The sequence below is a fragment of the Saccostrea cucullata genome, unplaced genomic scaffold (assembly GCF_032062105.1).
Source record: "Saccostrea cucullata isolate Sc308-1 unplaced genomic scaffold, CSIRO_AGI_Scuc_v1 ctg19, whole genome shotgun sequence".
NCBI lineage: Eukaryota > Metazoa > Mollusca > Bivalvia > Ostreida > Ostreidae > Saccostrea > Saccostrea cuccullata.
The window spans coordinates 1-104,662 of NW_026940018.1; the positions used below are offsets into that span (position 1 = coordinate 1).

At 33.4% G+C, this 104,662-nt stretch overlaps 4 protein-coding genes and 1 long non-coding RNA gene across 9 annotated transcripts; 2 read left to right on the forward strand and 3 right to left on the reverse strand.

Moving 5' to 3' along the window:
- Positions 1-61: 61 nt before the first annotated feature.
- On the forward strand, positions 62-2,170 carry LOC134254535 (uncharacterized; the record flags this gene model as incomplete). Its single annotated transcript, XM_062737059.1, has 4 exons — positions 62-211; positions 1,411-1,533; positions 1,631-1,702; positions 1,855-2,170. Coding segments are annotated over 4 exons (408 nt in total), but the record flags the coding sequence as incomplete, so codon positions are not given.
- Positions 2,171-7,329: 5,159 nt separating this feature from the next.
- On the reverse strand, positions 7,330-11,706 carry LOC134254478 (uncharacterized). Its single transcript, XR_009989330.1, has 2 exons — positions 9,832-11,706; positions 7,330-8,410 (listed from the first exon to the last, which is right to left on the reverse strand). It is a non-coding gene; the product is annotated as an uncharacterized LOC134254478 (long non-coding RNA).
- Positions 11,707-12,593: 887 nt separating this feature from the next.
- LOC134254543 (calcium/calmodulin-dependent protein kinase kinase 1-like) lies at positions 12,594-69,089 on the reverse strand. 4 transcript variants are annotated; one of them, XM_062737069.1, is made up of 19 exons: positions 68,955-69,089; positions 67,012-67,147; positions 66,495-66,600; positions 62,830-62,935; positions 29,766-30,384; positions 26,489-26,542; positions 24,580-24,631; positions 23,754-23,915; positions 21,712-21,733; positions 21,511-21,599; positions 18,774-18,847; positions 18,574-18,673; positions 18,425-18,450; positions 15,853-15,906; positions 15,458-15,531; positions 15,276-15,363; positions 14,503-14,631; positions 13,720-13,853; positions 12,594-13,257 (listed from the first exon to the last, which is right to left on the reverse strand). In XM_062737069.1, exons 3-19 carry the CDS (start codon positions 66,502-66,504, stop codon positions 13,206-13,208), a joined length of 1,845 nt encoding a protein of 614 aa, XP_062593053.1. In that variant the 5' UTR covers positions 66,505-66,600; positions 67,012-67,147; positions 68,955-69,089; the 3' UTR covers positions 12,594-13,205. The 4 variants fall into 4 exon arrangements, with proteins under 4 accessions (XP_062593053.1, XP_062593051.1, XP_062593052.1 ...); XM_062737067.1 differs by having other exon boundaries at positions 12,595-13,257; positions 67,008-67,147; XM_062737068.1 differs by lacking the exon at positions 68,955-69,089 and adding an exon at positions 67,657-67,674 and having other exon boundaries at positions 12,595-13,257; positions 67,008-67,147.
- Positions 69,085-88,373, forward strand: LOC134254544 (protein-tyrosine sulfotransferase 2-like). Of its 2 annotated transcripts, XM_062737071.1 has the most exons (4): positions 69,085-69,158; positions 71,440-71,557; positions 79,071-80,151; positions 87,480-88,373. In XM_062737071.1, the coding sequence occupies exons 3-4, from the start codon at positions 79,319-79,321 to the stop codon at positions 87,763-87,765; spliced, it is 1,119 nt and encodes a 372-aa protein (XP_062593055.1). In that variant the 5' UTR covers positions 69,085-69,158; positions 71,440-71,557; positions 79,071-79,318; the 3' UTR covers positions 87,766-88,373. The 2 variants fall into 2 exon arrangements, with proteins under 2 accessions (XP_062593055.1, XP_062593056.1); XM_062737072.1 differs by lacking the exons at positions 69,085-69,158; positions 71,440-71,557 and adding an exon at positions 78,894-78,981.
- An 8,339-nt stretch (positions 88,374-96,712) lies between these two features.
- LOC134254491 (uncharacterized) lies at positions 96,713-98,542 on the reverse strand. Its single transcript, XM_062737000.1, has one exon. It carries the CDS (start codon positions 98,540-98,542, stop codon positions 96,713-96,715), a length of 1,830 nt encoding a protein of 609 aa, XP_062592984.1.
- Between the last annotated feature and the right edge of the window lie 6,120 nt (positions 98,543-104,662).

The window sequence follows — 104,662 nt, forward strand, 5'->3', positions numbered from 1 at the left end:
GAGTCCCACTGTGGTACCTGCGTCTGAGAAGACTGCATCCTCTCTGAACACTGACTCTAAGGAACAGGCCAGGACTCCCACCACTGACACCACTCCCACTGAGGGACAGGAGACTGCATCCTCTTCAGCCACCGACAGAGTACCCCCACCTGTGGCTTCTGATGTTCCTCCCCTCCCTCCTTCTGACAAACTAAAGACAATCTCTGACAGGGTGGGTAAATGAATCAACCAAAATTTTAGAAAAGCTTATGATTTAACATAAGCTTCAGAAATTGATGTGTTTGAATTAAGTTAAAATCAATTTATTTATTATCTTTAAATTTGAATAAAAAAGGAATGGCAATAATAGCCACCTTTAGGCAGGTAAAAAAAGATAAAAAAGTATGAATGAAAAATGTTAAGGTTCATAAACCCTCTGCATAAATATCACAATTTTCATATATAACTATGTGCTTAGTTAGTTTATTTGGAGCAGAGAACAGTTCAAAGAATAATTGCACACCCTATATAAGGAAAACCATTGTCAACCGACTGGGGCCATAAAATTCACAATTTTGGAGGTTGACAATGGTTTTACCCAAGAGCAGAGGGGAAATAATGTATTTTCACTATATAATCTATATAGCCCCGCCCTGTTACCCTGGGGCCATGAATTTCACAATTTTGGTAGAGGACTCAACATTACATTATTTTATTATACTGATGGCTTCTTGATTTAGGATGGCAGGGAAAAAAATCGTAGATCGTGCCAAAATTGGTTGAAACGTTCACGTTTAGAGAAGCTGAAAATGTTCAAACTCCACGCTACGCACGAAAAAGATTTACTGACCTCTTTATTGTTTATTTGATGACTAATACAGAGTCCTTTATCATCTAGAGCTGAAATTTACGTTATTTCTACACTAGGTCAAGCATGTTTCCTCTGTCGTTTGTTGTTTTCATGTAAGCTACATCGGGCGCAAGCTTTCATTGACGTCAAGTTTATTCCAGTTCTTTCAAACGCACAGCTGACGTTTTGAGAATTCTACGGTGAACCGTACGCGCATAATTTCCACGCATGTAACATTATCGTTTTGTTACCCGTTGTCACGTTTGTTGCTAAGGCTGAGGGTAATAGAACGGATTGTCAACTGCGTCTAAACCAATCAGATTTTAGTATTTAACATGAAAGTATAATAATATAAAATGTTGCTTGAACCTTAATGATTTTCCAAAAGAAATGTTTTACAAGTAAAATACAAACAATATTATCAGCTTTTGGAACAAAATTCAACAAAAAAGACATTTCGACTTTGCAAATCTATAAAGGAATAATAGACATTTTTGTCATTAAGAGTTATCTCTCTTATCAGAGTATCAGTGAACTTTAAATACCTAATACTAATTATAATAAAATGTTTTCCTGTCCAGCAAACTGATGTCAAACAGAGTGAGGACCAGACAGCAGGGGACAGCCCCGGGGGTACCAGCCAGACCAGTGACCTGCGTTCTCCCCCTCCAGGCTGCACAGAGAAACAGCAGACAGGGGTTGAGGTACTGGATAACGTTCTAATCAAATTCAAATACATTAAGTAACTGTTTGAGGTATATGTGTCTGTATTATAGTTGAATAATTTATTTCTTATTCTAGAACCAGTCCACCAGGAAGCGGAAGAGGTCCAGTGGTCCTTGTGATCCCTCCAAAAGACAGAAGACTGCTTTGGTAAACAATTTTTTCTTTATATTTGAAATACTTTTAAAGCATTTTTCTTTAAAAACCTTTTGGAATATATATGTGTATATGTAAAAATTCATTTAATAAATTATTTTTCTAACCTTTTGTTTTATTATACTCAGTAATTCTTTTTTTTGTAGTTTTCTCCATTTGAGGTCGAGATGCAATGCCTGGAACAGATGTTTTCAACCCTTACCTTGTGATTTCTACGGTATAGGAACTTTTACCTGTGTGACTGATAATGACGTAAGATGTTTATGGTTTGGGGTGTTTTACTTTTTTGGGGATTACAGAATGTCACACAGGTAAGTGATTCTATACCCTTTGTATATATACATGTACATAAGTTTATATTAATCATTGTAAATTGTTTTGATTAAAGTTTTACTAAACTTTTCTTATTTTACCTTGATCCTGTTGATTTCTTTCCCTCCTATGAGTTCTGTTTCTTTTCATTTTTTTAACAAATTCTTTGCATTCTAAAAATGCCTTATCTTTTTGGAATATTTGTAAATACACATCTACTGATTTTCCCAATAAACGTAAAACATCTATTCTTTTTGTTGTTGTGTTTTATGATGGAGGACATGGTAATACCATACCATCAAGTTGAAGACATTTCCTGAAAAACATGAAGGAAAGAAAAGATTTTACAAGAATTTTTTAAGCTAATGTTATTCAGAAAATTTGGTTCAAAGTGCAATTTTCCTGAAGACAGCTATAGTTGTAAACCAGCGGTTTTGAGTCCACAAGTTCCCTCAAACTGCGATGATAGAGAAAATGGAAGACAACAAGCTGACCCTGAAATTATGACTTGTGACTATGACTATAGAATTCTCATCTTCTGCCTGATAGCAAGTCACACCTGTACCAAAACTGCAACACTGTCAGTATTAGTATGGCACTCCAAGCAATTGAGGAGTGAGGGATCTTTATCATGCCAACAACCTACTGTATAACACAGGACCTCATTTATTAAGGTCTCTTCCAAAGGACCCCCCCAACTTTCACTTCAAGTTCTGATCGCATGGTGAAGGAACAGTTGCTACCAATTTTTTATTGATTTAAACTCAGGACCTCTCATTTTATAATGAAGCAAGTGCTCTACCAACTGAGCTAGCTACCATGAATGGTTAGTGAAGATGAAAAAGCCTGGATGTAATAATGAACGAAAAGAGCATTTTGTATATCTGTAAATAAAGAGGCCTAAGGGCCTTAATGGTCACCTGAGTGTAAAAGTACAAAATTGTAAAGGATCCATAGAAGTATAAGATAATATAAACAAAGATGATAATATATTACAGAACTCACCTCTACAGTGTGTTGTCTTTAAGTAAGGCAAAGTCCCACATTAAACTAACAATCTAGTAGTGTACATCACAAGATGCAACATTTAAACAATTTTGATCAGGCTGGACTTGCAGTTGAGAAAAAACTTATCCAAAAACAAGAGACTAGTCACTCATCCAGAAATTTATTCATATCCAGCATCTGAAGCAAGTTTAAGAGTGTTCATCTCTTGATGCATCATCCATACAAGTTTAGTTCTGATGGGCCTAATAGTTTCTTGGTAAAAACATAAACCTGTTAATTCATCTGAAAAAATGAAGGTCAAATCCAGAGCAAGTCAAGTTGTGAGCATCCTTAGATGTATTATCCATGCAAGTTTGGTCAAAGAATGACAAATAATTACTTTAGAATGAACTTGCTCCAAAAACTTTTACCTGGTCACTCGATCATCCTTATATGATCAGATCCAGCATCCGAAACAAGCCTGGTAGTATACATCAGTAAATGTACTATCCATGCAAGTTCGGACAATATAGGACTTATGGTCATTTGGACTTACTCCAAAAACCTTTCTAGTCACTCATCCAGACAAAAGGCTACCCAAGTATCATGCAACAACTTTCTAAATATACAGATGTAAACGACTGGCCCTGGGACCACATATCTCATAATTTTTGAAAAGGCACCTTTGCTTATCATAAATGGTTGATTTATACCAATGAACAGATTTCAAAGCATTAATTTATTTTCAAACTACCGTATAAGTGGAAATTTTAGCGAGACGCAAATTTTGCTTAAAATCTGATATTTTATTTTTAGCGAGAAGTAAATTTAGCGATTTTAAAATGCTAACTAAAGAAGGTATTGCAAATAATAAGCAATTAATTTTTAGCAAAATTCAATTTTAGCCAAAATTAAATCCTCACTAAAAATTCTACTTATACGGTATGTAAACCCCCTCCAGTACCCCTGACCCATGGGCATGAAAATCAATTTTAGAAGAGGCACTTTTTTTTTCCATCAGAACGATGTACTTAGATCATTAACATACCGGTAATAAATTGGAGCAGGAGAACTTTTTCAAAGTGTTGATGCATTTTCACTAAGTAATCAATAAAGCCCCATCTTAGCACCAGAAACAATGACCCAGGGGCCATGAAATTCATAAATTTGGAAGAAGAAATTTTAATTCAAATTTATCATCTGAAGCAAGTTTGAGAGCGTTTATCTCTTGTTGCATCATCCATGAAAATTTGGTTTAATACCCAGGAGAAGAGAAAAAGATTTTCAAAGATTTCACTGAATAATCATTACAGCCCCACCCTTTCACCAGAACCCCTGACACTCAGGAGCATTGAACTTGAAAATTTTGGAAGAGACACCCCTCCTCATCATAACTATGTACATGGTTCATCGGTTTAATGCCCAGGAATAGAAGAGAAGATTTTCAAAGAAACATAGGTATAATAAAAGATGGCAGAGCTCACCTCAACTAATGTTTTCTTTAAGTAAGGCTAAGTTCCATATTAAACTAATAATCTAGTAGTGTACACCCAAAGATACAACATTTCTGCAATTATGATCTGATATATAGGCCTCACAGTTACTTTGGAATAGACATATAGTTCAAAACTTTACCACAACTTTTATCTGCTCACTCAACAGTAAAATGAATTCAAATTTATCATCCAAAGCAAGTTTGGTAGTATGCATCCATCTATATGTTGCATCATCCATGAAAATTTGCTCAACATATGGCCCTCTGGGCTTGCACCAAAAACAGACATTCACCAAAAAATTTACCTGTCCAAAAACATTCACTGGTTATTCCTTTACTGAAAAGTATAGGTAAAGATTCAGCATCTGAAGCTTAAAGCCAATTTTGGATGAGGCACTCTTTCTCATCATAACTACATGTATGTACATAAGTTTGGTCAGACATAGAAGGCTGATATATTTCACTTGGAAATAGGACCTTGCATGCACCAAAAACTCTGAACCTGTCTATGAATTCACAATTCAGAAAATATAAGCTTATTCCAATCAATTAGTTTGATCTGAAGCAAAATTTTTTATTTAAGTATGCATAATTTTAGTGGTTTTCATCCATGCAAGTTTGGGCAACAATGGGTTTATAGTTGCTTGGAAGTTGGACCTGCACCAAAAACTTCAGTCTGTTCACTCATCCAGAAAATATAGGTCAGATCCAGCATATGAAGCAAGCCTGGTAGTACACATTCTAAGATGTGTTCTATGCAAGTTTGGTCAACATACATGTACTTACGGTTCATAGTTACTTGGAAATGAGACCTCACAAAAAACTTTAAGCTGTTCACTCAACTGGAAAATGTAATGAAAACTGAAATCCAGCATCTGAAGCAAGCCTGGAAATATGCATTTTTAGATGCATCAGCCCTGTAAATTTGGGCAACGTACAACATATAGTTACCTTTACCACAACTTTTTATCTGTTCTATCAACAGTAAAATGTCAGTCAGATCCAGCATCCGAAGCAAGCTTGGTAGTGTGAATCCTTATGAAGGAGGCTCAATGCTTATTCCAGTCATGCCAACAGTTTGATGTCCAATAGTCAAGAAGATTTTTAACGCTTGCATTTATTTTAGTGGTTTTGGCACTTCCTGATTCATGAAGGTTGAGGGCAGTAGGATTTGCCTATTCACAATTGTTGTAGCACCTGTGTAAAGACCCATATGTAATATGACCAATAACATAAGTACTATGGCAATGATGTTGTATGATAGAGAAGACAACTTCTCTTCATATAAAATTCCTATGTCCAAGCATTTTACCGACTGGTTCATCAGCATTACAAACATAGGTAATCAAAGATTACGAAGCCCACCTCGACGAATGTTATCATTTAAGTAATGCAAATCTCACATCATATTTTTTAACAGTTTAACTAGTATTTATTCTGACAACAATTTTCAAGTAAGTTCTGTTTAAATAGGTCTTAAAGTTCATTGGGGAATGACCTGTTCCAAAAACTTTAACCTGGTCACTTGTTTGGAAAATGTAGGTCAGATCTAGCATCCGAAGCAAGTTTCCATTGTCCATCCTTGGATGCATCATTCATGCACGTTTGGTCCGAGTAGGGCTTATACTGTAAACATATTACATTTAGCGGTGTATTCTATTTAGCGATTTTGGTGGAGAGCAGAGTCTGCTAATTCAAGTACATCGCTAAATGTCTTGTATATTAACGTTTATAACTAGCACATTCAGACAGCGCTAAATCAAATCTACGCTAGCTTGTTGAAAATTGAATTTCTGCCGAATATCCAAATATCATACAAGCCAAATGTAATACATTTACAGTAGTTTATTGGGATTAACCTAGTCACTAATCTGGGTAGGATGACAGTTACTTGGGAATGGACCTACATGTATTAATCCTGAACGTTTGGTACATGTATAGGTTAGACTTCAAGTGCTCCTTCAAAAATTGTATGGACCCTGGGTCAGGGGTTCTGGTGCGGGAATTCTACTGATCATATAATGAAAAGCATTTCATTCCTTGGATATCCTCTTAGTTGCTCCTGAATATTTGGCACCAAAACCAAGTGCTTTAGTTTGATAAACCAGGGTACCTCTTAAAAAATAATGAATTTCATGGCCCTAAATAAGGAGTTTTTGTGTTAGGTTTGGGCTTTACTGATTGATTAATAAAATTGCATTATTTCTGTGTAAATTTTCTCTGCTCTTGGTATTAAGCTGAACAAGGGAATAGTTCAGTTAGGCACTGGGGCTCAATTTTAAAAACACTTGATTGGGGATCCTAATGGGCAGGGAACTACTGCATTCATGATATAGTGAAATGCATTATTTCTTTGAAAATAATTTGTTTCTCTGCACCTGAGTAATGAGCAAACAAACTAAGTGGATTGTTATGACTAAAATTGTGAATCTTATGGCCCCTGGGTAAAGGTGAAAGACAGGGCTCCATTGAATATTTAGTAAAAAAATTAAGATGGATATTTTCTAACAAGTGCTTACCCCTGTAAAAACTGTTGTGATGTCTTTTCTGCATGGTGATAGAAACAAGTGGTAGTGTACTAGTCTCTTGCTTTTGGTTAACCATATTTTAGCTGAAGGTTTATTTTGTTTTAATTTATACCTTGTGGATCTTTAGAGTGTTGTATAATACTGTAATGAGCATCAAGACCTGTAGGCTTCCTGTTAATTCTTTAATTGGGATCATAGTTAAGTCTATCATGCTAGTGATCTCTAAATCATCAGATTTTTTATATCTTGTAAATTAACTGTCTCCCTGTACAGTTTTTACTGATGACAAAACTTCCAACACAGTTTCCATTTTTAATGTAAGATTCAATAAAACTTGACAATGCATTATAAGTTTGATAAAATTAAATATTAAAAATGTTCACAAGAAAAATGATAACTAAAAAATACAAATTCAATACCACAAGTGCTTTTAATGATTAAATCACAATAAAATTACAAAAATATGAAAGAGCTCTGTACATCAGTGATGCAACAGCAGAGACCAGCTCTGACATATTAAAAATCTGGACAATGTCAAAAAAGTTGATAACACCAGGTCACAGGTAATCATAAGGTGAGTTTACAATAAAATAGGTAACTGTATACCTATAAAGTAAAGATATTTTTAAAATATCCCAACATAATATTACATATGCATATATATATACATCATAGGATAAAGTGTCTCTATAAAACTTGTCTGTACAAAGTGCAAAGGATTAAAATTACAGTATGTAACTAAAGAAAAAGACACAGGTGCAGTGTGCAGTGTACTTGTTTAAATAAAATGTGACAAATTGAGCCAGGTACACAGTAATTCATAGAACATGGAAAATGTGGGTGTCCAATTATACCCCCTCCAAAAAAAATTGACACCAATGATACCCATGCTAATATTCAATATATACATAATAATAATGGGAAATCATTTATTAAAATATTAAAAAACTCACTGCTTATGAAACCACCTACTAAATGCTACTAAACTTTTCCTGAAGAGCTGCCCAATATTTTACCCATTACAGCTTCATTCCTTGTGAATTACACAGGTCGGCTACAAAAAATATCTAATCTTTTCCTGAATTTCAATTATTTTAGATGGAAATGTAAGACTTTTTGAAGAACCAACAATATTCAATGACAGTCTTATTATAAATATAGTGGATATGTTTCATATACAAACAAAATATGAAAGTTGAATGCATCTTTGGTAATTAAAGGATATTTTTTAAATTTGCAAATACTGAATGAAATTCTTCAGAGAAATTGTTGAGTCATGTACTTTATTGAGCAGAAAAGTTCTTGGAATATGACTAAACTGAAAACCCTAAAGGATAAATCTTTTTATCTCCACACAGAATATTGACAGCATCTACACTGCTTGCACTTTAAAACAAGAGGCCCATGGGCCTTATAGGTCACCTGAGCATTATTCAACAACTTTCCAGTGATTGAATTTGATCCATTGGCATGTTTTAAGCCAGATGCTATAGCATTTACAATTTGGTCATCATAACTATACACTTAGCAGTTCCTTAGTTTGGTTGCTTAATACCCATAGGCATGGTAGGGGAACAAAAAATGCATTTCAACAAATCAGTAATATTCAGCAATAATCAGTTGTGCCGCTACCACACATGAACCCTTTACTCTTAGGCCTAGATCCACACATTGTACAATTTATGGAAAGGCATTTGATTAATACCAAGGAGCACATTTCAAACAATTCATTCATTTTTAGTATATAAGTACAGCCCCCCCCCCCCCCTCTATGGTACAACTGACCCTGGGGTCTTGAAATTTACAATTCTTGAAGATTTGGTCCCTTGCTCATAACTATATAGGTAATCTGCTTAAAGTCTAGGAGCAAAGAAGAAAATATTCAAAGATTTAATGTTTTTTCACTATACATGCATAATCAATACACTCCCCCAACACCAGAATCCCTGACCCTGGGGCCATAAAATTCACAATTTTGGTAGAGACACTCTTGCTCATCATAACTATGTACTTAGTTAGTTTATTTAATACCAAGGAGCAGAGAAGAAGATTTTCAAAGAATTCATATATTTTCACTATATAATCAATAGAGCCCAGCCCTTACCCCAGAACCCCTGACCCTGGGGCCACAAAATTCACAATTTTAGTAGAGGCACTCTTGCTCATCATAACTATGTACTTAGTTAGTTTATTTGATACCCAGGAGCAGAGAAGAAGATTTTCAATGAATTCATGTATTTTCACTATATAATCAATAGAGCCCCGCCCTTACCACAGAACCCCTGACCCTGGGGCCATAAAATTCACAATTTTGGTAGAGGCACTCTTGCTCATCATAACTATGTACTTAGTTAGTTTATTTAATACCCAGGAGCAGAGAAGATTTTTAAAAAAATAATGCATTTTCACTATATACTTTTTTAGCCCCGCCCTAGCACAAGTACCCCTGACCCCAGGGCCATGAATTTCACAATTTTGGTAAAGGACTCAATGCTGATTACAATCATGCAAACAGTTTGACTGCTTGATGTCCAGGAGTAAAGAAGAAGATTTTTAAAGATTGCATTAATTTTAGTGGTTTTGGTCCCACCCCTCAGGCCCCAGGGGGGCAGGAATCATGAAATTCACAATTTTTGTTCCCCTTTACCCATAGATGCTTTGTGCCAAATTTGGTTGAAATTGGTTCAGTGGTTGCAGAGAAGAAGCTGAAAATGTTCAAAAGTTTACGACCGATTGACGACGAACGACGTACGACGGACGACGACGGACAAAAACAGAAAGCAATAGGTCACCTGAGTGACTCAGGTGACCTAAAAAATGTACCTTGATAAAATATTAAAAAGGTATGTTGTAAAGAAATTCAACAAAGATATTAAATGATATGCTGTCCAGAAATTCATGTTTCCAATGTATTATGTTATAGACCCATCCTCTGCTCTTTTTGATAAAAAAGGAATTGACAACTGATACATGTAGCTAAACATGTCAGTCTTTATAATAATTATGAGATATTGAAATATGTTTTGTTTGATGGTGTTGGTGGGGATTACCCATATAATTTATTTCCTATATATAAACATAGTAATAGAGGTGAATGCAAAATGAGCTGCCATAAAAATCAACCATTAATCTGCCACAGTGAAGGCAAATATAACAAGCAAGTGCTAAGGCTTAATACCTACTGATGATTAAAAAGTGTCCAAAATAAAAAAAAAATACATCATCTTGTTATTTTATGCATTTCTTAAAATAACTATTTTAGTTACTAGTCAAGTTATAAAAACAGTCTTTCAAATACTGGAAAAGTGTACTTTACAAATGTACTTAAAATTTTAAGGTGAATTGAAAAGTTATGTCTTTGAAAAATATGCAATTAAAAGATTAAAAAGATGTGTACCCTCTAAAATCTAACATATAATAAATGAAAAATAAATTAAAAACAAATGGTGTGGTAACAATGTATTTATACAATGGAGGAAACAACCCCTGTGTGATAGATATATACATACTAGTTAGAATTTATTTGCATTCATATCATATTTTGATTTTTCTCAATTTAACAATTATTTTAAGTTTAAATATTATTTTTTTCTACATACATGTACATTTGTTTATGTATTTACACTAGAAGGAATAAGACCTTGCATACAATAAATACACTTTTTATAAAAACTAACCTACATTTAAAAATAGATAAAAATTGTATTTTACTTGCAGCAAAACTTTGGAATTAAATAGCAAAAACAGTCAACATGTAACTATATGCTAAAATATTTACATAAAATATCTAATGAATTGTCATGTACTTCAAAATGCACCAAACAGAAAAAACAAAAAAAAAAACAAAGGGCTTGGGCCACAATGCTCACTTACTTCCATAGCAATCTGACTACAGAACCAAACTCTGCAGAGCTCTTGATCAGTTTGAAACATTGCTCTCTCTCTCTTTCTTTTCATATTATATATATTAAAAGCATGCTTTAAGCATAATATGCATAAGTTTTTCTTTTAACAAAAATTTCTTTTGAATTAAAACTATGAGACAAAAAGGACCAAAGAGAATAAGATTGCCTATAGTGGCCCATGGAATCAGGATTCTGTCCTTTTGGAATGAACATAATTCTAGCTAGTATAAGCTATCACAAATTTCAATTCATAGTTATGAAAAATTTTTATGATATCACCAAATTTCTTTCTCCTTCTTTAAAGAAATATGTGGCCCTTCATTAAATTGACTTAAAATTGCATGATGGTATTAAGCATGACAAGTAAACTAATCAAAGACTCGGAGACTGACAACAGCAAAACTTTCATCAGAGGAAGCTCATTTGAAACTATAGCTCAGGTGAGCTTAAATTATAACAAGAGGCCCATGGGCCACATCGCTCACCTGAGCACTAAGGGTAGGAAAAAGTAGAAAATGGCTTTTTATTGTAAAGTTTAAATCCAAAAGTAGTCCCATGACCAATCATGGATTTGCTATTTTTTGGAAAATGATTTTTAAAGAATTTTTCTATATATATCTTTAAAAACTTTGGTCGGCCATTTTGGCCCCGCCCTACCCCTGGGGGTCATGATTTGAACAAACTTGAATATACACTACCTGAACATGCTTCCATATAAATATGATGAATTATGGCTTTGTCATTCTTGAGAAGAAGATTTTTAAAGAATTTTCCTATATTTTTATATAATTTAATTCTGTTTGTATTCTTGTCTCTCATTGGTTTATTTCCAAAAAGGAACGCATAACATTTTGTATAATCTGGTTTGGTATGGGGACACACCCCCTTGACAACCAGCTGAATCATCTGTATCCATCAATCCCCTCATTTCCAGTCCTTCGGATTCATGAAAAATTCCAGATTTAATGAATGTACCTTTAACTTCAAACAGTTGCTCGATCTTACCTCATGTAAACAAGCATCATGGCTGCTAGATCTATGTATCAGTTTTTACCTCCCCTTGCTTCCCATCACTTCCGTTACTACGGTTGTATTATTGCGCGGTAAATTTGAACTAATAAAAACAACACAATTTTACATCCCCAGTTGTTTAATTATTTTAAAATTAAATTATAAGGAATGACTCTAATTCTTGGCCAGATTATCGATATAATATGGTAGACAGTTTACGCTTTTTTATAATCCGCTTCGCGGATTATAAAGCGACAGCAAACCATGTATACTCGATAATCTGGCCAAGAATTAGAGTCATTCCTTAAGTAAAACTTTGGTCGGCCATTTTGGCCCCGCCCTACCCCCGGGGGTCATGATTTGAACAAACTTGAATCTACACTACCTGAGCATGCTTCCATATAAATATGATGAATTATGGCTTTGTCATTCTTGAGAAGAAGATTTTTAAAGAATTTTCCTATACATTTCTATGTAAAACTTTGGTCGGCCATTTTGGCCCCGCCCTACCCCCGGGGGGTCATGATTTGAACAAATTTGAATCTACACTACCTGAGCATGCTTCCATATAAATATGATGAATTATGGCTTTGTCATTCTTGAGAAGATTTTAAAAGAATTTTCTTATATATTTCTATGTTAAACTTAGGTCGGCCATTTTGGCCCCGCCCTACCCCCGGGGGTAATAATTTGAACAAACTTGAATCTACACTACCTGAGGATGTTTCCCCATAAGTTTCATCTTTCCTGGCACAGTGGTTCTTGAGAAGAAGATTTTTAAAATCTGCCACCAAATTTTCATTAATTCCCAATTATCTCCCCTTGAATAAGGGCGTGGCCCTTCATTTGAACAAACTTGAATCCCCTTCACCCAAGGATACTTTGTGGCAAGTTTGGTTGAAATTGGCCCAGCGGTTCTTGAGAAGAAGTTGAAAATGTGAAAAGTTTACAGACAGACAGACAGACGGACGCCGGACAAAATGTGATCAGAAAAACTCACTTGAGCTTTCAGCTCAGGTGAGCTAAAAAAAAATCAAACGAAATACATCTGACATGATTAATCCAGTGTCATGAAACACAAGTAAAAGTGGAAATTGCTTGAATGCACTAAGGTAGTTAGATCACTTAGAGCATTTTTTCAAGGCTCCTAAGCAGAAAATTAACATCCTAAACGGGAAGGGAATCTTGAATAATGAATGCATAAGTGGTACTCTTGTTGTAGTTTGCATATATGGAGTTTAAGGTGGCTGGCACTGGTATTATGAATGTTCAGCCAGGGGCTTGTCAACATTGGCATCGGCAGAAATTTTCCTGAAATACAAAAGATTTACTTCTATATTGATTTCTTCCACTTCCTTAGTCTTTTATCAACTTATTTTTCAAAATAATTATATCCCCTGCAAACATTCAACACTGAATCAATATTGATATAACTGACTTTCAATTCCTTGCACCCAAAGTGATTCATATAGTTTAGAACAACTGTAAACTAATAACTATCCAGCAAGGAAGTTTTCCTCCATTAATCCCAAGGACATACTTGTTAGTGATAAAAATAGACAGATTTTCTTTAGGGAACACTTGTTATGGACAGCAAAATGTTTATAATAGATGAAAAATCTAAGAACAATTTATTTCCAGGATATGATGTGTATAAGTGCAATAATTAAGATACCAGTAAATTCATTTATAACTGTACTCTTAAAGAAAATGAGTAAGACTTGAAGAAGGTATTCACAGGTAATTACAGGTATTTACAGATTGTGCTTTTACCTTTTTACCACCCTGTGGAATGTGTCTGGAGCGGAATTAGAGCGCCCACTTTTTTGAAATTCCTCCTTAATGTAGGAGTTGTCCCTGAATGGATTTTTGAATGACTTGTGTTTTAATATGCTCTTCACCATAATCTGAAAGGAGAAAAATCAGTTCTTTTCTTAAAACAAACACTTTACAATTATAAGAATATAAATGTAAAATCTTTTATTTCTCCTCGACATGTCTCTTTTCAAAGCACCCAATCTCCTAGCATGCTTACATTTCAGTACAATAGATACTTTTCTATATGGGAACATCTAATCAATGCCAGTTTTAGTTGTTCTTGTATAATGGTTATTATTATATTGAATCATTACAGTAATTTTTTTTTCCAATTTTAGTTTTTTAAGTCCTCATCTTGTGACCTTTTTCCCATCATGCAGTTATATTAAAAATATACAAAAAATCTTGGCATTAATAAATTATATAGGATATATATATATATATATGAACCACTTTCCTATTTCTCATGCACCAACTTAATTAATTGTTCTTGGTAGTCATTTGTTTCTAGGTTGTCATTTATGAAGCATGATTTACCTTTAATTAGGACACCACAAATCTATTGGAAAACAGTGTCAGACAGTAATGTCAGAAACCATGGTTTAATTAAATTTCTCATTTATTAGGATATGGTTCTTTCTTTCTTTTAACTAGAACTGTAACGACTAAATGATACCTAGCAGAAATCCATTACATATAAAAACATGTGATTAAGATAAACATTTATAAAGAACTGACCAGAGTGTCTAACTTTGGCACATGTTTGACCACATTGTCAAGGTCCTCGTCGGTCAAGGTCACAAGGACACAATTCTCCTCCTCTGTTGGCAGGGGCTCCTCTCCAAACCTTGTCACCCAGGGATGTTCCTAAAAATAGTCGTAATAAATTTATCAAAGCTTTGTACAATTTTATAAAATTTTCAGGCATAATACAACTATACAATATATCATTACACCATCATTCCTGTATAACTTAACTATTTGGGTGTCACTCAATATCTTTTTCTTTGCATCAAATGCTGTTCTTTTTACATGTACAGTCAATCCTAGTTATCTCAAACTCCATAGAAAAACCTTGAGATGGACAAGGATTCAAGATATTGAGGGTAAAATATTTAATGTAAAAGTGCTTTGGACTACCTAAGTACAGTTGTACTTCAACATATCCATGGTATTGCAGATATCAATGTTCAAGATAGAAAAGTTCAGCTGTACATATGTACATTAACAATATACATGTATAAAGTTACTGAAAGCAACCATTTTTCTCCAAGCAAGATTTATAAAGAAATGCAAGGTATCCGACCCTGTCGTTTACATGAATAGTTATAATAAAGTTTTGCTTTTAAAATCTTAACTCACTAATTCAAATCATAAATACCTCCCAACCCTTTCAATTTAGTTTCAAAGAGCTGGTTTGCAAAGGCACAGTTGGTTCACAGACCAGTTCAAGCAGAGCAGCTTATTCCTTGACTTCATGCCTTAACTGCTTAACATATCTAAATTTTTACCTTTATCTCTGGTAGTGTTATTCTTGTGTTGGGATTTTTGTCCAACATCTTAAGGATAAGATCTTTTAATTCTTCCGACAACACAGGCCTACAATATAATGAAATCAAATGTAAGAGCTTATAGAACTTTAATTAGATTTGAGTACATATGTCTTTATTATATTTCGGAGCTTCAAACTTACTTCTCAGGGAACTTGACCGGGTCATTCATAATTTTCTTGTGTAAACTTAAAGGAAAATCATCTTCAAATGGACACTGAAATTAGTAAATGTGCAAGTCAGCTGTTAATAATTTTCTCCTCCCAAAATTGCAAACACATCCACACAAAAATGTTTTTGTGCAATAAATAGAAAGCAAAACATTTTCAGATAATTAACATATAGTTATTAAACTTGTTTAACGCAGACATTGATTATTTCAAATTCAAATCATGCCTAGTTTTATGATGTTAAGTTTTATAGTCCCTTTGAGTCAATTCAATGGTATAACATGTTTAATCCAAAATGTTGCCTAATGTTGTCAATTCTATTTTAGGGGCTCTTTTTGAATAGTTTTACTTGTGATTCAATGACTTACTCTTCCTATAACAAAACAATATAAGGTGACTCCAATGGCCCAGATATCTGTTGCCTAAAACAGAAACAATTCACATAATTATTGTGGTACATGTAGTACAATTGTGTGACTTCAAACTCATCCATTTTAAGGGTCCATTTGTAAGCGAAATAGATATAATTTATTTATCAATATATATGTATGATCAAAATTGTTTTCATAGAATATATGTATAATGAAAAGGAACACCATTATAACAAGAGATGTTTGTAAAACACTTAATATGCATCCCCTCCCCCTAAATTGGAATTTTTCCAAGTTTAAGGGGCATAACTCTGTCAAAAATGGTGTGATCGTACCCAAAACAGAACTTGACCTAGATATTCCTCCGATAAATCTGTACGCTAAATTTCATTTCAGTATGTGCAACGGTTGCGAAGAAAATGAACGAAAACTGCAAATAATTGAAATTTTTCTAAGTCCAAGTGGCATAACTCTGTCAAAATGGCGCAATTGTACCAAAACAGAACTTGACCTAGATATTCATGTGATATATCTGTATACCAAATTTCATTTCAGTATGTGCAACGGTTGCGAAGAAAATGAACGGAAACTAAGTGGACCGACAGACCGACCAACAGACAGCAGCAAAGCATATAATATGCCCTCCCTTCTTTGAAGGGGGGCATAAAAATAAACTTATACAATATACAATGTATATGCAAATCAATGGTATTATGATGCAACCTTAAGATAATTTACGGAACTGAGTTCAATATATACTTGGTCATTGACTTGTCACACAATTACATCAGAATCTTTCTTCTCTATTATCTTTAAATTCCTACTTTCATGCCACCTTTCCCACAATACATATAATTATAATTATATAAACTTCTAATTATTTACCACAGTGTATGTAATCTTATATGTCCCTGACAGATACAAATGAACTTAGCTGTGTATAAAGGGATAATCTTGTATTGGAAACAAATCTGCCGCTTATTTAAAATCTCCAGCCCCCTTTGATTACAATAAATGCACCTTCTCCAGTCCTAAGCAGGCCGCACGCAACATTTCTCAATCTCTATCCTACCACCGGTAAATTTAATTTGAAAATGCATTAAGACAGCCGAACTGTCATTAAGTGTCCTAGAAGCACCTAAGACTTCGGGAATAATGGCTTTTAAATGGTCATCTAGAACTTGTAGGGCTGCAGCACTAATCTGGTTCTGGCAGACCAGCCTCTCCGTTCTGACAAAACATTTTAATATGTTTCGGGATAGGCAGTATTTCTCATGAGATCCTGTGGGAAAAAAATACGGCTAAATATTCATTTTCTTCTACTTTTGCTGTCAATCTGTCATGACTACCACGGAGAGAATTTCCATCAAATTGTCACAGCATCTGGTCAGCTAGCTTTCCTACATATTAGTCTACAATTTTCCAATAGCATTGCTCTCTCCTATACTTTGTACCCAGTGACTCGATAGACTATACTAATCCCGCTATCAATTTTGTTCTCTTTTGAAATATGTTGACAAATCAATCTTTTTAGGTCTATGAAAAATCAGAAGCCTGCTATGTCCCTTTTATCTTTGGATAGCAATATGGATTTCCTGTGTTGTATCCCCATCTATTTGTAGTGATTGTCATTTGAAACAATACCAGGTAGTTATATGACAATATACCATCATCTCATGCTACAGTGTATTGAATATCTAATAGCTAATGCATGTATAGATGATTGATTTTTTTGTGTGTTGTGGAGATATCAGAATTGCTCATCAACAATGCCATCTTTTTTTAATTTAGAAGGTGGACTTTAAATTTCAGCCATGCCATAGCATCTCATTAGAAGATACATGTACAAATATTCAAACACAGAGTACTAAATTATAGCTAGAGATGAACAATATGAAACAGTAGTATCTCTTATCAAACAAGTCATATCCTCTCAGTATATTAACCATTTCTAAGCATGTACTAGTAGGTCCTACATACAGCTTGATAGTCACTGATATGATGAATCTATTTTTAACATATGTTCATTTTCTGAAGAATCTTATTTTTATTTTTTTCTACATTTCCATTCATATTTTCTTGTGATTGAGAAAGTAGTTTGGATATTTTAATCATCGATCATTTTAGGGAGCAACTTCTAGATTTAACTCTAAAATAACATGTATGTTGGCAATAAAATGCTCTCTTTGAGATATCTTTCTATTTTTATGCCTCCTTAATCAAAGATTAGGGGGGTATGTAGTTTTTGTCCTGTCCGTCAGTCTGTTTGTCGATCTGCAAAAACTTTAACCTTGCTCATAACTTTTTGAGTGAGTGGGGCTATGGCTTGAAGTGTTCCTTGTGACAATACCTTACTTCAGATACAACCAAATTTGACCTTTTGACCCTGACCTTGGAGTTAGATTAACCGTGGCTGTAAGCTGCCATACAAGGGGCATTAGTGTGTCACAAACACATCCTTTTTTCCTATCATTAATGGAAAGATTGTTTTTTTTTTTTAATATAAAAAGTTTGTCAGTTCACAACAGAAAAGCCGAGATGATACTTTGCAAATTCCAAAAGTCCTTACCTTTCCACTGAAGTTTTCTTTTTCCTCTGGAAAATAAAAATGAGTTTATTTTCAAAACATAAACCATTTAGGAAACTTAAAAAGTGTTATAAATAAGGTAAAATTTCTAAAAATTTCAAAAGAAAAAGATTTAAATATTTTGTCAGTACCTTTGAGGGTTTCTGGAGCCATGAAGGCTGGCGTGCCTGCAGTATTTGTAAGTGTGATGTCACTTCCTGTGAACTCATTACTGACCCCAAAATCTGCAATCTGCAGGAAATATAACTTATTGCAGTATGCATCAATTCATTATAAGTGCGTTCGTTATAACTGTGTTTCACTGTAGTTCATTACATGTTTTTTTAATTACCTTTAAATGACCATCATCTCCAAGGAGTAAGTTGGAAGGCTTGATATCTCGATGAATAATTTTCTGATAATGCACTGAAAAAAAATTCAATAAATATACTATTTACTAATAATCATCAAAGATTTTATTTCAGGGTTGTTTTTGCAGTGCACCAAACATTTCCTGCAAACATAAAAAAATCTTTATAGTGAAATGTACAAGGACATATTGTGCTTATAATTGATTAATATCTAATTAAAGGAAAAGCTGTTTACTACCGACAGTGCATTCATTTTAGGTTGTGCTGACTTTTGCCGGAAATAAAAATGGAATAAATGTGTTTTTCCCCCCCTCAAATCTGCAAATAAAACCTTTGTTCATCCCTAAATTTTGCATGTTACTTGCATCAAAACACCCAAAACACTTTCCACTGGGATTAAATAGATAGACAGTAAAATTGAGCTGTTTTTCTGACCGAATTATCACTTTTATGGTTGATTTTTTTTTCTGAGATCAATTTCCCAAATTTCGAATTCTTTTTAATTTTACTTTTAATTACAGCGACAACCCACTAACAAGATTAAACTGGCATAACAATACTATATTGATGTATTTAGCCAAGATCTAATTATACTGGGAGCAAAAGCCAGGAAACAAGACCTTGGAAAGGAAATTCTGGAAATGGGTTGATTTACGGCAAATCAGTGTGTAGGCACTCGAGGTATTAGGGTACATTGGAATGATACAGAGAAACCATTGTTAGAAAATCCCCTGGTCAAAAGCCAAGGAAATGAAGAAAAGGATACAGTGAGATCACACTCTGATAATGATAAATTGTTGATTTAGTCTTAAGTATTTGTCACAAAATGTACTTTCCAAGGAAATGTGTATTTCACAATTCTGGCATACAGAGGTTTTAATAATTATCAGGTACATTGTATTATCAGAAATGTCAATACAGTTATATAATTGGTTTGAAAAAGAAAGTATAATATTTTTTTCTACGGAAAATACAATGGGAATGTTTTTGTCTGAAAAACCAATTTGAAAATGCTGAAATAGTGACTCAACTTCCTTTTGACAAAACATTTAAAGAAAGAAAAAAAAAATTTAAAAAAACAAGAGGCCCAGGGGCCACATCGCTCTGCTGAGCAACTGGCTAAGTAAAAGCAAAAATTAGTTCAGTATTGAAAAGTTTAAAATATTATAAAAATGGGTTCTGGGGAGGGGTATTTAAACAAAATTAAATCTACACTTCCTTAGAATGCTTTTGTGACACATTATGGTTTTGTTGTTTATAAGATAAAATTTTTTATTGATATAGCCTTTGTATTCATTTGTCCACTTTATGGCTCCTCTGTTCTCCTGAATTTCAAATCTACGTTACCTTTTTTATGCTTTTAAATTGATGATCAATATCATGATGGCTTTGTGAAGAATTTTAACGATTTTTACCATGAATTTCTATGTAAAACCTTGATCACCCATTGCGGCCACACCCTTGCCTAAGGGGTCATGATTTGAACAAATTTGAATCTTCCCTTTCAGAAGATGCTTCTGCATGAGTTTCATTTTTCATGGCCCAGTGAATCTTGAGAAGAAGATTCTTAAAGATTTTTCCTATTTATTCCTATGTTGAACTTTGATCACCCATTGTGGCCCCACCCTACCCCCGGGGGTCATGATTTGAACAAACTTGAATCTTCACTACCTGGGGATGATTCCACATGAGTTTCATATCTTTCCTGGCCCAGTGGTTCTGGAGAGGAATATTTTTAAGGATTTTTCCTATGCATTCCTATGTTGAGCTTTGATACCCCATTGTGGCCCCACCCTACCCCCAGGGGACATGATTTGAAAAAAATTGAATCTTCGCTACCTGAGGATGATTCAACATGAGTTTCATCTTTTCTGGCCCAGTGGTTCTGGAGAAGAAGATTTTTAAAGATTTTTCCTATGTATTCCTATGTTGAATTTTGATACTCCATTGTGGCCCCACCCTACCCCTAGGAGTCATGATTTGGACAAATTTGATCTGCACTACCTGAGGATGATTCCACATGAGTTTCATCTTTCCTGGCCCAGTGGTTCTGGAGAAGAATATTTTTAAAAGATAACATTAATTTTTCACTAATTCATAACCCTTGGAAGAGGGGATAGCCCTTCATTTGAACAAACTTGAATCTCCTTCATCCAAGGATACTTTGTGGCAAGTTTGGCTGAAATTGGTCCAGTAGTTCTTGAGAAGAAGATGAAAATGTGAAAAGTTATTGACTACAACGACGACAGACAACGGACAAATTTTGATCAGAAAAGCTCACTTGAGCCTTCGGCTCAAGTGAGCTAAAAAATACATCTGTACACTACAGAGAGTCTGTACGCACAGTACATGTATGTATTAAAATAGAATGACCTGTAGTTACTACATGTTCCTGTGTCTGATTAAAATCGATGCTAGCAATACATGTATATAATTTACTCAACAAACTTTATTTCTTCCCTGTGGGAAGTGAATTTATGGATCTAATAAGGGTAACACCAGTACATTAACTTTACACTAAGAAAACCATGTAACTCCCAGTGTATTAAGCTTGTGTGCTTTTTCAGCTAGGTGAACTGAAACATTGATGATATAAAGTGCTTGTCCAAGGGCAGTCAAATTATTAAAGAAGTGTGTATTTGATGAATACATAAAGTCTTTGGGATACCAAACCTGTCTAAGATTTTCATGAAACTCTGTATAGGATTTATATCTTACAGTATTCTGTTCCCAGTATGATGTCTCGCATGAAGGACCATGCTTGTTCTTCTGATAGAGGCTTGTCTGTGGGCACCTCCAACACTTCTCTGGCCAAAAAAATGGAGTAATATGAATTTATGGAATATATCTCCTAATAAATACATGGTAGATAGAAATAAAATAAAGAAAATATATCTAATAGAAAAAGAAAATACTTACCCCTTTTCAACAAGTTCAAAGGCTGAAATGTACAAAAGATAAAATAAATATATATGCTACAGATTATAATGTGAAGATGCTCTCGATTGCATAGATCAATTTTCAATTCTACATTGCATATCACTTTCTGTTTGTAAAGAATTTATTTTAACATAATTAAATGAAACTGCCTGCTCATGAAAAATTTCATCCTGGCATATATTCTTATAGATTATATGAAACTATAACTAGAAATAGTGAAAATTTTGTCACTTTAGTAAAGGGCTCATATGCCTAAGTCAATTATATATAGTCACCATGTCTGCAGTATGCTTGCTATAGGTAATTTTCAGGAACTACTAGCGAGCGCAGCGAGTTCACGATGCTCATCACTGCGAGCTCTTAAAGCAACGCCTGTGCAAAGAAAAATTCTGACTACTGGACATTCATTCAATAGAATTTTTTGATGCAGTAATTTGGACCCACAATGCATCACTTGGTAAAGCTGCGTTCTCGCGAGAATAGCATCAAAAGTTCAACTAAAAGTAAACATGCCCTGATGTAATGGATAAATATTGAAGATGAATAGTAAACAGAACGTTCTTCATTTACTTTCAGCATTGTTCAGGCTTCTTTTTGGAAATGTAAGTTACGTACGATGTCACGTGACATCAGAGTCTAGATGCACCAAATGTCAAGTGCAGTTTGATGAGCCCAATCTAAATTATAACAAAATAAATATATGCGCTCCACATAACGGTCGCACCGTCAACATATTAATTTTCCATGATACAGTGGAATAAAAATTCATTCCATGACAAACTTTCCCCATCCTGGACCTTGTACCATGCTGACTTGATGAAGAAATGGAAAATTTTTGGTACCCCATTCTCATGAATTTAACAGTACTAAAGGTTATGTCCATCATAAGACACACTTTTTAAACAGCTAACAATAGCAGAGGTCACATGGGAGAATCAGATGACATAAAAAAGTTCAAAATCATGTAGATTTCCTAGACTGCCAAACCAATTAAGGTTCACTGACCCGCTTATAAGGGAGATAACTCTGACAGAGATAAATGACTGTCAAGAAAAAAGAAGATTTTTGTCCAATTTTGCCTGCAAGCTAAATTGTAATGTATTTTACTTATAAATTAGATTTTTTTCTTAGAATTAAAGCAAAATTTCATTGGCATGTCAAAAAGATGGTTGATGATCGAATCTCAATTGAAGTATGAATCACAGATGTGAACATGCAGTTGCCAAAGGGTCTCATTGTTTACATCCTTGATTAGACTTTTCAGTGCACAAGTACTAGTCTGTCCTACTTCCAGCTACAAGGTATCCAAGGCCGTTCTACTCAGTAATTGCTTTAAATAAAGAAGACTATTGATGAAGCTGGGTCTAACAAGTGATCAAACGCTTCTTTACTATGATTTTCATGACTTTTATTTCTTTTGTTTTGGTGTAAGCACTGTAGTTGATCAACAGAGCGTTAACTTCCATAATATTACTATAACATCAATTTTTTAGAGGGGGTTAAAATACTGCACTTAAAGAGGCCTTACAGGGATTTTAAGTTTTAACGGAAATGAAAATCGGTCATATCCCAGCTATTAATTAAAACATGTCTCTCGTGATCTGTGTGTTTAGACTCAGAACAGCAAACATCTTTGATCAGGTTGGGATCAAAAACCTATCTGATAATAGGAGCAGACATGACTGTTATTTCTTTGATTCACAGGAAGTTTTTAGTTTTGTGCATAAAAAGCCATCCATTAGTCAGAATTGCTTGAGTATTTGTGTCACATCACTTGAGAGATAGAAATATTTATCCTACAACTCTCATTCATCATGGAGAAAAAAATACAGGACATCATTTCAAATTTCATATGAATTCATGGCCAGTAATGAGGAGAGTCAGCTCTTTAGTGAAACGATACATAAATTAGAACTTCAACCTTTGGAACACTGATTTGATTTAAAATTATATTAATAACTATTAATTCCCAAGAATATTGTTTCTTAAGAGAAATGAATTTATAAAATTTAGATTTTTACCCATGTATAAATTGTCTTCATTTGGGTCATCTAAGACTTCCACTAGACGGACAACATTTGGATGATCCAATTTCTTCAGAATTGCTATTTCTCTGTAAACCCGATCCATCGGGGCAAGGGGGCGAGCTACTTGTTTGCCATCCCTGGAAGGGGGAGGCCTTCCTGTTGAAAAACACATTTTTTAAAAAAATTTTTGAAAATTATTTCTTCAGTCAAATTTAAGCATCTTAAGTAATTTCAAACCATATCAAAAAACTTTTAATATGTAACATACACTGTATGTATATATTACATATATATTATTATAACAGTAACTTGATCCGAAGGGTCATATCACGTCAAGTTAACAGGCGCGGATCATCAGATCTAACGAGACGCGAAGCATCGAGTTTGATCTGGTGATCCGCGCCTGTCAACGAGAAGTGATGTGGTTCTTCGGATCAAGTTACTGTTATAATGATAAATTTATTATATACACCCTTATAAATAACTAAATATATCGAAATAAAACTTTAAAGATCAATTGTGTAATATTTATCCATAAACAAAAGCATAATAACAAGGGACTTTTTAACGCGCAAGAAAAATAACGTCATGTTTTTGCGTACTACGTCATCAGTTTCAGAGAGTGGTGATATGGATTCAGAAAACCACAGTGTGGTGATCCGGAAAATCGGATCACGGCATCACGTGATAGTGTAAATTAACAGTAAAATTGAGTGATACACATTAGGTATATAATAAAATCACATACGATGATCAAAACTTTATTCAAATCTAACTCAAGGTATAGCTTATACTGTTTCTAAACAAGTAAAAGGCTTACTAAAAAATCCAGCTTTTTTCTTTAACCGGCTTTTGGAAAGAATTTTCATTGCCTGAAGAAAAGGAAAATTATTTAATAAACATTTCTGCACAGTTGTTTTTTTAATCACAAACTTTGTGATTGACACTTGATATTTTTCAATATAACCACTGAAAAAAAAATTCAGGTTGTGGGAATTGGAAGAATCAATCAAAAGAATACACAATCTATTGTGGGAAATCGTAGAAGTGACCTTAATTTCTTAAAGTAGACAGAGCTTTATTGCAATTGCCATGGCAACAAACCTAAACAATGCACCTAATCCCTCTAAAACTGTCTACCAAAAGGCTTTTTAATAGATCATTGTATATCTTTGTAATTTCATCTAAGGTTTATCAATTTCCAACATTTCTTTGAAATTCTGGTAATTTTTTTTTTTTATTTTGAAAATGAAATTAACTTTAAACAATCATTGACAAAGTTACGTAACCAATCACACAAAAGCCTTCCTTTTCCACAATCGATTGTAACAATTCCTCTTTGTAACGGCAAAAAGAAGGCAAGAGTTCCTTCATTCATTAAGCAACTCAGGAACTCAAATGAGGCATCAATATTTCAGAACATGGTCTTGTTGGGAAAATAAGACCATAATCTGATTTTTTTGACTTGGGAAGATAAGGAAAACTGCTGAATTGTGATGAGCTAGCTACTGCAAACAAACATCCAGAGGCCAGACTAGCTCTTAATTACACTAAATGTCCCAATAATGAACAGATAATGGCCAACAGGAAATAAATACTTATGTAAATCTTGGCTGTCATAAGAAATTACCACAGAGCAAGTACCAGTACAATTCTATTTGTAAATACAACACACAGCCCAAGTTTAAATGAAAATAGAAGATGCCTTCATATCTGGGAAAATAGGCATTCCAAGCTATTGTATTTGGAAACAGGATCTATTATTATTAATTTTTTTATTTTATTTTCATTTATTTTTTTCTGATTTAACTTTTAAAACCTTGTTAACCTTAAACTGTGAATTAAACACTGTCAGTGTGGTTTTAAAATTAAGTCTGTTTCTTGCAAAAGACCTTTTTTTAATAATACACATTCTTTTTTTTGGTACCATGGCAACAACAATAAATAGAAAATTGAGCTTTAAGTTTAGTACTCTTGTGCAAGAAGTTATTGAAAAAAACTAAATAAAACATTATGAGAATTGCATTTTGAAACAATATTCCACATATCATTCTAGATTTACAGTCACTTTGCAATTATATTGTTCATAGAATCAAAGATTAAAACCTGATAATTAGCATTGCAGATCTTAATCGTATACCATTTAGTGATGTAATTGTAAAGGTTACTTGTGTATAATAGTTTCCAATGAAATCAGACCAATTAGACTATTGAAAGAATGGTAAAATTTTTATTAAAGTTACCATGGCAACACCTATTAATGGAAATAAAGTGTAGTATATATGTATGTAAACTAAATTGTAAAAGTGGTATTTTGAAAGTCTCTCAAATAGTTTTTGTCGTTATTTTGTATTAACCATTGTATCATCCTTTGTCAAAATAATTAAAACAGAATATATTTATGTATCTTATTGTTGTCTACTTCTGTACTAGCTTGTTCTAGTGAAATTGATCCAAAACTGTAGGAGGAATAGCATTTGAAAGAATTTAAGAATATAAAAAAATCATTTTTCAGTTACATGGTAAACACCCATCTATGGAATTGTAGTCTTTTGGAACAAGTTTTAGTTTTATAGAAATTGGTCCAAAAATGTAGGGGAGGCATTTAAAAAAAAAATTAGACAAACAGACAGACAGGTAGATGGGCAAAAACATTTTACCAATATATATGATGCTCCTCTGGTCTTTGACCAGCAGAGCTCAAAATGAGAATTTGACATAGCACTCACATAATGAACATCATCTTGTTCGTTGTATGCTAGTTTTACAATGCCATATGAACCCTGTAAATAAAAAAATACTGATCATGTTATGGAATATAATACAAATACATAAAGATTTTAAGCAAATTATGGGTTTTTAACCAAGGACAAGGATGTCTGTTTATGCAAGACAAAGACTGAAAAATCTTCAAAATTGGCCATGATATTCATTAACTAAAATAACACTACGGTAACCATTTATGGTAAAAATGAAGACAGCTCTTGTTGTGGCCTTCAATTCAACATTTAAACAAATATCTATGACATTTTATCAATTAGCAATTTTCATTTTCATTCCTACATTGATTAAATACAGGTATAATCCTTTAAAACTTGAAATTAAAGATACCACAGAGTCTGACACATCTGATTCATATTTGGATAATTTACTAAAGAAAAGACATTAATGGTAAATATGATATCTATAATCTTTCTTTTATTTGTCACTTTCTTTAAATACACAAAATATCACCATCACCTGCATATGGTGTTTGTCTCCCATTTATTATGCAAGAGTGTGCTCTTTGTACGAACAATTTCTAAAACAATGCAAGCTAATGACAAAAAAGTTTATGAAACAAGTATATCACCAGTCTTGTTTGCAAAATTCTATGGTTGAAACAATGACCATGTCAGCAAATACTTTACAATCAATCATTGAATTGTCTACAAATTTTTGTGCTTGCCCTATCATAGAGAGCATGACAGGGGCTGTTACTCCTCCATGGCACCTGATCCAACCTACGAGGTCATTATCTGAATAGTTTTAATGGACTTTTGAGCTTGATTTCTGGTTTTTATTATATTTTTTTTATACAAATAAAGATATTTTTTTTTTTTATAAATTTGGAATAAAGACTTTAAGTGACAATTTGTAGTTGCTGTAAATATTTTCTTATGGTATTTAAATGAAACATCAAAAAAAAAACCAAAACTTATTTATACTGATCGAGTTCCAATTCATGTTGCATAAACCTGCTTATTATGGTATTTCTTTCAATAAAATGACTAAAAATATTTTCAAATCTTGTTTTTTCATCATATATTTTTATGAAATCATCTGAATTTTGTTTTCATCAATTCTTTTCCATCCACTTCAAAGTCTTCATCAAATGGAATACAAAGATTAAGGCTGCATGTTCAACATATTCAAGGCCATCAAAAATGAGTTAAGTTTATTTCATTATAAGTATAGCCACTGAGGACAAACAACACGCTTTAACAGCCAATACAGGAGAAATATTGAGTCTGTCACGCTGGCTGGTCAGAATATTGCATTACTCTATAGCCAAGGGACACCCACAATGCAGTCTGTTTACCGTGATTAATTTCATCTATGTCTCTGGGTAATTCTATCACAAGCTCAAGCTATTTGTTTATAAAAACGAAAATCTACTCTTTTATAAGTATAATGTAAATCGATATTGTGTGCAGAAAAGGGATATTTTTTTTAATCAAAACAGATGAGCTAAGTGCATGGCAGTAAAGAAATATGTTCTTTTGATGAGCATTATTTCTATGTTATCTTTATTTTCATCTTGAACACTAATCTCTGATCTTGTTTTTGTATTGGACACAAAGAACAAGTGGGATATCTTTGTGCAATTGAAATATTCTAAACAGAAAAGCATGTGAATTGTCTTTAAAAATTTTTTACCGGGTAATACATTTCTGAGGTTCAAAAGTACCGGTAGATGGAATAAAAAAACAGCTTAACGATAAAAATACTAATTTGACCCCTGATGGACATTAAAGATTGATGAAGTCAAAATGGTATATTGATAATTTTTAATTCCAAAGGTTACAGATATTATCTGATGTTTTCTTTTGGTGTTGAATAGAGTATATTTAAATACCAGGCACTACTAAATAATGCATACTGGGATTTTAAAATTGATTTTGTAAAGGGTATGAACTTTGTAGTTGATGATAATTATTGTTTTTTTAAAGGAATTTTATGGGAATCCTTCATCTGTTTATATATGACATGCTGTACTTCAATTTCAAATTTAATGCCCTTTTCTTTTGAAGTCAAAAATCAACAACATATTGAAATTCATGATTTTTGTTGACAAAATCAATGTAGACTACTCCACTTTCAAGACCTATATACTTCACAGCAGTATTATACTTGTAATATAATATTACTTTTAATCAGCAGCATCAGAAGTGTAGAGTTTCTTCCCCTGGATTTGACCTATAAATGGCACTAGAATTTGACCTTGTACCTTAGAAATGAGTACAGCTCACCTCACTAAATTTGCTCACTATTTTTAAAATAACTAAACACAAACTTTACGCTGAGAAAATTTTCTTGATCTGTCTTGAGACAGACTGTCTGCACATATCGGTACTTTCATTTTGAGTTCAACTTTATACAAATGACCAGTTTGCATAATGTCAAACATTCCTGGATATACCCATGGGTGGTCTTGTCTCTATCTTATCAGTAAAAGATGAGATCACCCAGGAGGGGGGGGGTATCCGACAATGAACATCCACATGCTTTTTATTCTATTGTAAATTCCTAATTTGATGTATAGAATTTTAACTATCAAAATATCATTGATTTCCCTACTTATGCTTTAAGCCTTGATGCAATGTTTCAGGTTTATTATAAAAGCACATTGTTTGTCTGTAAATATATTTGAATTCAGTAATGTTCATGAGACTGTATGAGAAAAAAAAGAGCCTATATATTGTTGATAGAAATGAGTTAATACCAAAAGATTTTGCCAGAAAATGTGCTTTACTGGAGAAACCCTGAGGATAAATCAATCATGGAAATGAAATTAAAGAATGGCCTCAATTAATGCAAGTAATTAACACATCTCAAATTCACATACGTCCAGGGGAGTTAAATTGATGAAAAACATCCTATTAATTAAAGACTTAGATGAAATAATCATTCTAGACTGCTTCTTTTGATTAATATGTACTTGAATGGTAAAGTATTGATTGTGTAAAATGTAGATATTACAAAGAATGGACTCTGTCAGACTTCTTTTTTTTTTTAAGTTCATGAAGCAATGATCAAAGACCTGCCACAGACACATTTTTTCAACATCTTTCAGTATATGTTTGTGAAAAGTCAGTTCATACCCATCATAACTTAATCACGTAAAGGAACTTTCCTCAATTAATTTAACATATATAACTCTGTGAGGCATAGACAATATGTGCCCATATGCTCTTCTCAAATCTTAAAATGGTAATACCCTAGAAGAACATTAAATGATGATACCTTGCCAATTTCATTTTTGAGTTTGTACTGATTCAGCTGCACATAGCCATCAGCACCGTCCACTACAGAAAAACTACTGGTCTCCATCGTCGGCTGCCGGCGTAACCGTGGTGATCCCTGCGGCGACCGTCCACCACCAAGTCTATTTACACCTAAGGTTTCCTCTGATAAACTGTAGGCAATGCGGGGCACATTTCTTTGATGAGGGAAATGAAAGGCATGAAGGGCTGAACTACTCGTCGATTGAGATGTATTTTTGAGACAGTCTAAGTTTGTAGGCACATCGAGGTGACCGGTGGCATCTACCACCGTCAGGCTGTGTCGTCTGCTCGCGTCGTCATCATGGTCCCTGAATACGTTGTCTTCGTTGTCACTTACTGAGCTGTGTCCAGAATCATTCGTGATGTTGGAACTCTTCCTTAACAAGGGGTGCTTGGTTTTTGTCGGAATACACACAATTTCCCCAGTCTTAGGCACATTAATGTTTTCCTTGTCTTTTTGTTTTATGGGTAGATCCGTGTGATTGTTTACACCATTTGGTAAGGCTGATTTTGGTTCTTTGTGGTCCTGGAGGTTGTGTTCTATGAAATCATCCTCGTCGGAGTCAATATGACATTTCCTGCAATGAAAGGATATGTGTCAGAAGTCAAGCATGGTAAAACCAATGAACAACAATATGCTTACAGAATACGTACTGTATCAATAAGCAATCATGTTAAGAAAAGTCACATGCCAAAAGCTAGAAGTATACCCATTCTTTTATATCACCAAATATTCATATTGTGAACATATCTATACCTATTTGAATTTGTAATGGAATGTTTATTTCATGTTAATGCCCAAACCACACAATACTCAGATAGAAACAATTGTTTTACCCAAATGATCAAAGAAGATTCTTTTTAAAAAATCATTTAATTGATTCAAAGACAGAATTTAAATGAATGAGCTGCTACTTTGATTTAAAATGGCCGGGTCATGATCGTGAACTTTGTATCAATTTAACCGGGTGTGTGTAGTCAGTCACGGTTGTCTATTCAACCCAAAACGTACACACCCACTTTTTTTCTATGTGTCTTTCCTTCCTGTTGTCAAACTCAATGTCAGCTTTTCATGTAATTTCTGTGTATTAACAAACACACACGTAATTCATAAAGCTGGGAAAATTGGACATCTGTCAAAGTGTCACACCTTGTGGCATGGCATTTGCAGAAAGAATTCTGAATATTACCATCAGCAGTTTTAGAAGATTTTTCCTTAGGAAGAGTTATATTCATGCTAGAATAACCATAAATTATATATAGCTAGGAACAATAAGGAAGATCTCTTACATAACTTTATGAGAAGTCTAAATATTTATTGACCTTAATATTACTATAATCTGAGGTTTTCACTGGGTTTCATGGCTATAAGAATACGTATAACAGAAATAAACCCTCAATCAAGGTGACCCTAAACTTCAGCACTTTTCTCTAGCTGAATGAAATATAGATAATCCGTATGGGAATGAGCATTTGATTCTGAGGGAGAGGGGGGGGGGGGCTGGCAAATTTTTTCCAAGTCAGATTATTTATTTTCATGTCAGTAAAGACAGATTAGATCAAGGACAGATTATTTATTTTCAACATTTTAACGGACAGTTTACTTATTTCCAAAATCTGAACCCCCCTCCCTCCACCAAATGGTTGTCCCCTAATCACATCTAAAATTACTGACACAAACAGTTCAAGTCAATCTTAAGCCAATTTTGAGGTGTTTGAATTCATTTGTCCAGAAAAAGTTTTTTCTCAAATTGAGTAGAGGAAGAATTAAACCTGCATGATCATTCATTTTTGAAATTGATCTTGCAAATTTTAATTCTTGCATTTTAATTAATCAAATGAGCAGACAATATATCACAAGATCATTTTAAGCTGCATACATTACACACATTCAGTAAGAGAATCATTTCCTTCACTAAATCTTTGCCTAGAAGATACACCATTAAGTCTTCAGGAAGCACCTACCTAAAACACCTCTCCAAAGTGAACACAGGCATGGTGGCCATGATTCCAAATCAAATTCAGAAACCAAACTTTACATTCAAATAATTTCACATCAAAGCACTGATTTTCATTTAAAATTCCTCATGAAAATAAACTGCCCACTTTTGATAAGAATTTAAACCTTCTTTCCAATCCAAGTATATACAAGTCCATCAAAAGTGACAGTTTAGTTGCTTTAATGAGTATCGTCTCATTGTCATTTTAATGTCTGCTTTAAAAATGTTTACGAGTTAAACCATCCTCACTTCTTCCCAGACACTGTCCCTTTAAATGGAATGCATATGCTTTCATGGTCTATATCTTCTTCATACATAATTCTACAATCAGTTGTAAAAATACTATCGCCTCTACCACTTATAGAGTTACTCAAGTGTGAAAGTAAGTCCTTATATCAGATCCTACCAGAATAGGTAATGTCAGTGATAGGGCTGGACCTCCTTAATATTTAATAATATATGGCATGCACTATTTATATTGTGTGCACATGTAGTCACTGTCAAAATAACTTATTTTTAATCCCTAATCCCTTGCTATAATGATCAGTTGTAAACATAAGCATTTACTAAAAGGAAAAGAGGAAGCTGATTTAATAGATTGAAAAGACGGAAGATGTTCTTACAACAGTGCAAGTTTATGATGCTTTAAAAAAAATAAAGTTGTCTCTTATTTGTTTAAACAGGAAATTAATGAATCTGCCATTATTAAAAAAAATTCCAGTCATTAATATTAAGGACTTCCTAAGAGCTTTAAAGAGAAACTCGTAAATGGATGGTTTGTTTTTGTATGCATGATTATCATCATTATATCGCAACCTCGTAAAAGCTGAATATGGAAAGTTTATGATATAGCCTGATCAACAAGTAAACAACCATCAAGTACGGATGCGTGCAGTGTATATCACTTAATGAAGGAGCGATGAAATTTGCATAATGCATATGAAACTATTGTGTACTTGCATGAATGATAAAAATCAGGCTTGGTTTAGCTTTCCCATTAAAGACAAAAACAAAGCTATATAGGATTGCACTGTCATAATCTATTAAGAGAGTGACTTGTATAGTCGCTTTCTCAATTTGCATTTTGTTTAAAAATGACAATTTCTAAAACAATATGGAGGGCAAAATAAAAGCAATTTTGATATATAGTATTACAATGCAAACAAGAGGCCCATGGGCCACATCGCTCACCTGAGAAGCTTTGACCATTCTGTTCTTTACCAGATTTCCCCCTTGTTATACATAATGCATCCCCACCCTACCCCACTGATCATCATTTAGACATTTTGAAATCTACACTACCCCATGATCCTTCCATGGGCACATATGTTTCAGCTTTTTTGGCCCAGTGGTTCCTGAGAAGAAGATTTTCAAAGATTTTTCCTATATATTTCTATGTAAAACTTTGATTCCCTATAATGGCCCAGCCCTTCCCCCAGGGGTCATGATTCCTACAATTTAGAATTTACACTACCCCAAACTGCTTCCACATAAGCTTCACTTTTTCTGGCCCAGTGGTTCTTGAGAAGAAGATTTTCAAAGATTTTTCCTATATATTTCTATATAAAACTTTGATTCCCCATTGTGGCCCCGCCCTTCCCCCGGGGGTCATTATTTGAACAATTTAGAATCTACATTATACCAGGATGCTTCCACATAAGTTTCAGCTTTACTGGCTCAGTGGTTCTTGAGAAGAAGATTTTCAAAGATTTTTCCTCTATATTTCTATGTAAAACTTTGATTCCCCATTGTAGCCCCGCCCTTCCCCCGGGGGTCATGATGTGAACAATTTAGAATCTACACTATACTAGGATGCTTCCACATAAGTTTCAGCTTTTGTGTGCCCAGTGGTTCTTGAGAAGAAGATTTTCAAAGATTTTTCCTATATATTTCTATGTAAAACTTTGATTCCCCATTGTGGCCCCGCCCTTCCCCCGGGGGTCATGATTTGAACAATTTAGAATCTACACTACCCCAGGATGCTTCCACATAAGTTTCAGCTTTACTGGCCCAGTGGTTCTTGAGAAGAAGATTTTTTAATTACCCAACCCTATTTTTGTCTTTTCTTGATTATCTCCCCTTACGAGGGTTTATGAACATGTCATTTTAACAATTTAAATTCCCCTTCACCCAAGAATGCTTTGTACCAAGTTTGGTCAAAATTGGCCCAGTGGTTCTTGAGAAGAAGTCGAAAATGTGAAAAGTTTACAGACGGACAGACAGACGGACAGACAGACGGACGGACGACGGACAAAATGTGATCAGAAAAGCTCACTTGAGCCTTCGGCTCAGGTGAGCTAAAAACCTAAGACAATTCAGTATTGTAAAAGATATGAATTTTATACGGGAATTTATGAATTGAATTATCTCCCTTAGACAAGAGTCATTCCTCCTTAAAATTCTTAATCAAAAAAGAATTATTGACTCTCTGAAAGTTTTATTGCTATATGTGTTAATTCAAATATATCAGAATTAGTGTTATTGAAGTTATGTGATAATTCAAAATTAATGCAAAATCAATACATTTCCTACTCTTCACCTCAAGTGTCAGTTCATCTAGTAAAGTAAAAAAAACAAGAGGCCCATGGGCCACATCGCTCACCTGAGAAGCTTTGACCATTCTGTTCTTTACCGGATTTCACCCTTGTTATACATAATGCATCCCCACCCTACCCCACTGATCATAATTTAGACATTTTGAAATCTACACTACCCCATGATCCTTCCATGGGCACATATGTTTCAGCTTTTCTGGCCCAGTGGTTCCTGAGAAGAAGATTTTCAAAGATTTTTCCTATATATTTCTATGTGAAACTTTGATTCCCTATAATGGCCCCGCCCTTCCCCCGGGGGTCATGATTCCTACAATTTGGAATTTACACTACCCCAGACTGCTTCCACATGAGCTTCACTTTTTCTGGCCCAGTGGTTCTTGAGAAGAAGATTTTCAAAGATTTTTCCAATATATTTCTATATAAAACTTTGATTCCCCATTGTGACCCCGCCCTTCCCCCGGGGGTCATGATTTGAACAATTTAGAATCTACATTATACCAGGATGCTTCCACATAAGTTTCAGCTTTTCTGGCCCAGTGGTTCTTGAGAAGAAGATTTTCAAAGATTTTTCCTATATACACACACACACACCCCATTGTGGCCCCGCCCTTCCCCCGGGGGTCATGATTTGAACAATTTAAAATCTACACTGTACCAGGTTGCTTCCACATAAGTTTCAGCTTTTCTGGCTCAGTGGTTCTTGAGAAGAAGATTTTCAAAGATTTTTCCTATATATTTCTATATAAAACTTTGATTCCCCATTGTGGCCCCGCCCTTCCCCCGGGGGTCATGATTTGAACAATTTAGAATCTACATTATACCAGGATGCTTCCACATAATTTTCAGCTTTTCTGGCCAAGTGGTTCTTGAGAAGAAGATTTTCAAAGATTTTTCCTATATATTTCTAAGTAAAACTTTGATACCCCATTGTGGCCCCGCCCTTCCCCCGGGGGTCATGATTTGAACAATTTAAAATCTATACTACACCAGGATGCTTCCACATAAGTTTCAGCTTTCCTGGCCCAGTGGTTCTTGAGAAGAAGATTTTCAAAGATTTTTCCTATATATTTCTATATAAAACTTTGATTCCCCATTGTGGCCCCGCCCTTCCCCCGGGGGTCATGATTTGAACAATTTAGGATCTACACTACCCCAGTATGCTTCCACATAAGTTTCAGCTTTACTGGCCCAGTGGTTCTTGAGAAGAAGATTTACAAAGATTTTTCCTATATATTTCTATGTAAAACTTTGATTCCCCATTGTGACCCCGCCCTTCTCCCGGGGGTCATGATGTGAACAATTTAGAATCTACACTGTACCAGGTTGCTTCCATATAAGTTTCAGCTTTTCTGGCCCAGTGGTTCTTGAGAAGAAGATTTTCAAAGATTTTTCCTATATATTTCTATATAAAACTTTGATTCCCCATTGTGGCCCCGCCCTTCCCCCGGGGGTCATGATTTGAACAATTTAGAATCTACACTACCCCAGGATGCTTCCACATAAGTTTCAGCTTTACTGGCCCAGTGGTTCTTGAGAAGAAGATTTTTTAATGACCCAACCCTATTTTTGTCTTTTCTTGATTATCTCCCCTTGCGAGGGGATATGTCCCTTCATTTTCACAATTTAAATTTCCCTTCACCCAAGGATGCTTTGTACCAAATTTGGTCAAAATTGGCCCAGTGGTTCTTGAGAAGAAGTCGAAAATGTGAAAAGTTTACAGACGGACAGACAGACGGACGGACGGACAACGGCCTTCGGCTCAGGTGAGCTAAAAATTGATTATACGCAAGGTGCATTCTCATAATCATTTCAACAACATATACTGTTAATTATATTCCAACATTTTACACTTATGTTTGATAAATTCTCATATTACAATGCTTCTACATGTCACAACAAGTCAACTCCTCCAATTAATTTAGACTTAAGATGGCAGTGTTTGCTTTGGATTATCACATATGCATGAGAATCAATAAGAATGGTATTAAAGCCATTTTTTATTATCTTCCCGTACTTGTTAAACTCAGGGTATAATTAGCAGGTATACATGTACAGTCACTCAAAAGTTAATACAGAAAACATCATTGCAAACCACATGTACAAATATAAATTTCAAAGTATTTACACCCTGAAACTAATTAATACTTATTCATACAACTTTAGCTAACATTTAGTTCTGAATGCATGTGTTTGGAATATTAAGGTAAATAATATGTGTTAAATGATTTTAAGAATTTTAGATCTTTATCTGTGACTGATAAAGTGGTTAGTTTTGATCAATACAATGTACTGTATATCCAAATATGCTTGTTAACTTCATTAATCAAGTCAGATTAAGGGGGGGGGGGGAAATTTGAATATTATAAAAATGCACAAGGATCAATTTTTTTTCTCAAACAGCTAATATGCTGTTGTGATGTAGACACGATACACATTGTTGTGTTTATCTTTCATACTATTTCTTAATTAATACCAGTAGTCAGTACTCTGACAATTCAAATGCATGTTTACTGGTCAGAAATATGCTTAGAAATATGCTTAGAAAATTTCAGCTATTTTTTTTTCCTTCAATCAGTCAAAACAGCCAAAAAAATGTCCTTGCCATTACAATTATCATAAAAATTTAATCAACATTAAATATTGAATTGCTAGGTGTCGATCTAATTTTTAATATCAATTTTCTATATTCCTTATGCTAATCTAGAGGATTAAATCTTCTGAACCATTCAAACTTTGAATGTGTACTCTGCATTGCATTTATCCACACACTTCGTCCTGCATTCACTTCATTCAAAGTCAAGATTCATTCACACTTCTCAAGAAAAGACCTGTGCACGTTGAATATTTCATACTGCTTGGTGCTTTGATCTACTTTGCTGAAGTGATCTAGTAAATAAGGGGCATTGATTCTGATAGCGAGAACTCTCTCAAAATATCATTTCCTAAATACACCATGATTATACTGTCAAACAATAAATAGTCACCAAAACCTTTTATTTGCAAATTGTTGATGGCAACTTTGATGAAAAACTCGATTCATGGCTATTAATATTGGTGATTGTGATTTTTTGTTTAATGAGCATCCCAATAGAGTATGATTTGTTTTGAGATGAAAAATATTTTGCGAGCTAGTATATGTCAGTCATACAACTTCTCAAAAATATTTCCCACATGATTTAATCTTTTGTAAAAAGCATGATTGTCTTTTTCCTCTTGTTTGCTCCTCTTTTTTTTCTTGCTTGCAGTTTATAGTAAAATTGCTAATGGTGTGCAGTTAGTGTAGGTTGATTAACAGAGAAAGTGATTAAAATTCAAATGAGGACAAAACGAGCTAAACATGTCAGCAGTATGATTCTTTTGCATCAAAAACAGAATTCATATTTCTTAAAATATAAATTATGAATACTGAAGTCAAACCACAAGATCTAAATAAAGCAAAAGGACCACAAAATAATGGATGATAATTAACTCATTAAAATATTGCCTGAATTTGTAATTCATATTTTTATACATGTGCATGCAGATATTGTATAAATTATATATCTTAGCTTGTTACCAACTGTCATGATCATGAACTAATTCTAGCAGATATGACTAAAATTTTTAGATTTTTAAAAAAAAAAATTAATATTTTTTCTGTTAAATGCTCCTAGGTATTATAATTTTTGTTGGTTTCACCCAGCCTACATGTGCAGATTTTTTTTTTTTTTTTACTTCTGATAATTTATTTTGCATTCATAGAAATTAATCTATGAAAAATGTAGAGACAGTATTCAAAATCAAAAGTCCATTCAACAATACACAATAGGTACAATAAAGCAAACATGGAGCTCCAAAACATCAAAGGTGGGATCAGGTGCCATGGAAAAGTAAGCATCCCCAGCATACATGTACCGGCCACACCCACCATGTGCTCCACAAATTGTCATGATCAGGAAACAACAGAAAAATACACCAACAACCCAGTGCATATGAATCAATTACTTTCAGGGATATACTTTTCTGACAAAAAAATGGCTCTAAAATTATATTTTGATTATATTGTATGCTGATCATAGAAAGAAAATACTTCATTGAAGTAAAATTTTGAACATGAACATTTTGTGTATTATTTCGATTTGAATTCACTCAAAAGGATGTTAATACCTAATTGGATACAGTTTACTTAAACAACACCCTGTCAAGTGCAATCATAACTTGTGCTCTTTAAGATAGATTCAATAGGGCATATACAAGCCTGTTGAAAATGACACTTTTTGACTGTGAAATATTAAGAGCTGCAGTAATGGTAGTAATGAACGAACCAGAGAATTAACTGTCATTAATTTGTCAGCTGCTGAGGACAAAAATTGACATCTCTATGTCCTGATAGATAAATAACCTAATGGTTATTCCACATGTTTGCAAATTAAGATTTACCGGGCAATAATTATCACGTTAAATAGCTCGGACTCAAAGTTTGTAAGACAGCTCAGAATTCTTTTGATCTTGAATTTGTTTAGATCATATTTTTAAATATCATGTCCTCTTATGGCCCCAAATAACCCCAATTGTGATTCCATCATAAAAATGTCCTATTAGCAATGTTTGCATACATTTTTATGAAAATTTGAAAGACATCAAAAGCAATAAATTTGCAGAACTCTTTAAATATACACTTGAGATATATAATGAGAGTTTCTAAAATATTTGAATAATTATGCAGTTTTTTAAAAAGTGATTTTTTTATATATACTCATGCAGAGAAAATTGTCTCCAGCCAGTGCAACTAATACAGTGCATATGAACTAGATGTACTAAAACAAACTATGCACCTCTAATGTTTTATAAAAATGCAATTGTACTAAAACAAACTATGCACCTCTAATGTTTTATAAAAATGCAATTGAAAGTCAATCTAAACATCGAAGTTCTTAAATAAATATGTTTGATATTTTTTTTTTTTATCAAAGTGCCTCATATTGTTAGATGACAACAAATTCTAGTCTCACTGTCAACCCCTTCTTTTATCCAGGAAATGAGATATTATTAAACAGTGAAATGGAGAAGACTGTATCATTAAAATTATTGTGCTTGTAGCCATGACATACGTGCCCAATTAAACTGGATATATCTCTCCCAGTGGCTCAGCCTTCTTCATTACTTTCCTGGAAACACATCTGGCAAGAAAACGAAATCCCCCAATATCTATATGAACTTTTTTCCTCATTTTTACTTCGTATCACTGTGATGACTCTATAATGCTGATTAAATCTATCATACTTCATAAGATAAGTGCAAATTCAATAAAATAAAATTGAACAGGTCTGCAAAAGAATCAAATATTAATCATTTTTTTCTTACTAGTTTATTCCAAATGGTCTTTGGAAATTCCTTATTTATCAACATTGCAAGTTAAAATTGAATTTTTTTAAAGGTTTTTCCAGTATTATACCATATCATTAATGCCAAAACTTGGTGATATTTCATTCATGAACATACATTTTAACCTTTAACCCCCCACCCCCACTCCCACACCATGAAATTTTCTAAAAGTGAAAGTTATAAGCTTAAGCATCTACAGTTGTATTGTAAGTATACATTTAAGATATTACAATCCACAGTGAACTTGTAAAATTAAGCATCTACAGTTGTATTGTAAGTATACGTTTAAGATATAACAATCCAAAGTGAACTTGTAAAATTACACTGGAGAACATAATAGCTAGATATTAATTTAATTTCTCATTCTTGAAGAAATACACAAATTTTAACATTTGAAAAACTCAAAATGCTATTAAATCTTTAATGACCAAACTGTATTAAAGTTGTTAATTCTGATGAAACTGTAAAAACAAAAGCGAATATATTGATGGTTTAATATTACCTGCTTCGGAACTTCCCCTGCCTGAATTCCAGCATTTTCAACCTTTGTTGAAGTGAAGAGTTGAGAAGCATTTTGCAATTTGTTAATTCAGTAAAAACTATAGAGATATAAATACAAAGTTTTTTCAAACTCTTTTCAAATCTTCAATCAAAATCCTTTAAAATGAAATTCCCATGTCACACAACAGAGAGCCTGGTAACAATTGACAATGTTTTGCATCTTCTGAATCTATACGCACTGTAAGGCTAATTTTTCTAATCTATCACCTTCAAAAGTCACCAACCTACTAATGAAAGAAATATTCACACAGCAACTAAATCCCAGCCACAGGCCAAACTTTTCTCAATATTTCACGAGACAAAGTATCTAGGAAATGTCATTGGATCAATATATCATAAAAAATTAAAACATTATTTGATATATCCAATGCTAGGTGTTTACGACAGAAAATTCTCATAACTGAGAAAGAAAAAAACAATATATATATGCATCTTCATCTGCCGTGTAGAAGATCACTCAGCATCCAAACAGTGCAACTTGTTTATACGGCTCTTGGCAACTGGCAAGAGACACACAGAAGGAGAGAAAAATCAAAATGATCCCCCTTGATAATTAACAGAAAACCAATCAGAGGTATAACTCTGATGGAGTGACAGATAAAAGTTCTACACTAGTACTAAGTGTTCTAACATAATCAGGTCATTACGGAGTTTGACAGACGCAATGATTATAGACCTGCTAAGATGGAGAATTTAAGCTTTGAACGATTAATCTCCATATTAAGATATTCTTAATGTCAGATTTTATTTGGGATATCGGCAATCATTATTGTGTTTACCAATGATAAATGTTGATGAATCTGTGAAGTATCATTTTAATATCACTGAGAAGTATATAGCTCTTAAGTTTTACCTCTTTAACATTAACCATTAAATTGATTTGATGAAGTTGAAGATTTAATGTTTTCATATTTCCCAGACAGAGAATATTAATAATATATTAGCTTGCAGTGAGCAAAATCCAATGATTATAAGAAATGGCAGACTACAGATTCAATCACAAATCTAATGGGAAATCTTCAAAGTTTTATTATATACATTTCCATGAAAAATCATGAGAGCACTCTGAAGAGTTTTGAAGATATATTACTTGTAATCCTTCCAATTTAACATTCACAGTTGAGGAACATTCAATAGATAGGAGGTATTCTTTTAAAGATGTAAATACTAATTAAACAAAATTATGCATGTGAAACACAAACACCCCAAAGTAATATGCCTAAAAAGTCTAAACTGCACAGTATTTTCTACCTTTTTATAAAATGAACTTTGTGACCATTCAAACTTGTCTGAGCTTTTAACTATGGTCCTCTACAAAATTAAGAACCAGACTGATATTTTTTCTACTCCTACAGTTTTTGTCGTTACTTTGTGAGGATAAATTCAAAGGGAATCTAAATATCAAAAACAAAAAATCTAGACATGATTAAAATGTTCACAGGTGTATCTGTGTAAGAAGCTAATTTCAATGAAATCCACACAGGGATTAATACACCTGGAGACATGAATAGTTATTTATGTCAATGACACAACATGAAGGAAGTGAATTCAAAGTTAAGTCTGGGTGACATAAAAAAGATCAAAATGAGGTCATTGAAAGATAATTTTTTTTCTTGAAAATTAGCCAAACAAAATAGGATAATTTAAGGTAATGTGAAGGGCAGAGGAAAGACCAATAGTGCTTAGAAATTAACCAAATGCTAAAGAAGAAAATGTCAGGTCAATTTTATGGTAAAAAGCGGAAGAATTACTCCAAAAGCGGAAGGGTAGACAGGTCTGAATTCCTAATAAAATCTGATCCCCTGCACACATTTTCTTCTACTAGAACCATTCAAAAACATGGATATGGTTAGTAGAGGTCACTAGGTCTAGCCTAGGAGAGCAACCTTGGTGACAATTTCTTAACAAACCAATGATTGCCCCATTAGTGAATGACATGTACACACGTTAATCATCTAAAATCTCTAACACTGCCATTTTCTCGAGTGAGTCAAACCAATGCACACAAATTTTGACATCAAAGCTATACCATCCAATCAATACTGACCGATAAAGTTTCAGGTAAAATTCAAAGGAAAGACATTAATTAATCTCTGTGAAGTTCATAATCAGTTTTTCATATGATATATGGCAGAAAAAATATCTTTTATGAAAGAATTACTTTCAATGATTTATTGGAAGAATCTTGGGGAAAAAAAATTGCAAAGGAAATCCATTATGCAAGAGACTACAGAATCAATTAGAACTGAAGTGAAACAATGTCACTTTGATTAGCGAAATAACTGGAGAATGATTGAAGGAAAGACTGAAATCATTATTAGTAGAAATATGAGGAGCCAATATTTACTCACAAATATTGCCAATCTTAAAGCTCTGCATTTCCTTCAATTTAGCATGGGAAGACTTTGCTGCTTTTCATACTATTTTAAGTCTTCATTTCATTTGTATTTTAGTCACCTGCATGGCCTAGTGGTTAAAGTGTTAGCTATATGGAGTCGCTAATGTTATAGGTTTGAATCCCAGCGCAGGACATGGGGACTGGTCCTTTGGATTAGACCATATATCAACCTTTAGGTCCCAGTAGGTGCTGGCATGAAAAAAGTTTCACCACTATAATGGTCCTTTAATTGAGGGCCAGGATTTGAAATTTAGAATATACTTCACCTTAGGATGCTTTCTTGTAAGTTTCAGTTTTTCTGGCTCAATGGCTCTTGAGAAGACTTTTTAATGTCTCCACCCTTTTTGTCATTTCTTGATTATCTCCCCTTGGAAGGGGGCTTGGACCTTGATTTTAACCATTTAAAATTCCCCTTTAATCATGGATGCTTTGTGTCATCTTTGGTCAAAATTGGCCCAATGGTTCTTGAGAAGATGAAAATGTGAAAAGTTTACAGATGGATTGACAGACAGGCAGATAGAGAGATGATGAACAATAGGTGACCAGAAGAGCTCTGCTTAATATTAATTTTTTTAATTCTCTGTGTTTATACAATGAGAGAGTGAGAGACAGACAGACAGACAGACAGATAGACAGACAGACAGACAGAAAAATCATTTTCTTTTTTGAATCTTCTCATAAATTTCAGTAAAAACAACCAAATTCTAGACTTTGTTCTGCCTAATTCTTATTGTAGAATACTGCCATGGACAATAACCAACAGGTTTATGAGTTTACATGTAGACTTCAGATTCTACATTTTTTTCTGTATTTTTTAATCTGGACATCTGACCTTCCTGCACTGTATGAGGAAACAGAATTATATACATATACCTACAAAATGTCAAATAAGATACAAGCCATTACAAGGGATTCATTTGTACATCATTAATTGAATGTTATTATTTTACTCCACTGGGAAATCTGATTTCAAAGCTGTGGTTACAGAATTTTTGACATTTATTTAGCTGACCCCTGTTAGGAATTATCGCATGCATGTTGTCTCCATTAAATTTGCACTTTCTATTATTCTTTTAGGTTCTCTACAGTAGTAAGTACATCGGACTTTTACTGTAAAATGACTAATTTTAGTGGAGAAAAATTGAGATGGTGGCCATTCAAAAGGTCCCGGATTCAACAATGAACAGAAAATGTAAGGTAGTTTAAAAGGTTTATTTTGAATTAAACATTTGTGTACTAAGTAAAAGTTGTTTTGTACCACTTACGGATATTGCAAATTTACAGATATATATTGAAGGATCTTGTTTGCTATAAAAATTTGGAATTCATTAAACAGATATGACGAATTACGGATATAGCGAAGTTATTTCATAGGTCTCAGCGACTTCTTTATAACTGAGTTTAAATGTATTATGGAATGTGTTGTTTGCGGCTGACTGAAATTAAGGGGAAAAATTTATGCACCAAACAAAGGTTTTAAACATAAAGGCTAATTCTGACCATGACCTAGGAAGTTCCACCAAGGTCACTGCATATCCATTGACCAGTGGCACTCTGTGAGTGAAGTATGAGCCAGATTGGGCCAAGAAGAGAGAAGATATGCTCCAGACAAGGATTTTTCATATAATTCTATGACATTGACCTTTGACCTAGCAACATGGTTCAAGGTTGCACATGAACACTCTGTGGGTGAAGTATCAGCCAGATTGGGCCAAGGAGAGAGTTTCCGGACAAGGATTTTTCATATATAATTTGCATATATGAAATGTTTAACTTGGTTCAAGGTTTGCACACCGGTTACCAAAAGGCAAATTATCACAGATTGGGTGTGCCCCGGACAAGGATTTTTCATATTTAACACACACCTTGACGTTTGATCTAGAAACATGGTTCATAATATGCACATATACCCAAAGGCACTCTGTGGGTGAAATTTACAGGAGAGAGAAGATATGCTCCGGACAAGGTTTTTTCTATTTAAAAATGAAATTGAATTGGTTCAAGGTCACTGCACACTTTACCCAAAAATCTGTTGAAGTATGAGCCTGATTGGGCCAAAAAGAGAGAAGATATGCTCAAGAGATCTCGGACGGACGGACCTAAAGACGGACGGACAAAAATCATAAGGGCGCCCGTTCATGGATTGAGCAGATAAATAAAGGTCTGCGAATATTAATTAAATTCACAATGGTAATCAAGTAGTTTGAATTTTAGTATTTGTGAATTAAGGAGATTAATTCGTGATATTTGTCATATTCAATAAAAACATATGGGAGGAAAAAAGAAGGACAGAATGATAGAAGGATGAAAGATCTTGACAAATTTTCTTGACTATAATGGTTAAGGACAAAATTTTCTCTCTCCAATACCTGTTCTGTTAGTAATAATTATTATCGCAAGACGGCTCTCTAACGTCAAATCGCGAGAATAATAATTTGCGAATGGACGCTTGATCAATAGAATTTACATGGATTTCAGCGCCATAAAAATAAAAGTGAGTAATTTTATTTCGTGAGTGTTGCTTCTCGCGAAATTACGTGATAATTAATTCCTCGCATATAATTAGGAATCTACAGTAATCATTGTCCTCATCCAGGTACATGTATTAAAGCCAAGAAAAATATAATTGATTAGTTGAATGTGTTAATTAAGGCAAAGTCACACAATTACCCAACAAAAAGTTACATCCAAAAACAATTTATGCAATTTTGATCTGATACTTTGGAATAGCCCTATAATAATAACTTCAAACTAATTCATTGAAAATGTTTAAGCATCTGAAGATAGTTTTCAACACTTGAAAAAGTTTGGTTTAATAAGCCTTATATTTTTTTTGGTGATGGTGTCCATTACTGAAAAATAAATTGACATGACGATAAGTGTGACATTTTATTTGCGAGTTTACACAGCAAGCTAAAGTTACTTAGAAATGAAACCTGCATAAAAATTTAACCTCTTCACTTATCTGGGAAAAAAAGTCAGATTCAGCAAAAAGCCACATGTATATACATGCAAGTGGTCATTAAAAAGCTCAATTGGAAAATTGCACGAATATATAAGACACCGCATTGTAGTGAGATTCAGCATCCGAAGCGTCATGTAAGTTGGTCATGCAAGTTTAGTCGATAGGGCTCATTGTAACTTGGAAATCCAAACCTACAAAAACTTTAGCTGTTCTACAAGACATACGGAAAATTTAGGTCAGATTCAGCATCCGAAGCAAGTTTAGATGTATCGTCATGCAAGTTTGGTCAACAGCTTAAGTTACGTTGTGGATAGACCTTCACCAAACAACAATTGTTCAATCGGAAAATTTTAAAAGTTAAATGTATCCTTGTCATCATCCATGCAAGTTTGGTCAAAGCTTATAGTTTCTTGGAAATAGACCTATACCAAAAACTACTTAGTCAAAAATGTTAACCTGCTCCAAAAACATTAACAATCCTATGCTGAAATTGCAGCATCTGAAAGACTGGTACAATGAACACACTAGAAGCATCTTCCATTCTAATCAATATAGAACATTAGAAGTACTTAAAAAGAAAACTACTCCAAAAAACTTGACCTTAACCTGGGACGCCTAAGGCCCACATGTGCGATTGTCCCCCAATCGTTGAGGTGATAAACTTGTATGCTTATTCATGCAATGTGATATTGTGATACCGAAGTTTCAATTTACACCTTGATTTTGCAAAAATAACTAATTCTTTGGTATTTTTAAGTCAGAAAAATTTCACACATAGTGATTATCATAGTACACATTGTATAATGCATTAATATAAATATACAACAAGAAGACATGATTTATCAAAATCTTGATTTTTACTTCAAAGAAAAGCCACGGACATTATTCTCCAATAAATCACGAACGATCATGCAGCATATTGTTTAAATGTACATTATGATTACATGATTGTACTTAAACCACATTGAAATTTAAACACTGTATATTGCAGAAAGTAGCTGATGAATTAGGTTGCAACTTTTTTAGCAAAAGAGCTGCGAACTCCCTAGAACATATTTAAACTCGTGATCCTTAGTGGTAAAATAGAAACTGATTTTGTTATTATATATTCAAAAGATTAATCTTTTTAAGCTACAAACAATAAAAGGCTAATTCTAATGCAGCGAAAGCTCAAATTTTGCACTCTATTGTAAATTTCACCTGGTGGGAAAAAACAGCACGGTGACCATTTCGGAAATTTGTCATATTTTAGGGTCTTTCTCTCTATAGTTACTTGTTTTGTGAATGAAAGAAATACCAAAATTTTATTAAAGATAAAAGTATTTATTTTTAAAAAGCTTTCAGGTTTTTTAACATTGCGACTTTATCTTTTAAAATTACAAGCTTCAAAAATAAAAATTGATTTAGGCCATCTTTAAAAAATTGTTTGGTTGCCCTCTCTGACTGATTCACTAAAAATGGCCTGACTCAAAACATTTTTTTCTTTTTATTCCTCTTATCCTGTCAACAAATATATATTGAAATTTTCTTGAAAATTGTTCCCCTGCTTATTAACTACCCAGTAATTTTACCCTGAGTTGGGAGAAGGCAAACATGTATTATTTTAAAGATGGCTTTCTGTACTAGATTTTTTTTCTTCTAAAACTACCTACATTAAATTAATCTTGACAAGTTTTCTACAAGCAAATAATTGTAGTTACAGTGTTAATTAATCTAGACTAGTTCTAAAAACGTGAGTAAATACAGCTGTGTCCTATTAAAAAATCACATGATTATTTAAACAGATATCTTAAACACTTGAAAAATAATAATTTTTTTTTGCGATGGTGTAATTACTATTAAATGGACATGACGATAGTGGTGACATTTTATTTAGCAAGCAAGAGGGCTAAAAAAGAAAACAGAAAGAAAATCATATGTATATACACACATTTTACTGTACTCAACAATTACTGTATACAGGGTTATTTTCGCCCTGTGTTATTTTCGCCCTTTTGCACTTGCGAACAATTTTGCCCCGTTTTAAATTGCATTTATAGTTTTTAAAAAGACTGTAAAAAAATATACTATAAGAAGACCGGTAAAACGAGGGTGAAAATTTCCCTGTATACAGTAATTAAATTGCACATTTAGACACCACATTAGTTTGGCATCTTGTCAGTCAGGGACTTCGAAATTCACTATATACAACTCGCAAAATGCGAATTTGAATATCCAAATTGAGAGTTAAAAATTTGCAGGTTATATATATATAAAAAATATCTGCAATTGAAAGTTTCTCTCTTAGTTACTATCACATTAAGGAGCATGTGCCATGTCTGATGGTCATGTCAAAAATTACAAAATTTTTTTAAAAATGGATAGATGGCATTTACTCTAGAAAGTGTATAAAGCTATGTATTAGCAAAAATTTTCTGCAGAAATTTGTCCAAGCGTACTCAATATAAACGTAAGGCAAATAGTGACAATCTAAGAAATCCCCTTAATTTTCTACCCCGCAGATTAAAAAGAAATTGAGATTCCAAGGAATTATGACCCCATGGAAAAAAGAACGTCTACAGTATTTTTAAAAAGCTTTCATTTTCAAATTGTGAGTGCATGGTCTTTTGAAATTACAAGTTCATTTTTGGGTACTTGCAATTATTTGTGAGTTGCAATTTTTAGGAAGTTTCTACTCCTGTCAGTTAAAAGATTATTCTTCTTTCCTTCAAATTTAAAAGTGAATTTTTATTTTCATTTTATCTGAACATGTGAGACAGTGTGCTCGTGATAATTTCATTCTCGTATTCCTTAGGGTTATTAAATATATAATGTTTTGCCATGAAATTTTGTCTCGTTCATAAAGGGTTACTGGTAATATGACTATCTCTTGACAATTAGGTATCACAAAAATTTATTTCTCTGCAGTACTAATAATATCTTAAAGGCATTAAAGAAGTCAAATTGCAGAGAATATGAAAACAGTTTTATAATCAAAAGTTTTATACAAATATTCAGTCATATGAAAATGAGAAATTTTAATTTAAATTTTCTGTGTGTGAAATTTTATTTTGTTTGCACATCTCAAATATAAACTTTGGAAACAGATTAAAATTTTGTACCTATAATTTTGAAGTATCAGCAGACAGACAGATAGACAAACTAATTAAAGAACACCTCCATAGCAATTTGGTTAAGGCAACAACATCATTTTATAAAGAAAGTGCACTGTAATAAAGGCCGAGAAGCAAAAGACAACCATACGAAATGAGCTGAACTTTTTAAAAGTTCAGCATTCAAAAACACATCAAATTCAGTAGAAACAACAAAATCATTTTAAAAAGATAGAAAAAGGCATTAGACTGCAAGAGTTGAACTCATTAGCACTTATCTGAAAAAAACAAAATCTTAATGGCTACTCAGAATGTCTACAGTGTCATCATTAACACCCTGTTGGTAGTGTAATCCCTCTGTTTATAAAACTACAGGATTTTATTACAGATCTTAAGGGCAATACCACTAATAATTCTTAGAGCCTTAAGGTTGTTGGTGGAAAATATGATACATCTGTTTTTGTCTTACATTTTGTGTTAAAGATATGAATTTCAAAAAAATGTTCAAAATAAAGACACAATATCTTACGATTTTGGATCAATTGTTGTACGTGCTATTTGAAACAGGAGTATAAATCGAGGAAGCATTGACAATATATTCTGTAAATGTTTATAAAAAACAGTGATCAAAATAAGCCATAATTTTGCTCAAAGGAAAAAGAGAAAACGCATTGATGCCCTGTTCACACTAAGAGTTTCATTCACAGTAAATTAATGCAAAGTAATTTAAACTAATACGAATCAAACTAATGCAAATTAAATTGCATTCACATGACAGCTAATGCAAAGTAAACTCATGCGAATTAAAGTTTTAATTCTACAGTCAGGTGTCAGTAAGGCTATTATGACATCATTTGCAAATCACGTCACCTTATACAGAGGCAGATGCATTTGACATAATGTCACAGTGTCTGTACCCAAATTTTAGTGATTAACACAATTTTCCTTAGTTTTTCATTCAAAAATAGTACAAGTACTTAAAGCCGACCACCGACATGTGGCATTAGACTTAATTTTGCCATTACGCATGCCCCAAAATTTAAATTGAATTAGCTTCGCTTAGCGTTCACATGGAGCTAATACGAAGTGATATAATGCGCAGTAATTTAATTCGAAATACTTACATTCGCTGTGTTTTTCTACTAAGCCAACTGTGAAATTGATTTGAATACCATTTTCGTGTATACTCATGCGTGGAAATATACACGGAGAAACATGCGTTAATGTGACGTCACAATTGGGCTACAGCGACATTGGTAAAAGTATAACAATATAGTGCAGCGAGAATTTCAAATACTGCACGAATATACTTTTGGTGCTTCCACACATGTAAAATGTAAATTTAAGGAATGTTTTTAAGTTTAGTGTGAATTATTGGTGTGTGAATCACACGTACTAGGCATATTTTACATGAAGCGCTAGCGCACTTCATGAAATATGCCTAGTACGTGACAAGTCTGTGTGATTCACACACCAATAACTCACACAAAACTTAAAAACATTCCTTAATTAAACCAATTCGCATTAAACTCTGTGTGAACGCTGTTCAGATTTAATTTGCAGTAACTTACGTTTAATTCGAATTAAAGTCTCTGTGTTAACAGGGCATAAGTGTCACAGTCAGCTGATGTCAACTACGCAGCACAGTTAAGGTTACAGTAAGGAGAAAAGGTCGGGAAATGTTTACTATGACGTCAAACATAATATAAGTTCTTCAATATACAACAAAATGAAATTATTTTCTATTTCAAACACCTGGATAGCTGTATACTACATACAAACTTACTAATACATGTAGTTTTGTCATTTGTTAAATCCCACACAACAGTATATAAACGATGCATAGATCGCAATGCAGTCCATGTTTCATGGCCTTACCTCGCAAAAATGACGCAGTTTGTACACAGTGAGAGGCTGATCAAGTCACATTTTATACAATGAAAAATTTTGTTCTCAAATAAAATATTATTTGAATAAAATAAAAAGCCGTTAACTTGGATGTGATGTCTATTTTAGTATTTTATTTATAAACTGTACATGCATTCTCCAGACAAGCGATACTGTCGTGTGTTTGTGTGCAGATTCATTGAAAAACTATTGGAAGGGCCCTAATAAATCGATTTATTGCAAGGGCGTACCCTCAATGTATCTTGTCAAAATTTTACACATAAACTCAAGAAGCATTAAGATATTTGAAAAGTGCTGCGAACCTCTTGAAATCTTACAAATAAATTAATTATATAGCTATATTTTATGTAGTTGACCAGCAAAATATTCAACCTGCCGTCCAACAAATTAAATTTTACCAATTAAAAAAGGGAATCATATATAGGTTAGCACTTTTCACAAAATACATATAGTGTTGAAAAGGATTATAAAATAAACTGTGATTTTTAACTTGGTTATGCCCTTGCAATATTGAAATTTATAGATGACCTCTAAACTGCAAGTATAATTGCCAAAGTCATGTGACGTCGACATCACATGACAAGTCTAAATAAAAAATCCAAATGTCCCATACATGTAGATTTAAACCACATTACATATTTTTGATATCAGTGAATTCCTAAAAAGAATTGCCCAACCTAATAAAGTATGTAATTTTTATCTTAAAAAATCGCCGATATTTCCATTTGTAACCTTAACTGTGCTGCATATACTACTAGTTGACAGAGGTCAAAGGATTTTTTTTTTTAAATCAAGCTTTTAAGCAGTTGTGGTAATGATTTGAATTTGGGGAAATTTATCTAAATCTGAGTGCAAAATTTTGCAAAATATGCAAAACACTGGCATTTTTTTTTATTGGTGGCACTATAGCCCTTGATCTCAGGTTGTCCATCTCAATTTTTTCAGCAAGCTATAGAACTGCAGCTACCAGTAAATAGTCATTACTCTCACTTATTTTATTTACAGAACACTTGTTTAAGTAGGAATTATATAAAACCTACATTTCATCATTTTAAAAAATTAGCAATCATGCAACTTACCACAGCTAATGAGAGCAGGACATGGATCAGAGCACTGTACAAAATGGTACTCACACTCCCAACATAAAACTCGCAATAAACTTATGATTTCTACAATTCAGACGCCAGTTGCCCCATTTCATGTAAACATGCAACCAAACTGACAAGAGTCATATCCCAACTTGATGTGTTTTATCCAATAATGGTGAGAGGCTGCCCTACAAGGTGCCATTGTTAAGGTCTCCCCTGTGAAAACACTGAACCATGGTCTGACTGTAATTACCTAATGTGCAAAATATGTGTTGGTGAAGTGAATTGGTTATCATTCCATACTGCAAAATGGTCATATTGTTTTCGACTGGTTCACCCCTATAGGCACAATTTATCTGACAGTTCCAGAAAAAAAAGCATTATGGTGTTCGATTTATTATACTTGCAAATCATGTAGCCAGAGAAAGATGTTCTCCCAAATATTTCTTTTCTGACCAACACAAGTTCAGTTTATTTTTTACTTACCAGTAAACCCTAAAATTGATAAATAATCATGTGATACTCAATTAATTACAACTTTTTCTAACATTACTCTACAGCAGAGAAGTGATTCCAGCTTGAGTGAATATCTTAGAATGTCTCAAGAGAGATAACTCTAATGGCCATAATACACTTTTGGAGAAAGAAAAGGGGGTGGAGGAGGGGTCATTAAATTTTCTACAGTCTACTTTCACATGTAACGGTAAGCTAAAATAAACACATGCAGCCTATGCATCTTTATTTGAGCATTTTAAATTAGACCCTGTGTGATCTTTTCAACTTTTCTTAAGGCTCACTATTAAATACAGGTTCTACCAAAAAGAGAGATGAAGCCAGTGTCAGAGCCTCTTCACACTGCAAAATAATGGAAGAACCAACTCTATAGGACTTTAAGGCAGTAAGAATTATTTGCTTTTAAATTGAAATTAAATACATGTACAGTGAAACACAGTTTGCAATACAAAATTTCTAATTTATTTTTTACATTTAACATTATATCAGAAAGGATGAAGTATTAAATGAATGAACTTTATTTCCAACTGTTTTCCAATTACAGTTAGTTCTTTTCATCAAAAATTTTCTGTCTTTAAACATTTTTCCTGAGAGAGAATGGCAATTGAAGGTATACCCTCTGTTAATGAGATGAACACATTATTTTCACCATTATATACCCTATCCTCCAAAATAAGCCTGACCATTTGTTTGGCACAACCCTGACATTTATATATAAAATAAAATATATTGAATATAATCATTTATGAACAGATTCTTGCGAGATAAAAACAAAGCTTTATGGAGGGTTCTACATGTATATGTATCTTCATCCATGAGGAGATAACTCTCTTACATTCTTTGAGCAGCTATTGATTATTCACTAAAAGTGCACAATAAATTCATAGCTGCCTGTCCTTTACATAGAGTAATTATCTTTTTCTGAACCATTTTAAGTTCTTTACTCGCGTACAGCAAAGACAATATCAAAAATCAAACTGTAATAAATTGTAAAGAGGCTTGCCTTTATTGTTGATCTATACAAAGATTATTGCATCTTGTGAGAAAATTAATGACTGATCAAAGCTCAAGGTACATACCGGTACTTAAGGCAAGTTCTAGTCTTTCTTCTTTTTCAATTAGATTACATACTGAAGTAAGGAAAGATATTGCTCATTATGTTATACAATGTACAGATTTGTTTTAAAAGGACAATTTATGCAACATTTAAAGTTTAAAGGTATCCATAAAAAAGAGGCCCATGGGCCACATTGCTCATGTGTAATATCTATTGTGACCTAGCCCTACCCTCAGGTCAGCATTTCGAAAATTTAGAATCTACATTACCACAGGATGCTTCTACATAAATTCAGCTTTTCTGGTCCAGTGGTTCTTGAGAAGATTTTTCCTGATTATTTCAATGTAAAACTTGGATTACTTACTGTGGCCCTGCCCTACCCCTGAGGGTCATGATTTGAAAGATTTAGAATCTACACTACCCCAGGATGCATCTACATAAGTTTCAGCTTTTCTGGCCCTGTGGTTCCTCCATGAACCATTGTCTACTTTATACATATGGCTAAAGCTATGCTCATGGTTGTACGTAGCATCATTTCTGAAAGTGGGGGGGCCAGCCAGAGAATTTTTTTTTTACTTACCTGAAAAAGTTGACAAGCAAAACAAAAAACAAAAAAAAAGGAAAAAGTTGCCCAAAGTCAAAAATCCTATTTCAGAGAGAGAGAGAGAGGGGGGGGGGGGGGGGGAGGGGTATGTAAACTTTTTCTCAGTGTCAACTACTTTCAGTTACAATTCTACAATTTTTTTGGTACATCACTAAAAGTGGGGGGGGGGGGGGGGGGGGGGGGCAACCAGGCTTTCTATTAACATTTCGTATAACACTTAGTATAAGTAAGGTTGGGAAAAAAAGTGAGGGGGCCAGGCCCCCCTGGCCCCCCCTGTTGCTACGCCCCTGCAATATCCATTTTATTCTCTCTTTGAATTCATAGGTTCCCCCCCCTACTTTTTATGATTCATATTGTGTGTTTAATTTCACTACTGTACAGTGATATTCTTCTTCTTTCTTTTTTCAGTGAAAAGGTTAATTGCTGAGCAAATATCTGTAGTAACAAAATTATCTGTAGTACGACTGAGCAAATATCTGTACAATGCAAAATTATCTGTAGTAAGAATGAGCAAATATCTGTACCACACAAAATTATCTATTTTAATCTGAAAGTTTTATTTTCTTAAACATTTATTCATGGTCTAAAGATTAATTATTATTTAATCAATCAAAATATACCAAGAGTAGACCATATATTTGCACTTCTATTCCAAATAAATGAACAACATTAATACCCCCCCCCTTTTCCAGGAGACTAAACTGTTGCTAAAATTTTACTATGAATACATGTACCGGATATACAAGTCAGATTAATGGAAAATATTTGATATCATCACTAGATCAGCTTTTTTTTTTACAGCAACTAAAATAAGATATGTTTCAATCAATTCATAGACATCACTTTATTTTAATTTACATCATTTTTTTTTCTTTTAAATTTTGGTTTAATTAAATATTTTTAACAAATAAAATCAACATTGCATACATTCAGCACTGCAAAAGAGCTATTTCTCATTATAATGGCAGTTCAAACAGCTCAAATACTATATTATAGATTCTAACCTTCATCTCAACATTTCTCGCATATCTTCACAATCTTATCACTTGAAAAGCTTGCTGACAATTAGGATTCTAATGAAAAGAGATTTCTAAAATATTAAAGCCTAGCTATTATATCTTCGTGATACACCAGGGGATGAGTTGCTTTTTTAATAAGAATTTATGGATCATTTCATCCACTTACCAGAATAATCTACACTTGCCAGAAGTTTGTCAGAGAAAAAAAAATCCATTAAAACACTTTAGATCTTATAAACATATCTAAGAGAAATTCTCTCTTCAGTATCATGCATGCCATAAGGAATATTCATCATTAACTTCTTTTTTCTTTAGAAACATATTCCATGCAAAAACATCTTTATTTGAAAAAAAACTTTCAAGAAAATTAGATCATTCGCAGGAATAAATGCTATAATAACCTTGCGAAGGAAATTTTCTTTATCATACTATATGACTTCCTTATGTCTTCATCCCAGAAATGTGATTTATATCTATTATACATCTTCGTGACCAAAAACGTGATAAATTTCTGTATTAATAAATACTTCAAGACTCAACAAAAATGGCATAACAGAAAAAAGGAGCATACTTTGAACAGAAAAAAGGAGCATACTTTGATATACCAGAAAACCAAGTCTATAAATATATATTTGATGACACAAACAAATTTTAAGTCTATAATTACACAGGGAATACGTTTTACCCACTTACCCCGATTTTTTCCCGCAGCACAGATATTGGGACAGACGCCGCAGTGGTGACCGGTGGCGGCTCTGTCCTCCACCCCCTTTACCCCTCCGTGTTTCGGACTTTACTCGGCAGAACATTTTCTTACTGCATTATCATTGGTGTTGATTATTTTTCCTTCCCAGAGTCATAAACACAATTCAAAACATAAGAAAAATGTAACTTTCCTCCTAAAAAAAAAATATCCTTTTCACCTGAGCCTCCCTTCGGCTTTCCTTATGCTCATTCAATAAGGCACAAGAGACGGCTTTAAAAATTAATCAACAATTCATTCACAGAAAGAAACGGTACTTGAAAATGGGTCCTGACATTTGTTTACACAAATTGTGAACAAAAAAAAAAATAATAGAAACATATGCAGTCCTGACTAAATAATCTTCATTCATCAAGGACTTGGGCAATATCATTGATTTCCAAGCCATTAGACACTTAACTCAGTTATTAAGGATCAACTTGTCCCTCGTGATGTTCCTGATACAGAAACAGTATACCTATATATCGAGTTTAAAACAGTGTGCATTGTGAATGATCTGCTCACTAGCTTTTATTCACCTCCAATCAATCTGTGCTTAGTTACTAAGCCATCTGCCATGTAAGGATTAGGGGTGGGAAATAAAAACAAAATGTGGACCTCTCACTGCAGACTGTCTTTATATCAACGGATGTCTGATAGTCTGAAGAAGTTCCACGGTTCCACTTCACAATAGTCCCCAAGACCAAATTGTCCTCTCAGAAACTGCCTCTGAGTATAAATCCAATAATGATTCCAGTCTTGGCACTTCAACACATACGGACTCCCAGAACTATATTCCTATCTGCCAGCATTACCTTAACTTACACCATAGAGTCCTAATGTATTTTCCAAGTTCCTGGATATAATAGTCTTATGTGGTGGGGATCATTACATAACTTCTATGACCAGATCATGATTATTATCTCAGAAAATAATATCCCCGACTTCCTGAAGCAGCTTCCATCTCTCTCTCTCTTCCCTATCCATTATGTGCTTCTAACTCCCACCATTAACACCCCATCATATAACAGGCATTCCCTGATAATATTAAGCAATAGGTGACAGATTTTTGTGCTGAGTAATATTCCGTAGAGCACTGGCTGTTTCTACATTAATAGAGTAGTACTATATGGCTTTCAGTTTGAATCAAAATTAGATATCTCTGGATATAATTAATAAGAATCTATTAGTTATTTTATCCCTATAATCCTGAATGTAAATAAAATTATTAATTTTTTTTTTGCTCTCCAAAAACCTAGCTTTCAAAATGACCTGTTGAAACAAAATTTCTCAAAAAAAGGGCTTAAAAATAATAATGCAAACCCAATATTCTTCTTTATAGCTAGAATTTGAATATGATGAAAAAAATTTGAAAACAAAAATTGACAAGTTTATCCATCTATTTATCTGTAAGAATTTTTTTTAGCATAATCATCTCAATGTGCAAAAAAATGATGATGTATGATAGGGCCCTGAGTACTGTGGTTTCATTGATTTTCGTTGGCATCAATTTTTGTGGATTTTGTAAAACAGCCGTTTTTGAGGATACGTAATTTCATGGACAAAGGACAAAAGCATTGCCTATACAAATGAATAACATACATTTACAAAATACACAAAAATTTATACCAACAAAAATTAATGAAACCACAGTATTTCTTAATTCAAGGAACATTTAAATTTGTGGATCTGCTCAACAATGAAATCCTCGAAAACTGGTGCTCGACGAATATTAATGAAACTGCAGTATTTTTAATGTTTGCAAAGAGCTATGGGGCTTTAAGAATGAAATACATACATACTGCAAATAAATCATGATTAATTTTCAAAATGTCATTATTGTGCTATCAGGCAGTCTCTTGTAATATAAGGTATACAGTGACATATAAAGCCCTCGAATAAAATGATCAGCTAACGGTTACAAAAGTCATGGTCTAATTATATTTCAAGCTTTTTAAAAGTGGAAAAATTACATGAATTCATGATCAAAAGGTCAGATTATATTTGTACACCCAATGAAAGGTCTTGTCACAGTGAATATACATGTAAATTAACCCATAAAAAAGCTATTCAAAAGTTATAGCCAAGGTTAAATTTTGGAAAATGTTAATAAAAGTGGGTCAAACACCATGGTCAAGGTCATGAGGTCAAATTTGGGTGGTACCCAAAGAAAGGTCTTGTCACAAGAAATACATTTATCTGAAATAAATTTTGAATAAATAAAATCTTCAAACACTCAGAGGATTTTGCCAAGGTTAAAGTTTTTTGTGGACAAACACAGACAAGGCAAAAAACTATATCCACCTGGATCTTTGATTACAGGGGCACAAAAAACTACATGATTCTATTTTCATTCTGTCTTCAATCAACCCATAAAGAAAACAGGAAACCAGTTTTTGTCAAGCTAGAATTCAGTTTCATATAATGTCCTTTACGGTATTACTGTTTTATTTTTATGATTCTGTAATGAGAGATTCCAGATATATAGTTTTTGCCCTGTCAGTCTGTCTGTCACTCTGTCTATCTATCTCACAGTCTTTCTGTCTGTTTTTTGTAAAAATTTTAACCAATTACCAATAACTTCTGATTGGGGGTGGGGCTATGGCTTTCATAGTTCTCAGGTGTTTTCCTTATGACAAACCTTTCATTGGGTACCATCAAACTTGACCTCTTGTCCTTGACCTAAGAGTTGACACACTTTTACAAACAAAATCAAATTTTAACCTTGTCAATAACTTTTTGAAAGTTGGTGCTAGGGCTTTCATACTTCACTTGGGTATTCATTTAAAAGGCTTTCAAAGGCTTATTTTTTACCTTAACCTTAGAGCTTGACCCACTTTTTAAAAACTTTAACCTTGGCAATAACTTTTGAACACTTAGAACTAGGGCTTTCATATTTCACAAGATTATTCCATGTGATAAAACCTTTCTCTGGATACTAAAAATTTTGACCTTTTGACCTTGACCTTGAATTTTGACATGCATTTGAAAAACTTCCAATTTTCGCCATAACCTGCCATACTGGGGCTTCAGTGTTTCATAAATACATCTTAATTCATTTTATTTTTTCGTAAACAAGTAATTATATTTCTGCAGCCTAAAGTCATAGTCTGGAAGCATGGCTATACTAATCAAAATTAAAAATTGAATGAGGTCTCTTAAGAGCTCTGTCTATTATCAACATGTCCCTTCACTGTACGATCACGATAGGCCTGCCTTTTAAGTTTTATTTTTTCTATTGATTATGTGTGATCTTGTCAAACATAGTTATGTATGACCAGATCATTAAATCATGCATTATTTACAAATCATCCTACAAATTCCCAAGTCACAATACAATAGCTACTACTGTAAACACTATTTACATTAGGAAGCGAACACTCACAATTTCCTAATGCTGCAACCCACTCAAAGGCTTCCATAAAAAAATTATCATTCAATAAATGTCAATTTACACAGAAATTATTTAATGCTGGGCCCAAAAAAAAATCTGCTAAGACTAAAAACATGTTTTTGTTCCTCCGAGAAATTCCTGTTCTCTGGCCTTAAAAACCGAGAGAGATGGGATGGTGTAAATTATATCTCAGAAATGAAGACCGATTGTCTACTCCATCTCGCGGACATCCCCATCTAACACATGTCGCTGCTGATAGCAAGCACAAAAAACAAAAATTTAGATACATCATTAAACAACAATTTCACGCCACTCAGTGTCTATCTTCTTTCATTAATCCTGACAATTGATTTTAACCTACCCATCCAGTAAAGCCGACAAGAACCATTTTCTTACAAAAAGATTACACCAAGCTCTACCAAAAAACGCAATTACCAGAGGCCAATTTTCTTCCTGTGAAGATACTGACATACTAATATATCAAACTCACAGTCCCACTCTAGCTTTATCCAATTTAAAATGTTCAGTATAAAGGAAGAACATTTTTCACAAAAGAAATCAATTATGACTGCATTTATCTCATTTTTAAGGTTCTTCCTTTTTTCAACAAATAGACTAGTTTTCTTTTATTTTGAGAATCTCATGTTGTCTGTATGGAAAAAAAAATTCAAGGTGTGGAAAAAAGTAGAATGAAATAAAATAAAAACATTGCAGGTCTATCTCACCGTTTCTACTAGTTTAAAATGACTCAGAGAACTGCAACAGAGGGTAAATATGTAGATCACATGGTAATTATGAATTAGACTTTCTTCAAATATAAATAAAAAGGAGGTCCAAGACCGCATTGCTCACTTGAGTAAATGAGGCCCCTCTTGTTCTTCTTCAACAGATTCTTTTTTCATATATATTCCTTTTTTTCCCTTGTAAAACTTGCTCACCCTTTGTCATCCCATCCAACACCCCCCCCCCCTCCACCCTGGGGGGAGGGTCATGATTTGAACAATTTGAATCTACACTACCTGGATGTTACCATTTGTGAATTACCAGCTCATGAAAATAAACACTGTAAATGTATGTATGTGGTCAAGAGCAAGGACAGAGCAAAACACCTAACTTCAATCTCATACAATGAAATATTTCAATACTTATAAGCTTTATGGTTAAAATGGAAAAAATATGAAAAGTTTATAAATTTTCAAAATATTGAGTAATACCACTTCATGAACACTTGTACCTGGTTGATAACTGCAACTCCTTTAAAGAGAAACATATGGCTACACAGAAGCTAAGATGGACATACCTCGGGAAAAAATTGTACTACTGTAAATCACTTTTTATATCAATCTATTCTTTTCAAACTGTAATTACAGAGAAATTCTGTATTCGCAAAAATTTAGGGTCGCGCATAATAGAATTCCTTAAGATTAAATAGAGAAATGACCACAATTCGTGAAAATTTTGTCTCGCTTGTAAAGAGTCAATGACTATCTCGCGAAAATAAGGTGTCGCGAAAATTAAGTGTTCTACAGTAATTTAAGGAACAAAGATGCTGCCACAATTTTGCCTTATTTGGTGTAGATCGGCAGGGGTATAATTAAAGTCTCCTACAGTCAAAACTGAGGAATCTTTGTACATGGCATGCTAATTAAGAACTAAAAATAAGTGATCAAAAACACTCTTGGGAGAAGAAGAGCTAAAATGAAACTAGAAAAATCATTACCAGCAATAAATTTTGTGGAGAATATGAATTATTAAAGCTACCCGAACAGAAAATTACAATGATTATATCCATATAACAATATATTGATTGATTTCATCCAAAAGGCCGACATAAAATTCCATGAGGGATTCCAAAATTCTCTAATATATATTTCTTACACAGAAGCAATTACATTATCTTAGCTTATATTTATTCTTATAGTTTAAACAACAAATTAATTTTGTCATAATCACATGTCAATAACAGATTGGTAAACAATACTGTTGAACATATACTGTCTCATTCATCACATATTGTATGAAGTTACAATTCACCCCCTGGTTTGGCAGTCTTTGATAACTACGCAGAAAGAATTGACACATAAGTTACTCTGACAGTTTCCGTATTTTATACCATAACTCCCACATTCTGTTGGGAACCTAAGACCTCTTTAAGGACAAATCAACTGAATTCTATCACGTACGATTACTAATTTCTAGAACAGACCTTTCCAATGTCTTCTCTTGGGATCTGCAGGGTTCTTTCCCCTTTTATTTGAACTAGGGTTTTGGGAGAGAAACATTTTCAACAGGGATTGCGTATCATTTTTTTTATGGAGACAATAAAATGTCATCCGCTGAACTATACTTTCATTATAATCCCTTGCATCAATAATGACTCCAACATATTGTCTTGATCAGCTATTAACGTTCTAATTGCCTCAAACTTTTGTAATCTTCTAGAGCATGACACATGTACACAGCAACATTATTCTATACACAGTGAAAAATCAATTTAGGAAATGAACAAATAATGGGTTTATAGACAGGAACCTTCCTTATCAGAATGTATGAGATTTTTCCGATGCTTTCATTTATACTTTCTTAAAAAAATTCCTTTGGGGGTGTAACTGTGTGTTAAGTTGAATTTAAAAAAGGAAATGTACATGATCAATTATCTCTTACGTTTGGAGTTTGATTTTCTAAGAAATTGAAAATAGATGTTCGATAAAATTTTAAAAATGATCAAATACCGTATAGCTGGTTTTCTTGGCAGGTGTAAAATTTGGCATTTTGCTAGCTCAAAGGTATATGCCAACAGTTTTGGCTATATTTATTTAAGCAGACACATTATTTTAACATGTTGCAAAAGAACACTAAGATGAATATTGATTATTTTAGCAATTAAAATTTTAGCAGGCTTCTTGCAAAATGCTAAACTTAGCCAAAATTAGCACCCTGCTAAAATAACCCGCTATACAGTAACATACACATGCAATTATCAATCTATTCTTTTCAAACTGTCCATACAGAGAAATTCTGATTTCAACTAAAGGTAGGGTGAGCAATGAACTCATTAAATGATACCCCCCACCTCCTATATGAATATAATGACAGTGTCAATGTTTTGCTATGGAAACCCCAAATATGTGTCGGATCAAAAATTTAAAAAGGAGTTGCACAATGGCACTATATCGCAACGAATCTTTCAAAGTCTCATCAAATTTCATTCAGTGGTATGAGAGGAGTTGCAGATAAGAGATGGGTAACCCCAAAACGTAACAGACGGATGGACATCCCGATTACTATATATATACCTTCCCACTTTTCAGCCGGGGGGTATAATAATAAAGAAATCCTTACCAGTTTATAGAATGATTTAAAAAGTCAAAATAATCAGATATAACACAATAATTTAATTCTGGTTGTAACGCTGTATTTGATTGGATAAAAGATTTACTTTAAATGGTATAAAATGGGTTGCCTATGTCACAATGACTTTCGTCAAAAACGTATGAATAAACCTGACGTTACATTCAAATTTTGTACAAATTAAAGTCATCTTTTTTTCTTACATCAAATGAATGAAAATTAAATTATAAGCAATGAATTTAATAACTACCCATTTTATACGGTATAAACTGGGTTGGAACAGTTTATGCTTTTTTATAAACCGCTTCGCGGTTTATAAAGTGTAAACTGTCCCAACCCAGTTTATACCGTATAAAATGGGTAACTATTAAATTCATTCCTTAATTCAAAGGAGACTTTTTTTCCCACTTACTTTGCAGACTTCTTTCTGGTTGGTGGATGAGTGGATCGTGATTTTTTGGGGGTGGGCTTTAAATGGATATGTCTTGGTGTGCCAACTTCTGTGCAAACACTAACACCTACAAAAAGTGAATGCTTGGTGCAAATAAAATGTGTGAGAAAAATATTTTTGCAAGCCACAATAATTATTCTTACCTTTTTCATAAAGTGCTTGAAATTCCTGCACAGAAACACATTTATAAACATCGATTACAAAAATCAAAATATCAGAACTATTACCTTTCACAGAAATCAGGAGGAAAATTCCTTTAGGCTACTAGAATGTTATATATACATATCATTTATTAGTCAAATTTCCATGATAAAAGCAAAATCAACTTGAGTTCTATTTGTACCACCCCCAGAATTCATCTGTACGATATGAATATTTTATATGTAGCACCAAGACGTGAGAGGAAAACATGTCATTAATCATGCAATTTATGACATAGCACACCAAATACACTCAGGAAATCAAAATTATACCAATATGGCCATTTAATAGACTTGGAATAATTCTTTTTTTTTTCTTCCTCCAGTGAGGGATTTTTCAATCATACCACTAGCAATTTTCTTTTTTATACTTTTAGAAGACATTTGTTTTAGAATTAAAGTACGGTATTAAATCATAGGAAGGATTATTGACATTTTGAATTCATGGCCATCTTTCTTTAAAAATGACTTATTTATCATCTAAAATTGTCCCATTATCACAGTTTTACTTGCCATTACTAAGTATTTGTATCAATAAAAAACAAAATTGGAAGAAAATTACATGTCTAAAAACTCCCACAAACTACTTAAAATCATGCTGATTTTGACAGCTATTTGGAGAGAAGTCATCATAATATGGTAATATTTTGACACAATGAGGCTTTAAATCATTTATCCAATTTCTCCAGCACGAGACACTGAAAGAAAAATAGGATCGGATAAGCTAAATGTTGTCTGGGTTTTTACTTTGTGTCAGCAAATGCTCGGCAGGTGGCAAAATTTTGGGGAAAGTTTTACTGAAAAAACAAGAAAGTAAATCTAAATTATTGTTGACAGACATGATAATGCAAGAAAAACAAGGATGAACTATAGGAGGAAGTTTGATCACTTCAAAAGTATAAATACACATTTCCAACCCACAGTTTAATAGAGAGTAGAATATTTTTCATGGAAATCAACTTCAGAATGAAAACAAGAAACCAGGTACTCATAAGGATAAGATCATCTTATCCCCTAAATAGAAAATATCACCACCACCCTTTCTCACCCAACCATTTCCAAAATTACAATATAGTTACTGAATATAATAAATTTATGGGCATATGTACCTATTAATTTAATTAGAAATTAAAACTTAAGGATGATCAACCCTCTGATAAGAGAGATAACTCTCACTAGAATAAAGATTTATAAATTCATCCTATCAAAAACAAATTCTGTTGTATTTTTTCCCTGCAAACTATGCTGAAATTGTGTGCATTTTTTTTTTTTAGGTTTCTTCTAAAACCAGTCACTGTAGCCTTCTGTTAGAGCTTCACTTTACGATCAAGTCTCAGGCCTAAATTTAATTTTATTCAACATACTACATCAAACCAAAGACATACCGTAATTAAAATTAGTAAAAGCACTGGTGGTGAAAGTCATGACTCTTTAACTTAAATGAAACCTTAAAATCCAAGGTCCTGTTTAGCATTGGCAAAGTAAAGAACCTTCTCTGCTCAACAGCCCTGATTGCTTAGTATAGGTCTTACTAAGTTTGTATACTAAGCCCTTCACCACTAAATGGTGAATTTTCTATAAACATGTATAAGTGAAAAATCGCAATGATAACTTGAATAGAACATAAAATAACACACAATCTTCTGAAAATTATAAGTGTAAAAGCAAGTTACATGAGCACTCAGATAAAGGGATGATGAACTATTATTCATCTAATGAAAAATTAACTGATTGGATTTGGGGTCTTGACCTTTTGTGTTGTTAATTATGTATTAATTGAGACATATTGTGTGGTGTCCATGAAAAATAAAGTCTGCCTAACTTCTTGCACAATGCAGTCTAAACTAGTGACATATACATACACTTCAAATAACTGCATCATTGGAAGCTGGATTGTTGTTAGGGTCAAGCTTAATTGTGTCAATTCAAAGACCACAAGGTCTGAAGCTCGAAATCGGTCAAATGTCTAATTTGTCAAATGAAGTTAACAGTAAATAGACGCCTACATTTATATGAACGGAAAAGTTCTCATTTGCAAAGTTTAAAGCATCAATTCTTTATGGAAATGTGTATTCAATGTTTAATTAACAGTTTCCCATTTGTAAAGTCATAAAACAGAAGATTGGAATTAGCAGTGAGTTCATTAATTTACCAAACATGGAAATTAACAGAGAAAAAAGATAAACAGTACATTAGTCAGTCACCAAATGCCAATTTACATGAACACACAGAAAAAATTTACACTTACAAAGGACCAGAGAGCCAAGTTCACAGCATGGTCAGGGCCTATTAGGAAAATTCTGGTGCCATTAATAGTGTGCAATTAACATTCCTATCACACAGTTTTATTGGGTCCTCATCAGTACAAATGTTTTACATTGATTACTCTCATTACGCTGGCCGTGCATGTTAGTTCTTACATATTAACTTGATATAAGGACAGTTTATCGATACATAAATTCATGTTGAATCTTGAAAAGATGTTTAATTACCCATTTGTGATTAATAAAACAGCCTAGCTTACAAAGATATTTTTTTTTAACTTTTTCACTATTCTATGTGTTTAAACAGGTCCTATATATTTTCCCCTATTTATGCTTTTTCCTCTCTGAATTGTTTTAATAGCTCTCTGAGAAGTTTAAGAATTGCAGAAAAAATGAAAAAAAAAATAACCAATACCTTATATGGGCTTTCCAAAAAATTAGAAAAAATATTTCATTGTTAATATATTAAACACTTGTATTATTAGTGTACACCTCTGACTTAAGAAAGCTAGTCTTAGGTTTCAAGCTTCAGAAGAGAGATAACTGCTGGCAAAATTACTTTTCCTCTGTATGCTTGAATAATATCTAAATTAATTTGTGTAACATTTTTCACCCTGTACGTCCACAAGAAACATTAATGAACATGAATAATGTATTTTCGTAGATAGAATTGTAATATTTGAGCTTTCTATAATTTGATTACTCCATCAACCCATATATCCATATCCTAGATAATTAGATCCCCCTCCCTCAAAAATACATGTATACATTATTTTTGGTAAATCAATCAATACTAATGTTACAATAAACCTTGTGTCCTTACAAAGCCTTATAAATTTTTAAAAATAACTTCTCTCACTTAACTTACTAATGCTTGTGCTAAAGAGTTAAGATTTTTAATATTTTTCTCAGTAAACATTAATTCATCAAATAATTTTTTTTCAAGTACTAACATCTTAAATTACTTTATATATATTCTCACAAATCCAAATTCAAAATACTTGTTTGAATTGAAATCTTAATCAAAAACTTACTTTTATGAAAGAGCTGTGATACATAATGATAAGCTTCACATTTTAAATAGTAGACGTATACACCATCAAGTACCTCCACAACATATATGATACAGAATTCAATATACAACATGTATTTCAATACATACCTGCACCCATACTGTTTTTTTCTGACAGATCTGTGATAGTGTTGGCTAGTAAGGTGTGATGCGTTTCATTCTCTCGGCATATAATTATATCTATTGAATACGATATCTGTAACAAAAACACACCTGATAAAACTCAATTGTACCTCATGATGCACAAGTGGGAAATCACTGTAATTGACCATCTGTAATGTAAAGAGCAGAAAGGATGAGGGGTTTATATTAACAGTTCATTGAACTCTAATACCAGTATTTCAGAGATCAAAAACTAATCAGGTATCATTTTAATATTGATGAAAAATCAAGATGGAAATGTTTAATAATTAGTTTCTGGTACACTTTACCTACAATTTTTTGGTAAGCTAGTGCTTTATCAGACTTTTTAAACAGAATATTTAAAAAGTAAATGAAAGTAAAATGGTCTTTTATTTTAAGAAATATCACAACAATCATACTTTATTTTCCATTTTATTATTCCATGTATTGTTTATTTTTAGTAATATGCAAAAAAATAACAAACCAATTTTAAAGGCACTTTCTTATATTTGAGGCACTATAGCATAAGGCATGTAAAATCAAAGGCACAGCAGCAACTGAAGGCACTTGTCAGGTGATTTTACATAACGTCTAGGTCATCCACCGGTATCCATCGAGTTCTGTAATGGATCCATTGTATGTGTTAAAAACATCAAAAACAGACTCTTTAGCTATAGTCTAATGTACATATCATTTCTATAAAGGGGAACATTAAAGCATGTTTGTTTACTGTACATAAATGACTTTCAAATAACAGAACTGTACAGATAAAAAACATTTACTGGTATTTATGATCATAAATGATTTGGAAAGTAAATTAAAACATCACAGAAAAAAGATCTTGAACAATTGTTCAAATAAATTTCAAGGAAAATTAGTATGTGTTAAATTGTCAATCAAATGTCAACAGAAATACTTTAATCTGAATGAGAAAACTCAGCTTTTGCCAATTTTTGAAGATCAATATGAGGATTTGTTGACCGATTTCTATAATGCAACCAGGTAATTGTACATTTCATGGAGCTTTAGGACTATTGATTAAAATGGTAATATGATTACAGGCATGAGTCCATTTGATAATGAACAAATACAGGTATTTTATGATACATTAATGCTGCTAACCTGTTACCAGTATAAATCCATTTAAGTAACCATAACCCCCACATTGTTACATTGAAGAATAGGAGCTGTATAGACCTGCATGAATGTAACAATGGTTACAGTTTCTGCTCCAGAAATCATTAAAGATCATCACATTGTCAAATACTGAAGAGTCGATCTAAGAAAACGTGGCCCAGGGTTGCATGCCCCCATGACCCGGGGGCCACTCGTCTATAATGATGTAATCTCCCAGTTATTTTGATATTATTCCAATTTCCTCCTATACTCCCGATTAGGAGAGGAACCCCAGATCCTCTTCTTCTTTCCAAATTTCCCTTCTATGTCAATTCTTAGAGACAACCCTGATGGATTATTGCATGTGATTTTTTCAAGGGAAAAAATATACTCTGACACAAACTTTGATGTAGGGCCTATCAGTTATATGACAGTAAATTGTCAAAATGTTTCTACAGTTCAACTTAAATATATTGAACAATGACACTATTTTATCTTGAATATCATGGGAATACTGAGGTGATTTGGAAGTAAAACATGCTCCTAAGGTATTCTAGCCTCAATATCTCAAGTAAAGATATCTGTAACTTTTTTCTCAATCCCAGTGAATTTCAGATAGTAAATTTTAACTGTAACTTTATAGAAACTTGTGAGCTATTTACAGTAATTTCACTTTGAATAATGTCATGACTCATGACATCGTTATAACTTAAATAATTGCAACTGTTTCTCATTCAACAAAATTGTTCAAAGTATCAAAAAAGGAAACATCACTATATTAAAACATAGAAAAATGATAAATTCCCCTGTTCTCATCACCTGAAATTTAACTTTGATAGTAAAAAGCAAATGACGTACAATTTAAAACCTTCACAGAAATTATACATATGTCCTTCTCTACTTTTGCTTCTAAAATAAATGAAAGAGGCAGTCAAAAAGAATTTCAAAATAAACAATTCAAGGTTTGGGTAATCAAGTGTTAAAATAATTTGTTTCCTTTCGTTTTATCTTATTCTCATCAGCTGCTCATGATTCTGACACTATATTTTTTTTTTTTTTGCTAGTTTGTATTTTTGTATTATTCCATTCAAAATACCAAAAACTTCACAAACTAAAAATTATTAAATCGTTAACTCATACCACAGTGAGCCGTTTCGTTCCCTTACTTTCAGTAAAAAAAAATTAACTATTTCAGAGGAAATTCGAACAAATAATTTTTCCCATAACAAACAAACAAAAAATAAATTGCAAAAACAATTCAATGAAATTTATTCTACATGTATTGTTTTATGTTTGACTTCATCTTCTTACCTTGATAATTTGCTCGATATTGATGTCTGTCACTGTAAAAAGTTATCTGAAGAAAAAATTCAATCTGTCAAGAAGTTTTATTTGTTTTGTTTTCTTGCCAATAATTCCGAACGAATGACTTTCGGAACTCTTCTACAAATCGGAGTTGTTCCCCTTGGCTCAGCAGGCACTTTTCACTTTCCATACAAAAGTTGAATACAATGGGTAAGTATATCCTCTAAAAGCGAAGTAAAGGGACACATTTGCTTTTAATATCACGGAATTTTATCATGATCTGTTTATTGATATAAGTTTCGGTCCGAATGTTAGTCGAAAAAGGGTGGAGTGTGTAACTGCATTAGGTCCCTATAAGCTGATAAGTGTTTTGTTTACAAGAAATCGACTATGATATAAAATTATGTATATGTAAATATGCCTGTCTAGCCATCCTTCATAATGATTAAAAAGTGATTATAATTTAAACAATCTTAAAACTGTTGAGGAAAAAAATAACCATGATAACATGACATGAATCATGATGCCATGGATGCACTTGGCATATATATACAGTAGTTAGGCCACTTAACACATTTGCTTATTATAATTCCTTTTAAACTGTGTCAGTGTGGAAATTAAGCTCCAGGTTCATTCAAATACCATAACACAATTTAAGCTAAATAAATATAAGCTATTGTTGCGACAATGGATATTAAGTCGCTGAAAGAAGCAAATCAGCAACAATTGAAATAGAAAATTTTATAAATTAAAAGTAGCTTTTTTTTCCTAAATATTTTTTTTTTATACAAACTACTGTTTATCCTTTACTATAGAGAGGAACGTCCTTTAATATTACTGCTAAAGGCTTTAATTAGCAGTAATTTTCAAAAGATGTTCCTCTATTTCTCTTGCAAATGGTGAATAATTATTTCCACTAAAACATAAATTGAAGTTGGTCTCAAAGATTTGTAATGAAATATATAATTTTCACTACAAGTATTTCTGAATATTTGAATTTCATGGTTAACTATAATTGATTTTACCTTTAAATTGGAGTTAAAAGATATACTGATCTTATAATAGATTGTATGCTACCGATTCAATTTGATAATCAATAGTAAATTTGATTTTGCAACACTAATATAAGTCTATAGCATTGAATCACATTTTTTTTTTCAAATTTGTAGTTTCATAACTGTAACTGTGTGTGCAAGTTTTAAAAAAATTATTTTGAGCTTCACATTACTCAAATTTGTTTGCACACAGGTCACAGTTATGAAACTCCATCTGTCAAAAATATTGATGTCACTATAGAATCATATTACATACTAGTATCTATCTCCTTTTGTATTCATTTACTTGTGTCCCTTAGTTAAATAATTGTAAATTATTTAAAAATTAAAAATTGCTAAATCAATTAATTAATGTTTTTTTCTGAATGTAATCTTTCCACTTCCTAGTACCTTTTGAGAACAGAAGGTATATATATATATTGATGTACTCAGGTATTTCATATACTGTAGACATACTTTTCTCCTTGGGGTCATAATTCTGTGGAATCTGAATTTCCGTTTAATCCGTGTATTGAAAATTACGCGGATTTTTCAGACTGTCACTATATGCCTTGCATTTATATTTAGTACGCATGGATAAATTTCCGCGGAAAATTTGTGACGCGTACATAGTGAAAATTGATACCAAAAAAAAAAGTACTTCCACAGTACTTGGTAATATATAGACAGTGACTTATTCATACAGGGTATATTGCTCATGCACTCTTCCTTGATAAGGAATGGACCTAGCTCTTTCAAGTCTTATTTTTAAAAAAAAAAGATAATGAATCCAGTTTTCTCATTATTGTTAAATTTAGGTTATGAAATGTTTTTAAAAAAAAAAAAGCATTTTTGTTGAAAAATATATGCTAGAAACAGATTATATGTATCAAAAATTTCAACTGAAAATGAACATATTTTCAATAAAAAATAAAAAGTTTGTTTTTGAAAATAAATTTAATTCATTAATACATCTGTAATATTAATAATCAGTTCTCTTAAGAAGTCATGGTAAACACAATTTCATCTCTGTAATTTACCAGATCATATATTTCTTTGAACTAATAATTTATACATACATGTATATGCATGCATATACAGCAAAACTCATTTAGTACGAACACGGATACTGCGAATATTTAAATTTAACGAATTTCTTACACGGATATAACGAATTACGGATATAGCGAAGTAATTTCACATGTCCCATTGACTTCGATATAACCGAGTTTTACTGTACGGTCATGTATTTGTCTTCTTTTTGAACTAATAATTTATACATACACGTAATATATACAGTCATGTATTTGTCTTCCTTTTTCTTGAGACATTATGTCACCAAGTTTGAAACACAAAGGACACCTAATCCTCATAGTGTGGAAACAGGTGTTAATCAATAGTGTACCTACATGAAATGGGGAAAAAAAATCAACATTGGCCTATTATTTCATTTACAGATTACCATGACTACTGTATACAGCTAACCCTTAGGTTTCTCAGCATCATCTTGAAGTTTCCTAAAGAATGAAGAATACTACGTTGGTGATTCCTGGCTAGGCAATTATGGAAACAAAGGTAATTAGATTATTTAATTTCTTTTGCTAATTACATTTGCCACTGATTTGTCAATATACTGATCATGCATGTCTGTTAAAATCTGGGGTTATACCTTTATATTTCCAATTCTAATTTTTTTTCTCTGTGATAACTCTTTGAAAGTTAGGGGAGTTGATTTCTTGATAATTCTGCTGGAATGTAAATTAGGCAGGTGGATAGGTCAGGAGCAAAGGAGACCTAATATGCATGCAAATCTCGTGTGCATCTGTCTCTGTGTCTAATGCTAAGGAGACCAAATACTCTCGTGCGTCTGCATTGATGTTTGACGTCAATGGGCGAGGACAATTGAAATCTGCATGGGAGTCCTCGTGTAATTTAAATCTATTAGTCTACATTTTTAAAGCCTAAATCTACAATTTAATTTCACAATAAAATGGAAATATATGGAATCACTGTCTAGTTAGTATAGTATGCCAGGGACATCAACGATAGTGGGAAACATGGGATAATTTAAACAAAACGGGCTTTGCCCGTTATGCAAATTATCCCATGTTTCCCACTATTGTTGATGCCCTGGCATACTACACTAATTAGACAGTGATTCCTTAAATAACCCCATCACCTCTTGTGTGAGTTCTGAACTTTTGTGCTTACATAGTATGCATCTCACCAACCTGATTCTTTTCATTCTTCATTCCAAGCGGCATTAAGCAAAACCCTAGCTTATTGGACAACCTTTTCAAAGCTGATTGGTTGATTGGCAGAGTTAAATCAAAGAAGCACAGAAACACACAAAATGTATGGCTGTAAATAGACTTTAACTTGTGTATTATTTATTCAAATGAAACTTCACATCTACAGTGCCTGACCTATATGCTATTAGTAAATAAGTCTCTACTGAAATTAAATGTTAACATCAACGACTGAATATATTTCATTGTTTACATCTATATTAGGATTTGTAGAGAGTTGAGTACCTATATGTAGATTTCTTGGTAATGGGCTATAAATAAACTGTGAAGATAAATGCAGTTGCCTACTGCAATTTGATTGCATGGTGGTTTGTCAAGTCTCCTGCCTAATTCCAGTGAATACCTTGTTACCCGTTGCCATGTACTGTTGTTAATTTTCAACTAATCAGCATCCAGGAAGATGACCAATAAACACAGTTGATGGAAAAGAATGAAGGATAGCTCAGAATCATACATATTGTAAAAAGAATCAGTTTGGTAAGATTGCATACTAGTTACTTGTCTTCAGTTATTTGGTTGTCGTTATGTCAGATAGTCTTAATTGGCAAAATTATATGATATGTTACATGATACCAATGTAATCTTTATTTTTAGCTAATCTGAGACAAAGGCTCAATTGAGCATTTCTATTAGAAATTTGTCCATTGTCATTGTGGTAAACTTTTCACAATTTCATCTTCATCTCATTTTGGACAAGAGAACTTTTGGCAGGTGTGACTGGTCTGCAGGGGATGCTCACTCCTCAATGGAACCTGGTCCCCTTCTGAATTTTTAGAGGTCCATGTTTGCTCAGCTCCTAGTTTGTATTGATTAAGTGGACTCGTGAGAATGAATATTGTTCATGATCTCCATATTTCATTGAGACTAAAAATATAACAATATAAGGCAGCAAGGAATTCAAAGATCGAGTATATTTTTGCTGAATTTAAACACATAAAATGTCACAGAATTTGTCAGAAATAAGGAACAGATTCTTTAAATATATTTACAACTGTAACAGGATAGGAGAAAATGCAGCGGACCAGACCAGGATTTGAACCTGGGCCCCCTGAAACTCTGGTCAGGTGCTCTACCAACTGAGGTATCTGGCCACCAGCGATCGAACACGGCTGACCGCCACACAACATTTATTACCTGTACATCAGTAGTTTTTTTAAACAATATTTTGTTTCTTGAATTGAAAAAAATGAAAGTCTATATTATATGACTGTGGACTGGTTCCTTGGATCTCGATGGCACTGTGGTCTGTTTTGATGGTGACACTTCCATCTGACTGTATAATTATGCACTAATTGTACTTCTTACTTCTAACTACTGGTAGGACCTATGGAATGCTAATATCAATAATATATTGTTATTGTTTGTTACTTATGTGCATACACTTCCTGTTTTGATATACAATACTAAATTTGTAAATATAAATGATACTTTGCATTGGTACTTGTTGACAGGACCCCCCCCCCCCCCCCTCAAATATTCAACCCCGGGGATTGTTGGATATTTTCTTCACAAATTATATTCATTACACTTATTCATCATAAGAACAATAGAAAAAAATCGTTAAAACCCCAAAATAATCGCTCCACAAGAAAAAAAACACCACTATACATTATAAGAGAGAAAGGTATGCCACTCAGGTTTGTTTACATTTTACCCCCACTGGTCTTTCTGGGTTTAAAAATGTGTATTTATTTTATTTCAACCTAAAATTATCGTTCACACTGTCTCTACATATATTTCTGTCTTAGTCCATGCTATCGGATTGACTCTGCATCTCGTAAGAATCCACATTTCTCCTTAAACAGCATTCCAGTCTGCACATTGAAATTTCCTTAGGTAAACGCAACGGAAGTGCATAGAGAATGTTTCACTTATTAGGATAACGTCCACGAGAGTGTTTTGACATGACGTAATAATCTTTAGCATATACCTTGTAGTAAATACACCTATTCTGCACGGTGTGATACGGGTGACGTCACAATACCCCATATCATGGACCGGTCTGAAAATCCATATCACGTATCGGACCGGCGGTCCGAAAATCCATATCAAACCGGAAGTAACGTTTGTATAACGTTTAAAAGTCAATTTACTTGATTTTATTTTAATATTCATAATAAATCTTTCTTTAATGACATTAATTTTTATGGTCTTAATTTTTTTCAGTTACCTAAAATAGGCTTTATTAGATTTTAAAGAGAAATGTCACAAACAAGCACGAAATATTCATCAATGACCATATGTGAACTTTGGACTGCATATTAAGTGTTTTAAATATATGATAAATAGCCATTTACTTATACATATTAAAATCCATATCATATGTCACATTACCCTGTACAAAGCCCTCGGGATATTACTACAATGCCACTGACACATTGGATTTTACTACTTTAATATATCTTCGGGTGTTATCATAAAAGGTAATATATTATCTGTGCACTTCCGTTGCTTTTACCTAAGGAAATTTCAACGTTCTGACTAGAATGCTGTTTAAGGAGAAATTGTGGGATTCTTACGAGATACGATTTTTTTAATTGTGCGTATGATGAACAAGTGTAATAAATATAATTTGTGAAAAAAATGTCCAACGATCCCCGGGGTTGAATATTTGGGGGGGGGTCCTGTCAACAAGTACCTGTGATACTTTGTACTCAAACTTACTGTTCACACTTTAAACAGGCCATTTACTTATACAATTAAAATGCATTACAAGTATTTGACTTACTACTGTACAAATTCTTAATTACTACAATGCCACTGACACATTATTACTACTTTGAATATACTTCGAGTACTGTATTATCACTTACTTACTGCAATGCTTATGATGCATCGATCATTACTACTTTGAATATAAGTACATAAAAAATACATTTAATTCAACAATATGTTTACTTTAAACAACTTCACCAAAAATGTTCTGCAGGGAAGCATAGGAGTTGATGTACCTATCAATTTTACCAAAATTTCTAGTAAGTAAAACAAATATGTCATACCTTTAATATATTGTGTTATTATTCAAGTATGACTGTCATATCCTGTGGGCAAAGTAACTTGGCAGAATTTTCAGTTGAACTGATACATTAAAATAAGCATCAAACTGAAATACTATTACCTCAGAAATGAGTAGAATAAAAAGGCAGTGAAAGGAGTAAGTTAATATTTAAACTGGCACAGGACGATGTGTCCTTCTCAGGTGCCTGCTACAACCAAACTCACCATGCTGATGATGATACAGATTGTATATATATATATGTCTGCAAAAAATATTGTTATTTGCTCAAGTAAGAATGTTTCAATTTAAACACTCTCAATTTAAAACATTTTTATTCAGTGACAAAACATGAAGCATGCTGTTAATTGCTGTTATTAACTGCATAAAGCCATGCAAGTTTGCTACAATACCCACAGGGTCATCCTTTATAATTGACTTACATGTGCATCAAAAACATTTTTGTCTATAAATTAATTGTTTGAAGCAGGGAGCTGTATTTGTATATCATTTGTGAAACCCTTTAGCCATTGAGAGGTCTGGAGCATTCACAGTCACTTTAGTGATTCTTGGATTAAAATTAACTTTTTCTTTATATGTTATATACCGGTACATGTATATTGATTTTTTCAATTTCAATTTTCATTTTGTGCTGCAGAGAAAGATTATATTGCATTCTCTGTATGAAGGTAAGAAGAAATAGGCAAAAAAATATTTCATTCTCTTAAAAAAGTTCAAACTGTAATATATATTGACATCTGAATTTTAAAATTTGTTCATAGGATAACATAGAGTTGCAAGGGAACCTTTAAGAAAAGAGCCATATGAACATGCCTTCTTAATTGCTAGAATTATCTCCCCTGTTGGACTCATTAAAATGATAAAATTTTATGTGTATACTTAGAAAATGCCAGAATGTGACAAGCAATGTTTGATCTAAAAAAAAATTCCATCCTTTGAGTGAGCTACTGTTTTTAATGTATTTGGATGTGTAGGAGATCTACTATTTGGGCATTGTGAGCTCAGGTATTCCATCCTAATCTGAGAAAACATATCACATAGATGTCTGTGTTTTGTGTAGGCTTAATCTAACAAACTGATCCCACATGCAGATGACAAACATATTTATCTGTCATTTATTGAAGAAGATTAAATATTCAATCGAAGCAAATAATAGAAAAATTAAAAAAAAATGAGAGTAATGCAAAGCTAAAACAAGTGTTTCTTGTAATATTTCAAGGTGGTTGCCTTTTTTTTATTATTAATTAAACAAGTTTAATTTAAAAAAAATACACAGTGTTGCCATAGTTACAAAAAATTTCATGCAAAAGTCTTTTAAAAATTTACTCTTCCTACAAAGACTACACTGAGAGCATAACATTGTGCATCATACTGAAATGAAATTTGGTATACAGATATATCACATGAATATAGGTTTGATCAATATGTGTTGAAAAATTCCAATTATTTGGTTCATTTTCAAAACATTTGAAATTTAGTATACAGATATATCACATGTCTTTCATTTTTGACAGAGTTATGCCCCTTGGACTTAGAAAAAAAATTTATTTTCTTTGCAACCGTTGCACATACTGAGATGAAATTTAGTATACAGATTTATCAGATGAATATCTAGGTCAAGTTCTGTTTTTATATCGCACCATTTTTGAAAATCTTTTAGAAAAATTCCAATTATTTGCAGTTTCCGTTCATTTTCTTTGCAGAGCTAGGTTGTACATACTGAAGTGAAATTTAGTATACAGATTTATCACTGAGAGATATTAATTATTTTGTTGATTTAAATGAATGGTGTTGTCATGCCAACCATAATTACAACAAAAAAAATAGAAGTTTGTGTGAAATTCTTCAAAATGTGTTCCCCTCCTTTAGATTAAGTCAGATCGTAAAAGAAATTGCAAAGCAAAGATAATCAACTTAATTAGCGATCATTTTCCACTCTACATTAATAATTTTCAATGTTGTCATACTTCCAAGTCAAATTATTACTGTTGTCTTCTTTTGTTAAAAGTACAAAAAAGTAGAGCTACAGTCTTATCTGAGACTTCTGGCTTAAATTTGGGCCATTAAACTTAGACAAGCTAAATTTTGATTTCTTTCTTACTACAGTGTATAATGTAAAAGTGAGACTGAGATCAAAAGTGAACTTGTCTATTGGTCTATAAGTTTTATGGCCCGGAACCTAGTTATTTCAGCATGTTTTCATGTTGAAAATATGATTATGAACTGCTCCATGATTGTGTATTCTGATAAAGGGCTATAGAAGAACATCTGAGATTTTTTGGGGTGGTGGGGGTTCTTGAGATCAAAGATATGTGCAATTTCAAAATTAAAAAAAAAGTTTCTCTGCATCAAATTGATTTTTTTTTTGGTTAGAATGATTATACATGTAATTAGAAAGCTTATGACATACTTGACTTATATGAAGGAAATATTAATTAAAAAAGTGCAAAGTGATTCTTAAATGATTGCTTTAAGTTACGCCTCATATTTAACAGTGAAAATAATGTGTTCTCTTATTAGGTAAATACAAGCTGATATTCTACAACATTTTGCAACTTTTTCATTTTTGAAAATTAAAGCATTGATGCTTGCAGGTTGCTATGAGCATAGAAGACCTCTAAAAGCTGAGTTTGCTTTAATAATAAAAAATCTAAAATAAATTTTGTAGTGATATCCAGGGACTCAGAAATCCATTTAGTGCTTTTATAGCTGCAATTTGCAGATAGCATTATAGTTCCCAGAAAAGTACGCCCTCCATTCAGAATTCCCCCTAATGTGTGACTGACGTGACCAAAATCATGTTCAGAAGATTTTCTTATCAAAAGTTCTTTATGCACCGTGCATTTTAAATCTTCATCACATCTGCAGCGTACATCAGCCACACTTCATGGAAGCTTTCCGCGCTATTAGAGTTTATAGGATGGTAATTACAGCATGGTCTATCTGTTGATTGTGTGGTTTACCAAAGATTGCTTTGTGTCATCTATAGCAATATTTATGAAGCTAAAAAAGTCTTCATATGATCAAAAATTGATGCTTGTTGTCTCCTAAAAATACATGAATCCTTTGAAACTTAGCCTGTAAAAATAACTTCTATTAGTTCATTTGGGTAACAATTATTGAATCAGTGAATGAAATTAGCATTGATTTGTCTGAAATATTTGATCTGAAAGGTTATATAAGTTCATTTTTAAACATCAGATTGAGTAAATGTAAACTGACTGTAGAGAAAGCCATATTGATTGTATATAGCGTATCTGAAGCTCGCGATCATTATACTCGATAAAACGGGGGCACACTGTACTCTCAGCAATGCATATATAATGTAGTTTGAAATGATATAATTGAGGCCTCTTAAGCATGTGAAGAGTTTTTTCTCTGGGAAAGTGAAAGGATGCAGGGTTATCTAAAAAATGAAATGTGTCGACATTAGCTCTGGACTCCGGATTGATTTATTTGTCCATTCCTAGTGTTGACATCGGTGCTAATATGTTTGTATCAAATGTCAGATTTCTTCCTGATATTATTTTTTTTTTCATGATGATTGGGAATGGTTCTGAGATTTTATTGTAAATAAGGAGGTACTACATAATCATTGTCAAATAAGAATTTTATCACAGAGAAAAAAATAACACAGGCTTGGTGGATATAATTAATGCCACTGTAAAGCTCTCGTATGAAGTGAGCTGTCATCGTTTTATGTGGCAATCAAGTGGACAAGTGTTGGTCAGTTATCTGTTTATGTGTCTCCTTTATTTTACAGGTATAATGGGATCCCTACCCACTGCTGGAATTAATGGACAAATGCCACAGATGGATAATTAAGAGATATTGCTGATTCTAAAAGCTGGACTATTACATCATAAAACTCCTTGCTTTCTTTGAGGATTCTCAAGGATCCAACAGCATTGAAGAATTGATAATGGATGTACTATAAATGCATGTAACAGGTGAAAAATAACATTGTTGACAGGTGGTTTCTACACAAGGACATGGGGAAATTTTCTAAACATGTTCTCTAGAAGGTGTAGTCAAATGAAGAATTCCAAGAAGTGTGTGACCCTACTCCTGTGCCTGGGCACAGTGATTGTGTTTTATGGAATGTTCCAATGCAGTGGTTCACCCAAGATGTACATGGTTCCCAGGGAATCAGTCAAGTATGTATATGATGATAAGAACAAAGCTATTCCATATGACCAGGACTCCCCACTCATATTCATAGGGGGGATGCCACGCAGTGGTACCACCCTGATGAGGGTCATGATGGATGCCCACCCTGACGTGAGATGTGGGGAGGAGACCCGGGTGATCCCCCGAATCCTGGGGATGAGGAACCACTGGCAAAAATCAGAAATCGAGAGGAAGAGACTGATAGAGGCAGGCATCAATGATGTTGTCATAGATTCTGCTGTGTCTGCCTTCATTTTAGAAATCATTGCCAAACACGGTGAGGCAGCTCCTAGACTGTGTAACAAAGACCCCTTCACTTTGAAATCCAGTTTGTATCTCAGTAGGTTATTCCCCAGTTCCAAATTCATTCTCATGATCAGGGATGGCCGGGCCATCATTCATTCAGTCATCACAAGGAAAGTGACAATCTCAGGATTTGATCTGAAAAATCCCAAAATGTGTCTAGAAAAATGGAACACTGCTATGGAGGTGATGTATTCTCAGTGTTTACGGATAGGACCTATTCGGTGTATGCCGGTGTACTATGAACAACTCGCTTTACATCCTGACCTGTGGATGCACAGAATTCTGGAGTTTTTAGACTTACCCTGGAACAGTTCTGTGCTTCATCATGAGGACTACATAGGGAAGCCAGGAGGGGCATCCTTATCAAAGTAAGTATACATACTTGTATGGAGGAATGCAACCCCTTTCCCTTTCTATCTTGATTTTTAGAGGATGTGGGTCAGTACTACTGTAAATCACTTTTTATTTCCCATTCTCGCATGTTATAGTATTCCTTCAGATTATATAGAGAAATATTAATAATTCGTGAAAATTATGTCTCGCTAATAAAGAGTCGATGACTCTATCGCGAAAATAAGGTGTCATGAAAATTTAGTGATCTACAGTATATATTCAACTAAGCATACAAAAATACTTCTCATTTTATATAAGAAACGAATTACACATATTGACTCAAGAACCTCTGGACGTGAAGGTGTTCATGCAGTATAACTTCTTGATATGTACATACTTCTGGCCAGGTAGAACATAAGTTATATTAGGTATTTCTTTTTAAGGACTATCTTTAAATAAGTTTGTTCATGAATCGATTTTTTCTCCCATTTCTTATAGTCTAATATTTTGTGGTAAATTAAGGGTCATTTGGACCCTCATTCAACAAAAAATTGAATCAATGACATCACAGTTATTTTGGAATTAGGAATCTATATGGTACTTAGCTCATATAAAGCTGGTTTGTACTTGGATCACAGGAATGTGATAGCTTAAAAACAGTCAACAAATTACCTGAATTTGCATTGATTTTCTCTTACTTACAAAAAAAATCTGCAATTTTAAAAAAACATATTGCAAGGAAGCTCTTTGATGTGTATACAAGATTCACCTGATACTAATATAAAAAAACTTGAAGATAGGCGAGGCATACAATTCTTGTTTGAACTGAAGCAATTAAACGAGTGTTAGTTTGTGACCCAGCAGTTGTGAATACAAAGTACCATCCAAAAAGGGAGCCAAAAAGATCCTTGATAAAGTCCATGATTTCACTGGTGAATACAACTACAAAAAACTCTTAATAACATGATCAAATGCAAAGTTGATAATAATTGTTAAACAATCATCAATTTTGAACTGGTGAAAAACATTCAAATCAATGTAAATTATTATTATATACACAGAGATTTGGGATGAGTGATAAGAAGAGGGAGACTTGGACGGGGATGAGATAAGAGGATGAAGACTTGGGATGGGAGTTATGAGGAGGGAGGTTTGGGTCAAGGATGAGATATGAGGAGGAGGAGGACTTGGGATGGAGATGAAGACTTGAGATGGGAGATTTTAAAGGAGGGAGATTTGGGACAGGGATGAGATATAAGGAGGGAGACTTGGGACAGGGGTGAGATATAAGGAGGGAGATTTGGGACAGGGATGAGATATAAGGAGGGAGACTTGGGACAGGGATGAGATATAAGGAGGGAGACTTGGGATAGGGATGAGATATAAGGAGGAGACTTGGGACAGGGATGAGATACAAGGAGGGAGATTGGGTTAGGGATGAGATACAAGGAGGGAGACTTGGGACAGGGGTGAGATACAAGGAGGGAGATTGGGTTAGGGATGAGATATGAGGAAGGAGACTTGGGACAGGGGTGAGATACAAGGAGGGAGATTGGGTTAGGGATGAGATACAAGGAGGGAGACTTGGGACAGGGGTGAGATACAAGGAGGGAGATTGGGTTAGGGATGAGATATGAGGAAGGAGACTGGGGACAGGGGTGAGATACAAGGAGGGAGATTGGGTTAGGGATGAGATACAAGGAGGGAGACTTGGGACAGGGGTGAGATACAAGGAGGGAGATTGGGTTAGGGATGAGATATAAGGAGGAGACTTGGGACAGGGATGAGATATAAGGAGGGAGACTTGGGATAGGGATGAGATATAAGGAGGAGACTTGGGACAGGGGTGAGATACAAGGAGGGAGATTGGGTTAGGGATGAGATATAAGGAGGGAGACTTGGGACAGGGGTGAGATACAAGGAGGGAGATTGGGTTAGGGATGAGATACAAGGAGGGAGATTGGGTTAGGGATGAGATACAAGGAGGGAGATTGGGTTAGGGATGAGATACAAGTAGGGAGACTTGGGTTAGGGATAAGATACAAGGAGGGAGACTTGGGTTAGGGATAAGATACAAGGAGGGAGACTTGGGACAGGGGTGAGATACAAGGAGGGAGATTGGGTTAGGGATGAGATACAAGGAGGGAGACTTGGGACAGGGGTGAGATACAAGGAGGGAGATTGGGTTAGGGATGAGATACAAGGAGGGAGACTTGGGACAGGGGTGAGATACAAGGAGGGAGACTTGGGGCAGGGGTGAGATACAAGGAGGGAGATTGGGTTAGGGATGAGATATGAGGAGGGAGACTTGGGACAGGGGTGAGATACAAGGAGGGAGATTGGGTTAGGGATGAGATATGAGGAGGGAGACTTGGGACAGGGGTGAGATACAAGGAGGGAGATTGGGTTAGGGATGAGATATGAGGAAGGAGAATTTTAAAAGATGGGAGTAGGGAGAGATCCATCTGTCAATGCCCAAATGAATAAACCAATTTTGTTGTAGGGTATAGTGTTTCATTTCATTATTTCTCCTTATCCCTTTGCCCTATTTGGCCTCGTTTTCTTTTATCTTGTCCTTTTAATGCAAGGGCAGTGCGGTGAAGGTCATAAATCAATTTGACCAATGGCTATTTCTGGTGTTTTATGGTCTGTTAATCACATCATGTACACTTTTATTGCTAGTTTGCCCTAAGATCTAATTATGGAAAATGCCAGTATTTTTTTGTATAGACATAATTACAGCATGAAATGGGGAATCACCTATTTTGTATTAGTTTGGGGAGGGGGTACCTGTTAACCATGAATGTTGATATTGCGAATATTGATGTATAGGCTATATGTATATTTTATAAGGAGATGTTCACTCAGAAAATTATATGATTCCCAAAGAAATTTCAGAACATATAATTATTGATACATTTCAATTGCAGTATAGTAATTATGTCAATGATGACCTTGAAGTTTGACCAACTTTTGTCAAATTTAGCCCTGATGACATGAGCTGTAATTCCAGGCATCAGTGTTAATTTTACAAGCATTGGTTATAACATGAATATACATCTTCTTGGTTATATTCCATTTGGTAGAGCAAAGGTTAAAAAGGTGTGGAGTAGAAAGTGGCAATTGGACACATTTATGTGCCAAAAACATGTTTGAAATGAGGTTATGCCACCAATTATTTCAGGTCTGATGTATGTTATTCATAAACTTCATGTCAGTGAGCGCAGCTTTTTCATGCCAATAGCTATTAAACTTCTCTGATGATTATGTAACTTAAAATAAGAGAAGGTTTAAGGCATGGAGACTTCTTTCATTTATTTGAATTCTTGTCTTAGCCTTTGGGGTGTATGATTTTCTTAGCTGACTGCACCAGTTAACAAAGTGTTGTTGAAGGATGATTTAACAGGTTTAAGTTTACATTTATCCAAAGAATTTATATTTATTTTTGATGTGGTTAAATTTTGAGAGTCTGTATGGTTGTAAGTAGTTTTGAATAATATAAAACAGTGCAGATGATTTGAAAAATATTTTAAAAGTACATTTTGGTTGGGTTTTTATACGCCCGTCTTAAGACGGGACGTATTATGTTATAGGCTTCATGTCCGTCCGTCCGTCTGTCCATTCGTGTGCGGCTCATAACTTCAATACTATTAGGCCTAGGATTATCAAACTTTGTCAACTGATACTGTATAGGGGGAAAATAACTCACGGTGTTAATATTCGCTATATTCACGGTGTAAATAAATCCGTGAATTCAAGAAACAGTGAATAAATTTTCAATAATCTCCATGTTTTATTTGGAAATTTGAGAATAGACTACGATAGGTTGACTACGACAGGTTGATATACATGTACATGCAGTACATGGTCGTTTCAGTTAAATTACGAGTAGTACTCGTCATTCAATTATTTTTAAAATTATCACGCTTTACTTTAATTCAAATCGGCAGATAATAACTCGTGTTTGTTCAAAGGCTGTTTTAATACGCTACATGTTTCATCAATCAAAACACGTGGGCCATGGGTTTTGATTACCCGTGCGTAACTAATTTTACCACGTGTATTTGTTACCTGCATTATCATGCATATTAGTTTTTATCAACATTTTGGTTTTAAAAAATCATTTAAATAAATATCGAACTTACTGAAGATGTGGAAGACATTATTTCGGCGAACTTAATAAACACATTTACTTCCGTCCAGTGGTTTTTCGCCGCGTTGTATTGAAGATCTTGGGTGCACATGCACTCATCGTAATAGCACATAGGAAAGTCATTTGACGTTTAGAGTGTAGGACTTTTAATAACTGCACTTGTTTTAATTAATTAATTAAATCTATCAATTTTATATAAACCTACCCTGTTGCTTGTGAAATAAAAACAACGCTGAAGAATGTCGTTTACATGTAGCTATTCCGCGAATTCAAGAAACCGCGATCGTGTCAGATGAGAGAAAAACGTGAAAATTACAACCCGTGAAATTAATCCCCTATACAGTACTTCTTGGGTAGACAGTGTGTCGCGCACAAAAAGTAGGTCGCTCTGACCTTTAATAAAGATGCTATGGCCAAATATGGAAAAATCCTGTCTGGCTCATAACAAGAAAACTATTAGACCTAGAGCTATCAAACTTGGCAAAAGTATACATCTTAGGTAGAAGGTGTGTCGCGACCTATTTCAAGGTCACTGTGACCTTTAATTTTAGTGAATTTTTTTAAAAAACTAAGTTTTTTAAATTTTAAATTTCATAATCCTAGAAATGTAAAAAATAGAGTTGTATCCTTATTAAAAAGTATTAAGGTAGGATTCTTCTCTGGTTTCTGACTAGATAAAACATTCAAAGTATATTTGCTTATATGTCTTATATATTTAGGAGCAAGGGATTTAAAAGATCATATTTTTCTTTCCTCATCACAATTGTACAACTTTAAATAAAAATGGTAAACTGCGTTTGAAAACTAGCAGGGACTATATTTTTGGCGGAATGGTGGCGTATGAATATGTCTTCTTTTCTGCCTCTCAAAATTACAATAGAACAATGAATTTAGTTATAATTTGTACGCAATCGAAGACTTGGAGAAATTTTCAAATGTAAGTTAAATTAATAATGAGGGACTAAACTTTCAAAATATATCAAATAAATATGATTTTCCAAACAAACTAGAACTTTGTTAGCTTTTAAACGCTTCCTATCAAAGTGCAGATTTGAGCCAAAAATCCATAAAAAGTATTTTTCTCTCTTAGTAAACGATCAAAACTTTTTGTTTTTGTATCATTTTGTACATCTATAAGACTACTTTATTAAATGTGAAAATAAGAAAAAGTTAAATATAGGAAGCATATGAAAATAACTAATATATCCTAAAAAATGAAGAAAAACAGAGAAAATTCGGATTAGCCAATATCCAGTTAAGTTAAATTATTTATGTAAATTTGGTAATATCATGCTATAGACCCGATATAGTAATATGTTTTTATGCAAAAAGAACAATCTTTAAACTTTTGAAATAGAAGTAGGTATCACATGATTTGCAACAGTATTTTTTTATTCTTAATGTCAAGGAAAAAGATAATGACCTTGACTTGACCTTGCCTCTAATATAAAACGGTCAAATTTAATTTCACTGATACTATCACTTACTGATATTGTCTTCTTGATTCTGTGAAAATTTCATTAATTTTTAAATACTAGAAATATGAGAAGAATCCTACCTTAAATCAAGTAAAAACTTATTTTTTTCATCATATACTTTACAGCAATCTTTAACAAATGTCAATGTTAATGAGAGGAATTCATTTGTCCCATGGGCATAATTATCAAGCACTGGTCAAGAAGAATTTTGATAGCAGAAAGTTGCATGTCAAATTAGAGAGAAATTAATGAGTTTAGTGTGAGGAGGTAACTAGTAGAGCATTGGTGTTATCTATATCCCTTGAGTATTGGGCAAATGGACAGCCAGCCTAGCTGTTAGATTAAAAATAGCTCTTGTTGGCTAGCCTAAGTTTTAAAATGAATTTGATGAAAAGTAATTAAAACTTATTTGATAATGCATAATAAACTCATAATCTGATATTATATAATATTAATCAATTAAAAACACAGCATGCCTACTTGTCCATATGAATTAAATATAAAACCTGTCTGGCATTAAATCTAAAAAGAAATCATGGAGTATTTTATATGTTTTAAAAAAGTGTTTTAGGATAAAAAGTGCAGATCCATTAATATTTAGGGAGTAATGAGTAGACAAGCATCCAGTATTAATTAATGAGTTCAATGTAGGAAGGCTATCTGATCAAGCGCTGCCTTATCTGTATCCTTTGGGAATTAGACAGAAGAACTGCTGGTCAGTTTATAGCATATGTCATTTGATGGCCAGCCTTTCTTTTCAAAATTTATTTGGCATAGATTAAGTTGTTAAGACTAATTTGATATTGTTTATTATGATGGCTGGCATTTGACAAAGTCTAACACAAACAGTATAGAAATCTATCAGTTATGTAATATTTGTTATAATTATGCCTACAGCACAGGGGATGGATAAAGAAATATTTTTTTAAAAAATGGAAAAATCATGGAAATCTTAGAATCAAGGTTGACGTGATTTTCTTGCACTCTAAACTGTTAAAGATAATTGTGTAATTTTTTGACGGGCGTATCATGCTGTGGCGTGGCACTTTATTTCTTTCAGGGAGGAGGGATGGGATTGAGAAATATTGAAATACATGTACTTTAAATGGCAAAGTATTCTTTGCTTTGAAAGAAAACTAATAACTCTATGTACCTTTATACATTCTTGTCTTCAAGACTTTCATTTGTTACTAGAAAACTATACAGCCTTATGAACTAAATAGCAGATAACATTTCATTGTGATTTGAAGAATTATTAGATTATAAGAAGTAGGATATTTAGGAAGAATATCAGCTACAAAGCAGATTTCTATAAGAATTAGATTATGAAATTACAAATCCCTGTCCATATTGATCATCAATTTCAATGTTTTTTCTTTATTATTCATGACAGTGATTGATTTTTGTAATTGCCAGTAAATCTATGTAGCATTTGCAGTGGCTGATTTCCATCTCCTCTATATATGTCATGTTTGTATAAGAATGACAACGTTTCTTCATCTGTTTGAATGAAACAATACTTTATTGCTTTCCAATTTTGTCTAGGAGCTGTGATGGATTTTAGATCTGTTCGTACCGGTAATTGTTCTGAAAAATCTGAGTGGGAAAAGCAATATCGGTCTCATGCAATGAAGCAACAATGAAGCAACAACTTGAAATGCAAAGCAATTTGTCATCGAGTTTGTTCTTTGTTGAGGAAAATTTCTAATCTTTGTGAAATATCTCATTTCAGAACAGAGAAATCAACAGACCAAGTGATCAAACCAGTCAACATAGAGGCACTGAGCAAGTGGGTGGGGTTTTACGAAAATGACATTATAGAAAACATGGCCAAAATAGCTCCCATGTTGAACACTCTAGGCTATGATCCGAACAAAAATCCACCAGATTACGGCAAACCAGACCCCAAAGTGGCTGACAACACCATGCACATAAAACAAAACATGGAGTACTGGAAAGAAAAAGAGCAGGAAATTCTGGCCAAGGAGAAAAAAGCCGGGCATCATAAACCACACTGACGCCTATAGCAGGGAAATAGAGGATTGAATTTAAAATAATTTGTCATATTTTATGTCCAGATGACACATTTCTGTGGCATTTGTTGCTGTACAGGGAATTTGATAGGGCACAAATGTTAGATATTCTGTAATATTGATTTTTGATCAGGTTACATGTATATCTTGTTTTTATGAGAGGAAAGTAGTTCTTATTGGTATATTAATTTTTTATCAGATTTCCTAGAAAATGAAAACTTGGAGATATACTCAAAGTAATGTAATAGGGCTGTGGATATCAGCTTGGTAGCTCAGTGGGTAGAGCACCTGACTAGTGATACAGAGGTTCTGGGTTTGATTCCTGGTCCAGTCATGCATGTTTTTTTGTTGCATAATTTAGTGTCATTGACAGCCTCTTGATATAAAGGTTAAAGTCCTTTAAGGGACAGATGCCTGTAGATCACTTTAATCCAGCTTGGATTGTGACTTTGAGACCAAAGACAATTTAAAGAGGGGGGTGTAATGGTTTAAAGTCCACAGATATTGGCTCAGGTAGCTTGGTAGAGTGCTTCATTAATGATACAGGGGTCCTGGCTGGGTCGATTTTCCTGTCTAGCCGAACTTTTTCATCATTTTTGTAAAGACTATATACATGTACAATAATTATATTTTACATGTGGCAGACTATATACAATAATAATATTTTAAGTGGCAGTTTAATGACACATCTGTTGTTATTTAGCTGATTTTCAGTAAATAATGCATATGCATACTAAAAACATTGTACAAAATGTTATGTTATGTAAATGTATAAATATATGATTCTATTACCCAGTGTATATGCTGAAATTTCAGCAAAGGAATGACCTGTGTTGTTTTTGCAGGTTAACATTTTTTAGTTTTTCTGTCTTTTAATATTTTCTAACTATAAGAATTGACCAAACTTGCATGGATCATAATAATGTATCATATGAAACATTTCAACACTAAATGTATATTGGCATACAGGTAAAACATGGAATTTAAGAAATATAAAAAATTATGTTTATAATAAATCAAAATTTGTCGGATGCACTCTGGCACATTTTCCTAGTGAACAGGTTGTTTTATGCAGGTTTCATTTCCAAGTAATTATGAGTTCTTTAATTACCAAACTGTATATGTACATATTGACAATGAAAATACCTGTGTTGCATTTTGCATGTTTTTTAGTTTTTCTGTCTTTTAATATTTTCTTTTTAGTAAGAATTAAGAGTTGTACATGATCAAATAATGTATCATATGAAACATTTCAACACTAAATGTATATTGTGCATACAGTAAAAATGGAGTTTTTATGCATGTTTCATATAAAAAATTATGTTTATAATAAATCAAAATTAGTCCACTCTGGCACTTTCCTAGTAAGTGTTTTACTTTCAATATGCTGTAAAAGTTACGGGTTACATTTACCAAAAAAACTATGCTTATTTAACATGTATAAACCAAACTTGCACAAAAGTTGAAAATGAAAACTCTGTGTTGCATTTTGCATGCTTTTTTTAATTACATTTTCATGTCTTTTAAATTTTTTATTACGTCTATTTCAAAGTAATTCAGATGAAAATGATCAAATATTTTCATTTTTGGAATGTACACTTTTTGTTGGTTAATTGTGTATTGGCATACAGTAAAACATGGAACTTAAGATCTCTGAATATAAAAAATTAGCTGATTTTCAGTAAATAATGCATATGCATACTAAAAACATTGTACAAAATGTTATGTTATGTAAATGTATAAATATATGATTCTATTACCCAGTGTATATGTACAAGTATTGACAATGAAAATCTACCTGTGTTGCATTTTGCATGTTTTTTTAGTTTTTCTGTCTTTTAATATTTTCTTTTTAGTAAGAATTAAGAGCTGTACATGATCAAATAATGTATCATATGAAACATTTCAACACTAAATGTATATTGGCATACAGTAAAACATGGAACTTAAGAAATATAAAAAATTATGTTTATAATAAATCAAAATTAGTCCACTCTGGCACTTTCCTAAATATTTTACCTTTACAGTACTTTGAAAGCTCTAGATTTTTTGCTTTTTATCAATGCATGGTTACTCATTAGATTAACATGTTATTTGTATGCAGATAAGGGTGGACAGGATTTTGGATGTGTCAGAATTGTACACCTACATTTTAATATTGTCCTGATTCAGTGTTCAATATCAGTATATACATAGTGCTGATACAGTGAATTGTGTTCTGGGTACACTAAATCGTGTACACCTTTTTGTGCTGATTCAGAGTTACTGGTGTACATTAAACAGAGTAACCCAAATATGCTGATTAATTGTTTCTTTGTATCGTGACCAATACATGTACACCTAGATGTGCCTATTGTTTTGAGTGTCTTCATTGTCATCTCTTAATGTATGTCCAGTCTTTCTCCACAAAGCTATTGAATTTTTTGCTGATATAACAATCACTGCTTTAGATATCTGTAAACTGTGCCATGTTTGTAAAATTAAAGATATGTATTAACTCTGCAGACATATGATTGACTGACTAGACATTCACAATAATCCTGTATTCAATTAATTTTGTTACCTGTACATTATCTGTATATGTAAGACTTATATTACCAAGTATGGCTAATTGAATGATCTGCAGAGTTAAAACATGATATTGTAGGGATTTTTGGAGTCATTCTTGTACTGGTTCTACCTTAAATATTGATGGATTAATCCCTCTTTCAAATCCCCTGGGGTGTTCAGTGTACCTTTATTGCTCTAGCACTTCTTTTGACTGAATGATATTCTGTCATTGTGCAGGTTACAGATGATCTTCAGACTTGTCTGCCCTTTTGTTTATGTGATATGTATACCGGTACAAATGAAAGAACAGGAATCAGAACTCATCAGTGGTGTATTGAATAATGAAATATTGACTGGGATAAGTAGAATCTTTGATTGTTCTCAGAAGACGATCTTGGTATCGATATATGACCCCCCCATCAATGGTTGATATACTACTTCATTGCAGACATATATCAATAATGCCTGGACCAGCATACATATAAAATACATGGTTACTGTCTTGAAATAGAGGGCGAGGCTTGCCGAGCCCTCTTACGTTTTCGACCCTAGCCAAAATATCGCTTATATTTCAAGACAGTTATCATGTATTGCAACAAAATTTTTACATAGCTATCAGATTTAGGCAATGCAGTTGAAACTATGACGCCATGGCGTAAACATAGCAATATACATGACGTCACAACATACATATATTCATGTGTCCTTTTCAGGATAAATATATTTATATGTCCTTTTCACCTTTTACATAAAAAATTGTGTACATAATCGGTCAATTGTATGTAAGTATTTCAGTATATTGTAGGCTCTGTGCAATATATGCTAGCTAAATTTGAATTGGGGATTTTATTGATGGAGAAGTCATTGTTGATGAGTGAAGTTTTGTGTTTTCTAGTCATTTTTGATAGTTACCATAGTTGTTGATGCCATTTTGTAGAGACACAGATTTGATTTTGCTACCCGTATCAAAGGACCAATTAACAATTTCCATACTCTCAACACCCTCGGAAGATGCCAAACATTTTTGTTGACTGAGAATTGTTAAGAGTCAGATTTCAATTGAACATATGATATTTAAAATATTGCATTTTTTAATGATTTTTTTTTTCTTTTGTCATTTCATCATCAAAAAGGAATATGATATCATACAGGAAATTTAGAAGTATGAGGTTTGTAAAATTGATTTATCTTGAAGTTTTTTAAAATTGTTTTTCAACAAACAAAACTGGACTAGTGCAGATTTAATATATTCTGACATTCTGTTTAGTATGATCTATGCTTTTTATTTTTAAATTAATGTTACCTAGTATACAGTATACCAAAGGAATATTTTGGAGTCCAAAGTTTGAATGCTGCCAGAAAAGATGTACACAAAAGTTTGAATCTGATTCGTATGTTCATGTTACAAAATTTTTTCTCTCAGTAAACTCTAGGTATAATCTGGTACATTTTCACTATATCAAAGCTAGGAGGTATTGATGTCATGACTGATGTATGAATCTGTATCTTTTGTTTAATTTAATACAGTTAAACTTCGGTGTCTTGAATACAAATATCTTGAATGTCATGGACACGTTGAAGTGATTTTGAAAGCCCAACCACTTATTCTTTCAATATTTTACCCTGGATATATCTTGAATTCTCAGATATATCAAAAAATTTTCAAAAATGAGGATTGGCTGTATATAGTTTTTTTTTTTTTTTTTACTGTTAGTCCTTTGTTTTTAAAGACCAAATTACCTGATATCCAAAGTCAAGTTAATTTTTTGTTAACTTTTTGCCATGGATTTTCTATTTTGGTTCAGTTGCACCTTTAATTATAACAATTTTTTCCTCAAAGAAAAAAAATCTGACATGATACAGCATTGACTTGTGCATCTCTTGTGTATTGCATGTACATAGATTTGATTAGCAAAAGTACCAAAGCAGGACTAATCTCTGATCTTAAATTTTACTTTATACATTTATGATTAATAATTACAAATACTTGGAGCACTTGTAACAAAGAATACACATGGTAGTATTATTTTGAAATGCCCAATTTGTATATATACATACATGTATATTTAGTTTTTTATGTACTGTATTTTTATTTTATGTCGAGGTTTGCACCTGCAGCTGAAATTTGTCCCATAAAAAAGTATTTTTGTTCTACTTACATTGATGCTTGATATATCATATTTCAAAGTTTTTGGAAACATTCTTTCTTGATGGTGAACAAATATTTTTATATTGAACAGGCTTGATATAATTATTATTAGATTTTTTCATTATTTATGTAATGAAGGTGATATTTAGTTTACCTTTCCTATTTTCACCAAACAGTAATGCATAAATACAGATATCAGAAATGATGTACATATATAACAAAGTCTTTTGGTGCCAAATGCATGATACAGGATATGATGGATTTAAGTTTGAATTTGGTGATTGTTTTTACACGGGTTTCATCAATGATGGCAGGGGTTAATACACATATTCCCATTTTTATGAGTACAATGTATTATAGGCAAGAAGGTGTAATATAATGAGATTATTCGATTTTTGAACTTTTTTCTGATGGCTGATTATGGTGTTCTTGTAACATGATCCATTAGAGTTGCCATGCCCGCATTAAATTTCTGTGGAATCATTTTTAATGTGTAGGAGTTTGAAGTTCATCTGCAACCAATATTTACTGGTTCATGAAAACTGTAATTTCAAGAGTAACTTGTATGTACAAAAAGTCTGGGATTCATTGAACAAATAAGTTGACAGTTATTATTTGAACTAGTGATATGTATAAATTCATGGCTAAGTGTGACTTATAACGTCCACAATCATTTGTCCTGCACAAATAATGATTTCACAGTAGTTTGTTATTCAGTCATCTGTTTTAAGGGATGGCAATGGGAATACCTTTTTACAAATGTATTTTTTTTTTAAACTTAAAATTTTAAAGATTTGCTTCTATCTTGTGAAATTTTGGATGAACACAGGTCAGAGTTCTTCATGCATTACGATTCCAAAAGTTTGTTTGAAAACTTCTTCAGCTTTTTTTTTTATTATTATTATTTTGTTGTTTGCTTTAATTAAAAAAGTAAAGGAAATGAGAAACATTGTGGCATTAGAGATAAGCAAAATATACATTCTTCCTTTTTATTTTTTTTGAGCTATAATTTATAGACAAATATCTGTATGTCTAACGTAAGGAGGTTACAGCATGGTTTATTATATATAAATAAACATGAATGATGTATTGTCAATAAATGTTGATTACTGTATATTCTTTTTGTGGTATACTTGATTTTACTTGTATTTGAATGAAGGGAGTAGGGCCTCAGAATTCAGAAGTCTTGATAAGCCTTTGGTTTTGTACTACATTTGAGTACAGAATTTTTCCTCCACTAGATCAATATAGGGCCCTTGACTGGTGTTACTGGTCAGCAGGGGATGCTTACTCCTTTTAGGCCCCTGATCCCACCTCTTAATGTCCAGGGATCCATGTTTATGTCCTCTTCACAGATATGTACTGTTTAAAGTGGGATTGATCTGGTTAACTTCACTGTCTTTCCTTTTTTGGTTACATCTTCCCTGTTGCTTGCATAAAAATACTTTTCGCAGAATAAAAGTTTTAGTAAAACAGCTGTGAAAGAGAGATTGGAGTTGCCTTTAATGGTACACTTTTGACATATTTGCTTTCGTGTTCTTGGTTATTAGTGTTTTATATTGAGAAAACAACCTCAATACAAATGAATAAGACTCATGTGAATGGATAAACAGAATTTATATCACAGATTTATGATTGTCCCAATTTACAATAGCTGTGTACAAAGTTTTAAGAAAGAAAATGAGTGTATTTAGCATGTAATCTACAGGAATTCTGTATGAAAGTTAAATACACATACGAAATTGATCCAGAGGGAGGGGGAGGTCGGGGGTTGAGCCCCCTTTATTTTTTCAGAGACAGAGGGGAACAAAGATGTTTTATCTGTAGTAGATACTTTTTACGTCTAATACGGTTGAATAAGACAAGTAGTTCAATCTCTGCCTTTCCTTTTAGATAGTGTCTTGCGTATTTGTTTCCATCCGGTTACCTTCACTTCCCTGTCCGGGACCCCGCCACCCATACCATGAAGCTTGAAATTTATAAGGCTTTCAAGGGCGGTTCTCATATATGAGATATATCTTTTTTAAAAGAAAAATGTTTAACTTAATTCAACATATATGATAGTAACATACAAGGTTTCAATGTGATATAATCGGCAGATTCTGGCAAACTTTGGCTATATCATTTTTGGGCCATCTTCTGAAGTATATAACTAACTTTAAAGAGTATATGCACAGAAATTCCTGTGAAAGGGAGTATGCATGAGAGAAGTTTTATCTCCTTATAGTTTGGGGATATTGCAATCAAAGAAGAGAAATGTTTAAAGTTTGCCCGTAATACAGGGGGGGGGGTTGTTGCTGCCCCTCACTTTTTCTGAGAAAAATCCTCTGCAGTTTTAATATGTAAATTAAGATTTGGATGCTGCTCCCCACCCCCATCGTCGGTAACCCACAGGTGATTCACATCACACCGATTCTTTCTATCATCACTTGTGGACGCAAAACCGCCGTGGTTTGCGACGAGGCCCCACCTTACACTTTCTGTTGCAGGACTCTCCAAATACTCTTCTATGCAAATTCCAGCATTTAAAGGGGAAAAATGTACCGAAAAGTTAGAGACCCCGATTCCACGAACTGCGATTTTAGTGTGTGGTGCACAGTCTAATTTCTTTCTTCGCTTGTTATCTCACTCGAAACCTTTAAAAACCGATGCTTCGGACCTTAGGTATGTGGTATGGGAGTCCCCCTATAAAAAATCGCTGGATCCACCCCTGCTTGAAGTACTACCATACCCTGGCACAGTTCAGAGTCATTTTTAAGGGAAAAAACTATTGAATTCTGTCTTGTTGGCGAACTTGAGATCAACCACAAACGAAAACAAACATTTTAGCGCTAGATGTTACGCGCGATGTTGGTGACGTTTGACGTTACGCTTTCATAGCGCTACGGAAAAATTGACGTAATGCTTCTAATAGTGTTACTTGCGTGGATGGTACCCTCTCGCTATCTCTTTGTACTTGAAATGCAAGTTTAAAAAGTCGCAGTCTATTTATGATTAAACTAAAGAACGTAAAGGGGGCTTTGGATTTGTGTATATACGTATATGATATTTTTTTTTAATTACTCGAAGCAGTCTTAAAGGCATTTTAATGTATTACGTTGAAGCAGAACGAATTTTACGCGTCAACAACGTCCAGTGGATAAATATGTTGAACCTCCTAAATGTTGCGTGAAATATTTATGAATGGAGTAAATTTATTAATCTGACATTCAATCTAACCGTTTAGAGTAGCACAGTATGAACATTCAGTTATTCATGTAGTCGATGGGGAAAACAATATAATTTAACGACTCGAAAAAAAAGGCATTGTCTTATTTTTTGCGCGTCATTTTAGACGCTGAACATTTCTGTTGAACTTGTAGTCCAATTACTAGCTCCAAAGCATGCAGTTTGATATCAACATCAATGAAACATTTCAAATCTGTAGGAAAAGCATATTATTTTGATATAATTTGTTTCTATTTAAACTTTCTTGTAAATGAGTAAATTTATTGTTTATATTCATATGCACGTTTTTAATTAAAAGCGTTACAGATTCTTCATCTGTAAAAAAAACTATCGCTTTCTATTTCTTGCTAACATTTAATGCAAAATCGTTAATGATGTCACAAACGACATGTATTGTTCTTGTTTTGTGGGGAAAATGAAAATTCTACATTCACTTTTGAACGCTTTACACACGAAAAATGCGCGATCCCTGCTAGATAAATGTAAAGCGTTACACGCTTAAAATACCTTTTATTTGTGTTTAAAATTCTACGTTTTTCATCAAAATTATTTAAATGTTATTTTCTTACTAAAATCGGGTAGTTCTGTTGAAAATCTATCCATTCATACCAAATTCATCCATATTGCGAGAATTTTTTTTTCACCGATGAGTTTAATATGTCCGATTCTACAAGTGTAAAATAGCATCAACATCGCGCGTAACGTCGCTAGTTATTGATGATTGATAAGGCCTAACCCCTTATGTAAGACTGACAAACCTTAGTTTCCTTCAATTTAAAGTCATATTCCATTCAAATCTGTCATATGTACATTTATAAATAAAGCTGTATTAATATAAAGGGTGAAAAATAAATATAACGAAAAGTTTTATTGCTAGTTTTATTTTTCATCACATAAACAACACTCCAAAAATCATGCAAGATTCTACCAGTAGTCAATAACTTTTTTTTATTAATTCTAAGCTACATGATTCATTTTAACTTGCATACAAGACGAAGCAGACTTTTATATGCATTGATATATTCCAATGAAATTTTGGGATGTAGTGAATCCATTGGTCAGAACAAAGTTGTTTTTAAGTTTGTCGAAAGCAATTTTCAAAGGATTTTCCACGTCTGTCAGCATCTCTTTGGCCACGTGTCCATCTCGTGACAACTGTACCAACGTACGGGCATGGAATGCGCAGACGAAGATGTTGCCTTCATTGTCCACGTCAATTCCGGTTGGACTTTTGATAATAGCTTCCCGACAGATCCACTGGATTGCTCCTGATTGCATTATCTTTACTACCGACCCATTGCTTTCGTCGGTCACATATACGCAGTTGCGATCCCCGTCGAAATGGACAAAGTGTGGCCATTCAAACACGAACTTGTGTGTTGAATTTGTGTTGATGTTGCGCGTGACTCTCCCCTGCATATCCATGTATTTCACGGAACCAATGCAGCTTTTGTAGTCATCAGAAAAAGTGACCACAAGTTTCCCACCACTATGCGATACTCCGTGGCAATTTCCGTCTACTGCAATATTGCGGATCGGAATGATCTTTTCACGGACGCGAAAGACTTGGATTTTTTGCTTTGCCGGGAAGGAGACGAGAACATTGTCATCGTCCACCATGCAAACATCCCAAGGTTGATCTTCACAGCGGAGTTGATGGCGGAGAGTGCCGGTTCTTGTGAAAAGTTTAATTTTCCGGTTGCTGTGGTCTGCTAGAACGATCTCACCCTTGCTTGTGAAACCAGCGCCTGTAAAGAGACAATTGCTTTTGTCAGACCCAGTCTTGGCATTGAATTCGGATCGCTTGATTATTCTTTTGTCCCAGTAAATTTTCCGACTTGGATGGTGTGGTGCTTCCAGCCTTTGAATTGGCGTCAGATGCATTTTCCCAATATTATCCTGCACTCGTGCTAGATTGTCTAAGACTGCATCCGGTGACCATCCAAAGGTTATTTCGCTGTCTTTGTCTTTATCGTTTTGGAACTCGTGTTCATACTTCCGACACAGCTCTTCCAGTCGTGGGGCTTGTTGGAGGACGTTCAGTTTCGTTTGAAATTTGACTGAAGTTTCTAGTTTATTTTTGGTCTCGTTAATCTCGCTGACGATCTTTCGGTAACGTTCAACTTGATCTTGAAGCTGCATTCTTTGCTGCTGGTCAACATTATCTATGTCCTGATTAATGTTCGATTCAAGGGTATCGAGGATGGTTTTGGTATTTCGAATCATAGAAGCAACTCGTGCCGTCGCTTTATTCTTCTGGTCCTGGAGGTACTGGAGACTGCGTTCCTTTGTGGATACAACTGACTGAGCGTAACTAGCACATTTATCTGCTCTCTGGAACAAAGAGGCGGTGGACAGTCCAAAATCAGTCCCGATGTCAACCTGGTCAACGCTTTTGACGATCTCACACTTTCTGTGACCGAGCGCGATGCACATGACGCAGCAGGTACTCTGGTGGTCGACGCAAAAGAAATCCAGCTCTTTATGTGGATGGATGTTACAATGGTTGCCAGTAGCAGTTCCAAAGGAGGCAAGGGGCTTTAGAGCCATGGAAGATGACGTTTCACCCAACTCTATGACGACATGGTTTCTTAGAGCTTTCATATTTCTATGGTATTTGGCGCATGTTTCGCACAGTCCTTCCAAACAGTTTTTGCAAAAGTAAATGGCATCCACCACCTCCAAGCTGTCATTATTGCAGGGCTCGCACTTGAGTTTGTTGGCGCTTAGCGAAGGAACCTCAACCGAGGTCAGCTTGTCATCCTCGAATTCCAGGTTCTCCATCAGAGACACGTTCCTGTAGGTCACCGGAAGAAGCTGATATTCATAAGACATCACAACGGAAGGAAATCAAGGCTCGATATAAAGGGAAGGACATCGTATTCCTTAACATAAGACTTGTGTGAACCAAAATTTCTACAACGTTGCTAAAACTAATACACCTGAAATACAAGGACTTTAATTAGTACAAAACATAATGAAAACATTTAAAACAATTGTTGCGCTTTCGTGGCTCTTTTCATTTTCACTTTTAATTCTTTTTCGTGCTCTAGTAGTTGTATAGTGTAAGTTTTCAAAATATAATCTATAGACTTCTTTTAGATTTTTAAATAGAAAATCATCTATTGGGAACAATAATGATCAGAAAATGCAAAGGATTAATAATTTTAAAAATCTTTATAGATAAAAACTTATTTATTTATTCATTCATAAATAACTTTTAAAAAAAAAAGTCTAATGCACCGAATGAGAAAAAAAACAAACATTGTGCATTGTTAAAAATCTAAGTTCTTTACAGTGCTCCTCTTAGCTTGATATTTTCATTTCTTTTATTGTACCTAAGGGCCATAAAAGTCTGGATTCACAGACTTGTGAATTTGTCTGATACGAAAGGCACGACTTCGGTACACTATTACATGTAATTGTTTCGGTACACACTGTCATGAAGGCAAAGTCCCTCTTAATAATCGTGGTTAAAAAAATCTATTGCTCCCTTGGCTATTGGATTTTTTGCTAGCGCTCTCGAGCGCTAGCAACTACGTTAGTCCAAATTCCTTGAATACGCATGCTCGGCCGCCATGGTGGTGCATTCTGGGAAAACTGTGAAAACTACTACAGATAGACCGTACGATAACAGTTTCGTTGTATCATGTTGTAGCCTGAAATAACTGTTTAATTTGCTTACACTTTAAAGATACTTCATATTGATAATATTTCAAATTCTGGGGGTTTTTTTGCTGACGGAAAAGCCCGAGTCATTATCTGATTGTCCAAACAATGACTAAATCTACAAAGATAGATTCTAATTTCTGATTGGTCAGTTCAGCCAATCTTACAAATTCCAGAAACACAAGAATTTACATTAAAAATATAACGAATAAATCCACTATTTGTGTTTAAAAAATTCTGATGTATGGCTTTTAACCTAACATATCTTGACAAAGATGACCCACAGGACCAAGCTACTTCACATGCGTTCCAAACTCTCTGGACTCTACACAACTTACACTTTGAGTTATTTTCTATATTCCTTTCAACTCCCATGTATTTTCTTTGCTTAATTGCCAAGAAATTCTCTTCTTTAAATTAGCTCATACATGCAATGTCTCAATCGGCATCTTCTTCATATTATATTGAGCCCCCCCCCCCATCTCCAGTAAAGGTCATATATGTTCCGTTGCGCCAAAACTTCAATAGGTCAACCCCCCCCCTTGTTTCTTTACCTATGTGTCTATAAAATACGCTTTACAAAACAATAATAACTTATCACTCTCCAGCCTCGATAAAAATTAAAGAATTCAGCAAAATAAATCACTTGATCACGGATCTTCCTTTCTGTGTTTGAAAATTGCTGCTAGCTCACCTATCAAAATTGCAAAATTAAATTAGTATAAATTGAATTTCTTCTTTTATTTCAGGCTGTCCTGATACAAAGGTTTATATCTTAGCTCCTCTAAACCAGAGACTCAAGCAAGATTCTTTGATGAAGTTAGTTCTGTTGTTCATATTTATTTGTTGTCGATATTTGTTTCCCCCCTTTCAGTTCGTTTTCTAATTTCAAAAAGCCGTGATTCAAAGCATTCTTCGCTGAACTTGTCACTTTCCAATTTCTTCCAGAATTAGTTTTTTTTAATAAAAACACCACATTGCCCTATGGGGGCGTATATTGTTTTTGTCCTGTATGTCTGTTTGTCTGTTGTCAGCTTTAACCTTAGCCATAACTTTTGAACCGTGAGAGATAGACTTCATATTTGGTATGCATACTCCACAAATTAAGCTCTTTCAAATGACACCAACGTCAATGACCTTGTGACCTTGACTGTGACCTATATACTAAAAATAGCTTTTTCGAACTTTCGCCATAATTTTTGAACCAAAGGAGATAGACATTTCATATTTGGTATGCATACTCCACTAATTAAGTTCTTTCAAAAGACACCACGGTCAGTGACCTTTTGACATTGACTGTGACGCCTCCGGGCGCATAGTGTTTCAAAAACACATCTTGTTCTATACTGCAAACAGAAATGGGAAGGGGGGAGGCAAATGGAGTTCCTTTAAAAAAATTAACCTTGATCATAACTTTTGAATGAGAAGAGATATGGCTTTCATATCATACCTGTGCATTACCTATGACAAGACCTTTCAAATATACTATGATTTTTGTCCCTTGACCTTGACCTTTTAGTTTAATCTTCATTTAAATTGTTTAAACTTTACATAAAATTGGCCATTCCTTTTAAGAGATAGGGTTACATATAAAAATACGTGTGTTAATACCTGTGACAAGACCTTTTCAAATAGACTATGATTTAGACCCTGTGTCATTGAACTTGCAATTTTACATACATTTCGAAATGTTTAACCTTGATCATGACGTTTGAATGAGAAAAAAATAAGGGTTTTATATTTCACATGCGTATCATCTTTGACAAGACCTTTCTAAATACACTGTGATTTTTCATCCCATGACCTTGAAGTTTCACCTGTTTTTTAAAAAAAAAAAAATTTCTATTACTTCTGGTAGAGAAAAAATAGGGCTTTTATATTTGACATATACATTACCTGTAACAAGATGCTTCCGTATACATGTATACTATAATATTTAACCCCTTGACCTTGACTTTCATGATTAACCTAATCTTAACTTTGGTGATTACGTTTGCATGGCATATGATTGAGCGTAAGTATTCTGACACAATTTGTCATAAATATTGGTATCCATCCACTTTAAGACACCTTGAAGTTCGACTTACATTTCAATTTTTTTAATATAAGTCATGACTTTAGAACGAGAAAAAAAAATAAGGCTTTCCTGTTATACATGTGTATTACCTGTGATAAGACCTTTCTAAATAAACTATGATTTTCCTCCCGTGACCTTGACATTGAAGTTTGAAACTTTTCAAAGACTTTAATCTTGGTCATGATTTTTGAATGAGAAGAGGTAGTACTTTCATATTTCACATGTACATTACCTGTAACAAGGCCTTTACAAATACACCATAGTTTTTGACCCCGTGGCCTTGTCCTATTTTAAAATGAATCTCCTTATTACTTTTGATAGAGAAGGAACAGAGCTTTCATATTTGACATATGCATTTCCTGTAACAAGATTTTTCCGAGCATGATTTAATTTTTGACCTCTTGCCCTTGACTTTCATATTGACCTTATTTTAACTTTGATGATTACGGCATATGATAGGGCGTAAGTATTTGAAACAATATGCCATGAATAATTGCATTCCATCCACTAAGACACAAAAAGTGAGGGGCCACAATTCTTTGAATTTGCTGTCGTCCCCCGCTTTCGCGAAACGAGGAACATAAATCTTATTCGTCTGTCCGTCCGTCACAAAATAAAAAATCAAAGTACTCAGAGGTACAGAGAGCCGGGCTCATTTACAGAGTAGAAGGAATTTCTTACATGAACCACGTTTATATTCTGATGAAAAAATTATTTTAAAACTATCAATATAAATGATAAGACACTGACAGTGAGTTTTTCAATCCTAATACCACGGTCCGATTTGTCAGAATCAGAATTAATCTGGTACCGCAGCTGAATGTAAACAAACAGGCCAGTCTGGTTCCCTCTCCTGCTTTACCTCGTATGTGTAGAGAACCACGATAACACTGATTAGCAAAAATCCTTACGCTAATGAACTATGTTCTTTGACTTAGGACTGAAGTTTTCAAAGTCATTACTACTAATGTTTATTTATATAGATAAAAACTTCTTTTTATTTTTGTTGCTTTATTTAGCGTTTGTATTATCTCAAAAGCGGTTGAGAGTAAGAACTATATTTTTGCACGTAACTTTAAAATGGCGACTAACTTCCTGCCTTGAACAGGATGACATAAGCCGGCAATTGCTCTTTGAGCAATAAGCCCGGCTAATGAAAAATCTTGGTCATATCTTTTGAATGAGAAGAGATAGGGCTTTCATATTATACATGTATATTACCTGTGACAAGACCTTCTAAGTACACTATGATTTTTGACCCTGTGACCTTGATGTTTGACCTCATTTTAGGTAAATTAAACGTTACTTTGAATTGACAATAACTTTTGAATGAGAAAAGATAGGGCTTTCATATTAAAGATGTATACCTGTGACAAGGCCTTTCTAAATACACTATAATGATAATTCGTGACCTTGACCTTGAAGTTTTACCTACTTTATAAAAACTTTAACCTTGGTCATGACTTAAGAATTAGAAGAGATAGGGTTTTCATATTAGATCTGTGTATTGCGTGTGACAAGACCTTTCTAGATACTATGATTTTTGCCCCATGACCTTGAAGTTTGACCTACTTTAGAAAAATATATAGACTTAAAATTCGCCACAACTTTTAAATGAAAAAAGATAGGGCTTTCATATGAAACGTGTATTATCTAAGACAAACCCTTTCTAAGTACACAATGATTTTTTATCGCGTGACCTTGAAGTTTAACCTACATTTCAAAAACTTTACCCTTCCTCACGACTTTTGAATGAGAAGACATATGTCTCTCATATTAGCCCTGTGTATTGCTTGTGACAAACCTATTTAAATAATATATACACTATGATTTTTGATCTTGTGACCCTGTCCTTGAAGTTTGATCTACTTTTCATTAAATGTTGATTTTCCCATATTTTTGATTGAGTAGAGATAGTGCTTTCATATCTGACATGTGCATTTCCTGTGACAAGATATATCGGAGCATGCTGTGATTTCTGACCCCTTGACCTTCACGCTTCAACTTTTTTTGTTTGTTTTGAAAAATCAATTTCGGTGAGGTCTTCTGAATGACATATGAAAGGGCATTCATATTTGACACAAAATGCCATAAAAATTGACCAATGACAATTACTAATCTGAGCGTTTTGGTCCAGGGGCCTTTTTGTACTAGATTTTACTGAATTGATAAACTAAAATATATACAATGTACCGATATTTAAACATTGGAATAAGTGTTAATTGATTTTTTTTTCGATGACGCCAGTAGGAAATCCTTTGATTAATACCATACCTCTAATTTGCTGAAAGATGTCTTTAAAAATACGTTGAAATGTCAGAAATAATTAAACTTTTCCGTTATGTTAACTTGTTTGTCACGAGTGAAAGAAAGAGAACCAGGTTAGAATTATGCATCTGATATTTTTTATCAATACCTTGACATCTGGTTCATGGACAATTTAAGTATTGTATAAATACTTTTAGTGAATGGCTGATACTAGTATCTTAAAATTTCCATTGCTGATTTGAAAAAAAAAAAGTCATTTCGCTCTTTCATAATTCTAACTTAATCACTTCACTGAAATATCCTTCTTTTTAAACTAAACATCAATCAAGGCCAAGCGTTTCATACTATTTTTTTTTTAGACAATACACATAAAGACACTCAAAAAGGTTTATGTGCTTATGATTTCTGAGTTGAGCATTGTTTTCTTTCTTTCTTTTTTTTGTTTTATACAAAACAAAAAATCAACAATGTTATGGGTTTAGAGAAGGAGAGGGTTTAACTCCAGAGAGCACTTTTTAAGTTTTAATATACAGTGAACTGTTAAATATGCATGGATATTAATTTTAAAATATACATTAAAAAATTCAGCTTGCGTGTGAAGTAATTCTCTGAGAAATGTGTGTTCAAACTTTGTTAGGTGTGAAATCGAGATGAAAAAATATGAAAGGAAGACGGTCAGTTTTGCGTTTCATAATTAAATAAATTACCACAATTAACACTCATACACTGTAATAAATGTAAAATGTCAAGTTCAACTTATTTGTGCAGCATCACAAGTTAACCCTGATTTCACCGTTTGGAGCATACAAGAGTTAAAGGCAAACAAGCCTTTCAATAAACATTTTCACAAGTAAAGATTTTATTTTGCAAAAAGTGTGAAGGTATCCCCCCCCCACAATATAGGTGCATGCTGTAAATATGATCATAATTTGCACTACTTG

Bases quoted from the DNA above. Each gene is read 5' to 3' on its own strand.
- LOC134254543 (XM_062737069.1), bottom strand. The intron at 21,734-23,753 runs GTAAAAATCTAA...TGTACATTTCAG, and splicing joins TGAAGACAATTTATACATGG to CCTTTGAACTTGTTGAAAAG. The intron at 13,258-13,719 runs GTAAAAGCACAA...TTTGTATTTCAG, and splicing joins TTCCACAGGGTGGTAAAAAG to GAAAATTTCTGCCGATGCCA.
- LOC134254544 (XM_062737071.1), top strand. From the start codon at position 79,319: ATGTTCTCTAGAAGGTGTAGTCAAATGAAGAATTCCAAGAAGTGTGTG. The intron at 80,152-87,479 runs GTAAGTATACAT...ATCTCATTTCAG, and splicing joins GGAGGGGCATCCTTATCAAA to AACAGAGAAATCAACAGACC.
- LOC134254491 (XM_062737000.1), bottom strand. From the start codon at position 98,542: ATGTCTTATGAATATCAGCTTCTTCCGGTGACCTACAGGAACGTGTCT.